We start from the raw sequence: 123,872 nt of genomic DNA on the forward strand, positions 1-123,872 counted from the left end.
TATGAAACCTGGGCACCCTGATAAACTTATTCAAAGACTTGGGGCCAAATGTAATAGGCTGAGAGTTTAGAAAATGTGATAGTTTAGCAGCAAAACTCTTACAGTAATACAGTGATCGAGTTGTATTTTTAATACAGGAAAGACCTGGATGAGAGTTTAAATCTTGAGAGTTTTTTGAGTCTGAAAAACATGCAAGTTTGAATGTTCTGTGACTTTATTACATTGGCTGAGTTTAAAAATGTGAGTTTTCTCTCACATTTTCTAAACTCTCACCCTATTACATTTGGCTTCTGAACCAAGAAAAGGGTAGAATAATAGCCCTTCCCTTGCTGTGATGAGGGGACTGGAATTGTTACCCCTGAGAGCAGTGACTGAATGGCCTTCTGGAGGAGCAGGGCTTTGCCTGGGTCCGAAGGATGTCCTGTTCAAAAGAACTGCTGGGGGGGCCGCCTCAGGAATGAGAGGGCATATCTGTGGGAGACCACATCTTTTACCCAGGCATATGAGGTCGTCTGATGCCAATCTGGGAGCACCCAGGGAGAGGCCCACCCCATTAGGTTGAAGGCTTGTCCTCAGATTTGGTAGGTGGACATCTTGTAGTCCAGGTCTGTTTGGTTCCTGGGCTTGGAGGCTGTAGTGGATACCGACTGTCATGGAAAGGACTGACCTTTAGCATTTCCTTGGGTACGAAAGGATGACATCTGAGGCTTCGTAGCAGATGCAGAGGGTAAGAATGCTGTCTTGGAAGCTGCCAAGGTAGTCACAATCTTGTCCAATTCTGGGCCAAATAGGATCTCCCCAGAATAAGACAGAGACTCCAAAGCCTTTTTAGAGTCTGAATCTGCTTTCCATGAGCGAAGCCTAACAATATGGCGAGCTACCACGGAAGTAGCAGATGCCTTGGAAGCTAGGAGACAAGTATCCAAAGCCAAGTCTCCTAAATCCTGTAGGAGGCTGCATCTCTAATGTGAGATATGTATGACAGCTGTTCCCTGGAAGCATCAGAGGGATATATATCTTCTAGGGCCTCTGCTCAACTCTCAATGGCTTTTGCCACCCAGGCCATAGCCGTGGCAGGACGAGTAATAGCTCCTGTAAGAGAGTATATAGACTTCAGGCAAGCTTGCATCCTTCTATCCGTAGTCTCCTTTAAGGAGGTTGCAGTGTGGATAGGTAAGGTAGCATTCTTAACTTGGTGTGTCACGTGGGAATCCACTGCAGGGGGACCTTAAAATTGAATGCAATCAGTAGCTGGAAGAGAGTAAAAGGAAATCAAGCGTTTAGACAGCTGAAACTTTTTACTTGGCATATTCCATGCTTCACACATATGATCAGATATGATCAAGTGATCATATGATCAAGTGAGTAAACTCTGGCAAAACTACCTTCTATCACTTAAATAGTGTATCTTTTGCCCTAGGAGTGGATTCTACCTGTGGGGTAGCTCCTCCTTTCCCGAGAGGGAGTTAGAGTCAGAGAGGTCTGTGTCTTCCTCCTCCCCAGATGATAAATCAGAATATAATAGCTTGGTGGACTGGGAAGATAACACAGCACGCTTAAGAGGTTTACTAGGTAAGGGTTTCTCAGTTTGCAGCATTGTTGAAAAGCTGTAGAGGTAGCCGCCAGACTCTGCACCATACTTGCCTGGAGCCTCCCCGGAAATCTCCCGGTCGGTGCCACATCCCGCCAATGATGCAATTCGCGCTGAATCACGTCACCGTGGCCCCAGCCGCACAATGCCGGTAAGCTCGGCATTGTGTGGCGGGGGCATGGCCGCGATCGCAAAGTCATGCCCCCAATCCGCTCCTAATTTAGCTCCACGCCCCCATGTTGTACAGTTATGGCTGACTCCTTCCGGAAGAGGCAGCCACAATGTCGGCATTTATGCTCTGCCGCACTGATGTAGAAAGTACGTCTACCCATGGGGGAGGCAAAGGATTCGCAGGGAGTACCTGCTATGGCCATCCCATAGGGGGAGCTACCACATGGACTGCTAGGTGGTCCACAATTTTTGCCAATACCTGTGAAAAAGGAAGCCCAGTAGGTCCTGAGGAGAGGATGCAGGGTCTGAGGGGTCAGGTGCCGTATAACAAGATGCACATACACCATCTTGAATGAGATCCTCTGACGCTAAGCCTGCTAAACAGGACTTGCAAGACACCAGAGTGGGAGCAGCAGGCTGTTTGTTATTCTTGCCTTTGCTAGACATAGCTGCAAGGATAATTGTAGCACAATCTGGCACAGTGCAGTGAGCAACTCAGATATATGTACAATATGGCATAGTGTAGTGCGCAATACAGATATACAGTATGTGACAGTCCTCACAAATATAGGTAGATGTGAGGTACAATTAACCCCCTATACTTCAGTATTCCATGGTTATAATGAAAGAAAGGGAAAGGTATAAGCTGACAGTTGAGAAAACATACACAGACATCAGCGCTAGCACAAGTCACATACAATAAAGAGCATACAATATAACTGCAGTGGGCACTAAATTCAACTACATAGACCGCAGTAGCTGGTAGAAAATAGCACTGTATAACCTGGCTCCTGGGAGAGGTATACAGGGAGACCATTCCCGGAGACCTGATACTAATGCAGAAAATGGTGGCTGTGAGTCTCTGAGGGGGCAGAGGAGCAGCTCAGGGGTGGCAAGACCGCAGTGGAATGGCGCCCTGAGCTGAGGGAGGGGCCGCAGGAAGAGGGCCTTCTCCCTTATGCTGACATCAACCACCGGGTCCCTGCCTTAGCTATACCTGCACCAATATAGGTTATACCCTGGTGGTCTAGTGGAGTCACGGACAAACCGATGTCCACATCAGCGCCTCCAGTCTATCTCCTGAGACCGGAGGTAAGACTTTGCATAGACACGAGTTTCCACAAGCGGGGACCAGCCTTTCCTGTTCCTTGAGTCCCAGGTGCAGTCTGGGGTCCGAGGAGCCCTGCTAGCTAGGTCCCCCGGAGCCCCGCCGACAGTACCTAGTCGAGTTGCTGCGCCGCAGAGGGGTGAAGGAGAACAGTGCAGATGTCCAGAGCACTGTCTAGCGCTACTTGCTCTATTATGAAAATAAATCATAAAAATAAAGCTTGGGCTGCTTAAAGCATCCGCACTGTTCTAGCGGTGACCCAGCTCCTGCCGGACACCAATGAAACTGAGTTGCCTTCAGGCTGTGGGTGGGGTATAGGGAGAAGGACCAGGGCATCCTGGGATTAAAAAAGGCTTTGCTGTAGGCAAAGCGATTCACCGTACTGAGTTGAGCCACATGGCTCAACTCAGTGGAGTGTCTCATGGCTCTTTAGAGCTGTAGCAAACAGCGGAGCTGGTGACTCTGAGTGAGTCGCTGACAGCTCCACCCCCGGCAGCCCAGCACTGCAGATCATGCTTCTGCACTGCCTCTCCTGAGTCAGTGCACACCCCCCGAGCCCTGGTGAGTCGCTGACAGCTCCGCCCCCTACACTGCTGATCCGACCTGATCATACTTCTGCACTGTCTCTCCTGAGTCAGTGCACACCCCCCGAGCCCTGGCAGGAGCAGCGCGACTCCGAGTGAGTCACTGACAGCTCCGCCCCCTACACTGCTGATCCGACATGATCATACTTCTACACTGACCCGGTGGTAGCGGCTCCCACTGACAGAGAGGCTAGAGAGGTGGGTGTCTCGACACAACAAACACTGAGTGACTCGAATCATTCGAACATCTGAATTATTCCAGTCATTGTGTTGAGACACTCACTCAGTAGCCATCTCTACTTTGCTGTTTGTGTCCGTTCCTCCAAGTACCACCTACACCTTATTGTCTCCCTGTGGAGCCCTATGGACGCTGAAGAAGAAAGTAGATTCCAAAAGTCTGGCCACCCCTGGTCTAGTGTGTACCCAGCTTAACCCAGCACTGTAACTGATGACATGTCTAAAGTATCACATACACTGCACTTTGTATGAGGCAGGCTACAGCTCGTTAGGTGCAAATTATGCCCCCTTAATGGCCACACTCATTCTAAAATCAAGCGTTTGGAAACCCCCTAGAAATCCTGTGTTTGCGGCATATGTGTGTGCTGCCATATATATATCAGTTAATAAATAAAAACATACATTTTAGCCAGAACACTTAACAAAAGGTTGTCTGCCACCAGTGGCGGCTCCAGAGATGGGGCTGCATCACAGTTCAAAATTCAAATAGGGCAGCTACACCAACTGCCAGTGAGTCCCAGCCATCTATGTATGGCAGCATTTGAAATGACAGTTGGTGTGGTTTCCCTATTGAATGGAGCTGCCACTGTCTGCCACTAATTTACACCTTCCTACGATACACACATACTAACTTATACACCTTTTACACCAGAGCTAAAACTCGGGTTATTGCAGTGTTAACCCGGGTAGCTCCTTGGTGTAAAAGAGGACAGGGTTGGATTGCCGGGTCGAGTGACCCGGCAATCCAACCCAGGTAACTTGCAGGGTTTAACACTGGAATAACCCGTGAAACCCTGCAGCGCGATCCGGGTCACGATGACCTAGAGCGCACCGCATCCCAGACCTTGGAGATGACGTCATCTCCAAGCGTCCACTTCCACACCGGAAGAACGGCACCGACTCGGGAATTTCCTGGGTCAGCGACGGCTAAATACCGGGTCTGATCCGGTTTGGAACCCTGGACCCGATTCAGACCCGCTCTCTAGGCTGCATTAGCACACAGCCTGACGATGTTTGTAATCTGCGCATGCATCGCAGTGCGCGAACTAGTCTATGCAATTGGATAGCGTTTGCCTGCTGCGCATAGACAGCTCGCTAGAATGAGTGACAGCACAAGCCGTTTATAGGAGTTGACGAGATGGTCGTTGAAAATGGAGGTGCGGTTGTGCGAACGCGGGCGTGCCTGAGTGTCTTAATGCCGTTTCAGAGGCGTGCATAATTAAGACGCAGCATCATAGTACACATTGTTTTACACACTGAAGCGCTCACAGTGCTTGCGGTAGGGTATGGTCAACAACAAGTGCTGCGTTCGCTTCCGACTCGATGTTACTGATTGTTGCATACACTTCCTGGAGATGACGTGGGACAGTGGTGTCTTATGACAGGCTGGTTAGCGGCTAAATACACACCGCGATCGCACGCTGACGTAGTAGGCGTGCTAATGCCTTCCGTGCGATCACGGGATTTGCTTACTTTGGCTGTGTGCGAACGCATCTAGCGAGCAGGTCTGCATCGAGCCCCCTGTTCCAACCTCCGGGTCAGACCCGGAATTTAACATTGATACAGGTGCCCTTTGCAAAAGTGACCAAGTAAAAAGGTGCTTCCAGATCCTCCCCTTCTGCTCTCTGCACTGTGCAGTCCTCACTCTCCCCTCCCTTTCTCCACACCTCTCCAGTTGCTACAACTGTGTTTCTTTCACTTTCATTTCTCATTCTCATCTTCTCAATCATGGAAGAGAAGCAGTTGCTACTGAGACTCCAGCCCCTAGACCTATGCTGCACCATTTGTTGTAATCGTTATAACTACCCCACCACTCTGTCCTGCGGACACACTTTCTGTAAATCGTGCATAGAGAAGTACTGGGAAACGAGAGCAAACTACAACTGCCTCTTGTGCCAGAAAGTCTTCCAGAGCAAGCCTGAGCTTAATAAGAACACAGATATCTCGCAACTGCTGGACACCCTGCAGGAACTGGACAGCAAAGCACACGAAGAATGTAATTCCTGCATTGGAGCTGGGGCCTTTAAACTCTGCTTATCCTGCATGGCCCCTCTGTGCAAAGACCACCTAGTGCTGCACAACGGGCAGAGACATCTGCTAGTCAATCTCATCACAACACCCTGGCCCTGCCAGCATGAAAAAGGGTTGGAGTATTTCTGTATGTCGCACAGCTCCCCCGTGTGTTCAACTTGTGTGCTGCAGCACAAAGAATGTCAGACTTCCCAGCTGCTAGAGCTATACAAAAGGAAGAAGGTATGTCACATGATTTATACTCTGTAAATGTACATGTGTAAGTGCCATACAGAAGCTCTGTGTGTGTGTGTGTGTGTGTGTGTGTGTATATATATATATATACACACACAGACATAGACACAAACAGAGACTTAAGCTGGCCACACACTAGACCAACTTACATCCAACCAGCCAACTAGTTGATTGGTTGGAATAAAAATCTGGTAAGGTATGAAAGCAAATGACAATCAGCAATTTGCTCCCAAATGCCAGAAAATGGACAAAAACTGTTGTGTGAACAAATTGTTTAGATCAAACATTTAACAAACTTGTCTGACGACCATTGTCATCTGTTTTCTGGCATTTAGGAGCAAATTGCTGATCATCATTTACTCCCATTCCTTACCAGATTTTCATTCAAACCAATCAACTAGTTGGATGGTTGGATGAAAGTTGGTCTAGTGTGTGGCCAGCTTTAGGGCGGGATGTAATAGAGAACGAGTCTGCCGGAGGTACGGGATGCAGGCTGATCTCGATCATTTTTTTAAAGTTGCAGTCATTTACAAGGCAAAGCAGAACTGGTGGTAGTTAAATGATATGGGCAGGTTGAGTGTGCCAGTAGTAGAGTGATCAGAGTAGGTAGAGGGTGCAATATGTATTGTGATAAGGGCAGATTGGGGGTACTAGTAGTAGAGTGATAAGAGCAGGCAGAGCGGTTTTAGTAGTAGAATTAAAAAAATGGATTGAAGGGTGCTAGTGGTAGAAATAAAAGGGCAGGATTAGGGTTGGTAATAAGGGCAGATTTATGGGGCATCATAGTAAAGTGATAAATAGTTGATTATTGTGGGGCAATGGAAAGTAATGGATGTTTTTGTAGGAGGGCTGGTATGAATACAGGATTATCGGGCTGTTGGAAAGAGACAATGGAAGGTGGAGACTGCAAGATGAAATGGTTATTTTAGGAAGCTTAAGATACTCAGATTCTGGCGAATGTGACACCATTGATTTGGCTCACCTGAACTGCCTTCCTTTTTTGGTTTTGGAGACCGCATTAGCCAAGATGGTATTCAGGTAGACCTTCAAAAAAAAAGCCCATCCTTGGTGGAATAATGGTTGGATAGGGATATGATGTATAGTAATAATGTAAGGCTGATTGACAGATGTTGGGTGAGGTAGAAGAAAGATCAGTGAAATAAAATAATATGGTTAAAAATGGCTGATTAATTGATGCTGGCTGATTTCGGATGGGCAGAGTGATTTTGTTTTTGTGCTTTATTAAGGAGGAAATTCAGAAGAGGATCATTGACCTGGAGCAAAATATATTAAGTAAAGAAAAGACCATAGCCAGTCAAAAGGAAATTTACTGTGAAGCCCAGGTAAGTGGCATATATTCTTTTATGACGAATAAATAAAGGACAAATAAAATAAATATAATTTTTTGTGTGTGAGTTAACATTCTGTGAAAACCCTTTGTACCTGGGAAGTAATACCTTTGTGCAATAGATGTTGCAGTTATAAATTATAAGATAAAGATAAAGCAAAACCTTAATTTCCGAGAATTTTTCGCTCGCTTTGGGTGTTGGTGCAATTTTTTGTGACTTTTGTGCGCACTCTCATTTTTCGCACTATCCTATTACAAAAGATGCAAAAACGCATTAGAACGAAAACTGTTCGTGGAGTAATCAGCGAAAAGTACAACACATTCTGGAGAAATCTATCTGTACCCCATAAATAGGTAACTGACATAGGAAATCAATCAACCTAAAAAAAGTATTTTGAGTTCTTGAATCGTGTTAAATGGCTGTTATATGCATATTTGGGAAAAATTATATAAAGCAATTTTTTTGGACAAAATAAATGCTGCAGTTAAATTTCGGGTACATCAAAATGGGTGCAAGTATATTTTGAGTCACAAAAATGCACTTTAAATTTTTTAAAAAAATACACCAGGTACAGCCACTTGCAATGTGTAAAACACCTGTACCATCCATACAGTCCCCCAAATACGAGACCCACTACTTTAATCCCATTTTCCAACACTTCATTTTTTGTCCCCAAAAATGACGTAATTATTGGCCAAATTTAAAAAAAATCTTTTTGCCTAATTTGTCATTAGGGGGGTGTCCAAAGGGTTTTGAACCAAGGGCCTGATTCAGTATGGATCGCAATAGATTATGCACGCAGGCTCACTGCGAAGATATGGTAATGATTGCAATTGCAATGCTTGCAGCAGTTTTGAGCTTGTTAAATTGTCGGGATGTAAAAACACCTTCAGAATTTCAAGCCTGCTGCTTAATAAATTTCCACTTATGTCTCTCTCCCCCACTAACTCTGTATCTTCTCCTGTAGCCCCTCCCTACTACGCTTAAAGCCCACCCTTACTCCTCATCTGCTCACCCATCTGCTAGTCCAGCCCTCTCCTCATGTGGCCTGCTCCCGCTCCTCATGTGGCCTGCTCCCGCTCCTCATCTGGCCGGCCCCCTCTCCTCGTCCAGCTCGCCCTCTCTCCTTGTGCTCTGCTGTGTATAGCAAGCAAATGCGCGCTTGAGGGGGCCCCCTGAGAGAGGGGAGCCTGGGATACGTGCCCCAGCGTCACCCCTTAATACGACTCTGCTGCTGTACTGCCTGCCCTGCTGGGAAGTCAACGCCTTCTCCCACGGAAGTCCCAGCAGGGCAGGCAGCACAGCATCAGCTAGTTTTGTTTGCAGTGCACCATCACTGGATGCAGGGAAGAGGCGTAACTAGAATTGATGGTGCCCAGGGCAAATAAACAAAAATGGCGCCCCTTGAAATCTGTTTTTTTAAATTTTGCCTTAATTCTTATGTTACTTAGATAAATACACACAGGAAACGCAAATTAGGGAATGCGAAAGCAAGGCAATCATCATTACAACAGTGATGAATACCACATGCATATTCCTCCTGTTGTGGAAAGGAAACTTAAGCTGGGTACACACTACGTACACACGTCATATGATATATCATTCCGTTGCAAATCGGAACGATATATCGTACAAATCCAGCAGTGTTCGTCGTTCGCAATGGTCGTACTTTGCATCGTCCCATCTTGTTTTACACAGCAGATGGAACAATGCAATGAACAATACCAAGCTGCTACATGCATAATGATATATTGCGCCATCGTCCACCAGATCGTGTACGGCGCGTGCAATGTATCGTTACATTGTGTCATTCCATCACTAGGTACACACATTGTATAGGGTGTACCCAGCTTTAAAATGAGTGGCTTAGTATAAGAAATAAGCACAGGCTTTGGGTAAAGGCTCAACGTACAATATCACCAGCAAAATGGCCCAAATTGTACATGACCCCAACAAGGACACTAATGTAATATTATGGGTTGTTACTGGTCATGTCCACTATATGGTACACAAATGATTTAGTCAGCCTGTATGTGCCACTATCTGTTGACTACAATTACAGTCCCCACTGTGTTCCCAGAAGGAATATATCCATTCAGCCCAAGTTCTGACCAACCAGATCTCCATCCAGTTTGGTTACACATGTAAATGGCCAAACTGAACATCAATGATGTCCTCGGGCGCTTCAGTTGAGCAGCAGGATTGCAGAGAGTATGACTATTATAATAACACTCCAGTGTAAAGAGGCCCAGAGCTGGCACAACAGAATTGGTGCATGAGGCAAGAGGAACAAGCGGGTTCCCTCCTTATACCATTACTCTCTCAGCTACTACTCTGCTTTCAAGGAGGAGAAAATGTTTACAGTGGTCTAATCCTAAATGCTAGACCTTCGATTTTGTGAGCAGTAAGAGCAATTATATCAGGAATATAGGTAAAACACACCAAATGATGTCATGGACATTTAGGACAGACATTTCTTGCTATTGCATGGGCAGAAACACGATGTGAAATAAATCACATAGGACATGCTGATATCCTAATTTTGTCTTTACAACCCAGGGTCCTGGGTTTTAGCAAGTAAAGGTGCGTATCCACTTGCAGATCTTGGAACGACAGTACGATTACAACATTGTAATCGTACAGTTGTTCCTCTTCCCCTGTAGTGCCTACACTGAACAATGGGTCTCATTCAGACCCGCTCGCGAGCGCAGGACGCGCGCAAGTGGGTCGATGGTACCCAAATGCGCATGCGCACGACGGAGGGAGCTCCGTCATGCGCATGCGCGAGACCCGGCGAGCGACGGGATAGCCGTCGCTCGGGGTCTCGCACCAAAGGGGGCATGCTGTCGATGGTGAGTGACAGCACGCCCACCAAAGGGGGTGTGGCTGCCAGACGGAGGCGTTCCCATGGGAACGCCTACCGTCTGGGTCCGGCCCCACTGACATCACTCGTGATGTCAGTGGGAGTGATTTTGGCTCTGATAGAGCCAAAATCACTCCAGGGCTTGCGGCAGCGAGACCCTACCGCAGGGTCTCGTCGCAAGCCCAATGGTCGCGATGGTCTTGACCATCGCGACCATCATCATGGACGCTCGCTATAGCTGTGGGTGGTAACCCACAGCTATGCGAGCGTCCAAGAGGCCGCTCCAAGTTGGAGTAGGAGGGCCCTGATTCAGAGCGAGCGCTCTGGTCAGAGCGTCCGGCTCTGAATCAGGCCCAATATGTCGTTCAGTGCAGGTACCCTCCATCATCCCCGAAACATGCCCAATCTGTCGTTATCGGTTGATTGACCAGCATTTTCAGGCAATGATTGATGTGGAAAATGACCAGCGGGAGCACGCATCCCTGGTCGTCTTCGCTCTTTTCATGCCCGATTTGTGCACGATTAATGAGCGATTGAATGATAACTGTTATCGTTCAATCGCTCTGTTTAATCGGCAAGTATATACGCGGCTTAACAGCATCAACACAAGATGCTCAGCTGTCCTATCAACGTATCCTCAGTCTCCTTGGCTAAATATAATATTCATATGGCTCCTATTATGTTACTGAAAGTCATTCATTTACCATGTTTATTTTATCAGACCTAATCTCCCAGTGCACCGTAGCTAAAATAATTAATGTTAACAATTTACTTTTTAATTTTTTCCCCTGTATACGGCATCCAAACAGGTGACTTTGCGACATTGGTAATAATATTTAAAATCCCTATACATCTCAGCAGTGTCACTGAGCCTCCATCTCTCCATATATCTGTCTCCCCCTCATCCAGCTCTTACCTTTTATTCTGTGTTCCATGCTCCTGTCTGTGGCTGGGGCAGGGTCCTGCTGTAACTCTACACACTCTAGCTCAGGGGTAGACAACCTGGTCCTTGACAGCTACTAACAGTTCACGTTTTTCAGACCACCTAGCTGGTGCACAGGTGTAGTCATTACTAACTATCACATTTTCAAACATGTGGTGCATTCATTCCTAACTGACATATTCTACAGATCCACAGGTATACATGAACTGTTGGTACTGTAGCTCTCGAGTAGGGAGGCCAGTCCTGGCTCATTTTTTCAATCCTGGTATTTAGGATTAAAAAAAATTTAATCCTGGGATTCCTGGGATTGAGTTGAGCAATGAAAATATTATTCTATACTTTTTCTAAGATAAACAAAATAGAATGTTATTTTATTCCTGTGGTGTGTGGGGGATGAAAGTTTTTTCCTGTGGGCCTATGCTTCTGGCCCTAAAGCCCGGCCCCATCCCCCCACAGAAATAAAAATAACTTTCATGGCCCCCCCAGCCAGCCCAGCAGCACTACAGTAAAGCTGGGTACACACGTAAAGATTTTCTGTCCAACCATCCAACTAGTTGATTGGTTGGAATGAAAATCTGGTAACATATGGGAGTAGCTGATGATCAGCAATTTGCTCCTAAATGTGCAGAAAACAGATGATAAATGATCGGTCAGACAAGTTTGTTAAATGTTTGATCTAAACAATTTGTTCAAACAACAGTTTTTGTCCATTTTCCGGCCTTTGGGAGCAAATTTCTGATTGTCATTTGCTTTCATACATTACCAGGTTTTCATTCCAACCAATCAACTAGTTGGATGGTTGGACAGAAAATCTTTACATGTGTATGCAGCTTAAGAAAAAAAACATTCATGGACACCCTCCATACAGAGTCCACTCTACTGTCCAGTCCAGAAGGCAGCACTAGTAGTCAGCACAGGCACAGCAGCACTAGACAGCAGCACACTCCAAGTCCAGGCAGCAGAACAGCCTCCGTCCTCACTCAGCCTTGCAGCCAGGGAAGGGCACTCACACCAAACTGCAGACAGGGCAGTCTGGTACCCGGCGGCGGCGCCACCCATGCCAGTTCACCGAGTTCTCCAGTCCAGACTGTGGCCCGGCACTCTCTCCTCAGGCCAGTGAGTCAGTGCTCACTGGCACTGCTCAGTTGCAGCTCACCTCACCTCCTCGGGCGGGCTGGCGTGGGGCTGAGCAGCGTGACCTCTGACGTCATGCCCACTCACCCTTACAACCTGCCCTCCGTACTGCTGCCCGCTGGCCCAGGGCAGCGCACGCTGACTCAACACTGCCTGGCTAAATTCATCATGCGGCGCAATTCAGTCCCGCAATTCAAAACCGTATATCTCAGGATTGAAAGTGCCAATCTCGGGATTCATATTTGGCCTCAAATCCCGGAAATGGCTTCCCTACTCTCGAGGACCAGGGTTGGCTACCGCCGCCTAGCTGGCTTCCTCTGCAGCTGCTCAGCCTCAGGGTGGGACAAGTGCCCTTTTTTGTCCACCCTTGTTATGCCACTAGTGCAGATGGAGTTATGGGCCCTGGAGGCAGCCCGGGCCCCTTAGAAGCTGCACCCCCTGCACCAATGGTAGTTACATGTATGTCTCCACCATGAATCTTTAAATATCTTCTTTCTTTAGGCAAGTGGCCATAAAATGAGGCACGTGAGTGCACCTAGCCCACAACTAAATTATGAACATCCCTGACTGCACAGATCCTACTTTTAAAACATTCTAAACTTTGCCTTGCAGATGTTATGATTTTGATGTGCTAGTTCCATGATCTTTACATAAAATCAGGGTTTTGTGTTTAAAAACATATTTTCTTGCTGCAGGTTGTGCTCTCCTAAATGAGCCTTCCAGTATTGTCACACAGGGACATGTATATGCTGCGTGGCTTCCTAATCTTGTTTCACTACATTTGCTTTTCACTTTCAGATATTTATTAGTGATATTAAAGATAAACTCACCAATTACTTCAGAGAGATGAGGGACTATATAGAGAAGCAGGAAAGGGCATCCTTCTGGCGAATGAAACTGGAGCAGGACACTGCGCAAAAGCAGACATCTGAAAAGATTCAGCACCTGACAGCTGACATAGATGTTATGAAGAAGAGGAGAGTACAGCTGGAAGATCAATTAGAAAATGACTGGATAGCAGTGCTGAAGGTTCGTTGGACAATATAATATTTAGAAAACCGTACGGTATTTGTTTCCGATTACTGCATTAGAACAGACATCAGATAGAGAATATAAATATTAGAGCCGTAACTAGACATTTTGGTGCCCTGTGCCAGAAAGAGATTTGGTTCCACCCCCCACCCCCCCAAAGTAGACAGGGGAAGGGAGTGGCCACACTATAGTACCCCCAATTCACATTACGCCACAAGGTAGTGCCGCTTATTTACATTGCACTAGATACCTGTAGTAGTGTCCCTGTATATATTACACTAAATCGTAGTAGTTCCCCTTATACATTACGCCACACAGTAGTAATGCCCTTTACACATTATGCCCACAGTACAAATTTCCCCCTCCCCAATTACACATTATGTCACATAGTACAACTTCCCTCCTCCCCCTTACACATTATGCCACACAGTACAACTCCACCCCCTTACACATTATGCCACACAGTACAACCCCCCTCTCCCCATTACACATTATGCCACACAGTACAACCCTCCTCCCCCATTACACATTATGCCACACAGTACAACCCCCCTCTCCCCCATTACACATTATGCCACACAGTACAACCCCCCTCTCCCCCATTACACATTATTACACATTATGCCACATAGTACAACTTCCCCCCTTATACATTATGCCACACAGTACGACCCACCCTCTCCCCATTGCACATTATGCCACACAGTTCAACTCCCCCTCCCCCATTACATATTATGCCACACAGTACAACCCCTCTCTCACAGTTCCAATTGTACATTGCAGCGGGCGGCCGGTTCCGCCTACAGGGCATGTGCGCTCTGTGCGGGTACATAGGCCGCCCCACCCTAGTTACGGCCCTGATAAATATGATGTGACTGATTAGTGTATAGGGAAGAAGTATCAGATAGAGGACGGGATGTACTAAGCATTGCATCCGCGATGCAGTACATTCTGCCAATTATCGGGTACATATCGGCGATTACATTGGGTAACTATCTAAAGATCTAAAGATGGAGTTACCCACCGGGTCCAAGCTCCCGAATGTATAGCATTCCAGAGCTTGGTACATATGGAAATGCGGCCAAAGCTCCGTAAACAGGGGTTTTCAGAGTTTTGACTGCATTTTAAGCTTTAGTACATCCCACCTAGAGAATATAAATATGACGTGACTGATTAGTAGATAGAGAAGAGAATATAAATATGATGTGACTGATTAGTACATAGGGTAGAGGTATCAGATAGAGAAGATTTTGTGATTGATTAGTATATAGGAAAGATGTGTCAGACAGAATATAAATATGATGTGACTGATTGGTCAGTGCAACCCAACAAAATGAGATTCTCACAATGATGTTAAGCTTTATTTCTGCTGATTGTTGATCATTGTAATAAGCAGTATTTTATTTCAGAGAGACAACATTTTGATATTCAAGTATTTGGGTCTTGTTAACATAAATGCAACTTTCGTCTGCTTTTTATGATTGGTTTTCATTGTAATCTTTACACTGACATTGTGTCAGAAATTTCAGCATGCTGAGCTTGAAAAATCTATCTATTAAAAAAAACATTTCCATAAATGATATGAACTAGGTGCTGTTCTACACATGAATACTCACTCATGTGTCAAAGGGCTGTTCATTGAAAACCATTGATCGGAACAAGCCTTGTGCGAAACAGCAGAAATCAGTAATTGTCGGTTGCTGGCCCTTAATTCATCGCTTTCTCTTAACATGAATCATGTGCATTTGACATCTATAGGACACTGGATCAGAAAGTAACTACAGACTGACGTCTTCACCAGAGAGACAAAACATCATTGATGAAAACAGGCTTGCAGACACAAGTAATGATATATACCGAATGAAAAAGAATCTCCTCTCTCACCCACTGCTTGAACAACTCCACTGTCCACCAAAACAAGGTGAGAATATTCCACAGTCCAGTACACTCTGAGCTGGAGAGTAGATTTGCAAACCTCCCTGATATTTCTGACTTTTTCGCTTTCAATTCCTTTGAATGATAAAAATACATTTGCATTGCCAATCCTCATTAGTTATGGATCAGAATGCAGCATTTTTTTTAAATTTGTATAAATATAGTTTATTGAAAGGTTTCAACAGATTAATAGTATCACAATCGAAACAGATATATCGAAGAAATATAAATGGATAAAGACAATAATATATCAGCAGCCATATGGTGCATACACACGGTCAGATTTTTCCTTCAGATATGAACGATAACGATTTAAAAATCGTTCAGTCGTTCATATCTGAAGGAAAATCTGACATGCCTGAACGATGGACGATTTACAATGCGCGTTCCCGTTTGTCAGATAACGATATCTGACATCTGATGTGTTTGCAGTCAGACTTGGACGATTCCATTCATTTTAATGCAGTCAAAAATCGTTCAATCGTTCAAATCGTTCAAAACTTTGGTAAAATCGTTCAAATCGTTCAATCGTTCATCTGACAAATCTGACAAGTCTGACAAATCTGACCGTGTGTATGCTCCAATAGAATAATTGGTGTGATGCTCAGAGCCTGGAATAAGAATCAGTTTTACCCAATAATAACAATATTAAGTATGCTACATATAAAACCATCAGGAAACGCCAAAATATGGGATATAAAACAATGTAGCATTCTTGTCACTAACCTTAGAGGTTGTATATTCAAAGAGATTCTGCTTGTTTAGATGTCCTGGCCTCACTATAGCACACACTTAACTTACTTGGGGCCTGATTCAGAGATGTACGCAAACCCAATGGTTTGTGTACAACAGGTTCTGCAATCTCACTCGCAGATCCCCCAAGCCACAGCATAATTAACACACTGCAGCGTTTGGTCGGCATAGCAGGGGCATCTGGCCATCGTTCCTGGAAACGGGGTCGAGTCGCCTCCATTTTCCGGGAGCAACCAGGCCAGGGTCTGCTTTGGTGTACACAGATTTCCTGGCCTCGCAGGCTGCCAGGAACCGGCAAGGTTGAGTAAAGGCTGGTACACACTGACCTCGTTAGCGACAGGACCCGGCAGGGTGTGCATACACACTTGCCATGGCGGCAGAGACGGAACGATTGTGGGGGCCATGCTGCATTCGGCAGCATGGACCCCGCTGAATAAAAATAGACACAATTCAAAAAAAGAGACAAAATATTCCTGTTATGGGGCACTCATGGATTAATGATATAAAGTGACCCATGAAAAATTGTTAAAACATAACTTTTAATAAATCCTTAAAAAAAGGTCAGCAAAATATTTAAATTCATCAAATAATTTGTTTAATCGTATTCATTGTTTATTATATTGTAAATATTTGTTTATTTTGGTTATTTTAATAAAATAGTGTATTCGTGAATTAAAAATTCATGTTCCCACAACCACTGACGTAACTACCGTAGGTGCAGGGGGTGTGGCTGCTATGGGGCCCGGACAACCTCATCCGTAGCCATGGCCACGTCTTTCTGCGTGTGCTGCGCCTCCATCTCTCCTCATTGACTGATACTGGGAGGAGGCATAGCCGCCTCCTCCCAGCATCAGTCAGTGAGGCGAGATGGAGCCGACCGGGAGAGAAGGTGTTCCCTGCCCTGCGCAACACACGCTGAAGGAGGACGCGACCACCAGAGGTAAGTCGAACAAATCAATAATAGTTGTGGGCAGGGGAGTAACTAGACCTGGGGGGCCCCATAGCAAAATTTTCACTGACCCCCCCCTAGGTTTTCCCCTACCCTCAGTCCCCGGACTTCCTCCTCACTACCCATCCCTTCGACTTACCTTTGATGATCACATCCTCCTTCAGGGCAGGAACACCTTCTCTCCCGGTCGGCTTTATGATTATTTCAGGCACTTCCTACACTTTCAGTAGACTAATAAGGTGAAACATTACTGTTGTGGACTAGTACAAGTACTTTCGGGCTCTCTACTTCTACTGTTCTATTCTTCCTCATCTTATTACCTTTTCTATACAGATCCTGCAAGAGTCTCTTCTCCCTCAGATTATTACTCTGCCTATACAGGCAGGTACTCTGCTAGACTCTTTGTTCCCTCAGTTTATTACTCTGCCTATACAGCCAGGTATCCTGCTACACTCCTCTCCCTCAGATTATTACTCTGCCTATACAGCCAGGTATCCAGCTACTCTCTTCTCCCTCAGATTATTACTCTGCCTATACAGCCAGGTATCCTGCTACTCTCTTCTCCCTCAGATTATTACTCTGCCTATACAGCCAGGAATCCTGCTACTCTCTTCTTCCTCAGTTTATTACTCTGCCTGTACTGCCAGGTATCCTGCTACTCTCTTCTCCCTCAGATTATTACTCTGCCTATACAGCCAGGTATCCTGCTAATCTCTTCTCCCTCAGATGATTACTCTGCCTATACAGCCAGGTATCCTGCTACTCTCTTCTTCCTCAGATTATTACTCTGCCTATACAGCCAGGTATCCTGCTACTCTCTTCTTCCTCAGATTATTACTCTGCCTATACAGCCAGGTATCTTGCTACTCTCTTCTTCCTCAGATTATTACTCTGCCTTTACAGCCAGGTATCCTGCTACTCTCTTCTTCCTCAGATTATTACTCTGCCTATACAGCCAGGTATCCTGCTACTCTCTTCTTCCTCAGATTATTACTCTGCCTATACAGCCAGGTATCCTGCTACTCTCTTCTTCCTCAGATTATTACTCTGCCTATACAGCCAGGTATCCTGCTACTCTCTTCTTCCTCAGATTATTACTCTGCCTATACAGCCAGGTATCCTGCTACTCTCTTCTTCCTCAGATTATTACTCTGCCTATACAGCCAGGTATCCTGCTACTCTCTTCTTCCTCAGATTATTACTCTGCCTATACTGCCAGGTATCCGGCTACTCTCTTCTTCCTCAGATCATTACTCTGCCTATACATCCAGGTACCCTGCTACTCTCTTCTTCCTCAGATGATTACTCTGCCTATACAGCCAGGTATCCTGCTACTCTCTTCTTCCTCAGATTATTACTCTGCCTATACAGCCAGGTATCCTGCTACTCTCTTCTTCCTCAGCTTATTACTCTGTCTATACAGCCAGGTATCCTGCTACTCTCTTCTTCCTCAGCTTATTACTCTGCCTGTACTGCCAGGTATCCTGCTACTCTCTTCTCCCTCAGATTATTACTCTGCCTATACAGCCAGGTATCCTGCTAATCTCTTCTCCCTCAGATTATTACTCTGCCTATACAGCCAGGTATCCTGCTACTCTCTTCTTCCTCAGATTATTACTCTGCCTATACAGCCAGGTATCCTGCTACTCTCTTCTTCCTCAGATTATTACTCTGCCTATACAGCCAGGTACCCTGCTACTCTCTTCTCCCTCAGATGATTACTCTGCCTATACAGCCAGGTATCCTGCTACTCTCTTCTTCCTCAGTTTATTACTCTGCCTGTACTGCCAGGTATCCTGCTACTCTCTTCTTCCTCAGATTATTACTCTGCCTATACAGCCAGGTATCCTGCTACTCTCTTCTTCCTCAGATTATTACTCTGCCTATACTGCCAGGTATCCTGCTACTCTCTTCTTCCTCAGATGATTAGGTATCTCTGATTGTTTTTGTCATTTATTCATTTATTGTTATTGATTCAGTGCTTGAAGACACGTTGGTGCTGCCTACTGAGCCTCCAGCATCCTGTACACAGGAAATGCATGTAAGAGTTGCAGAGACTGGTCCAAGGAAACTTCTGCAGTGTAAGTGTAACATCTCTCTGTTTGGGTGTATATGACTACGTGGATATCTTTAATTATCTTCTAATGTGCACCATATCAGATTTTATAACTTTACTCTGCTTGCTTATGGCTATAAGACTGTTATACAGTAGGTAGGTGTATCTTGATTTCATCACACCACGTAACTGACAGGCTTATCACTAAGAGCTATTTCATGTAGAACAGGGAAAGCACAGACTACTTCATTCCTATATACATTCTGACCATAGTGATCCTTCTATCTAGGCCTTAGTTATTACACGTAGGCCTAAGTCCCAGCTCCGCTGGAATTCTTATGTTTCCATGTATCATGCATAGACCCACCAGCCATAACATTAACCCACCTGCCTAATATTGTGTAGGTCTCCCTTGAACCGCCAACACAGCACTGATCCATCGAGGCATGAACTCCACAAGACCTCTGAAGGTGTCCTGTGTTATATGGCAGCAAGACATTAGCAGTAGATCCTTTAAGTCCTGAAAACTGCAGGGGCCACCATGACTCGCACTTGTATTTCCAGCACATACCACAGATGCTCGATCAGATTGATATCTGGGAAATTTGGAGGACACCTTGAACTCTTTGTCATATTCCTCAAACCATTCTTGAACAACTTTTGCAGTGCAGCAGGGCGTATTATTCTGCATCAGGGAATACCGTTGCCACCAGGGGGTATACTTGGTCTACAACAAAGTTTAGGTAGGTGGTAAGTGTCCAAGTAACATCCACATGAATGCCAGGACCCAATGTTTCTCAGCAGAATATTACTCAGAGGATCACACTGCTTATGCCGGCTTGCTGTCTTCCCATAGTGCATCCTAGTGCCCTCTCACACGGCCGTCCAGATTATGTAAAAAAAAAACGGGATTCATCAGACCAGGTCAACTTCTTCCATTGCTCCATGGTCTACTTCTGACACTCACGTGTCCATTGCAGGCACTTTCGGCGGTGGACAGGGGTCACAATGGGCACTCTGACTGGTCTGCGGCTACGCAGCAGGCTGCGAGGCACTTTCTATCATAGCCAGCATTAACTGTTTCAATAATTTGTGCTACAGTAGCTCTTCTGTGGGGTCAAACCAAACGGCCTAGCCTTCGCTCCCCATGAGCATCAATGAGCCTTGGGCACCCATGACCCTATCGCTAGTTCATTGGTTGTCCTTCCCAGACCACTTTTGGTACTATAGGTACTAACCACTGCATACAGAGAATACACCAGAAAACCTGCTGTTTTGGAGATGCTCTGTCCCAGTCACCAAGCCATCACAATTTGGCCCTTGTCAAAGTCGCTCAGATCCTTACGCTTGCCCATATTTCCTGCTTCCAACACATCAACTTCAAGAATTGAGTGTTCACTTGCTGCCTAATATATTCCACCCCTTGACAGGTGCCATGGAAAGATAATAAATGTTATTCTCTTCACCTGTCAGTGGTTGTAATTTTATGGGTGTATATCCAGTGAGTCAAAAGTATAGGATAGAACGCATTCCCAGCCAGCTCCAAACTGGTGCAGAGCTCAAATAGTCGGAAAGTGGCTGGGGACCAGTAGTAATGCATCCTCTCTATACAAAATTAAATTGAATGTCTCCACTGCTTCTCATAATGATGTGCAATGCTGGGCTTACTCTGTAGCTTAGTGGCATCGACTTCGCCTAACTCCTGCCCAGTCTAATCAAGCTGCTTCTCCTCCACAAATGTGACCATATTGCTCCGCAAACCTCTGTACAAATTGATAAAAAGATGGTCAGAAGCTGAGCAGCAGGGCTGCAGTTTTTCTTTTTGTGAATGACCACTGTCTAGATATGACATACACAAAGAGTGCTTGCTACTTTTCCTTGTTTCCAGAGACAGAAATTAAAAATAAACAAAATATAAAAAATGGACAGTATTTTGAATAACATATTTACTAATTCCAGGGGCCACCAGTGTGTCTTTTGATGAAGATACAGTCAACAGTCGCCTGTCTCTTTCTCCAGACTTTAAGATGGTGACAGTGACGGGTAAGAATCATACCTACCGAAAACATGCGCGGAGATTTAAAAACTGTCAGGTCCTTTGCTCTGAAGGATTCTCCACACAATGCAGCTACTGGGAGATCAGCACAAATAACAGTGGTGAATGGAGCATTGGGGCTGCAGCATTAGAGATAGAGAATCATGGATTACTTGGCCGAGACCACTTATCCTGGTGTGTAGAATGGAGCAAGGAACAATTATCTGCGTGGAATAACAATGAAAACATCAGGATAAATGTACTCAAACCTTCTGTGGTGGGTGTGCTTCTTGATTGTGGAGAAAAGGTCATCTCGTTTCATTCTATTACAGCTGAAAGTGAGATACTACTTCACTCCTATAAACTGAATTTCCAGACACGGGTATACCCTGCAGTTTGGTTATATGGTCTAAAGAAAGGGAATTCATTGACCATATGTGATATTAATAGGGCAACTGAATGAGCCCTAAGTCAGTGTGTCTCCACATCATTATACAATATATTATAGGTAATGTGTGTGCAATCCTTCACAAGCCAGGTTGGCCTAGAGATTCTCCCAAAATATCAGGCCACTTATTTAATGTCTGTGGCATATCCATTTTGATTTCTCTGTCACCTCATTCATGTGTTGTCAGTATAAAAAAATGCAAATAGTAAAGATATAGCATTAGAATTCAAGCTACAGACTGACCAGGACCACTCATAGAGTGCTGAGAGTACCTTTGTGGGGAGAAAATCAGGGAGCAATAATGTGCCCTCTCCATGCCTTTATCTAATTTAAATAGTCTCGCAACATGAAATTGTGTATTTTGGTTTAGTACAAAAATGGACGCTGAAAAATGGATGATCCACACTAGTTAAGTAACACCCTCAGACCGGTGTGCTAGGGGATTCCTTCTATCAGGTGCATGGTGCACTTGCAGGCAAAGTCGCTGAGGCAGAGTTGAACGTGTGCCTGTTGGCAGAGATAATCCTGCGTGTTTTTGCACTGTGCATGTCCTGGAACGGAGCACACGAAAGTATGGGCACCTCAGAAGTGCGGGCTATGCAGAGTTGGACATAAGTGTAACTGTTTACATTTGTATCTTTTGCACCTAGTAACGGGTAAGTGCATGTGTGCATTGATAGAGAGTAGTACCAAACCAAGCATACAGGTAGGGGGCGGGCACTCCACAAGATGCGCATAACTCTGTTAAATGTAAATATGTGACATTATTTCTGTGCAGTACTTTGTGATAGGTATGACCGATTTCCATTGAACTCTGGCCCTGATTCAGAGCCGGTCGCTCTGACAGAGCGCTCGCTCTGAATCAGGGCCGGTCTTTTTTTTTTTTTTTAGAACTGCCTCCTGGCCGCTTGCATAGCTGTGGGTGACCACCCACAGCTATAGCGAGCGGCCAGGAAGATGGTCGCGATGGTCAAGACCATCGCGACCATCGGGCTTGCGACGAGACCCTTGTGGTAGGGTCTCGTTGCCGCAAGCCCCAGAGAGATTTCGGCTCTAACAGAGCCGAAATCTCTCCCACTGACATCACTCGTGATGTCAGCGGGGCCGGCTCCAAATGGAGGCGTTCACATGGGAATGCCTCCGTTTGGGCAGCCACTCCCCCGGCCCGCCCACCAAAGGGGGCGTGCTGTCACTCAACATCGACAGCACGCTCCCTTTGGTACGAGACCCGGAGCGACGGATTGCCCGTTGCTATCCGGGTCTTGCGCATGCGCTCTGGGCCACCATCGACCCGGCTTGCGACCAGGTCTGGATCAGGCCCTCTGTCTCAGGCCCAAAATAGTTGCGTGACTTCAGAAAAGACCATTTGCTGTTGTAATTAATATTTACTGTTTAATGCAATATCTTATTGTTTCCAATTGAATATAAAATGTAATGCTAATAATAAGTGTTTCATGAAGTTGTTGGTATTCTAATAATAAACAATAAAGTTTTCTCAATTGTTCAATCCATTAGTAAAGTGTTTAATTTAGAATGATTGTTGCATGTATGACGTTGTAGTTGTTATGATTGAAAGAGTCTAAAAAAGTCTGAGGAGATGGCTATTTATAGCCGAATGAATATTGGACAAATGTTCTGTGAATAATGCATTTAGAGAAGAGTTGTTACCTCCAACTAAAGGCCCCCATACATCAGCAATTGATTGCAGCAATCGTGCAATTTGCAATCAATTGTGTATAATAATCTTTCCCTTTTTCAGTTGATTGCAGAATTGCCACAATCAATTGAAAAAGGGAAAGATTTTTATACACAATCGATTGCAAATTGCCTTTACTTAGTTCTCCCCTCATTGGTGACACATCATGCAAAACAGTAGTGACTTAAGGCCCCCATACATCAGCAATTGATTGCAGCAATTCAGCAATTGATTGAAAAAGGGAAAGATTTTTATACACAATAGATTGCAAATTGCAGAATTACTGCAATCAATTGCTGATGTATTCAACATTATTGGCACCCTTGAATTTTAAGTACGACCTGTAGACAGTGTATCATAAAAAAATAAATGTAGTGCAGCAGCTTTGGTCCATAAACACTCATGTTTGGCACAGAACAGCTAAGGATTAAACAAAAACCATTTAAAAAAGCAATAGGAGGAAATATTCTAAAATATTATTGGCACTCTTTTTTTTAACCATTTTTTGATAAAAAAAAAAGGAAAATACAAATAACATCGACATCAAATTGTTAGAGATATAGAGATCATCAATAAAATTGAAGTCATATCCACAGAATATTATACAAAATAAGTATTCACCTTAAATTTTCATATCAGTATTGAATGAATAAAAAGAAAAAGAGAGAAAGAAAAAGAAAACAAAAACAGAAGGAAGGAGGGGGGGACCAACCTGAATACCTATATGTACAATAGCTTCTTCATAAGTATAATCCTCTTAATGTCTTGGTATATACAGTAGGAGACCGGGGGGTCTTAGAGACAAGGCATCAGATCCTAGGGATAATAGTAGTTGAATAATTAAACCATGGGTCCCAAATCTTATTAAATTTATCTGATTGGTCCCTAAGAGCAAAGGTGATTTTTTTCTATACTAGCAATAAACCAAATCTTGGAATGCACTAGATGTAATGCGGGCGCGGAAGGTTGTTTCCAAGACTTGGCCAGAGTACACCTTGCAGCATGTAATATTTGAAGAACAAGTTTATTTGAGGGGGAATTCAGCCCAGATACAGGAAGCCCCAAAAGGGCAGTCCATAGAATTAGAGGAACCGAGATATGAAGTACACTATTTAATAAGGATTTTATCTCATTCCAGTAATAAATAATTTTGGGACAAGACCACCAAATATATTGGCACTCTTTTGAACATTTCAACTCAATTTGAAAACGAAGAGAGCTAGATTAGCGTGATAAATTGTCAATGCTCACATGACTTGAATTAACCAATGAATGATTTAACCACTTAACTGACTATTTTTCCAGCAAAACCGGTCAGAAATTGCCGGGTCCGCAGGCAGTCAGAAGAGATCTGTTCTGCACGTGTAGAACAAATTTCCTCTTCAAAAACACAGCGGGACGGTGCGGTCGCAAATTGTCAGCTGAAGTAGAGCTGGCTGTGTTCGCGTCCCATCTGACCACGTCAGTTAAGTGGTAAAAGGCCACTTTTTACTTTGTCACTATGGTGAAGACAAGAGAGCTGTCTGAGAGCATCAGAAATGCTATTATCACCAAACACAAGAACTCTAAAGGGTACAAGGCCATCCATCTCCTGCCACCTTGGCATCTCTGTTTCAACAGTGTGCAATGATATTAAGAAGTTTTCTACTCATGGAACTGTGAAGAACCTCCCCGGATGCGGTGGGAACAGGAAAATTGATGAGAAAATATTTCAAAGGTCGGTATGAACTGTGGGGAGAAAGCACCAGGTAAATATCCAAAGAGCTGAATGCGGACCTGGAGCAATCTGGAGTGATGCTTTCAATCATACCGTATGCAGCACACTAAACCAAGAAGGGTTTTATTGACGAAGGCCAAGTTGGGCCCCACTGCTGAAAAAAAAGACATAACAAGGAACAACTGATCTGTGCCAAAACTTACCCAGACAAACCACAATCTTTCTGGGCAAATGTTCTGTGGTCAGACAAAACCAAAATAGAATTCTTTGACAATGAAGATCAGCGATTAAAATTAAGCTTTTAAGAAGAACGCCTTACCTATGGTTAAACATGGGGAAGGATCCATAATGTTGTGGGGCTGCTTCTGGTACTGAGTACTTCACAGTATTGAAGGAGTCATTAAATCAGAGGATTACCGAGGCATTTCAGAGAAAAGGCTTGGGTCAAAGATCATGGGCCCTCCAGCATGATATAGACTCAAAACACACATCCAAAAACACAAAAAGAGAGGCTGAATAGGAAAAAATTAAAGCGCTTCAATAAATTGCAACTAAAGAATGGGAGAAACTACCAGCAAACAGGTGGAATAAGCTTATAGACACATTTGGAGGCAGTCACTGTTGCTATCAAGAGTGCAACCAAATAGTATTGATTTTTTTAACGATTTAACTATAACAACATCGTTATCGTTCAAAAAATCGTTCAGTTCCTGAGTTATAACAATGAACGAAAATCGTTCAAGCGCGCTCCCATTTGTAGTTCATTTCAGACTGACCAACATAACGATTTTCATTAAGGGAACATTTTTTGTTCATCGTTGTAAAAATTGTTCATTACACTTCAAAAAATCGTTCACTTTTCAAGGGAAAATCTGACAGATAATCGTTGGTTACAAAATCGTTACGTGTGTACGCACCTTTATAGTGCAAATATGCTAATTTATACACATCCTGTATACATAGTAACTGCCCCTGAAAAATCAGTCTATGGTGGGTACACCTAAAAACACCAAAACCTTAGGAACACACCCTGTATTAGTTTTAATTAAGTTTTCTTCCAAAAATACATACTGTGTTATTCATCATTTATGGCTAAGTATTTCCTAAGAGGGAAGAGCCATAGGGCAGGGCGAGCCAAGCTCCTTTTTTAAGCTTTGTACGTTGGTGCTATTACATTATAAGATAATGCTGCTATAACCCGGAGAACTGTACATTGGTGATAGCCGCCCTGGCCCTGGTCCTACAGCCGCACGCACAGCAGCAGCACTGTGTGTGTGTATATGGGCTGCTCTCTCGCACATGCGCAGTGTTACACTCCAGTCATCACGCCCCCCGAAAACGTCAGGAAGATTCGCTCTCTAGCCTTGCTTGTCCCCGCCGGGCTCCCGTTATCGGTCTCCTCAGTGCGGGTCGCGCTGTGAGGTAACTCCGGGGTCCCGGCGGGAGGAATAGGCCGCGGGGCCTCCCACACTGCGGACACCATGAAGAAAGACGTCAGGATACTACTGGTGGGAGAGCGTGAGTCCGATTCTTATATATACACTATATTATCATATGTACTGTATCTGACCTCTCGCCCAACTGACTGTATAACATGTATATTATTATCACGTGGGGGATGTGCCGTATTATCCTGTATATCATTCTTATCACACGTGTGACCTGTCAATATACTCTACTGTGTATTATTAGCCTCACGTGCGTGGGATCTCCTATTCTAAGGTATGTTGTTACTTACACATTCACATTCTTAGATATGTAATTTCCTTAGCAATAGCCCATTATTAGAACATTGTTGTGTGTTCTCTCGTGTTGTGCTATATAATTAGAAAACTATATATTGTATATTATCACATGTATATGACCTGTTCTGTTTTCATTTCCCGTTCTGACAGTCCAGTGCTGCAGAATTTTGTGGCTCCTTTATAAATGATGAGACCGTCTCACACTGTACTGTATCATTATTGTTCTATACCCGTGACCTGGCATATTTTCTACTGTATATTATAATTACATTGACCTGTCATATTCTAATGTATAATTATCGTGTGTATACACTACTGTATATTACATATGTGTGTGACATAACATACTCTTGTAGTTCATGTCTATTACATATGAATGATTATTCTTCTGTATATCATTATAACATGTCTATGTGATCAGTCTTATACTCTCTTGGATATCATGTAATTTATGATACGTGTGTGAATGAACATGTCGTGTTATATATTGCATTGATGTGTCTTACCTATCATACTCTATTGTATATTTTATGGAGCCCTTATATGTTTACATATGTGTGAGTATGTAATTTTCAACATGTCTGTGTGACTTATCATGTACTCAACTGTATGTTATGGCCACTAAGGGATAGATTTACTAAGTCAGTTTATCAAATCATTGGCGGCTTTGAATGAAGGATTTAAAACAGCAACAGAAATAAATGCTATACCAGATTCCTTTAAAATTTATTTCTGCTGCTGTATTAAATCCTCCTTTCAAAGCCACAGATGATCAGCGGGTGTGACAAACTGCGGCTTAGAAAATCTAAATCTTAATGACCACTTTAGTAGGGGCACAATTGCCTCCTGACTAGCCTGAATTCTTTGCGGCATTGACTAAAATTTGGTGCTGAAAACTTTCCGTATGCTGGGCATACATTGACAGATAAAATGTGTGTCAGACGGACAGACATTTTATCTGACAGTCTGACCCCCATCATAATTTACAGTGTATGGCCCACAATATCTGCCTGTGAAGGAACAGAGGAAATGTCGGCCATGGCAGTGTATGCACTGCCAGATGTGGTCAACTAATTATAATATCCATCAGACATCCTGGATGATTTGCATTGTCCAAACAATATTTTAAGATCGGTCGCTCGAATACACAAACGATTATCTGGCCGATCCTCTATCAGGCAGATCGCCCAGATAACTGTATAATGTATGCCTAGCATTAGAGAGTCTGGTCCTTGGTGACATGATAGCATCTTGCTATTTCTGCAGATTTGTTGGCAGCAAATTAATGCTGCACATCTCCTATTCTACCACAGGCCAAAGGTGTACTATTAGATTGAGATCTGGTGATTGTGTGAGCCATTGGAGTACACTGAACTAATTGTCAAGTTCATGGAACCAGCTTGAGACTATGTATGCTTTGTGCTGGAAGTAACCATTAGATGATGGGTAGACTGACCATAAAGGATGCACATGGTCAGCAACAATATTCAGGCTGTAGCATTTAAACTATGCTATGAGCCGTATTCAATTTGAGTCGAGCCGCGATACTTTTTCGCTGCCCGGACTTTTCGCCTGTTTTGTAGGCGGAAAAGTATCGCACGCATGCCCGCTTTACCCCGTATTCAATTTGAAAGTACGTGAAAACTGGACCCGGCGAAACTTGAACAGGCGCAAAGTACTGTCAGAATTGGGGAAATCAGCCTGACACCCCCCAAAGGATTCTCTGACATGGGGGTTCACTATGGTACTATGGTATGATTTGGCTTGCTAAAGGTATTTGGTGTTTTTAAACGGGCTCAATAGCTGCTAAATAGCATTTTTCAATACGTGATGCAGAATAGTATTCAGGGGTATTTTTTCCAGAAAATAAGTTATCCCAGAAAATTTGGGGTACTTGAAAATGGGGGTCAGCATATTTAAAAGTTGCTAAAGTGAAGTAAATCTTGAAAAATCCACCTGCCGCAAGCACCTGCAAAAAAAAAACCCTTGGGGCATACTTGGGGACCCCCCAGAGTCAAGTTCGCTAGTTTTTAACTTTGTACCCCAATTGTTTTTTTTGCCCCCTTTTTCAAAGTCATTTTTTGGGGTGTTAAGTGTTTTTTAAAACATTTTTGACACAGATTACCTTTGGGGGACTGTCTGAAGGCTGCACGGGGGTTCCCGCAACGTTGCACCCCAAAACTCCAATTCTGCACTTTTTTCCGCCTGCTATTCATAGGCGAAACTCTTTCGCCTAGTACATTGCATTGACTTTCCGCCTAGGTGAAAAGTCTTTCAAATCGAATACGGGGTTAAAGCAAAACAGGCGAAAATGATGTCATCGGCGAAAAAGTATCGCGGATCTGGACTTTTTGCCTCAAATTGAATACGGGCCTTAACTGGTATTAGGGGCCTAATGTGCCAAGAATACATTCCCTACACCAGGGATGAGGGCCATATAAGGTTTGCGGAATCATTTGGTCTGGCCCGCAGAGCTTTTTTCTGCTCGCCTCATCTTGATAGCACGGTGCCTAGTATGGCACCCTGCAGCCAGAATCTATGCAGCAGTGCCGCCTGAAGCGTCCTTAGGATGCTTCAGACAGTCACACTGCTGCATTTATAACTCTCCGGAGTATGCTCCGGGCATTACTGTAATCACCGGCGATTGTGGCCCCTGCCCCATGTGACGTCACATTGGGGCGTGGCCTGCATCGGGCCTGCGAATAATGTTATATATATCAAAATGTCCCTCGGCAGAAAAAAGGTTCCCCACCCCTGCCCTACACCATTAAATTAGCATCATCCTGAGTTGTTGACACAAGGCAGGATGGGTCTATGGATTCATATTGTTTATGCCAAATTATCCACCTACCACCTACCACCTGCATGTCAAGGCAGGAAGACCATTCATCAGACCAGGTAACGTTTTCCAAATTATGAAATGTCCAGTTTTGGTGAGCTTGTACCCATTGCAGTTTCGGTTTCCTCTTCTTCGCTCACAGGCGTGGAACCTGGTGTATGGGTTTAATACTATTATACTTTGAGTTGCTTCAATGTGGCTGGTGATATATTTGCATTAATGAGCAGGTGCACCTACTAAAGTGGCCACTGAATGTATATTATAAAATCTGTTGTGGACCTGCCATGTACTTAACTGCAGTGATAAACAGGTGACCCACTGATCCTTAATCTGTGATCCCCGAAGTCCTCCTTGCTTTATGGCTCAACTGTGTTTTTCTATGCTTTAAGCACCATCAAGCCTTTCCTCTTCCTAACTCTTACTAAATAAATAGGGGGCTAGGGTTATTTTAAGGAAACATGGAGGTCTGAGAGACTAATTGGGGTAAATGTGGTTCTGTTTGTGAGGCATCTATCCTAAAGAAGTGTTATCTCTTTCTCTGATCACACTTCTTTTAACTTATTGCAGAGATGAATGGTTTTATGCAGCTCTTTTGAAAGTAAATGGGATGTGCAGTCCTTGAAGTTTCAGGCAGGCCCGGCCAAAAGGTCGATCGCGATCTGCTGGTGGCTCGCGGAGCTCCCGCCGGTAGATCACGACCATCTTGATCACAGTAACTGGTAACTCTGGCCTCTGAAGCGATCAGAGGCTAAAGAAGCCTCTGATCGCTTCAGAGGCCAGCGTTCCCAGTGATGCAGTGTGCGGCTGATATCACCTGTGTTGTGAGGAGCATGCTTGCCTCCTGGATCCAGCAGGCAGCGGAAGCGAAAGCAGGAGCTTTGACAGCATGGAGTGGTGCCTGCGTGAAGACAGGTAAGTACTGCACATGGGTGTGGGCGGGCTGTTCTGCACTAGGAGGGGGAGATAGTACTGGGGAACTACTATTGGGGGCATTGCATAAGGGGCACTACTGTGGGAATTGTGTATAAGGGGCACTACTGTGTGTCATAACGTAAATAAGGGACACTACTATGTGGTGTAATATGAATAAGATTGATGTTTTGTGTCTTGATTTGAATTGGGAATACTCTCCACCCCTGCTCTACTATGTACTCTGTATATTATTTTCATCATATTATGATTTTTGTGACTACCCATACCAATGTTGTATATTATAATTGTATAATAATAGGATTCATGTGCAATAGAGGACAATCTACTCTACATGGATGATATGTGTATATTATCCATTATACAGGTAAGGTGTGATAGGAAGTAATGCAGGCTAAATGTATCCCAGTGGATATTGAAGCTGTGGGTAATTTTGTGTGTGGACGGCCACATGTGAAAAATAGTCAGCAACCTTTTTTTTTTTCTTTCTGGATTTCTGATATATGTACTGTATAATCCATCCCATACAGGACCAGAGCTTACATAGTCAGTGTGCTGGCTTAGTGAATGAGTATTGGACTGATTATCATATTCTGATGTGGAGGGCCTTCAGGAAGGGCACATTATCAGTTTAGTACTGTGTGTAGAGTGTTAACATTGAATTGCTGTTAACACTTAAGTTAAAATGTGTTACATGTTAATAAATGTGTATGCATAATACATTTTTGGGGGACAGATTAAATGTCCATGAGGTTCTGTCTGCACTTTCTTCCATTTATTTGTGGTAGATAAATCCAGACTTATTTATGCCCGCTTCTCTGTTGGACGCAATAAAAAGTTAAGGTTTTTCTACTCTAGTATTCCATGGTGTGACCTCACGCAGAACCTTGCCGCTAATAGGGTCTGCCCCATGTCGTCTGTATTGGTTGACCATTCTTTTCTTGGCACAAAGCATTAAATGATATCAGAGTCATTCCATGAAGTTTGAAACCAGTGTGCACATTTTTTTTTTTTTTTATTGTGGTGGAAAATATAATAGTCTGTGAGATGCAGGCATTGGCCCAGTATTTTAAAGCGGCAATAATTTAAAAGGCAAAACCAATCTGAGTTTGATTTTTTAAATTATTGCTGCTTTAAAACATTGGGCACACTCGCCAAAATTGCGCTGTTGCCTGCATCCCACAGGCTATAACATTTCCGCCATGGTGTTTAAAGGAAGGAAGTGGGAGTCTGTCCCTATGCTTTATTTATTGTCATGCCAAATCAGACTCTTGCCGGGAATGGGACTCATTTAAAATTAGAATGGTTTTTCACATAAATGAATTAGGAATGGTAAACAAAAGAAAAACTGAAATTTTGTATCAGTATGCAGGGATTGTATACATTTTTTTCCGAAGAAACCGAATAATACGTATCAATCTGTACATGGCATAAAATTAAGTCCATCGTTTTGAAGTGTCTTTAACTGTTTTAGGCAGCATAAGCCAAAAAAGTGCTCGGAAGTCCGTATTTTTCCTGGACTTGCTTCACTTGTTTCATACACCTAAACCTTCTCTCAACAAATGTTCTTCAGATTTGTGAAAACTGCATGAAAAACCATTCAGTGGTTCTCGGGATGCGCCCTAACAAAAAGACAGATCCCTACCAGGGACTTTATTTATTACTATGTATAGATGACCATAGTCGTGCAGAAAGCTGACTTTGCGAATAAGTCATGGTATGAAATCCTTATAAATTCAGTCTACAAATGTGCCTGCCTCTTCTGCAGCTCTGTGTATAACTCCCTCTCGTAACAAGGTGGAAGCCTTCCAATGCCCCTGATGTTTTCTCAGATGCAACTGAAAGTCATACAGATTACAAAGCTAAATTTGCACTTGCAAAGCTTTTGTTTTACGCATCATAAATGACCCACTGAATAATGTACTGTATACTTAAGTGAAATGTATTATCAACAAACTGAAAACACAGATATACACCCACGCACATGATATACTACTGTATCTTGCAGTTTGACTTTTTTTTTCATGATATTCCTCACCTCTGTCTGTGTGTCTCTCATTGGGGGTAATTCAGTTACTGGTGATGTGCCAGGCATCGCTGCAATGACTGCTTAAACGCATGTCAGACAGTTATGGTGCCTTCTACATCGCAAGTTTTCCCTGAGCACCTCTATGGGATGCAAAGCAAAACGTATAATGTAGATGGATGCAATATGCCTTTCCCGAATGTCAAATTGTGTCCATTGGGCTCAATTGAATACTCCCCACCTTGGAAGAAGAACTGTTGTTTGAGAACCTCCTGGGAAAATGGCTAGATTTGGTTGATATTTTTGGGAGGAAGAGGCTTTGTTCATAGAGCTTTTTAACTATACTACTAGTTGTACATCATGTGTGGGCTTACTCACGATAGATTTTGATACTTTTAACCTTAAACCATTGTTTCTTATTTGGTAAACTTGATTTCTTTTCAGCTCGGGTTGGGAAGACGTCGCTGATTATGTCACTGGTCAGTGAGGAGTTTCCAGAAGAGGTAAGATACTATGGGGTGGAGAGAGATAAAGTGGACGGAGATAAATGACCAGCCAATCAGCTCCTAGCTGTCACTTTTGAAACACCTGTAACATGGCAGTTAGGAGCTGATTGGTTGTTACTTTATCTCTCTCCAAAGCTTAGTACACAGAGCCCTATGCGCTTTACATGACCTGACTATATAGATTATGGCACAGGCACCACGTCAGGGTACCATAGTTGCAAAGGAGCAGAAGAACAAAAGTCTTTCTAGTGCACTCTTGAATATGTGTAGGAAGAGAAAGTATAGTAATGGAAACATAATATTTAACTTTTATTAATTATCCTTTATTTAAAAAAGGGTGCATTAGAGATACACTCCTTGTTTTAGGGTCAAAAAAACGACAGTAATAATTTTAATATATATATATATATATATATATATATATATATATATATATATATATATATAGGATATTGACTTTGAACCTCTAAATACCTCTGCCTATACCTTCTGATATCCTGCCTATAAACCTCTAAGGATGACGCTATTTTGTGTACGCAGTCATATAGTAAATAAAGACTCCAGACCTAGAACCTGTGGTTCCAAAGCACAAAGTATTATTCAAGTAAAAGTACAGTCAGTTACACGATGTGATCCTCATATAATCTTAGCGCAAAGAAATTATACAGACCCAAGTACAGTTATACATACGCAGCGCTCTGGACCAGATGTAGGCATCAGCAAGAAACCCCCGTCTATCAGCATTCAGCAAGAAGACTCAGAATGGGGTCACAACACACACGTTTATACTCTCACAGAAACAGACAACACAATAGAGAGGCTTGTCGCTGATGCCATTGGTTCCCAGGGAGGATGCATCTGTTGCAGAGCATTTAACAAGTTGATTCAAATAGACACAGTCCAGCCTCTAACAACTGGTTGTCTCTAGTTTCCTGCCTCATGCACATCCTAACAGTTTGTCATATTATGTACATTTCGGTGCTTTAAGTCTCTGCGGTCCATAAGTTGAGAATGCATGTTGCGATCTTCACACTGACGATATCAAAATGTTGTTGAAAGAGTGCAGATCAGTAAAATATCAAACATGACTTACTTATCATGTATTAAACCTTAGCTACTAAATAACCTTTATTTCACAGCAATTATAATAAATGAACAAACTTGAATCTTATACTTTAAAGCTTATGAGACCTTTTATGTGAATATGTACTGTATAAGTATGTGGGGTTTGATAGAAAAACGCTAGTTAACTTGGGGCAGATGCGTGCGCATGAAGCTAATAAACAGCGTTTTCATACAGGATCTTATGCATTCGCTAATATGCGACTAGTTAACAGCGCAATTGTGCGTATTAATGTGTGTATGAGAAATGGTGAAAGATGCAATCGCATGATGCTAATAGTAATGTCGCCATATGTACTTTAGTGTGAGTTTACCTAAAATGGCGCTTGGGCGGCCATTCGCAAAATGGTGTCTTGCGATCTCATTTTCTAAAATGGCGTCTTGCGGGCAGTCTCAAGATGGCGTCTTTACGATCTAATTTTAAGCTGATCTTGTCTCAGCCCATTATCCAGCTTCGACAATATATAATATACCTCACTATAATTAGTATACTTATTGTATTTATGGATGTAATCGTATAAAGATGACTCTAGAATAGTTTTTGCGGGGAAAATCTATCACTGTCTAACAGATTCCCTATTATTCTCATGCATTACCATTGCGTTGGTTATTAGTAGGGAAGTGGAGTAGATATCCACCTTATTTTGATGTGTAATATGTAAATTGCTGCGATTTAATTCTTTAAAATAGTATTAATTCAAACACATCAATGTCAAAGCAGTCCAAATGATACTTAATCATTTAGGCACATCACTGATAACGATAGAACTCAAAAAATGGAATAAACCAAAAGCATAAAGATCATCATACCCTAATTTATCCAATCGGCATCAGATCTGAAATTTCGCTCTTTAAGAAGTTGCTTCTCAATAACATTTTGCACATAATTTGTAACAGGTAATATAATAGGTAAATGAATAAGTGAATGTACTGGTCATATCAAACAAAGGGTATACCAGTTTGAATACACATCAGGCTAATAGCACATCATAAATATACATAAGATAACCTGAATGATTAGTGCATACTTTAGTATGAATGAAAATGACCCATATGAGCTTTATACAGAATGCTCAAGTACATACAAATATCTAGATTACTGTTACTGAGAGAAAACATATATTGTCCTGTATGTTTCTACAGGGCTATCCATATGTCCTGAGACCAATAAGTAATGTGTGATTGATTGGTAATTGTATCCACGTGATATGCAGGTCATGACTATCAAACTTAATCAATGGGTCAAAGAATTAAGGAAAGCCCAGGGAAAAAGATATATTACACAACTTCTGCTTTCCCTTGTCTAAATATATCGAACAAGGCATATGAGAGAGAGAGAGGTGAACATAATCCCCAGGGACCAAAGAAAATATCCTAGCGCTTGGATACCACACTGAAAACTATATCTGAAAATGGACCTGCAGCGGTGTGATAGAGGGGAACAATTGCAACCCCACAAGCACTGAAACAAATGTATGGAAACACACACCGCGCTGGTGTACAGATAAATATAAATAAAATTTTATAAATTAGCAAAAAATATTGCAAATGAAATAGTACATAGAATAAATCAACATGACAATGTCTAAAAAACAAACACGAATATTGGCAGGAAATAAAAACCATGAATGAATAAAGAATAGTAAAAATTAGGTCATAACTAGCTGTTGTGCAAAATGAGGATACTGATTTGTGCTGGGTTGGAATCGGAAGTGACAATTCCTGCATGGAAGAGTTCAAAATAAAAATATGAAAGACGTTTTGACACACTTTGCTAGTTAATTCATAGTCTTGAAATTATGTAACCATTTATCTGCAAACAATGTATCAGTTTTAAATATCCACGATGATAGAAAATCTGGAGCTTGTATAGCACAACAGTTAATGGCTTTTTGGATATTTGAAGTGTTAACCCCGTTGGGCACACAATGCTGACATTTTTTTTTAAAAGTCTTGAACAATTGCACGGTAGAGATGGTGAAATGTCTCACCGGCTATGCAGTATATCACTGACCAGGTCAGAATGCACTCAGGGACACACTGTCTCAAAGATCAGGTGCAGTGGCTCTCCGTCCGGCTACATAGTATGATTACCTGCCGGATACCGGGGCCAAGAGAACGCTGAGAGGAGATCCGGGTAGATGATTAGGCGCGGCCACGACTTGTAGATTCTCCTCGCACCAGGATCAGACACTGCGGGCACTGGCAGCACTTTGCAGGTTACAGGACAAGACATTATGAGCAGGTAAGGGCAGCAACGCGTTTCGTCCCGTTCCTGGGACTTTTTCAAGCTAAATGCCCTTGTCCATATACTCCATCTTAAATAGGAGCCATAATGAGTCCAATCACTCTCAAGTTGGTAGCCATAGATAGCCAATCAAAGTGTCCTTTGCCGATTATCCATTTAACGGCACATAATAGCTAGCATAAATTAGTATATATAAAAAAGACATTATCACTTAATATTATATTGATATATAGTAGAATGCTAGTAATCTATACATAGAAATAGAACATATGTTAGGCAAATATTATGTACTAGATAATGAACGCAATAGCCTTCATATTAACATGGCATATAAAGTCTAATAATACATTAATTGGAAAATGACAATAAATGTGTGTACGCATAAATGTGCATAAACATACCTACATAAACATCCATACTCATACATATATATAAATACATTCTAGTACAAACATACAAGGGTACTAGGATAATACCCACAAATAACTCCTGAACACACATATTCACATACCTACACGCATATCCATGCACATGTATTATGTATAAATGCGCAGAAAAAAAAAAAAATTAGAATTATGTCTATATGTAATAAAAAGACCTATAGCCTAAACACCAAGGTAAGGGTAGAGATAGACAAACAAACATTTTCCAAGTATTGATAGAAGTAAATTATTGGAAAGCAGACATTGATAAATATATACACATGTATATTTAATATTAAATAATCATTGTGCTACTAAAGCATAGTAGCACAAAAATAGATTGAATTGAAAACGCTACTAACACAGAGATCCAGAGGAACTACAAGACTGAGGCAACAATATAAAAAATGGATTACGTATTAATGTAAGTTAAATTGTCTTATGCCATATATATCTCAGCTTCTAATAATATATTAGCGAGAGAGTAGGACAATAAAAGCAACCAGGAGAGAAAGAACAAATACCAATTCAATATTGGTTAAATAATTAATTTATTTATTTATTTACACGATATGTAGTCCAGATTAATTATAGATGTACCCATATTAGATTCCTATGATTGATGATCCAAATTGAATAAAAACCCTAAATAGGTTGGTTAGAAGTAGTAACTGGGAACCAACTCAGGTACCTATAAATCGAAAGATAATACCAGAGTTGGATGGCAAACACTAAGTGCCACTCACTAGCCGCGCAGCAAATATACATGGCACAAGGCAACCACCCACCAGTTCAAAGGTTCACTCATTATGTTTGAAAACTTAATTTATCCTATGTTGCCGACTAGCTCCAAACATATATGAGTTGTGGGTGTTCGAATAAAGAAACAAGGTAGGACAACTACCGATCAAGAAATGGGGGGGGGGGGGGGATGGAGAAAAAGAAAAGGTATAGATGGTATTAGTGGTGACTGATAGACAGGGGTGGCAGGCGTCGTGTACCATCCACCAGCCGGACAGCATGTGTGGATGGCAGCCGCCAGCCCAGCCAGAGTATCAGTCTATGAATTTGAGGGCTTCATTAAGTCCGTCCGGGGACAATGTCTGTAATCTAAAAATCCATTTGGATTCTGCTTTGCAAAGTTTCCTATAGCGGTCTCCCCCCCCCCCCCCCCCCCCCCCCCCCCTTAAGTAATAATGTCTTTTTTATATATATACTAATTTATGCTAGCTATTATGTGCCGTTAAATGGATAATCGGCAAAGGACACTTTGATTGGCTATCTATGGCTACCAACTTGAGAGTGATTGGACTCATGGCTCCTATTTAAGATGGAGGATATGGACAAGGGCATTTAGCTTGAAAAAGTCCCAGGAATGGGACGAAACGCGTTGCTGCCCTTACCTGCTCATAGTGTCTTGTCCTGTAACCTGCTCCTGCAAAGTGCTGCCAGTGCCCGCAGTGTCTGATCATGGTGCGAGGACAATCTACAAGACAGAGTCTATTTAAACTATCTAAGATCTAAATAAGAACACAATTAGATATAGAATTACCCAAGAACGCACCATAAATACTTTTTGTTTATATCTTCTTATGTCTGTACAACATATAACTTTTCATGATTAAGTGAGTTTCAGTAGAGTGTGAGAGCCAGTTGATTTAATATACATGTCTATGTAATATAGGTGGAAGTGAGCAGTGCTAGATCTCATCTGTTGTTGAATTGAATATTCTCTTTGTAAGCAGTGGGGAATAGCTCAGTCCTTACAATTGATAAATCTGTAGACAAGCAGGGATCTTTGCACATCGCTGTGTGTGGAATAATTCTGCAAGTCCTCTGATACCCCCTCTGTTTCAGGTTCCTGCTCGTGCTGAGGAGATTACAATCCCTGGAGATGTTACACCAGAACGAGTGCCCACGCACATTGTTGATTATTCTGGTAATACCTAATTAAATCACCTAAGCTAAAACTGCTTATATGTTCTTTAACTTCTTGCTGTCATATAATTAGAGCAAATCAAGTATGCATAATCTGTTGAATAGATGTATTTGCTAAATCTACATACTAAACGTGGTATGCAGTCCACATATATTGCGTGCCCTGATGACCACATGACCATGTGATTTGCTTTAAGTCATCGAACGATGTCAGGATATCCAGTAGGGAATTCAATCTATGTAACGTGTTTGTTTTTTTAACTTTTTGTTTTGTGTGCAGAGTCTGAGCAGACAGATGAGCAGCTGTATCAGGAGATCTCCCGGGTAAGAGACCTGTCCGTATTTAGGGCCTGATTCAGACCCACTCGCGAGCGGCTGTCCTCTCGCAAGTGGGTCGATGATGTGCACTGCGCATGCGCACAACGGAGGGAGCTCCGTCGTGCGCATGCGCGAGACGCGACGAGCGAAGGACTTTCCTTCGCTCGTTATGTCTGATCAAAGGGGGCGTGCTGTCGATGTTGATTGACAGCACGCCCCCTTTGGTGGGCGTGCCGGGGGCGTGCCTGCCAGACGGAGGCGTTCCCAAGGGAACGCCTACCGTCAGAAGCTGGCCCCACTGACATCACTAGTGATGTCAGTGGGAGTGATTTTGGCTCTGATAGAGCCAAAATCACTCCTGGCCTTGCGATTGAGAAACTCAACCGCAGGCTTCTGCTCGCACCATCATCCTGCTCGCGACCATCATCCTGCACGCTCGTATAGGCTGTAGGTGGTGACCCACAGCTATACGAGCGTCCAGGAGGACGCTCCATATTTATGGAGGTGGGCCCTGATTCAGAGCGTGCGCTCTGGTCAGAGCGTCCGGCTCTGAATCAGGGCCTTAATCAGTACCTTTGGGTATGTGCGTATTGACATCGCAGCCAAATTGTGTTAGTCCTAACCTTGTGGCTCTCCAGAAGGCAACATACAGGTTATCACATGTAACTGACCCATCATCTCTGTATGACCAGCAAAGGAGGGTTGATGCTAAGATTTCTCCAGATAATGTATTTTATTTTTCAGTGTGCACTGAATCCTATCTGATGGTGCTTAATGCACATTAGTCATGTATGTACCTGTCATGAAACAAATAAAAATGTTTTATGTATATACAATAACTGATTATTGCATCAATTAGTTTAAATGACCCATATATTCACAACATTTTGTTTTTCTTTACTGTAGGCAAATGTTATATGTATTGTGTATGCTGTAAACAACAAGAGTTCAATAGACAAGGTATGGAATACTGACTGGCTCTTATGTTACTTCTCTCTGTACCCATGCTCTGTTCACACACCATTCTGGGATGCTGCTCATATTTTCTTGTATGTAGGATCACATTCCAGTTTTATTTGCTTTGGAAGTTTAATTTTAGATACTGGAAAGCGAAATTCTCAAGCCAAGGCTATTTTGGTGTTTTTCACATATAAAGCTCTTTTCAAATAATTGTACTCTTATTAAATTGCTCACAGGTCACCAACCACTGGATTCCTCTGATCAGTGAGCGAATGGACAAAGATAGCAGGTAGCTATAAAGTTTTATCATCTTCACATGACGTGAATCACCTCTTTTATAACACACTTTCTATTTTTAGGGTCCCTCTGATTCTAGTGGGGAATAAATCGGATCTATTGGAATACAGCAGTATGGAAACCATCCTCCCTATAATGAACCAATATTCTGAGATAGAAACCTGTGTGGAGGTGAGTTCGGAGATGTAACAGATATCATATTATCCAGGATCCCTTCATATATTTAAACATGCGTATCCACAATTCTACAACTGTGCACAATGCATTAAATTTGGCATGGTGCATAGCAGCGATACTTAATATGAAAATGGCACTGCAGCACGAACAATTACCCCCCTCAGTGCCGTGGCTGCCTTCTTGTCCATATGGGCCACACGTGTTTGACAAATCTCCGTACAGCACTGCGTACAATGGTGGATCTGTATAATTAAATGGTGGTACTAATATTCAAAACCTTTTCCAGGGTCCATAGGGATCCACAGGGATACCATGGGGTAATGTGGTTGGAGAGATCCAGGCACCAAACAGTTAAAGCTTTCAGCTCCCAGGATGCCCTCGGTTCTCCTCCATATATATACCCCATCCCTAGCCACAGGCCTTCAGTTATTTGTATTGTAACGGGACTGCTCAGGCAGTCCTAAGCTTTTATTTTATGTTTCATTTTATTTCTTATGTTTTGAGTTAGCAGTACTCAGCATCTGTTTTAAGATGCAAATAATGTGACTCCATCTACCTCCGCCGGGCCAAAACCCCAGTAACTGGGCTGGTGATTTCAGTGGGTCTCTGCTTAAGCTTGCTAGCAGCAACGCTGGGACCTCGACTGCAACCGGACGCACGGAGATGTCAGGTAAAGCGGTTCCTCGCTTACAGGGAATCGCGTATGGCAAACAGAGACGCACCAGAAGCCGCTGCAGTCAGGGCCCGGGTTTGTCCGCGTCCTAATTAGACCGCCGGGGCCTTATCATCTGACGCCAGGGATCAGCAGCAGACTCATATCTGCTGGCATGGGGCCAGTATACCCGGCTCGTTGATGCAGCTTAGGGGAGGTAGGTGCTCCCCCGGCAGCTCCTCCCCAGACCCAGAGGCAGTCCTTCCGTAAGATTTTCAGGCGTCTGGGTCTTTCCGCCTACTCTCTGTGTATATGAGACACAGCCCACTATCGGTGCGCTACTGTTTGTCTCGAGAGAATTTGGGTCAGTCTCCATGTATCTCCCTTGGTTAAGGTATACAGTGCTCTATATCCTACCATTCCTCGCTTCTGAGTAGTTGATTCAGAGTATATTGCGATTATATTGTGATGATATTACATTTGCATTGTATGTGACTGTTTGCTAGCTGCTGTATTGATACTGTCATTTATTTCTGACTATCAATTATAACTATCACTGTGTCTCCATCGCTCTAGGGTGGGGGGTTTCCTTTTGGGTACTTCACATTTAATTGTATTTGTGAAGGCTGTCACATTGCATTTTTATTGTTTTCTCTACTTTGAATATGTCAAGAGATAAAGGTAAATAGGAGGCAGAGAGGCTCATGTGTGAATTTCATGTAAATCCTGTATGACAAGTTTGTCTTCTCAGGACGTTGTTAAGGATGGTTTGTGTATTGCCTGTTATAAAGAGCCACCGCATCAGCCCCATTTACCTATACAAGAGCCATCTTGGGTATCCTCTTTGTCTCAGGTAATGAAGCAGGTTGTTGATCGCATTGCTGCTCCCACACTGCCTTCTTGTATGGGTTGTTCACAGCATGCTATGTTTGTACCTCCTATGCATCCTTCCTGGGGGAATATTTACGGCCACTCTAGTCAGAGTATGGGACCGTCAAATATTGAGAAAAAGAAGGTAATTACTAAGGCGCCTAAACGCAAATGATCTGCTCAGTTTATGGATTCAGACGCATCATCAGAGGAATCAGATGATGTGCAGGGTTCTTCTCCAGAGTCCAGCTCAGGAGAGGAGGACCTTCCATCCACAGTGGATGTTCCTCCTTTGGTGAAGGCGGTTAAATCAATCCTAGATATTCAGGATGATGAATCAGCTCCTAATAAGAAGGCTCCATTGTTTAATCACCACTGAAAAGGGGTCAAAACGGAGTTTCCTATATCTGAGCAGCTCACTGAGGAGTCATGGGTTAATCTGTATAAACGGTTTTATGTAAATAAAAGATTAAAATCGTTGTATCCTTTCCCAGCTTCTGAATGTACTAAGGGGAGGTACCTCCTACTGTGGATGCTCATGTGTCGCACTAAAGGTGCCCCCACACATTGCGATTTTTATTTTATTTTTTTCCCGATCTGGCCGATTCCGACACATTGGAACGACAGATTGGGTAAAAAATGCACAAATCATGAGTCCCCACTCACGATGCGATGCGCGCCCCCGCACGTCGCACATCGCATCTTCAGATCTGCCGTGCAGTACGGCAGATCTGACAATCTAGGACACAATGCATTATAAAAAAGTCTGGCTGCAGGAGATCGATTGTGAGATTGGACAGCATATTGTGTGCTGAGCTGCCGGAGAGAATTTCAAGGGAAATCGGACACATCGTCGGATCGTAAGTATATCGGTATGTGTGTGGGCACCCTTAGTTAAAAATGCTACATTGCCTCTTCCATTGGCATCCTCTCTGAAGGATGCTACAGGCAGAATGATTGAAGCGTGTCTTAAGACAATTTTTACAGCTTCTGGAGTGGTTAACCGTCCAGCTATGGCTGGAACGTGGGTAGCCAGAGTTGTTGTTGAATGGACAAGAGCATTGGAAGATTCTCTACCAGAGAACAGATGATGTTTATCTCCCATATAAGGGAAGCAGCTTCCTATTTGGGAAGGGCTGCAGTGGGTGATGGTATTTTAGCTTCCAAAGCTTCAGTAGCAGCACGCAGGGCCATTTGGTTAAGATCCTGGAAGGCTGATACAGGATCAAAGAAGGCTCTGGAAACCTTACCCTTTCAGGGAAGGATACTTTTTGGAGCAAAGTTAAACAAAATAATATCTACTCTTGCGGCTTCAAAATCAGCAGGGCCGCCATCTACAGCTGCAGTAAAATCAAAGCAGTTTTTCTTTTGGCCCTTTTGCCCCCAGGGAAGTACAAAGGAATACTCTTTCTCCAAATCAGCTAGTTTTTGCAAGACAACAAGGTGACAAACTAGGAGGTCTGGGCAGACAAAACATCCAGCGTCTAAGCAGGGCGACAAACCCTCGGCCTACGGGGTGGGCCTCCTCCTGGGGGAACCCAGGGTGGGAGGCCAACTTCTTCAATTTGCGGATTACTGGTGTCAGAAAACAACAAATGCCTGGGTCCGAGAAGTGGTCTCTCAGGGGTATGCCCTTACTTTCAGGAGGCGTCCTCCCCAGAAGTTTTTTTTGCACAGATCCTCCATCAGATGCGGTCAAAGCCTTAGCCCTTCAGGAGGCCATTCACTCTCTGCTGCAGGCAGGGGTGATAATCCCAGTTCCTGTGTTACAACAAGGAAGGTGTTATTATTCCAATCTGTTTTTGGTTCAGAAACCGAATGGGGCTTATCGTCCTATTCTAAACCTAAAAACCCTCAACAGGTTTATCCATGTTCCCAAGTTTCGTATGGAAACTCTCCAGTCAATTATTTTGGCAATGGAGCCTGGGTATTTTATGGTTTCTCTGGATATTCGGGATGCGTATCTACATGTCCCTATTACATCATCCCACCAAAGATTTCTACAGTTTGCTGTCCTTCAGCATCATTACCAATTTTAGGCACTGCCTTTTGGTCTGTCGACGGCCCCTCGGATCTTTACCCAAATTATGGCGGTCTTGACGGCTTATCAGGGTATCAGAATACTACCATATCTGAACGACCTTCTGATATTGGCACAGATTCCAGTTGTATTACAACACCATCTTCAATTGACAATAGCCTGCCTACAAAGGCACGGCTGGATCATCAAGTGGAAGAAATCATCTCTTTCTCCAACACAGCAGATGGTACATCTGGAAGCATTGCTGGATTCTCAGGCATAAAGGGTGTTTCTGCCAGAGGGCAAGATTGCAGCCCTATTATAGCGGATACGCAAGCGAAAGGTATCCGTTCTATCAGCAATGTAAGTCCTGGGATCAATGGTATCTACCTTTGACATGATGGGGTATGCTAATTTAAATTCCAGCGTCTGCAAAGATTGATTCTCTCCCGGTGGAACGGACAGTATCATCTAATAAGGTCTCAGAGGCTCCTTCTCACTCCACTGGTTCGTCTCTCCCTCCTGTGGTGGCTGAAAAAGGACCATCTAAAAAAGGGCGCCCATTCTGGATTTCAAATTGGATGCTTCTCACCACAGACGCCAGTCTTCGCAGATGGGGGGGCAGTGACATGTAATCGCACCTTTCAGGGAAGATGGACAATCAGCAAGGTCATCTGCCAATAAACATTCTGGAACTGCGAGCAATATACAGAGCACCGATCATGGCACAGAACCTGATCCAGGGCAGGCCGGTCCAGATCCAGTCCGAAAACGCAACTACAGTAGCCTATCTCAATCATCAGGGAGGCACGCAAAGTCTTGCAGCGATGAAGAAGTGACAAAGATTCTGATTTGGGCAGAACGTCCTCTTCCGACCATCTCGCAATATTCATACCGGGAGTTCTCAATTGGGAAGCAGACTTCCTAAGTCGTCAGGACATACATGCTGGAGAGTGGTCTCTTCATTCAGGAGTGTTTCAGCTCTTGGTAAACAAGTGGGGTCTACCAGAAATAGATCTCATGGTGTCACGTCACAACCGCAAGGTCCCCAGGTACGGGTCCAGGTCCAGAGATCCATCAGCAACCTTCATGGATGCACTGGCAGTGAGATGGGACTTCAAGCTGGCATATATCTTTCCTCCAATTTCCTCCCTCCCAAGAGTTCTCAGGAAATTCAAGCAGGAAGGTGGAACAGTAATAGTGGTGGCTCCAAGTAAGAGAGTTATCAAGGTAAGTCTACCATAACGAATTATTGTCAAAATTTAACTTTTGCATTGAGGTTAATGAGTCACAATATATTACGGTCATAGGAGTTTTGTCCTACAAATGTTTAGTTCAACCTGTTATAATCCTACAATAAGTAAAAAAACAATGCTGTTCTGTCCCATCAGATGCCGTAAGCTGGGTACGCACTGACAGATATATTGGCCGATCAATTGATCGGCCAATATATCTGCTGCCTGTCTGCCATTGTGTACCTGCGATATGTCCGTGAACGTTGCCGTCTGCAGACCTATCTGTCCATCGGCGAGAGAGTACAGACCGCCTGCGCGCACACAGCGGCAGCCGCGTGACCCGGGGCGGGACACGCCCCTGACCCGCCGGCGGGACCCGGGGCCAGACACAGATGATGGCCATTCAGAGTGCATGAACGACCATCATCTGCAGATATATCTTTAGATCACTTAATCTCTAGATATATCTGTACAGTGTGTACCAACCATTACACAATTGTTTTAGCATTCTGAGAATTTAGTTTGCAACTGCAAAGCCTTTGATTATTTACTTTTATCAAATGTACTTCTGTACTGTATATTAGATAAATTGTTGTTTAAGGCAAATTAAGTTGCCAATTTTCAGAATAATAAGTTAACTACCATTTGGTTATATAATACAAAACTACACCTGAATAAATGTACCTAGAAAATAATGTAGAACAGTGTTTCCCAACTCCAGCCCTCAGGGAACCCTAAAGATGGCCACACATCTACAGATTATCTGTCCAACCAGCCAACTAGTTGATTGGTTGGAATGAAAATCTGGTAAGGTATGGGAGTAAATGGCAATCAGCAATTTGCTCCCAAACGTCGAAAAAAGGACAAAAACTGTTGTTTGAACAAATTGTTTGGATCAAACATTTAACAAACGACCATTTTCATCTGTTTTCTGGCATTTAGGAGCAAATTGCTGATCATCATTTAATCCCATACATTACCAGATTTTCATTCCAACCAACCAACTAGTTGGCTGGTTGGACAGATAATCTTTAGATGTGTGGCCATTTTAACAGGGCATGTTTTACAGACCACATCAATTTAGCAATTGAAATAATTAGCTCCACCTGTGAATCTTTTAAATGTTTCAGCCAGTAATGACTACACCTGTGCAGCAACTAGGACAGTGGTCTCCAAACCGCAGCTCACGGTCTTAATTTTGGTAGCTCACCTAGCTGCAGTACTGCCAAGTAAACTAGGAGGAAGTGACCTTTGATGCATGGGTGGAGCCACAGGGAAGCACGTCAGGTGATTGCCGCAGCTTCTACAGCAACCACCTGACGTGCGTCCCCGTGGTTCCACCCAATGCGGAGCGAGTGACTCCCGCCCAGCCATGCCGGAAAAACACACAGCAGCCCTGCCTATACAGTATATTTTGCTCCTCTACTGCACGTACCTCCTTGGAGCCGGTAATTAACAGTGAAATGTGCCTGTGCTTACATTTTATTTACAAACTACAACAATATCATTGTATTAATTAAATGCATTGTTATTTTCTATTAAACATTTTTGTTAATTTTCATTAAATGACCTTCAATTGTTCGGTTATTAGGCAGATTTTTATTCTACAATTTTAGTAGTTCTTCAGGAGGTTTCATTTTACTTAAGTAGCTCATACCCCAATTAAGGTTGGCGACCACTGAACTAGGAGATATGGAAGACATGTATTGTTATGCTGGGTAGACACCTGAGCGATATAATGTTTGTTAGAGTGACCAACGAAATATTGACAGTTCATCGGCAAGTGTGTACACCAGAATGGGATTGAAATACCGGCAGCTGCTTAGCCGCCGGTTCAAATCCCGACAGCAGGTGCCCGACAGGTGGAGATCCCGACTAGGGCGAATAAGTACTCTAGCCCTCCCCTGTCCACCCCCCTCCCTCCCTTAGTGGTGCCTAACCCTAACCTTCCCCCCTAGTGCCTAATCTTAAACAAACCCCCCCCTCCACCAAAACTTAACCCTAACCCAACTAGACTCCCTAATCCTAGACCTAACAGAACCCAACCCCCCCCCCCCCCTTTCCCAAGGTTAACGATAAGGGCAGCCCGGATTTTCGATCAGGCTGGCATCCTCTGCATTCCGGCGTCAGGAGTAACCTAGGCGTCGACTATGTTAAATCCCTTGCTGGGATTCTGCTGTTGGGATTGAGACCGACGACCATGCGGCTGCTGGTCTCATAACTACATCCTGTGTACACCTGATATGTCTGCGGAAGACATCCTTTGCAGGCATATCTAATCATCCCTGCAGTACAGCCGATTACGATATATCTAGCAGATATGTCTTTCATCTAGTTGCCTGTACATCCGATCCGCTAACCGCCCCATATGTCGCCCGCAGAATCCATTGAATATGACGTCACAAGTGGGCGGACATATTCAAATCAGTCTGCTGGCCACACATATCTGCCGGATGATTGGTAAGCATGTATGTATTTACCAAGCGTTCGATCAATCGGCAACTTGGCCAAACTGCCGACCCGTCAGCCAAGTGTATACACAGCTTAAGGGGATCCCTGAGGGCTGGAGTTGGGAAACGATGGTGTAGATGTTGGAAACTGGCTTGTGTCCCTTCATTGAAGGTATTATAAATTCTTTCTTGCAGTGTTCAGCTAAAAACCTGAAGAACATTTCAGAGATGTTTTATTATGCCCAGAAGGCAGTGTTACACCCAACGGGCCCCCTGTACTGCCCTGAAGAGAAGGAGGTAAATAAATAAAAAAATAGCATGTTGGAGAATATCAAGGTTATGTTTCTCATTTATCCTATGAGGGGAGGAACTTGAGCCTTTGCATGTAAATGTTAAGTGTCTTCTGTTATTACAACTTCTACTCCATTGTGTTCAGTGTTCCCTATTGTCTTCATAGGAAAGGATTTAATATAGGAACAAAAATCCAGTTTTAGCTGATACAATCAGTTGTACAGTGTGTAATCACTGGCACTGTACGTTATAGTTTACAAGCATACATTGCCTTCATTCTCTTACATGTTCTAGGAAACGTGATATCTGAAAATTCTTACCAATAGCAGTAATGGCAAAAGTGATTAACAGTACTTTGTACTGTACTGTTTTATTTATTATTTTGCTTATTTTCTATATTTGTTTTTGTAAATAAGAAAGACATGACAATGAAGAAATCCGCATGATGGCCTTACTGACAACAGCCTATGCAAGCTGTTGTCCACATAGTTCACTGAGCTCACATAGGCCCTCATTCAGAGCCGTACGCTCTGAGCAGAGCGCACGCTCTGAATGAGGGCCGTCCTCCATAACTATGGAGCGTCCTCCTGGACGCTCGTATAGCTGTGGGTCACCACCCACAGCCTATACGAGTGTGCAGTTTGATGGCCGCGATGGTCTTGACCATCGCGACCATCGAAACTGCGAGCCGGAGCCTGCGGTTGAGGTTTTCAACCGCAAGGCCCGGAGTGATTTTGGCTCTATCAGAGCCAAAATCACTCCCACTGACATCACTAGTGATGTCAGTGGGCCGGCTTCTGACGGTAGGCGTTCCCTTAGGAACGCCCCCGTCAGGGAGGCACGCCCCTGGCATGCCCACCAATGGGGGCGTGCTGTCAATCAACATCGACAGCACGCCCCCTTTGATCAGACACAACGAGCGAAGGAAAGTCCTTCGCTCGTCGCGTCTGGCGCATGCTCAGTGCAGAACATCGACCCACTTGCGAGCGGACAGCCGCTCGCGAGTGGGTCTGAATCAGGCCCATAGATAGCTGCCAGAACAGGGCTCCTGATTGATTCGCCAGCTTAAACTGGACCTTGGTGCAGATGGCTTGTGATCATTGATGTACAATATTTGGTTATTATTAGTCATATCTGGTTCTACGTAGGATAGTATTTGTGTGAATAGTAATATTAAGTATTTCTGAAGCTGCACAGTCAAATCTCTTATTGTTGCATATTTTAATCCAATACATTGTAACTTGTTCAACAAAGAAGTCTGCCAATGCTGGTATAAGTATGGTCTTTGACAAGACCATAATAATTAGCACCATGGGTCTCCAGTTCTATGGTTTTTTTAATTACAGTGAAAATAAATCAGCCTCTGCCTGTGCAGGAAATCTATTCCCAGTCCCTTGTGAGAAATCGGCTATGGCCATGGGAATTGGCTGCAGGAAATCACATCCTTTTTTATTTATTCTTCCTCGCTCAGCTGAAGCCTGCCTGTGTGAAAGCCCTGACTCGCATCTTCAAAATTTCTGACCTGGACAATGATGGGATATTAAATGATGCAGAACTCAACTTCTTCCAGGTAAAAGCACTCTGAAAGGAAGTTAATACCCTGGCGTTGTTTTACTGGGCACGGCAGCAGTGTGAGGTTTGTCTAGTGAGTAGAGAACCACACATTCCTTCCTCCTCTAGTCAGCTCATCCATACCTTCTCTGCTTATTTGTTAGGGCTGGGTATCTGCTCCCTTGTAAGAGGCCTGATGTCACTCATAATCTGATATTAATCTGTTTTTCAGAGGACCTGTTTTCACATCCCGCTGGCCCCGCAAGCGCTTGAGGACGTTAAGAATGTGGTGCGCAAGAATATCCATGATGGTGTGTCTGGAAATGGGCTGACTCTGAGAGGTGAGAATATCTGAACTCATCCTGGTAAATATCCTGCAATGACTATAACCTACAGTATATACTTGTATAGTAGTCTCCAACACTGAATCTGGTCACCTATTTATTAAGGACTTATTTGTTTTTACATTTTTAAATAAGTAAAATTAAGGGATGATTGGTTTAATAAGTACATAAAATTTAATGACTGTACTCTGAAAATAAGAATATATAGCGCACACAGTCTAGACGGAAAATGATTTGTAGTCCAGTAATAAACCACATGACTGATAAATAAGCAGTTTTTATGTTTGTTTTTAAAATCACAGGGTTCCTTTTTCTGCACACACTCTTCATCCAGAGGGGGAGACATGAGACTACGTGGACTGTACTGCGGAGATTTGGATATGATGATGACCTAGAGCTGACACCAGAATATCTTTTTCCACAGTAATTTTGCTTTCCTGTTTAATTATACTTTCCTCAGATACTTAAATCCTCTACTGAGCATGTGGGTGATCTCTGTTTCTGATGTTATGGGGGGTGGCTTGCAGCTTCCTAGGTAACAGAAGGCTTTTTGCACATTAATTCGCTCATAGTGATGTCACATTACTATAGTCTTAATTGGCATGCCATGCATTGCCATTTTAGCTCTTTCCCAGGGGGCTATTCAGTTGGTGTGTGTGGCGATAATTAATGGGCACCCAGTGTTGCAATTCAATTGTTCTGAGCGCCCATTAATTATCGCGGTCTTCACGCCCTGTTAGACCGGGTTTAGCTGCGTAAAATAGCTAAACCCATCTAAAGTCCTGGGCCCTCATTCAGAGCCGTACGCTCTGAGCAGAGCGCACGCTCTGAATGAGGGCCGTCCTCCATAACTATGGAGCGTCCCCCTGGACGCTCGTATAGCTGTGGGTCACCACCCACAGCCTATACGAGCGTGCAGTTTGATGGCCGTGATGTTCTTGACCATCGCGACCATCGAAACTGCGTGCCGGAGCCTGTGGTTGAGGTTTTCAACTGCAAGGCCCGGAGTGATTTTGGCTCTATCAGAGCCAAAATCACTCCCACTGACATCACTAGTGATGTCAGTGGGCCGGCTTCTGACGGGAGGCGTTCCCTTGGGAACGCCCCCGTCAGGGAGGCACGCCCCCGGCACGCCCACCAAAGGGGGCGTGCTGTCAATCAACATCGACAGCACGCCCCCTTTGATCAGACACAACGAGCGAAGGACTTTCCTTCGCTCGTCGCGTCTGGCGCATGCGCACGACGGAGCTCCCGCCGTCGTGCGCATGCGCAGTGCACAACATCGACCCACTTGCGAGCGGACAGCCGCTTGCGAGTGGGTCTGAATCAGGGCCCTGGTTAGGACGCCCTAACCACGGGTTTATCGCACATTCTCAGGAGGGTGCGAGCAGAAATGCAGGCATCGGCAGCTATCCCGGTCAAACGGAGCAACAATAGAATTGATCCGTCGGACACCCTAATAAAAATAGCCGCCTTGTAAACAATTGAATCGCCCCGTCAGAATCACTATAGTCGGGATGCAGTTTGGATACCAACGGGTGCTATCATGCCCGCCGATATCCCGACACTGCAGGCCCGACATGGGACTAAAGATAGGCGTCATATTCCCGACACCTATCATTAGCCCCACTACAAAATCCCGAACGAAGGTAAGCCGGGTTTCTTGGCTTCTAGCCCCCGGGGGTGTTAGGTTTAGGGACCCCCGGGGGGACTTAGGGTTAGGCACCCCCTCGGGAGGGTTAGGGAAGGGAAAGGGGGAGTTAGGGTTAGGCACCACTAGAGGGGTTAGGGTTAGGCACCCCCAGGTAGGGTTAGATTTAGAGTGCGGGGAGAGGGGGTTAGGCACTAATGGGAGGAGGTTATCGTTGGGCACTAGGGGGGAGGGTAGGGTTAGGCACCACTAAGGGAGGGGTAGGGTAGGGGGAAGGTACTCACCACCTCCCGTCGGGATTCCCCTCCTTCAGTCTTCTGGTTTCAGTATATATGATTCGGTGGCTTGTAAAAGTGTCCTGCAGTATATTTTTTTTCTTTCTTTCCTTTCTTTTTAAAATAGATAGTGATTGAACAACACATAGGTAGCCAGTTCTTCCTGTTTGGTGTGATACACCACATAGACAGTGGGACTGCAGGAGCAGTCCCGCAGACGAGTAAAAAAAAAAAGTTTTGCTCTTCACCTGGGCGGACGGCCCGGTCGCCTCCTACATCTACCCCCTCCTGCGCCGCAACACTGGTAACGAGCCAGTGATTTTGGTAGGGGCACAGGGCCCTGAACTGCAACCGAGACAAGGGGATGCAGGTAAGAGGTGTGATCGGCGGCCGCTGACGCGGGGACCACGTGGCGGTCCAGCCTCCGGCGGTGGAGACTGGCCGGGAGCACGCTGTAGTGAGGAGCCAGAACAGGCTGTCTCCCGCACTAAGACCTCCGGGACGTGACAGATGTCCTGACAGCCGGGGGTTAGTTGGCAGCAGCCATGTCAGTTTGCCGGGTGGGTCCAGGCAGCATAGGGGAGGTTTGCTTTCCCCGGCGGCCCCTCCCCCGATCCACACGCTGGCCCAGCTAGATGTTCACAGCATTCTGGATTGCTATTCCCAGCTTCCCCATAAAAGTCAGCCCCAGAACACTTTCAGTTGCTCTCAGTTGCTGCACACTCAGAAGGTTGGATCAGTCTCCCTGTATACCTCTCCTACGGTGACAGGTTTTACAGAGCTCTCTATCCTACTAAGCCAAGGGCTGTTCGTAGTGACAAGAGCTAAAGATTGCATATGCCCACAAGGGTGTTTATGCATTGCATGTGATTTGAATTGCTGTGTGTGGTGCTACCTTTTATGTCTGTATAACTGTCAGTTTATAACCTATCACTGCTGTTTTCTCCCTATAACCCTCTAATACAGGTGTGTGGGTAGTTAGGGTGAAACAAAATCACATGTGTACTCAGAACTTGGTATGCCTTGTTACTGGGAAAGCGTATAACACTGGAATCCTACCAACTTTGTTGCTTGTGATTCAGTACCTATTTCACTTTTTTATTCCTAAACCCCTAAGCTGCGGTTTAGGGCTTCACATGTATGTTTTTTGTGATAGTGGTCACTTTGTATTTTTTTTTTAACCCTACACTTGTGGGTTACTTGCAAATATTCTCAGGAGGCTTGGTTCATCTCCCTGCATACCTCTCCTTGGATGGCCAGGTATATAGAGATTGATGCCCTACTTAGCCTTGTGGGCTGTTCGTAGCTGCCTAAGAACTTATTGCATATATATGTATATATATATAAATATATATATATATATATATAATTATAATATGGGAAGGGAAGAGAACCTCCCTCTATTTGAGTCAGCCAGGGAACACTCCCGCGGGCTTTAGGTGGCTGTGTGATCAGGAGGTTGGGGCAGTCCCTGTATGCCTCCCCTGCAGTGATCAGGTCATACAGAGCTCTAGCTCCTACCTGGTGTTTGGTAGTTGACTAGTGAGCTTAGTGTGTATGTACATGTGGATATGTGTATATATCTAATTATATATCCGTGTGCATTGCATGTGACTCATGAAATCTGACGTGCTATGCTGCCTTGCAGCATAACCCATCACTGCTGTTTCTCCTCATTTAACCCTCTACAAAGATATGTGAGGATATATTGGGTATGAAACGATGGTCACATTGATACTCAGACGTTGGATAACTTTGTATGTGCAATGAAACAGAAAGACAGGTGGCTGGAACCCCTGGGCTGGTGTCATGTATGACCTGTAGCAGCAGCCCTCTATGTTTCCATCATGGATGGACATGGCGTCGGCCCCTCACGCAGGCCTGGCCACAGAGAGGGGCGATGGGGATGTCCTAACAGGATTTAATACAAGTGGGATGTTGAGGTCACTGTTTTAGTCACCACAGTAGTCAAATCTACCAGATCATGGCGCAGGTTGCGGACAGGTTGGCGGCTCCTACGCCGGCCCTGATAATGGGGTACCTTCAGCAGCTGCAACCTACCATGTTTAGCCCCCCTATGCATCCGTCCTGGAGGGACATGTTTGCTCACTCGGGTCAGAGTGTGGCTTCGTCATCAGCAGCTTTCCAGCAACTACGGCAAGCAGCTAGGCCAGTACAGCCAAAAACCAGAAGGCGGTCGATCTCACTCGCTGTCCAGCCCTCAGATTCTGGTACATCTTCTGGTGTTTAGGGGGATACACGGGTCTCCCCCCAAGAGTCACTCTCAGGAGAGGAAGACCGTCTTCCAACAGTACATCTCCTCCTCTGATCCCTGATCAGAGGGGTCAAAGCTGTGCTAAACATAAAATTATGTGGAGCCGGTACAAGGAAAGGCTCCAGTATTCAAACACTAGAAAGTTGTGAAAGCTCAATTTCACAAATCTGAGCACCTAATCGGAACTTGGGGAGGAAGTATGGAGTTCCCCAGGCAGGAAAATCCATTTTACCAGAAAGGTTGAGGCCTTATATCCCTTTCCAGTACCATCGGCATTCTCCTTTAAATGTTCTGCTGATAAGAGACGTGAAGCCGGTCTCAAGGCAGTCTTTCTCTGTCAGGAGCTGTTATTTGCCCGGCCATGGCCGGGATTTCCAAATAAAAGCACAGACAATCTGTCTCTCGCCAGAAGAGCAACTATCCCTGTCATGGTGGTTGCAGTCGTACTGTCGCAACAAGGGTCGCCCGTTCTGCATCCGCATTGGGTACTCCTCACTAATGATACCAGCCTCCGCGGATGGGGAGCAGTGACAGGTCGACACACGTTTCAAGGAAAATGGACGACAACAGAAAGCAGTCTCTCCATAAACGTCCTGGAACTCAGGGCAGTATTCAGGAGCGCTTGTTCAAGCTCAGGAAATACTAAAGGGGCAGGCCGGTCTAGGTACAATCTAACAACGCCACCGCAGTAGACTACCTTATCCATCAGGGAGTCACGTAGAGCCTGGCTGCCATGGCGAAAGTGGCAAACAGTCTGTTTGGGCAGAATGTCATTTTCCAGCGAGATCGTCTCTGTTCATACCAGGAGTCCTCAATTCGGAAGTGGACTTCCTAAGCCGGCAGGATATACGCGCCAGAGAGTGTGGGCTCGTTATCCACAAGTATCTCAGAGCCTTGTGGACGGATGGGGTCTTCCAGAAGTAGACCTCATGACCTTGAGTCACAACCACAGAGTCCCCACGTACGGGTAGAACCAGGGATCCTGCAACAGAGTTTGTGGACGCTCTGGCAGTAGAGTGGAACTTCAGACTGGCGTATTTGCTTCTTCCACTGTCCTTTCTTCTAAGGGTTAACAGGAGAGTGCAACAGTAATACTGTTAGCCCCTGCTTGGCCCGGACGCCGTTGGTTCACTAACCTACAGAGTTTCTCTATAGACACTCTGCGGCCTCTTCTGCCTGGGTCGGACCTGTCAATACAGGGTCCCTTCCTGTATCCCGACCTTCCTCATCTGTCTTAGACGGCATGGCTCTTCAGACCTCCGTTTTAAAGGGAAAGGATTTTCCAATTCTGTAATTCATAGGACACAGAAACCTATCTCTGGATGCATTTATTACAAAACTTGGCACTCGTAGGTTCAGCGGTGTGAATTGGAAAAAATATGACCCTAAGGTGTTATGGTTTCTCGAGTGTGTTCTTTCGCCAGGCTGGTTTAGACCGGGGTCTCCATCTGGCCACCCTGAGAGTTCAGGCTCCTGCACGTTCAGTTGGTTTGGCAAAGGATCACCCCAAGGTCTGGCGTTAGAACATTTTATTTCAGGGTGTTCCGAGGGTTCAGCCTTCCTTTGACCCCTCGATAGCCCGTGGGGTCTGACATTGGTTCTCAGAACTTTGCAGGCTCCTTTATTCGAACCCCTGAAATCAGTAGACCTAACGTGATTGACAGCGAAGACAGTTTCTCCTGGCTATCGCTTCTGCCTGTAGGGTCTCTGAGTTGGCAGCGTTTTCCTTCTGCTCCCCCGTCTTAATAATTCATCAGGATAGAGCGGTACTTCGTACTAGGGCGGGATACCTTCCAAAAGTGGTATCTCTGTTCCATATGAATGAAGTAATTGTGGTCCCAGCTTTTCGAATACAAGCCTCTCGGTAGGTGAGGCTTCCTTGGATGTTGTCCGTGCGCTGCGTATTTATGGTGGATCGCACCAACAGTATGAGGAAGTCTGATTTTTTTTCTTTTTTTTTTCTGTACTGTATGGCTGTCATAAGCGTGGCAGGCCAGCCGATAAGCAGTCGCTGGCCAGATGGATTCGTATAACAATTTCTCAGGCCTACACACAGGCTAGTCTGGTGGTGCCGGACTCTGTAAAGGCACATTCCACACTGTCAGTGGGACCTTCGTGGGCGGCTCGCTGGGGTGCCTCTGCTGAATAGTTGTGCGAGGCAGCTACATGGTCTTCCGTCCATAATTTTGTCAAGTTTGACACTTTTTTTGCCCCTCAGGATGCCTCCTTCGGGCGCAGGATTCTCCATTCTTCCGAGACACAGGAGCGTCCCCGACCTTAGAGGTTATTGCTTTGGGATATCCCCAACGTATTGGCTGTGGACCCCATGGACCCCGAAGAAGAAAATAAGAGTTATGGTATAACATACCTTCGTTAACTCTTTTTCTTCGAGGTCCATGGGGTCCAGAGGACACCCACCCTAACGCACCTGTGGTTTTGGGTATCACTGTAATTTCCCTCCTCTGTGAAAGAGTGGTCTAGAGAACATGGCTTCTTCCTTATCTTTTTTCTTCGCCTGCTTGGGCTTGGTAACGAACTGGCTACCTATGGCCGGGGCGGGGTATATGTGGGGAGGACCCAGTGCATCCTGGGAGCTAAGAGCTCGTTTAACTGTTTGGTGTCTGGATCATATACCCCAACGTATTGGCTGTGAACCCCATGGACCTCCAAAGAAAAAGAGTTAACGAAGGTACGTTATTCCGCCCTTGCTGTCCCAGTTTTGTAACCTAAACCCTTGTGTTATGTCCTTACTTTATAAAGTGTTATGAAGAAAGACGGAGCATTTACCGTTTGTTTCATTTTTTTTTTAGTTGTTTAATCATTTCATATATGAGCTTGGTCAAAACTGCTGTACTTGTTTTCAAAACTTTTTTTTTTTACATTACAGCTGTTTCCAACAATATACAGTAATGAACATTGACAATCCGTTAGATCTAGGTTTGATAAGGCAATATTGTAGGAGTATTTTTTTCTACTAAAAGCAGTTTTTAAGAATAATGATTAAAAAAGAGAATTATTGTGGCTGCTCACCCAAGGTTATAAGATCAGCGATCCATCCATGGAAGCAACTGATCGTATGGCATCATCTTGAACTTTTAGTCGTGCTAGTGGGAGGCAAGTTAGATCTTGTCTATGTGTTTACATGGTAATAGGAGGCCAATTTGAATACTGAGGAATAATACCAAGGGCTCAGTTCTGTTCTGCCCGAAGTGAATAGCGCCTGGAATCAGCTATTCAATACACCGCGCTGCTAAGCCCGACTAAGGATTTCTTCTCGCACCCCTTCGGGGATGCGAGCAGAAATCCGACAAAAGTCCATGCGCGAGGCTGTTTTCTGCCCTTCGTGCCTGGGGAAACAGCATCGCACCGGGAAGTTAGGTCGGGGAATGGCCCTTCTCACGCCTTAAACAGGGTGTTTAGTCGTGAGAACGGGCATTCTCCGACTAAGCACCGCGCAGTATTGAATAGCTCCAGGAGCTATCGCCCGGCGCTATCTACATCATGGGCAATTGAATCGAGGCCCTTGATGTACTTTTGAACTGCTAGTTTTGTGTCTTATGGAACATGGTGTTTATATAAAAACCCTACGGCATTGGAGTAAGGCTGGTATTAAAATAAACTCATTAAGTTTTTTTTCTATATGTGGAATTTCTCTGTGAAGCAGCCATATTGTGGGTTCAGTTAAAGGAATATGTCCAAAGTTGTATTACTTCATTGTTAACACCTTTACTAAATTAGGCTTGGACAGATAAACATTTCCATAGACAGTGGAAGAGGCCTGTATTATCTGTTATGCATTTCAGGCAGGTACTGTCTAAGTCAGTGGTTCCCAAACTTTTTTTTTGAACCACGGCACACTAGAGTATCAGCATTGTTTTCATGGCACCCCTAAGCCAAAAGTTTGTTATTGGGAAATGTAAAATGAACTAAATTGTGTTTACCTGTAATCCTTAAATTCAGTTATGTGGTGGTGGACAGGTTTTACGCTTCTGTTTGTGCACATATTTACATGACATTGACCATAAATAATTTGATTTGGTGCTGGACCACCAACTTGAGGCACCCCTGCAAGTGTCCCGAGGCACCCCAGGGTGCCACGGTGCACAGTTTGGGAACCACTGGGCTAAGTAGTGGCAACTCGGATGTCTGGTTTGATTTTTGCATAAAACTGCTGAAACAGATAGTGATTATCTTTGTATAACTAAATGAAGGCGGCAAACTATGTAATTTTGTTTCACAATTCGGAGAACAATCTGCAGAGAACATATTCCTCATATAAATGATGATCTGTGTCAAAGTACAGGGTTGTACTTCTCCAAAGCGTTGTTATATGAAAGGGGCTTGTGAGAGCAATCTAGCAGGTCATTTAATTTGGTGAATCCAAGATAACATAGAAAAAGAGTGAATTATTTTTTACCGTGATGCGTTCCATGGGATTTCAGTTTTTTGTACATATTACATTTCAAAACATCAGGCCGAAGTGCTTAAACTTCATGAGATAAATGCAATATGACCTTGCAATTTAATCAAAAGATTATCTGATTGAATATGTTCTCTATAGTTTTGGTTGAGTATTTGGCAGGGATAGCAGCTTTTGATGCCCTGGTTCCTATTTTTTTTTAGTATCAATATGATAAAACCTTATTGTGCGTTTGAGATCAGACACAGTAGAAGACATTGAAGCCTAATGGTCATAATATTCATAGGAGTTTTGAACTTTTAGTTGAGAAGCAATATTGCCTACTAAGATCTTGTGAGGGTGGGCCCATACAACAGACTTTGGAATGCCTGTGGTTCAGAGTCTGACCTGCAATTTGACCCATAATGATATGTTTGAAGAGTTGTCTAAATGTTCAGGTTGTTCTTTCAGTAATTGGATTTTCTAGTATTCTGCAGTGAAACAGTCTTGTTCTGAGGATTTACACTTAGGAGCATATTCAGTTTGACGTGAGGTAAAAAAACCTTGTGCCCAATTTTGGATACCATGGGTATGCACGCTCCCGATACCCATGGTATCCAATAAAAGTGGTCGTGGGGTTTTCAGGTCTGAAAGTCCTGTGTCGCGTGAAAAACATAAAAATAAAAAAAAAATTACACTTACCTTACGTGTCTCCGGTGGTCTCTGCGGCTCCCGGTGGCCTCCCCTCCAACTTGTCACTGGGGAGAGGGCTGGTGGGAGGAGCAAGGCCTGCTGCGAGATGTAGTTCTCCCAGTGCCCGTTACAGGGAGCCTGGTGGACACACACACACACACACACACCACACACCACACACACCACACACACACTCTCTCTCTTACAAACACTCTCACATACTCACCGCTGCTGGAGGAAGAAGACACAGATGCGGAGTAATTAAGGACCAATTAATCTAATCGGAAACTTCCAATTGCTTAATTAGTCCTTGTGCCGACGGGGGTCCCAGAGCAAGTCTCGCTGATTTTTGCTAAAATTAACGATTTTAGGTAAAATTAGACTTGCTCTGGAGGAGTGAGGGAAAAAACTTCCCGTCGCCCGAAATCTAAAAAACCCTGCACCTAATTGAATAGCAAAAATCCTGCACATGCAGGAAAATCCTCGCAGCTGCGGGATTTTTGCTATTCTCGTCCCCAATTGAATATGCCCCTAGTGTGATAATATAACTTATCTATATTGGCCTCATCTAGGACTCATCTCTCCTCTACTGAGAGCTAAGGTAGATTAGCCTTCTGCATGAAGTTTTACGCCTTCTGTCTTATTATCCTGTCAAATAATATTTTGCTTTTTAGTGTATTGCATAAATGTGTTGCAAATTATAGTAGGATCTGTGCTGTTGGTGTTCAGTTTAGCAGATGACCCAGGTTTTTTACTTTGCTTTATTTGCTGCATCATCTGTGAAATGTACTTCTTACAAATGTGTATTGTCTCTGAGCTCTATAGATGAGCAAAGTGTTTAGCTTATATGTCATTGTCCTTTCTAGAGGTGATATTTGCCTTTAATGTTGCGAGCATGCTGCTGTGATCTGATCTGAATTTTAATATGTTTTTCTTTTTGCATGTGTGAAATCTTTGTTGCTATGTATACAATCTGAGGGCTAAATGTAATAGCCTGCGAGCCGGCGCCACTGCGGGAATGCATGCGAGTATGCCCGTATTATTAAAGCTGCAAGCATGTTAAAGGATAAACCGACCTGGCTTATCCTTTAACCTGCTTTAATAATACAAGCATATTTGCATGTATTCTTTTAGCATCGGCGGCTTGCAGGCTATTACATTTAGCCCTTAGTGTTTTATCAATCTAGCTGTGGAGGAACTCCAGAATAAAGCAGTATTGTCTGAGTGATCACTACCAACAGAGTTATGCCACATGGATTGAAGATATTAACACAATTTCTCTTTTTAAATTGCCTAATCAAATCTGAATGTAAAGACATAGATATAGGGACATGGTCATGAACAATTACATAATTCATGCAAGCCTTTGCAAATTTAGAAAACATTTTTGGGACATAAGCATATGACCATATGCGCAAGTGTGTCCTATCAGGATGTAAATAAAAGGAGTAGTCTCATTGTAAAGAACAGGATACCCTCTAATGGGCAATCAGTTCTAATTGTGTGCTGGTAAATTAAATGTTATTAGTAAATTGTGTTTGGTAACACTCCTCTCTTTCCAGCCCATATCACTGCAGGGGTTGAATTGGCACCTCCACCCTTTCCTTGAATTAACTGGATGACTACTACAGTATAGTGAAGTTCCATTCCGTCCCAGTGACTTGAGCAAAGTTCTCCTTTAGTAGACTTTGGCTGTGATGTTGAGTTAGCTAATCAAAAATAAACAGAACCATTAACAAATAGGAAATTCTTAAGCATCTTTGCTGGTACACAATTCTTGCCTGTCATATAAGAATGGGAGATAAATTGGTGCACAGGAAACATATGCTGTAACCCATATAGTAAATAGGCAGTGGACAGGGACAATATAGCTGTTTATACAGTTACGTTTATTGAAAGCCATAGGATATAGGAAGACTGAAAACAGGAGTTGGGTCTGCATCACCCTTTTCATTATCAATAGAATTCACATTATTTCTTATGTTTCAGGCTTAAAGTCCCTGTGGATTGTACGACGGAGCTGAATCATCATGCTTACTTGTTCTTGCAAAGTATCTTTGACAAGCATGATCAGGTAAATTTAATTTGTCTCCATGCCATATCTGCCTAGCAGAGACCATTATCCACCAATGTAATGTAGTCTGTGACAATTAATTGCATGCACTGTATGAAGGCCAAGCTCCAATTCCTCCTGTATCGTGACTTAAACCAACATGGAATCTTATTGGATTCTTCTTGTGATGAGACATTCAAGTGAGGATTGAATTTGTCTTGTCTTATCCATGACAGGACAGAGACTGTGCCCTATCTCCAGAAGAGCTGAAAGATTTATTTAAAGTTTTCCCTTATATGCCCTGGGGTCCTGATGTCAATAACACTGTCTGTACCAATGAGAAGGGATGGATCACATACCAAGGTTTCCTGTCTCAGTGGACGTGAGTATATCTGTGCTGTTTTCTGATATATGGTACATAGAGGATACCCCTCTAATGCACGGCCTGCCATTGCTATGTATGCAGTTTGTTTTAGGTGCTTTCTGCATAGGTAGGGCATAAAAAGTCCTCTGATACAGATAGAGTAGTCATCCAAACCGTTCAAAGTCTTGTTCTGAAGGTGGTCCTTGACTCAGGTCCTCTAGATGTATGTGTTGATGATGTCCTCTTCAATACACTTTTAGACCTGTATAATGCTTAAACCCCACCATTCTAGAAGTCCTGCAACAGAACTAAAAAACTTTCAGATGGAGAAGGCAGGTTATGACATTACCATTAACACTCGCATCCCATATGTGGCACTCATGGGCAATACAGAGGCATTTTAGCTGTAACATCTACTTAGTCATGATGTTTCTGCTGTGACTTCACCTTCCACACTGTAGAGATGAACATTGTATATTCCTCTTTCTTCTGCTCTTACTTTAGGTTGACGACATACTTAGATGTTCAGCGGTGTCTGGAATATCTGGGTTATTTGGGTTATTCCATAGTAACAGAACAAGAGTCTCAGGCCACTGCAGTCACAGGTAGTTTGGATATCATCTTGCATGCATATGATTAATTAGAATGGATTGATGTATGATATATACAGTGGTAATCCAGGACCCAAATACTACATTTTGTAACTGTCAGATGAGTGGTTGTGGTTTCCTGTTCCCAAGAAAAAAATGTTGGTAGTTACTAGATATGAGCGGTTTGGATTCTGTGGAATCCGAACCGCTCCGAACACCGGGGATCCGAGTCCGTTCCTGCCTAACTCAGATCCCAATACGAGGCCGAACGTCATCCTCCCGATGTCTGATTCTCGTGAGAGTTCGTCTCTATATAAGGTGCAGCAACTGGGACTCCGCCCCATTCGCTGTTCACTCGCACGCTGCGCACTGCTCTGCAATGTGTCTCTGCATATGTTAAAGTGGCTGTGCTGGTAAAGTGACTGTAGGGGGCACACTGCACACTGATGTATGCTGCTCTGCTCTGCTGATTAACGTAGCTGTAGTAGCCTGTGTCCACTCCAGACTCACAAGTGGCTGTGCTGTTAAGTGACTGTGTATAGGGGGGGCACACTGTACGCTGAAGTATGCTGCGCTATATTCTGCTGATTAAAGTGGCTGTGTCCAGACTCAAGTTGCTGTATGTACAAGGCATGCTGATGTATGCTGCGCTGTACTCATGCCCATCTGCTCCAGTGTAAAAAAAAAAAAAAAGTCAAATAATATTTCTTCTTCAGGGTCCATAGGCCCCACAGGGAGACCTTGGGGGCGTAGGTGATGGATCTGGAATCCGGGCACCACGCAGTTAAAAGCTTTCGGCTCCCAGGATGCACTTGGTCCACTCTCCCTATACCCCGCCCATGAGCCAGAGGCACCTCAGTTTCATTGGTGCCCAGCAGGAGTCGGTCACCATTACGCGGGGGGCCTCCTAGGCAACCCTTAAGCTTTTTTTTTTTTTTTGTATGACAAGTTACTACTAGAGTGTGCACACCAGTACAGAACTGGGGATCTCGGCGGGCATCCCGGGGTCAGTGCTAGCCTTGGCCCCGGAGGAAGACCCAGACTGCAGCCGTACGCTAAGGGGACAGGTAAGGCAGGTCATCGTTCGCGGTGACCTGCTTGATATCAGCAGTCATACCTCCGGTCTCTGGGGACAGACTGGAGGTGCTGAGGGTGGATACAGGCTCTAGCCACCGCGCTCCACTGGACCACCAGGGACAATTGGTGCTGGAACCAGCTCCCAGGGGGGTTAAAGATCAGCAAGGGGAGACAGCTTCCCCATTAAAACGGCTCCTCCCCTCAGCTCGGGGCGTCTTTCCTCTGATGTCTGGCTTCTCTGAGCTGTTCTCCTCCTCTGACCACGCCCCTTCTGAGGTCTCCGGCGGCCATTTTCTTCATGGTGCAGTCGCAGCTCTCAGCGTAGGGTCTGGTCCTCCTACATACCTCAACCTGGGGTCAGCATATGTAGCACTATAGCCTACCAGACACTGAGTCTGTGTAGTTGAGTGTAGTGTCAGACTAAAGATTTGGGACTCATAAGACAGGCGCTTTAAACATAATACTTAAAAATTGATACATATTTATACATCCCTTCTGTTGGAACGTGGAGATGGCACATGTATTGAAAATGATCTATTCCTTTCAGTCTTCTCAACTCAGATGTGGGGAGATCATGAAAAAGAAACAAATCTATACATGTGTAGACCAATTTCTCTTCTATAGAAAGATAGTTCAAAGAAATCCTCTTTATCCACCCTGTATATCTGTGAATGATAATCAGCGTACCCTGACTCTCACACTCAATAATATGGTGCGCCGCGTGTCAAGGTATCTTTGCCACCCAGGAACATGCCCACCACAAGTGATCCGTGTACCAAGTATCCCAGAAATAGATGTAACGTACCGCACTCACAATCAGTGCAGTGGTTTTTCAACGCATACGTTTCTTTTAACCTGCTAATGAATTTTTCAAAAGTTGGAGGGCGTACCCTACTCATATATATTTTATTTATTTTCATTGTTTGAAATCTTCTGGACAATGTAAATTTCCATTGGATCACTAGTGATCCTTTTTTGTATGGAAATTCCGCGTTGTTTGGTATTTTTCTAATAATAAAATAATTTTCTGCTTGGTCTGGATTATCCACTTGGATTTATTTTTTTTACACCTGAAGAAAAGAAGCGGGTATAGGAAACAGAAAAATACCACACAAAGATACCTTGATATGCCTTCAAAGAGCTACATTTGATCGTGAGTAGAGTACGTCCTCCATCTTTTGAAAAATTCATTAGCAGGTTTAAAGAAACTTGATATATAGAAGTAGTGGTTAAATTTGTTTTTATTTTGTACAGTGCATTTGAGTCCAAAGTGGTAAATTTTGTACTGTTTTTATTGAGACAATATGTGGTATGAATAAATATAACCGATTGAACTTGCACTTCAGCGCAGAATTTCTTTCTTCTTTTTTAGCTAAAGCTATAGATAGCTGGGCCGATGCACTTGAGGACTCCTTTCCCCTCTGAACCTCCTGAGAATCAGGTGTCATTGGTTGGCCACATTAGGCATTGGGCTGCATATATTTGTTGAGGCTGCTCTGGATGCCAGTCTACTGACCTCCAGAGTCTCGGCCGTGTCTGCTCACCATTCCCTGTTGCTGTGCTCTTGGAGGGCGGGTGCTGATTCTAAGAAAGGCCTGGAAGCCTTACCATACAATAGGGAGATCTTGTTTGGTCCAGATCTGGACAAGATTGTTGACACATTGGCAGCATCGAAATCTGCATTTCTGCTTTCAGCATCTGCCCCTTCAAAGTCTCGAGCCTCTTCCTTTCGGTACTTTCCTCCGAAAGGACAGTCCTTTCCTAGATAGTCAGCTGCCAAGAAGGCTGCCAAGCCTAAGAAACACGCCTGGAGCACTAGACGCCCTGCTTCCAGACCAGAGGATAAACCCTCAGCCTGACGGGGCGGGCCTCCCTCTGGGGGATCCCAGAGTGGGAGGCCGACGACTTCAGTTCGCCCAGTGCTGGTGTCAAACCACCAAGGACGCTTAGGTAAGAGAAGTGGTCTCTCGCGGGTACGCCCTCTCATTCCTTCGAAGACCTCCTCAACAGTTTTTCTGTACAGGCCCTTCTTCAGACAAGAACAAGGCCTTACAGATCCAGAAAGCTATACAGTACTTGCTGCAGGCAGGGGTAATTGTGCCAGTCCCACTATCCCAGCGAGGGACTGGTTATTATTCTACTCTTTCTGGTGCAGAAGCCGAATGGATCTCATCGGCCTATCTTCAACATCAAATCCCTGAATAAATTCCTCAGGGTGCCCAGGTTCAGGATGAAAACCCTATGCTCCATCATACTGGCTATGGAACCTCGGGATTGTATGGTATCACTGGATATTCAGGAGGCATACCTACATGTCCCTATAACACCCTCTCACCAGCTTTATCTCCGGTTTCCTATACTACAGCAACACTTCCAGTTCCGGGCCGCCAACCTTTGTCCTGTCCACAGCTCCAAAGGTGTTTACCAGAGTTATGGCTCACATGGCGGCCCATCTGCGGAATCGGGGTATCCGACTACTACCATACCTGGACGACCTCCTCCTGTTGGCAGGTTCTCCAGAAGTGCTTCGCCACCACCTGCAACTGACAATTGCCTTTCTACAGGCGCACGGTTGGTTAATCAATTGGAAAAAGTCCTCCCTGAATCCCTCGCAGAGGATGATTCATCTGGGGGCCCTACTGGATTCTCAACAGCAGAGAATCTTTCTGACTTCAGACAAGATCTCCACATTACAACTACGAATACACAGATGTCTCCACAGCCTCCGGGTGTCAATTCACTCGGCGATGCATGTTCTGGGATCCATGGTGTCCACCTTTGACAAGGTGGAATATGCTCAATTTCATTCCAGGCCTCCTGCAGGGGCTGATCCTCTCCAGATGGAACGGATTGCCCCATCGGATCAAAGCTCAGACAATAGTGCTCTCTCCGGAGGTGCGTCTGTCTTGGTGGCTGTTGACGTCTCATCTAACCAAGGGTCGCTCCTTTTGGATCTCAGACTGAGTACTCCTAACAACGGACGCCAGTCTCCAGGGCTGGGGTGCAGTGACCGGTCCGCACTCTTTTCAGGGTCGTTGCACAGCAGTCGAAGCAACACTCCCAATCAACATATTGGAACTTCAGGAAAACCCGTGCAGGTTCAGTCCGGCCACGGTAGCTTACATCAACCACTAAGGAGGCACTCTAAGTCGGGCAGCAATGACAGAAGTGTCACGCATTCTGACATGGGCACAGTGTCATCTCCCGACCATTTCAGCAGTGTTCATCCCGGGAGTTCTCAATTGGGAAGCGGACTTCCTCAGCCATCACAACGTGCATCCAGGGGAATGGTCTCTTCACCAAGAGGTGTTTCAACTCCTAGTGGCCTCCCTGGAGGTGGACCTCATGGCCTCCCGACACAATCACAAATTACCAGTGTACGGGTCCAGAACAGGAGATACCGAGGCAACCTTGGTGGATGCTCTGTCAGTGAAGTGGACCTTCCAGTTTGTGTACCTGTTTCCCCCTGTCTCCCTTTGTCCTCAAGTTCTTGGTCAAAGGTCAAACAAGACAGAGGCACTGTCCTGCTGGTGGCACCAGCTTGGCCCAGGCGTCATTGGTACTCCCGGTTTTCTGAGTCTCTCCATCGACACTCCGTTCCTATTGCCTCAATGTCCGGACCTGTTGTCTCAGGGTCCTTGCCTTTACCAGGACCTGGATTGTCTGTCTTTGATGGTGTGGCTCTTGAGACATCCCTCCTAAGGTCCAAAGGATTCTCTTGCTCTGATGCTTAGAGCGCGTAAGCCAGCTTCTGCTAGGATCTACCACAGAGTGTGGCATACATATTTCCCAAGGTGTCCTCAGGTATTTTGGATTTCAAGTGTCCTGGCTTTTCTTCAAGCTGGATTGACCTCTGCCTCCACCTGGCCTCGTTGAAAGTGCATGTCTCGTTGAAAGTGCATGTTTCTGCTCTGTCAGTATGGTTTCAACTTGCTCCGCTTCCAGATATCCACACTTTCCTCCAGGGTGTCCTCTGGATTCAACCTCCCTTTGTCCCCCCCAGTGGCTCCTTGGGATTTGCCCGTAGTTCTTCGGGCCCTCCAGGGTCCTCCATTTGAACCACTAGATTCGGTGGAACTCAAGTGGTTAACATCTAAGACTCTTTTTCTTCTGGCAATTGCATCCGCCAGGAGGGTGTCGGATTTGGGAGCACTCTCCTGTCGCTCTCCTTTTCTGATATTTCACCAGGACAGGGCTGTGCTTCGCACTCGCCCTGGATTCCTTATTTCTAGTTTCCACATTAATGAGGAGATTTATAGTCCCGGCCTTTCAATCACCGGACCTCTCGGCAGATGAAGCCTCTTGGATTTGGTCCACGCCGTCAGGATTTACGTGGACCGTACCACTTCCCTCCGAAAATTGGACTCCTTAATTGTGCTCCTATGGATTTCACAAGAAAGGATGGCCAGCCAATAAACAAACATTGGCTAGACGGCTTCGTATGACTATCTCAGAGGCCTACACGCAGGCAGGCCTTCCTGTTCCGGCTTCTGTTAATACTCTGATCTGTGGGTCCCTCATGGGCAGCTCGCCGTGGTGCCTCAGCTGTATAAGGCGGCCCCGTGGTCATCTGTCCAGACATTTCTAAGGTTCTATGCCTTTTGATACCTTCACCTCTCAGGAAGCTTCCTTTGGGCGCTGGATTCTCCTATCAGCGCAGGAGCGTCCCCACTCTTAAAAAGACTGCTTTGGGACATCCCCAAGGTCTCCCTGTGGAGGCTATGGACTCTGAAGAAGAAAATGAGTTATGGTAAGAACTTACCTTTGTTAACACTCTTTCTTCGAAGTCCATAGGGTCCACAGGGCACCCGCCCCGACGCACCTGGCTTCTTATGGGCTATGTTGCAGGTCGCTGGTTTTCCTTCTTCTTTTTTGTGAGAATGTGATTCTTGAGTGTACCAGTCTTCCTTCTCTCTTATCCTCCTTCGGCCTTTGGCTTGTTACGAACTGAGGTGGCTCGGGGGCGGGGTGTAGGGAGAGTGGACCAAGTGCATCCTGGGAGCAGAAAGCTTTTAACTGCCTGGTGCCCGGATTCCAGATCCATCACCTACACCCCCAAGGTCTCCCTGTGGATCCTATGGACTTCAAAGAAAGAGAGTTAACAAAGGTAAGTTCTTACCATAACTCTCATTTTTTATTTTTTAAAGTAAAAAAAAATAAAAAAAAATTAATAAAATGTAAAAAAAACTTTTTGTGCTGTATCCCACTGTATACTGTATACAAGCACTGTGACTCCTTGGGCCATAGCCCTCTGTATATATAAGCACCGTGACTCCTTGGGCCATAGCCCTCTGTATATATAAGCACCGTGACTCCTTGGGCCATAGCCCCTCTGTGTTTACAAGCACCGTGACTCCTTGGGCTGTAGCACTCTGTGTATACAAGCACTGTGACTCCTTGGACCGTAGCCCTCTGTGTATACAAGCACCGTGACTCCTTGGGCCATATCCCTCTGTGTATACAAGCACCGTGACTCCTTGGGCTGTAGCCCTCTGTGTATACAAGCACCGTGACTCCTTGGGCTGTAGCCCTCTGTGTATACAAGCACCGTGACTCCTTTGGACGTAGCTTTCTGTGTATGCAAGCACTGTGACTCCTTTGGACGTAGCTCTCTGTGTATACAAGCACCGTGACTCCTTGGGCCGTAGCCCACTGTGTATATAATTACTGTGACTCTGCTGGCCATACCCCACTGGGTGGGTAGGAGAACCCAAGGACAATTCCATCTTGCGCTACATTTCATTTCTGCCACTGTTGTGTGGCAATGTTTCATAGATGTGCTTTGAACTGATGCGCCTGTGCCACTGCTCTGTTGTTTGGTAACCAGTCAGCCCACTGCAGCCTTGGGCCAACAATGGTGAAAACAATATTGTGAGATTGTCTAAATTGACTGTAAATGACTAGAAATTAATGTTATTTAGGTTAATAATATTCTAGGAACAAAAAAATGGGGGGGGGGGAATTGGCACTTTAAAAACACAAACTGTTTTGAACTTTGCTCCTCCCCCTCTATACAATAGCTGCCAGGAATTGTCAGGTTTTTTTTCTTAGTGCCCATGGGAGCCTGGTATGGTTTGTCTTACTGCTAGTCAGCCTGGTGTTTTTTTTTCGTTTACCTTCTTTATTTTTATGCTCTTGGTCTGCCCTTACCATGGTATGGTCTCTGGGAGGATCCACAATCACAGGCGTGTATTTGGAATCTCCAGCTTTGCCTACCTTCAGGCAGGGGAGCCACAAGAGTGCACCAAGTACAGACAAAGCCGGTAAGCAGGGTGCCGGTCTTCTACCGTATTCAATTTAAAATACTTACACTCACACATAAAGCTATTAACCAAACCACACCAACATACATCTCTTCATTTATCTCAAAATATCTTCCAACCCAACATCTCCGCTCTGCACAAGATCTGCGTCTCTCATCCCTGCGCATTACTTGTTCCCATGCACGGTTACAGGACTTTTTTCGGGCTGCACCCACCCTGTGGAATTCCCTCCCACGCACAATATGACTTTCCACTAGTTTCCAAACATTCAAGCGTTCTCTGAAAACTCACCTCTTCAGACAAGCTTATCAGATTCCAGGACCGCCCACCTAACCTTTTATAGCTCCCTATCTAACTCTCTTCTTATAGTAAACACCTATCATATCTTCTCTTTCTTCAATTTAACATCCTCCTAACCCTAGGCCAACTTTCCAGTGTGATTGATTATACAGCCCACCAAGAACATCTGCAATCGGGCTGGACCAATTTGCAATATGTAGCACCTATCCTTGTGTATCAACATCTATTTCCCTATAGATTGTAAGCTTGCGAGCAGGGCCCTCTTACCCTTATGTATGTCTTTTATGTATGTATGTATGTATGTATGTATGTCTTTTACAACCCAGTATAATGTTAATTCAAATTGTAAAGCGCAATAAATAATAGTACAAGCTGCTGTCTCCTCCCTTCAGGTTGTGAAGTGTTAGAGACAGGGAGGGGGCTGGGCATACAATGGTGGCTGCATGGCCAGGCAAAGGGGGAAGACAGATTACAGCCCCTCTATTCCATTAAAGTGGTAGGTTTGCTGCCTATTCTCCCTTTCTTTATTTCTAATGTCTGGTAATTTATCCAGGAGCCTCCCCAACAATGGAGATAATGTAGTGAAAACATTTCTCTGTTAAAAATATCAGGCTAATGGGACTCATATCTCTGAGAGGGATAGCCCCAATTCCCTGTTCTGCCAAGGAATTGAGGAAATTAAACATGTTTAACAATCTTAATGCCATGATCCCGACCCGAAATGCTCCTAAAGCTGGTTACTAGTCTACCACATCCGAGAGTATACATCCCATCTTGGGGAAGTATTAATGCGAGTTTAGTAAAAACACTCGTATTTCTGCTTTAGTAGTGGCTACTAGACATGCCCTCTGGCTGAAATCCTGGCGAGCAGATTCTGAATCCAAGTGGGCTTTGGAGTCTCTGCCTTTTGGGGGGTGGGTTTCTTTTAGGCCAGAATTGGATAAGATCATTCCCCTGGCTACGGGAGATAAGAGTTTACTTGTTCGGTCTTCCTCTCCTTTCGCTAGAGCCTACAGTTTCATCCACATTGCATGGTAAAGCAGCTCCTTCCTGAGGAGGTCATTCCAGAAGTACGTAGGCTTGGACGGGACGTTATCCAGTCTCCAGGCTTTTAAACAAACCTACAGCATGACTGGTTCAGGTATAGGTGGTTGGAGATCACTATCGATGCCTGGGCGAAGGCTACTGTCTCAAGAGGATACAAGATAGACCTCTTGAGTCCTCCTACTCAGTATTTCATCACCGCAGGTTGTTGAGGATAGCGATGTGCACAAGAGTCCTCAAGAATCTATTAGCCTCAGATGTGATCATTCCTTTTCCTCTAGAACAGAGAGGGTTAGCTTTACTCCAACCTGTCCCTTGTGCAGACGGGTCCTTTCGACCCATTCTAAATTTAAATCCTTTAATGTTTATCTACATGTCGAGTACTTCAGCTTGGAGTTGTGAGGTGTGGTAGCATGGAATTAGGGGACTTTATGGTGTCTAGACATCATAGATGCCTATCTACATGTTTCCATTTGGAAGGGACACCATCACCTCCTTCATTTTGCTATACAGGCCCATTATCGGGTTCCTGCTTTTCCCTTTGGACTTACTACTGCACCCTGTGTTTTCACCAAGATCATGGTGGTCATGACCATCTACCTGAGGATCTTGGGAATGATTGTTGTTCCATACTTGGATGACGACCTGTTCAAGGCTCCCACCCTCTCCAGAGACTCTGCACACAGGTGCGCTTGTCAGAGGAGGATATCACATTGATATATTTTCAATTATGCAAAGTCAATTATGCAAAGTTCAACTTGTTTCTGACTCAAAGGATGATGTTTTTGGGAATTCACTCTGACACACCATCAATGGGTGTTCCTCAACTTGTGAATGGAAGTAGGCAAACTGTACCACCTCTACAGAGACAGAATCCCACCAACTGAACAAGTAGGCAAACTGTACCACCTCTACAGGGACAAAATCCCAACAACTGGACAACTTTGGACCGATGACACGGTGCATTATCCTGCTGCAATATTCCATCGTTGTGGGGGTTCATGAAGCCAACGAAGAGCTGCAAAAGGTCATCAAGCAATGCAACATAGCAGTTACAGGTCAATGACGTGTTCAGGTGGACTAGTGGATCCAACCCATGCCACGTAGAGGGGGGGTTAGGCACTTAGAGGGGGGATTAGGGTTAGGCACTTAGAGGGGAGGTTAGGCACCCCTAAGGGAGGGTTAGGGTTAAGAGAGGGAATTAGGTTAGCGATACTTACCTTAGGGACGATCGGGATTTTCACCCTTGCTGGGCTGCCGCTGTCGAGATATTTTCACTGAGTAAGCAGCAGCCACTCATTTATTATATGAGGAGTGTCAAACTAATAGCACTATTTCTGTTTGAATAAACTTTGCCACTATTGGTAGTTATAACTTTACCTGTGCGCCCCCGCATATACTACACCCCCTCCACCCCTCCCCCCCCTCCTCTTAAGGTATGAAGGCCTTGGGTAAACTAACACTGCTACTCAACGGTGGGTGTGAAAAGTCCTCGTATTAGATGAGTTTCAACATAGTGTAATTACATGCAAAAATGGAATTCCAGTACTAATCCATTATCCAACACCTTGGACAGTGCCATTAACCCGGGAAACCATAAGTTTTGAAGGACTCAACAACAACAACTACATTTCAGAAAATAGGGGCATTTGCACCCACCGTTGAGTAACAATGTGAGTTTACCAAAGGAGTTTAGTGAGTGCAGTATATATTTTATTTCAACCTTGTCCCATTATCCACAGTGTACACTATTGCTATCTTTCCTCTCTTTCTGTACACATTAAACACACCCACTTTTGAGAAATCACTCTATATCAGTAGGATTGGAGAAACGCCAGGACCACTCCTTTCCATAATACTTCAGTTTTAGGCATTAAATTGAATAATCCCAGGTTCTGGGCTGCACACTCTACCTAGCAGCAAACTTAACATCTGTGGCGCAGGTCAAACTCTGACCTCATGCATTTTCAAAATGCCAGGTTCCAAACATCACTACCTATAGCTCACTGTTCAAGTGTCCCCAATGGAATAGGAATAAAGGATTTTAAGTACAAAAGCCTTCTCTCAACATAGAGAACACCAGTATTTATTCCATCTGGGAGGTTGAGGGCAGAGACTGTAGGTCTAGGAATACAACGTCAGTCTGCATGTCCCTCACAAACTGAGTGACAACCCGAAGAAGATTATCTGGAGGCCAATGTGTAGTTAGATGGATATCATTCTGCCGACCATGGTTGCTAGAGCATTAGAAGAAAAGTATTATAGGGACCATAGTTGATTATTCACCTTAAGGACATAATTAAGATAGAGATTTGGTGTTGGAGAAATACACAAATGTGCCAGAAAAACTGAGACACCTGTCTAGTAACATGTAGGTCCGCCTTTCGATTGGATTACAGCAGCAACACAATGGGGGCATGCATCCATGAGCTCTCTGAAGTACTGTGTAGATAGTGTATACCATGCCGCCTGTATAATGGTCCACCATTCCCTAATATTTGCCAGTGGTGTAACCCTGCCATTGATGGCACATGAACTGCATCCCACATGAGTTTTATTGGGTTCAAAACCAGCAAACAAGGGGGCCAACTCATGATGCTAAACTCAAAGGAATGCTCCTCCAGCCATAATCTGGTGGTTATGGACCTGTGCGGTGATGCTTTGCCATGCTGAAAGAGCCCACTCCATTTGAGTGAATGCATGACATGAATGGGTGCAAATGATTTGCAATGTAGCGCCCGCCGGTCATTGATGCCTGCAGCTGTATCAGAGGTCCTAATACGTGCCAGCTGAAAACACCCCACACCACAGCAGAGCTACCACACCTAGGGACTTTCCCTTGTTGGCATGTAGTCCATTGCCTTGTGGGGTTTTCTCTACATATGTAATCGTCCATCTATCCGAAACAATTCGAACCTCAACTCGTCGGAATAGGCTACATGTTTCCAGTTATATTGCATCCTGTGGCGATGTTCATGAGCCCAGGAGATGCACAGAAGCCTTTTGCCGTGGTGTCAGTAATGGGACCCGAGAGGTCTGTTGGCTCTAGTACCCCATAGTAGAAAGGAAACGTTGTTATCTTTTGGCAATGTCATGCACAGTCGGATGTTACAATGTGTGCCAAACACCACTGTTCTCACAATCATCTGGAGTTTTTCGCCGGTGTCACACGCTGGATGTTTTCCTCTTCCGGAGATGGAGTGACCCATCTCTTGCAGACCTATCATCAAGTCTCAGTCATAGTGTATATGTGTGTGTATATATATATATATATATATCAGGTCCATAAATATTGGGACATTGACAGAATTTTCAGATTTTGGCCTCTATTCACCACCACAATGGTTTTGAAATGAAACAAACAAGATGTGCTTTAACTGCAGACTTTCAGATTTAATTTGAGGGTAATTACATCCAAATCGGGTGAACGGTGTAGGAATTACAACAGTTTCAATATGTGCCTCCCACTTTTTAAGGGGCCAAAAGTAATGGGACTATCAACTCAAAAGCTATTTCATGGACAGGTGTGGGCTATTCCCTCGTTATTTCATTATCAATTAAGCAGGTAAAAGGTCTGGAGTTGATTCTAGGTGTGACATTTGCATTTGGAATCAGTTGCTGTCAACTCTCAATATGAGATCCAAAGAGCTGTCACTATCAGTGAAGCAAGCCATCATTAGGCTGAAAAATCAAAACAAACCCATCAGAGAGATAGCAAAAACATTAGGTGTGGCCAAATCAACTGTTTGGAACATTCTTAAAAAGAAAGAACGCACCGGAGAGCTCAGCAACACCAAAAGACCTGGGAAGACCACAGAAAACAACTGTGGTGGATGACAGAAGAATTATTTCCCTGGTGAAGAAAAACCCCTTCACAACAGTTGGCCAAATCAAGAACACTCTCCAGGAGGTAGGTGTATATGTGTCAAAGTCAACAATCAAGAGAAGACTTCACAAGAGTGAATATAGAGGGTTCACCACAAGATGCAAACCATTGGTGAGCCACAAAAACAGGAAGACCAGATTAGAGTTTGCCAAACAACATCTAAAAAAGCCATTACAGTTCTGGAACAACATCCTATGGACAGATGAGACAAAGATCAACTTGTACCAGAGTGATGAGAAGAGAAGGAAAGGAACTGCTCATAATCCAAAACATACCACCTCATCAGTGAAGCATGTTGGTGGTAGTGTCATGGCGTGGGCATGTATGGCTGCCAATGGAACTGGTTCCCTTGTATTTATTGATGATGTGACTGCTGACAAAAGCAGCAGAATGAATTCTGAAGTGTTTCGGGCAATATTATATGCTCATATTCAGTCAAATGCTTCAGAACTCATTGGACAGCGCTTCACAGTGCAGATGGAAAATGACCCGAAGCATACTGCAAAAGCAACCAAAGAGTTTTTTAAGGCTAAAAAGTGGAATGTTATGCAATGGCCAAGTCAATCTCCTGACCTGAATCCGATTGAGCATGCATTTCACTTGATGAAGACAAAACTGAAGGGAAAATGCCCCAAGAACAAGCAGGAACTGAAGACATTTGCAGTAGAGGCCTGGCAGAGCATCACCAGGGATGAAACCCAGCATCTGGTGATGTCTATGCGTTCCAGACTTCAGGCTGTAATTGCCTGCAAAGGATTTGCAACAAAGTATTAAAAAGTGAAAGTTAGATTTAGGATTGTTTAGTTTGTCCCATTACTTTTGGCCCCTTAAAAAGTGGGAGGCAAATATAGAAACCGTTGTAATTCCTACACCGTTCAACTGATTTGGATGTAATTACCCTCAAATTAAATCTGAAAGTCTGCAGTTAAATCACATCTTGTATGTTTCATTTCAAAGCCATTGTGGTGGTGAATAGAGGACAAAATATGAAAATTCTGTCAATGTCCCAATATTTATGGACTCGACTGTATATAATATATATATATATATACACACACACAGTGGTGGTCGAAGTGGGAATTTTGAAGTGGGGGTATGGAAAATTTAAGGTTGTAGGGGGTGTGACCACTCAGAGGGGCGTCAATTTTATTCAATATAGTGCACCACACTCTAGTATCCCTTAAACACATTATACCATTCAGTACTCCTTATACATTATGCACATTGAATTCCCCTCATAGGATTCACATAAAAAAACACACACATTAAATGAAACAAACACATAGAACATAAAAAAATAAAACACATAGGCTTCACATAAAAAAAAACACACACGCACATACACATTGTCATCAACATAGGCCCCCACTGAAATAAACACACACAGGCCCCCACTGGAATAAACACACACAGGCCCCCACTGGAATAAACACACACAGGCCCCCACTGGAATAAACACACACAGGCCCCCACAGAAAAAACACACTCACAAATAGGCCCCCACAGGAAAAACACACACACATATAGGTCCCCCACAGGAAAAACACACACACATATAGGTCCCCCACAGGAAAACACACACACACACCCCCCACACACACACACACACAGGCCCCCAACAGGAAAAACACTCACACATATAGGCCACCCACAGGAAAAACACACATAAGCACCCTGGTTGGTATTACTCACCAGGTGGTTCCAGGGTTAGATTGGGAACTAAAGGTGGCCCTGGAAAAAATTCTAGAAGTGGCCTCACATGGGCGGCACCAAATCAACTTTACGTGGAACCAACACCAAAGTTGGCAGGTTTAGTACAACACTACACCTGTGTGAAAGCTGTTGGTATCAATATGCTTGGTGGCCAAGTGGCCCCAACACTCACAGACCTGTAAGCTGGTGTGACCAGTGGCGTAACTAGGGGGGGTTGGGCCGGGTGCGTGCGCTGGGCGCCGTGGGACCGGCGGCGCGGGGGGGCGCAGCCGGCCATGGTCCGGCCCGCCCTAGTTAGCCACAAGTGTAGCGCCGACTGCAGTGATTGCGGTTGGCGCTACACATTTACACAGGACCAGCGCTAGGCTTCCCTGCGCCGGTCCTGTGCTGCACACCTGAGCCCGTTCCCTCCCCCTGAGCGCTTGCCCAATAGCGTCAGAAGGCGGGCTCAGGCTGTGCATAACACACGCATCGCCGCCAGTGCTGGCGGCGATGTATGTGTTAAACAGCAGCCAATGAGAGTCAGACTCTCATTGACTGCAGCAGCACCCACTGCAAGAGCCGGACTTCCGTCTGGCTCCTGCAGTGGGTAATGGGACTGACGTCATGACGTCTGTCCCATAATGCTGAGCGCGCCAGCCCGGGAGGACTGGCGGGCGTCGGCGGGGGCGGCGCGGCGGACTGGAGCAGCAGTAGCGTGGATTCAGGTAAGTATGTTTTTATAATATATATATATATATATATATATATATATATATTATTTTTTTTTAACCTATCTGCAGAACGGGGGAGGGGGGTGGCTACTACTGGGAGGACCTCTACTGGGGGTGGGGGCACCATTATTGGGAGGACCTCTACTGGGGGCACTTAATCGGGAGGGGGAACCTTTGCTGGGGACTACTACTTGGGGCGGAACTACCACTGGGGGCATTATAAAAGGGGCCTACTAGTAGAGGCACTGCACTCGGGGGACCACTACTGGGGGCAATAATAGGAAGGGCCACTACAGGGGGCACTGGATAGGGGGGATCACTACTGGGTGCCTGCATAAGGGGACCACTACTGGGAAAACTGCATGGGGGGGGGGGGGACTACTGCTGGGGGCACTATATAAAGGGCACTGCATAGGGGGGGGACTACTGGGGGCACCATATAAAGGGCACTGCATAAGGGGATACCGCTACTGGGCACACTGCATTGTGGGGACTGCTACTGGGGCACTGCATTTGGGGGGACCACTACTGGGGATACTGTATAAGGGGCACTACTATGGGCCTGCATAAGAGGGACCACAGCTCCATACTGGGGGTACAAGTGGATGTCTGAAAGACAGGGATATACATTATATTCTTCAGACTTCTTTCCCTACCTTCATTTTCCTCCTGTTTATTCTTACCCTCCTATTTACCCATTCCTATATCTCCTGTTCCCAATTACCCTCCAATCTACCCATTCCTCTCTCCTATTCACCATTACCCTCCAATCCACCCATTCCTCTCTCTCCTATTCACCATTATCCTCCAATCTACCCATTCACCATTACCCTCCAATCCACCAATTCCTCTCTCCTATTCACCATTACCCTCCAATCTACCCATTTCTATCTCTCCTATTCACCATTACCCTCCAATCTACCCATTCCCCTCTCTCCTATTCACCATTACCCTCCAATCTACCCATTCCTCTCACTCCTATTCATCATTACCCTCCAATCTACCCATTCCTCTCTCTCCTATTCACCATTACCCTCCAATCTACCCATTCCTATCTCTCCTATTCACCATTACCCTCCAATTTACCCATTCCTATCTCTCCTATTCACCATTACCCTCCAAATTACCCATTTCTACCTCTCCTATTCACCATTACCCTCCAATCTACCCATTCCTATCCTATTCACCATTACCCTCCAATCTACCCATTCCTCTCTCTCCTATTCACCATTACCCTCCAATCTACCCATTCCTCTCTCTCCTATTCACCATTACCCTCCAATCTACCCATTCCTATCTCTCCTATTCACCATTACCCTCCAATTTACCCATTCCTCTCTCTGCTATTCACCATTACCCTCCAATCTACCCATTCCTATCTCTCCTGCTCACGATTATCCCCCTTCTCTCTTTCCATTTCCCTTTTTCTTTTTTCATCTTTTTTCCTGCTCCTCGTCCTGATCCTTCCATCTCTCTGACATGTGAATTACTCTCCTCTTTAGCTATCCTCCTTTCGCTCACACTCCCATCCTTATCACTCATTTTACCCTCTCGCCCTATTCTAATTGCTCTCTACATTTCCCTGGCCAGCCCCATGCTTACCCGCATTTCTGCTCAGTACTATAGACACACATGTTCTTATTTACACTATTATGTTGTTCATATCTTGACATTTTTCCACTTTTGTAACTTTCTAAACCTGTTCTTTCTCATCATTTCAGCTCACCAACTGTACATTTCTGACATCAGTCATCCCATTAATTTCTTATTTTCTGCTTGCACCAATACACTTCTACTGCCATGTAAATAAATGTTCATGCCCCCATTTCCCCCACTCAGACTCCCTTCTGCACAATAGCCCCAGTGCCCTCTTTCCCCAAACAGTTGCCATCTGTCCTACTCCCACTGTATGACCCCTTGTACCACCCCCCTTTCCCAAATATCGACCCCTTCATGGTGTCCCATGCAGACTTCTTTCTACCCCACTTCTCAGCCCACCTCCCCCCAAACTCCCCTCCACTGTCCCAATCCCTGGGCTGTACCTGGCTGCATTGATCCAGCTTGGAGCCCACTGACCAGGAGGAGGAGAGCACCATGGGGCTGATTCTCTTTAATATATAATAGGCAACCTGTTGCAGCCTCAAGTGGACAGAACAGCACCTAGGGATATCTATCCTGCAGCAGGACTGCAACAGCAAGAGGTCCAGGCATAGCTCTGACTACAACTCACCCCAGGGACTGATGCATGTAGCAGCAGGAGGACACATGTCAGCCCTCTTACTGTTGCTATAGCTATATGGGCATGCTGCAACTTGTAGCCCCACTGCAGCTTGCTGATCCCTGCTAGGACAGGGGGGAAGGTGGGGGGGAGTGCACAGACACAGGCCTCACCTCAACCGGTGCTCAGACTCCGGGTTAACTCCTCAGCCTGATGCTCGCACTGCTAGGGCTCCGGGCTGTCCGCATCTTCCGCCGCCATATTCAGATCTGGACTCTGCGCAGCTGCTTGCCTCTCGAGTCCGCCCAGGATTCTCCAGCTTCCTCGGCAGCATTACTGTGGCTGCCGCATTTCCGACTGCCATGTACTGCTTCTGCAGCAGTGCCCTCGCACAGAGGGAGTGGAGATGTAGTCGGGAGCAGGGGGAGAGGAGCGGGGGGAGGCATAGGGGAGATGAGAAGGGAAGCGGGAGCAGTGTGCGCAATCTACAATTCAGCGGGAGTCGAGGAGCAGGAGCAGCAGCAGCCAATTGATGAGGAGGGGAGGGGACACACAGAGGGAGTGCTGATGACGAGGCTATCCAGCCGTAGCGGCAACCCAGGAGTATCAGTACAGTAGCGGTAATCAAGGGCAATCCAGCCAGCAGCCAGCAGAACTTCCGGTGGGACATGGCATTATAGGATTGCGGCACTGCAAGGGCTCCCGGAGTCAGCATGTGGCTGTGTGAATCACACATGCAGCGTTAAAGCCTCTCACCCACTGTATACAGGCGCCCGCTCACTGTACAGACACTTCTGGGTCAGTGCAAATCGAAGTGCCGGTATATCATACCGCCGCATACCGGCACACTTCGACCACTGTGTATATATATATATATATATATATATATATATATATATATATATATATCTAGGAATAGTATTCTAGTGCATGTATCTGCTTCAAGCGCATCAGAGAATATCCGCCGCAAATACACAAGTGAAGAGCCCAGGTTTTCTCTTGTGCTTTGTTTTCTGTTATAAAGTTTTTCTTCTTCTATGATGTTTCAGTGACAAGGGATAAGAAAATAGACCTACACAAGAGACAGACACAGAGGAGTGTGTTCAGGTGTAACGTCATTGGTTCAAAGGGATGCGGGAAAATTGGAATTCTTCAGGCTCATTTAGGGAGAAACTTGGTGGTAAGTTCACACAACCTTATGTATACCCCAGCCTTATACTAAGCTCAACCTACCCCATTATTATACTGATCCCTATACAATTCGCTTTTATTATTGAGTATATGGGTGTGCTTGACTGGGTGTCCTATGTTGGCTTGATTTGAGGGAGAGGAGAAAGAGAAAATGATCTAGAACCGATTCATGTGAAAGTAAATATTTAAAGACATTATTGTGAAATTGTGACTTTACTCTTTTCGAGCAGAGACAAAAGAGGATACGGGAGGAGCACAAGTCTTTCTATGCAATAAACACTGTGTATGTCTATGGACAGGAGAAGTATTTGCTGGTATGTTACTTAGGACTTTACTCCACGTTTCCCCCCTCTCTAAATCTGTAAATCAATGTAATTTACACAGGTAACAAAATATCTGTATGCTTCGTCTAATTCAGGGGTCCGAGCTGGTCAGAAATGTATTTTAATATTTCTTGTTGGAAAATGTCTTTGAATACAAACATATTAAATATTATCGTTCTGGGTTGTGTAATTGCTGTACTATGGGTAGTGTCAGTGGCGTAACTATGGTATTTGGAGGCCAAGGCAAATTTAAAAATGGAGCGCCCCCTCTATGTGCGCGCACGGCAAAAAAAAAATGGGCGTGGTCACTTGAAAATGGGGCGTGTCAACATGACACACACCCCTTTATCGTTACTCTGAACATTCCTTTCCATATGCACCTTAACCCCAGTAGTGCTCCTTATACAGTACCCCCAGTAGTGGTCCACCTTATGCAGGCCCATAGTAGTGCCCCCTTATACAGTACCCCCAGTAGTGGTCACCCTTATGCAGGCCCATAGTAGTGCCCCCTTATACAGTACCCCCAGTAGTGGTCCCCCTTATGCAGCCCCCCATTAGTTCCCCTTATTCAGTCCCCCCAGTAGTGGTCCCCCTTATGCAGCCCCTCATTAGTTCCCCTTATTCAGTGCCCCCAGTAGTGGTCCCCCCTATGACATGCCCTCAGTAGTGGTACCCCTTTATATAGTGCCCCCAGTAGTAGTCCTCCCTGTGCTGTGCCCCCAGTAGTGGTACCCCCTATGCAGTGCCCTTTATATAGTGCTCTCAGCAGTAGTGTCTCCCCCCCCTCCCTCCCATGCAGTGACCCCAGTAGTGCTCCCCCCTTATGCAGGCCTCCAGCAGTGATCCCCCCTATCCGGTGCCCCTTATACAGGGCCCCCTGTAGTGGTCCTCCCTATTTAGTGCCCTCAGTATTGGTCCCCCCAGTACAGTGCCCCTAGTCCCTTATATAGTGCCCCCAGCATTAGTCCCCGCCCCATGCAGTGCCCCCAGTAGTTGTCCCCCTTATGCAGGCCCACAGTAGTGATCCCCCTATCCGGTACCCTTATGCAGGCCCCAAGTAGTGATCCCCTCTATCCGGTGCCTTTAAGCAGGCCCCCAGTAGTGATCCCCCCTATCCAGTGCCCTTATACAGTGCTCCCAGTAGTGGGTTCGCTAGAAGAAAGCCCCTTATATAGTGCCCCCAGTACTAGTCCACCACCCCCCCCCCCCCCCCCCCAGTAGTAGTCCCCAGTAGAGGTTCCCCCTCCCGATACAGTGCCCCCAGTTGTAGTCCCTAGTAGTGCCCCACCGCCAGTAGAGGTCTCCCCCGGTAATGGTGCCCCCAGTAGTAGTAGTAGCTCCCCCCCACACAATAATGGTGCCCCCAGTAGTAGTAGTATCTTTCCCCCTCCCCCCCCAGTAGTAGAAGTAGCTCCCCCCCCCCCCCCAATAGTGGTGCTCCCAGTAGTAATATCTCCCCCCGCCCCCTAATAATGGTGCCCCCAGTAGTAGTAGTAGTATAAAAAATAAATAAAAACACTTACCTGAATCCATGCTCCAGCTCCGGCCACTGCTCCCGCCACACGTCAGTCCTCCAGGGCTGGCGCGCTTTGCATTATGGGAGAGACATCATGACGTCAAGACGTCTCTCCAATTACCCACTGCAGGATCCAGAAGGGAGACGACTCTTTCAGTGGGCCTGCAGCAGTCAATGAGCGTCTATCTGACTCTTATTGGCTGCTGTTTAACACACACATCTCCGCCAGCGCTGGTGGAGATGAGTGTGAAGCAGCAGTCAATGACAGTCTGTCTGACCTCATTGGCTGCTGATTCACACACACATCGCTGCCGCTCGGCGGTGATGTGTGTGCAGTAGCAGCAGCAGCCAATGAGAGTCATCTGACTCTCATTGGCTGCTGGTTAACACACACATCGCCGCCAGCGCTGGCAGAGATGTGTGTGTTGGCACAGCCTGAGCCCGCCTGCCACCCTCCTCCTGGCGCTATTGGGCAAGCGCTCAGGGGGAGAGAAGGGGCTCGGCTGTGCAGCACAGGACCGGCGCTGGAAGCCTAGCGCCGGTCCCGTGTAAATGTGTAGCACTGACTGCACTCACTGCGGTCGGCGCTACACTGGCTAACTAGGGCGGCCCGATACCGTGGCCGGTGGCGGTCCCAGGGCATGTGCCCCACTCGCCCTGCCCTGGTTACGCCACTGGGTAGTGTATGATATATTTTTATTGTCTGATTCTCCCCTTCTTCTCCTCACTGAGAATAATGGACTTGTCTTTCAGCTGCATCATGTCACAGAGTGTGAGGCCTTGTCTCCTGCTGATACCACTTGTGATGTTGTTTGCCTGGTCTATGATATTACTAACCCCAAGTCCTTTGAATATTGCGCCAGAATATTTAAGGTTTGTAAAGTGCTATAACAAGCTCCCTTTTCTATCCTAACTGTAAATGATTGCTATATGTGCTCTTGTAGAGTGAATATCGCATTAACCTGTCCTGCATCTCCTATCATCTACACTGCTCTGGCCACTAGTTCTCTGTCTACAGCTAAGGCCCTGATGTGATCAGGTCTGAATTAAGTAGTGGGAAACGCTTTGTTCTACTCCATTCAAAGCCTATTTTGTATCAGAGCATATAAAGCTAGACATAGAGGACAGGTGTGATATGATTGGTCGACAGTCATCATGTTGACATTCATCAGGTTGACATGCGAGTGTCGACATGGTCAAACTGTCAACATGTGGAAAGTGACCATGTCGATATTTACCATATCTACATGGATGATATGTCCACAATGCTGAACTGTAGACAAACTTTCCCTGGTGGTCTAGTGGCTTTTTATTTTCTCCCATCGGCAGCAGCTCCAGCGTTTTCTTCCGGGTTGCGGCGGTCATGTAAGAAGCAGTTCCAGCGGCGATGATGATGTTCCAGGGATTGTTGTAATCCCTAACCCTCCATCTAGTGCCTAACCCTAAATCCCCAACCTCTCCCCACAGCATAACCCTCCCGGTGATGCCTAACTCTAACCGTGGGCATCCTAAGAATGTCGAGATATCATATGGCGACATTTCAGATGTGGACATTGTGAGCCTGTCAACATTCTAATTATGTCGATATGGTGCCTGTTGACATGTTGAAATATGTCGACATTTTGAATGTCGACAAAATTACTGTCAACTATTTGACCAGATACCCTAGAGGACACTCTTCTGCTGCACTACTGAAGATGAGGAAAGTACTATTTACCCTCGTCTTATAGTCATGTCCTTCTTTAGCTCCCCATATATTGGACTTGGATTCTCTCCGATCATAACTCTCCTCCTTCCCCGCACAGCAACACTTCATGGACAGCCGGACTCCCTGCCTCATAGTCGCAGCCAAATCCGACCTCGGGGAAGTGAAGCAGGAGAGCTGTATCTCTCCTGCTGACTTCTGTAAAAAGCACAAGATGCCTCCACCCCAAGCCTTCACGTGTAACACTGCTGACAACCCTAGCAGAGAGATCTTCATCAAGATGACCACGATGTCCATGTATCCGTGAGTAATGTGTATCTACTCATCACCCTTTTATAACTAATGCATGCCCCTTTACCTGGCTGTTTTGTCACCGCAGCATGTGCCGCCGACCTCTTGCTCTGTTTTTCCCATCTATGCCCCTTTTCACACACTTTTGTTTGGGAGACAGTCGTTCTACAACCATCTTGGACATGAAGAACCTTATGGTCTCCAATAACTCAGCAACTAGAATTACCATAACAGGGATCATCCCTCACCGGAGTGTGTTTGCTCCATGTTGAGGGTGAGTTGTAAAAACACGTAGCTCAGAGCGGTGCTCCTTTGTATTTATGTAAAAGAAGTAGAAAGTTCATACATCTTCCTCATTACACATTTAATTAGGTGGGGAGAAAATAGCTTGGTCAAGATTTTAGCCATATATTTTATACATAAGTTTTCCATATTTCTGATAAAGAAGATTAACTTGTGCTTACCCAAACTTGGCAGCATTTATTATTTAGCTTTATTCAAAAACATGAGGAGTTTGGGGTTTACCTGCCACTTCCTGGTCAGGCATGTTACTGTCTCAGTTTCCTGTGTAACTGATGTGTGAACCCTTTTTTCCTCTATCATCCGTGGTGGACAATTGCAACCGTGGGTATAAAGAGGAAGCCTAGGCACCAGCTAGTTAATTTTTTTTTTGCCCACCAACACAGGCTCACACTCTCCTATACCAGAGTCAGAGAGCCAGTTTTGGTGCCTGAGGAGTGGGGGCACACTTTTATTGGCTGCTACTGCAGGCCTCTGCTTAGTTAGTTAAATTTTTCTTCTGCGCGGGCAGTGGGGCAGTGTCAATGAACACCCCCGCCACCGCTTCCCCTGTTGGGTTTTGATTGTTGACCACTCCTTGCCAATTATTTGCATTATCCTTCATTGAATGTTTTTTTTTTTTCTGTGTGCCTACATCTAGATACCTGTGACTATTCTTTACACTTTTTAACATTGCTTATTCTTCTTTCATAATTCTGCAATAACCTCTGTTAGTGGGTAGTTAAGATGGTGAACACACTTATATGTTTATAAGGTGCCCATTAGTTCAGTGTTTTACTACGCTTACAGGTTATATGCTGCAAGATACCACTTATTCTTCTAGATGGTCCTTTAAACATTCAGTGTATTTTCGCCAATACGCCCACACTTGTTATTATACCTAAGTGTGTACATAGATGTATTCCAGGAACACATACCTATGTCTCCAGAGGTCAAGCAGCGAAAGTCCCCAGGGAGGGGCGCTGCAGTGTTGCGCACAATGTCTTGTCAGAACTATGCTGTGTCTATTGCAGTTCCAAACTAAGTTCACTCATTCTTTTCCTACAACAGCCTTACCCGAATGGGCATGGGTACAGGGTTTGTTTCAGTAGATCCAGGGTCTAGTAGTGCAGGTATCAACCTCATTACAACAAAGGCTTGATCAACTGTCTACGCGAAAATTGTCTAGACAGGACCCCTCTGTTCCTCTTTTTTCTACTTCAGGGTCCATAGGGGGTCCACAGGGTTGACCTTGGGGTATAGCTGGATCTGGATCCACGGGCACCACGCAGTTAAAGCTTTGCTGCTCCCAGGATGCACTTGGGTCCGTCCTCCTCTATACCCCGCCCCGGCCACAGGCACCTCAGTTTTAGTTGGTGCCCGGCCGGAGTCGGGTCACCCTGTCGCAGTGGGGCTGCAGGAGCAGCCCCATAGCTTTATTTTAAAAGAGAAATTTTTTATTTTTTTCTTCTTTTTTTACACTGTTAGAGCGGCAGCATCAGACTGTCCTTTAGGACGTCCACGCTGCCGCTCCTTCTCCCCGCTGGCGCCGCGACGCCAGTACAGCTCTGGGGATCGCGGCGGGACCCCAGAGCCTGTACTAGCCGGGCTCTGGGGACTCCCTTGACTGCTGCCGGACGCGACGGGGATCAGGTAAGCCGCGGGTCGCCGCGTGCGGCGGCCCGCGGATACTTCAATGCAGTCAGGAGCCTCCGGTCTCTGGGGACAGACCGGAGGCGCTAGCGGCGACGGCGGGCTCCCCCTCAATTGAGGAATACCCCGCGTGTCCGCTAGACCACCAGGGTATCAGGCTGGTAGCGGGACCGGCAACCCGGGGGTTAATTGCTAGCCAGGGGAGGCAGCCTTCCCTGTCTAGCGGCTCCTCCCCTCAGCTCAGCGCGCCTTTCAACTAGGAGTCTGGCGTCGCTGAGCTGCTCTTATCTCTCGGCCACTCCTCCTCTGAGGTCTCCGGCAGCCATCTTTACTGGCACATCGCAGACTCCCAGGCGGTATCAAGTGGACCGGTCCCCCTGTGTACCTCTCCCCTGCTAAAGGACAGTGTACACAGCGCTATAGCCCTCCCAGACACTGAATCTGGGCGGTTGATTGTAGCGGAAGGTGCAGTGAGTATAACTTTTCTGCATTGTATGTGACTATTGCTAGTGCTGCCTGTCTGTGACTTATTCTCCTTACTGTCAGCTTATAACTATCCCTTTCCTTCTCCTACGGCCCGGCAGGTGTGTGGGGGAAGGGCGTTTTTCTGAGACCCTCACTTATATAAAACACGTATTTGTGGGGTCAGTCACATACTGTTGTGTGCTACACAGTACCATATCTGGGCTGTTGTGTCGCATACTGGTGAGTGCGCGGGTGTTAAAACCGTAATTCCTCTGGTGATACCTATTTCTTGTGTATTTACGGTATCATGTCGGATGAGGAGACTGAGCGCTCTGTGGCTCCTGTGCTATTTTCCTGCAGACGCTGTGCTGCTGGAGTTGATGGGGAGGACTTATCTCAGGATGGTCTGTGCGGGCGGTGCCAGCTGGTACCGGGCCCCTCCAACCCCCCTGTATCACAGGACCCTCCTTGGGCGATGTTTTCACAGGTGCTGGCGTCTATTGCGGACCGGTTATCGGTCCCATCAGCGGTCCCTTCTAGGGCGTTACCGCAGCCCACCATCCCCCATTCCCCGAGGGTTCCACAAATGTTGCGGTCTTCCCCCGGGGCCCAGACTGTGGGTCCTTACTCGGGACAGCCTGTGTATGTGCAGTCTTCCCCAGGGACGTGTCAGTCTGTAGTGCCTTTGCAGAGTGTTGCTCCGACGGCTCCTCCGCCTTGGGTGGATGTTCTATCCAGCTCCGTACAGAGTCTGGCGGCTTCATCCTCGGCGTTTCAGTCCATGTTGCAAGGTGATGTGCCTCCAAGGGTGTCTAAACGTCCGGTTGTGAGTTCACTAGCTGCGCAGTTGTCGGACTCGGAAGTGTCCTCAGATGATGGAGAAATCCATGAGGACTCTGACTCTGATGTCATGGGGCAGGAGGTGGAAGCTAAGTCCTCCATTAATGTTCCAGCCTTAGTTAGGGCGGTGCGGGCTATCCTACATGTTGAGGATGATGCGCCGGCTCCTAGGTCGAAGTTTCCTAATTTTAAAAAGGCCAAGGTGACCTCAACTGTGTTCCCCCTGTCTGATCAATTATCGGATCATATGGCGGCGGCCTGGCAATTACCTAGTAAGAGGTTCCATCCACAGAAGAGGTTGGCGGCGAACTATCCTTTTCCTGAAGCTCATTGCAGGAAATGGGAAACTCCGCCGGCGGTGGATTCCCACGTTACCCGCTTGATCAAAAGCGCGACGTTGCCATTGCCGTCTATCTCCTCTTTGAAGGATCCCACGGACAGGAAGGTGGAGACTTGTTTAAAGTCCATTTATTCTCTTTCCGGGGCGGTGGCTCGCCCGTCCATGGCTATCTCCTGGGTGGCTAAAGCCATTGAGGCATGGGCCAATGCCTTGGAGGATACCTTTCCTGATGAGGCTCCGGATATCCAGAGAGCGTTAGTGGGACAGATGCGGGATGCAGCTTCCTATATTGGGGAAGCGTCTTTGGATGCCAGCCTGCTCACTTCTAGGGTGTCGGCTGCAGCGGTATCTGCTCGGCGCTCCCTGTGGCTGAGGTCCTGGAGGGCTGATGCAGATTCAAAAAAGGGTCTGGAGGCCTTGCCTTTTAATGGTGATTTACTATTTGGTCCGGATTTGGACAGAATAGTGGATACTTTGGCTAAGTCCAAGTCGGCTTTTCTCCCTTCGGCCTCTGCGCCGGCTAAAGTGAGGAGCTCTGCCTTTCGGTCCTTTCGGGTTCAGGGTAAGGCCAAGGGCCAGTCCTTCCCGAGACATTCGGCGACCAAGGCCGCACCCAAGCCCAAGAAGCAGGCATGGAGTGCTCGGCGCCCTTCTTCCAAGCAGGAGGATAAGCCTGCTGCCTGATGGGACGGGCCTCTCTCTGGGGGACCCCAGAGTGGGAGGCCGACTTCTCCAATTCGCCCAGTGTTGGCACAATACCACCACGGATGCCTGGGTTCGAGAAGTAGTCTCTCAGGGGTACGCCCTGTCTTTTCGGTTCAGGCCGCCCCACCAGTTTTTCTGTACGAGTCCTTCTCTGGACAAGACCAAAGCTGGTCAGATTCAGGTAGCTATAGAATCCTTGCTACAAGCAGGGGTCATTGTTCCCGTTCCGCAGTCTCAGCGCGGGACGGGGTACTATTCTACTCTGTTTCTGGTACAGAAACCCAATGGTTCTCATCGCCCTATCCTGAATTTGAAGTCTCTGAACAGATACCTCAAAGTTCCCAGGTTCAGGGTGGAAACGTTACGTTCCATCATTCTGGCGATGGAACCCGGGGATTATATGGTCTCCCTCGATATCCAGGACGCCTATCTCCATGTGCCCATAGCACCGGCACATCAGCGGTATCTGAGGTTTGCTATCCTGAACCATCACTACCAATTTCGGGCGTTGCCTTTTGGCCTTTCCACGGCTCCGAGGGTGTTCACCAAGGTGATGGCGGTTATGGCTGCCCACCTTCGGGGTCAGGGTCTACGTCTGTTGCCGTACCTGGACGATCTTCTGCTGCTGGCGAGCTCCCCGGAGGTGCTTCTTCGACATCTCCACCTGACCATTGCTTGTCTTCAAGCACACGGGTGGTTGATAAACTGGAAGAAGTCCTCCCTGATTCCATCACAGCGGATGGTTCATTTGGGAGCCCTGCTGGATTCTCGTCAGCAGCGGATTTTCCTGACTCCAGAGAAGGTCTCCTCCCTGCAGCTGCGGATACACAGTTGCCTGAGCAGTTGCCGCCTGTCGGTCCATTCAGCTATGAGAGTTCTGGGGTCCATGGTGTCGACATTCGACATGGTGGAATTTGCCCAGTTCCATTCCCGGCCCCTGCAGGGGCTGATTCTATCGGAATGGAACGGGTTACCTCACCGGATCCGCTCTCAGATGCTGGTGTTGTCCGCGGAGGTTCGGCAGTCTTTGGCTTGGTGGCTTCAGACGGTGCATCTGGTCAAGGGGCGCCCCTTTTGGATCCCGGACTGGGTCCTGCTCACGACGGATGCCAGTCTTCGGGGTTGGGGGGCAGTGACCGGCTCATTATCGCTTCAGGGTCGTTGGTCCGCGGAAGAAGCACTTCTCCCCATCAACATCCTGGAACTGCGGGCTGTGTACAGGGCCCTGCAGTCGTCCGGCCCCGCTCTTCACGGAAGGGCGGTTCAGGTGCAGTCCGACAACGCCACCACGGTGGCGTACATCAACCACCAAGGGGGAACTCGCAGTCGGGCAGCAATGTCGGAGGTGTCTCGCATTCTTGCTTGGGTGGAGTGTCACGTTCCAGCGATCTCGGCAGTCTTCATTCCCGGAGTCCTCAATTGGGAGGCGGACTTCCTCAGCCGTCACGATGTGCATCCCGGGGAATGGTCGCTTCACCCAGAGGTGTTTCAGCTACTCGTGGACAGGTGGGGGCTGCCGGAGCTGGACTTGATGGCCTCCCGTCACAATCACAAGTTGCCCGTTTACGGGTCAAGGACAAGAGACGCAGGCGCCTGTCTGGTAGACGCTCTGTCGGTGAAATGGACGTTTCACCTGGCGTATCTGTTTCCTCCGATATCCTTACTTCCTCGGGTTCTGCGGAAATTCAAGCAGGAAGGCGGCACGCTCGTGCTGGTGGCTCCGGCGTGGCCCAGACGTCCTTGGTACTCCGATCTGAGGTGCCTCTCCATCGACGCTCCGTACCTTCTTCCTCAGCGTCGGGACCTGTTGTCTCAGGGGCCCTGCCTTTACCCGGATCTGGGTCGGCTGTCTTTGACGGCGTGGCTCTTGAGACAGCCGTCTTGAGGTCTAGGGGTTTCTCCAGTTCAGTGATTGGTACCATGCTTAGGGCACGCAAGCCTGCCTCCGCGCGGATTTACCACAGGGTGTGGCGCACTTATTTTCAATGGTGTGAATCCAGAAACTATGATCCGCAGGTGTTCCGGGTTTCCAGAATCTTGGAATTTCTTCAATCGGGTTTGGACCTCGGCTTACGCCTGGCCTCTCTGAAGGTTCATGTGTCTGCTTTGTCCGTGTGGTTTCAGCGACGGATTGCTACACTGCCAGATGTTTACACCTTTTTCCAAGGTGTTCTCAGGATCCAGCCTCCCTTCGTGCCTCCGGTGGCTCCGTGGGACTTGACGGTGGTACTGAGGGTCTTGCAGGGTCCTCCTTTTGAGCCGCTTGAGTCGGTGGAGCTCAAGTGGCTGACGTTTAAGACCATTTTTCTCCTGGCAATTGCTTCGGCCAGGAGGGTTTCAGAATTGGGGGCGCTTTCCTGTCGCCCTCCTTTTCTGATTTTTCACCAGGACAGGGCAGTGCTCCGCACGCGTCCTGAGTTTTTGCCCAAAGTGGTTTCAAAGTTCCACATTAATCAGGAACTTGTTGTGCCAGCTTTTCAGTCACCTGATCTTTCGGCTGGTGAGGCTTCCTTGGATGTGGTCCGGGCACTTCGAATTTATGTGGACCGGACTGCTTCGGTTAGGAAGTCGGATTCTTTGTTTGTCCTCTTCGGTTTTCACAAGAGGGGTTGGCCTGCCAACAAGCAAACGTTAGCCCGTTGGCTTCGTTCAGTTATTTGTGAGGCTTATGCGCAGGAGGGTTTACCTGTGCCAGCCTCTGTTAAGGCTCATTCCACTCGTTCTGTGGGTCCCTCTTGGGCTGCTAGACGTGGCGCCTCCGCTGTTCAGCTGTGTAAGGCGGCTACTTGGTCTTCAATTCAGACGTTTTTGAGGTTTTATGCGTTTGACACCTTCGCCTCTCAGGATGCATCCTTTGGGCGCCGGGTACTCCTTTCAGCACAGGAGCATCCCCGCCCTTAGTTGAACTGCTTTGGGACATCCCCAAGGTCAACCCTGTGGACCCCCTATGGACCCTGAATATGGTAAGAACTTACCTTTGTTATCTCTGTTTCTACGAAGTCCATAGGGTCCACAGGGCGCCCGCCCTGACGCACCTGGCTTCAAATGGGCTGTGTGGCTGGTCACCGGTTTTCCGTCTCCCATTTCTGTGAGTATGGTTTCTTGTGTGTTCCAGTCTTCCTTCTCTCTGTTTAGTCTCCTCCTCCGGCCTTAGCTGCTTACCAACTGAGGTGCCTGTGGCCGGGGCGGGGTATAGAGGAGGACGGACCCAAGTGCATCCTGGGAGCAGCAAAGCTTTAACTGCGTGGTGCCCGTGGATCCAGATCCAGCTATACCCCAAGGTCAACCCTGTGGACCCTATGGACTTCGTAGAAACAGAGATAACAAAGGTAAGTTCTTACCATATCTCTTGTTTTTTCAGGCAACGTCTCCGAGTCAGGGAACTCCTCGTGTCCCGAGGATGAGCTGTCTGAAGTCGGATGTGGAAACATAGGGTCTGGTTCATTACAGATCGCAACTGGGTGACCCTCCTTCAGTCTCAGACACACAGTCTCGCTAATCCACTACAATCACTATGCCGTCGCAGCACAACATAAAGATGTCCACCTTACCTTAGACACATCCGTAATACTTAGCAAGACTGCAAAACCATTGGTAACATCGAGTTCCATTGTAGCCTCACGTGCACAAGGTCAGACCTTATTCAGAAATTGCTGACCTTCCAGTACACAGTGAGATCTCATGCTGCATATGACATCGCAGTGGATAATTTATGCACGCCCCACACTGGTATGCCTGCATTTCGCCGACACCCCCCCCTTGTCACCTCCCCCAAACAGTACCTCCTGTCAATCACTCTGCGATGGGTTTGCGTAGTCTCTGCGATCGCAGTCTCGATCGCAATGGCTGGTTCAAACACTGTGATGCATGCGCTTATTAGCATTGTGAACCTTGCTGAATCAGGCCCATTGTCTGTTCCAGAGGACTCGCATTGCCAGGTGGATGTGAATGCTTTGGTCACGTCAAGTCTGCTCACTTACTTAAGGATTCTGACACCAGGACCTCCTTTGTAAAAACAAAAAAAAAAAGGAGGTGGCAGTATTTCTTCCCTCTCCTCAATTGGAGTATCTCCTGGCAGGGGCTTGGACACACCCTAATATGCTTTTCCAATAATCCAAATGCATTTTGAACTTGGATGGCCAAAGCTCTAGCTCTTTGGGCGGACTCTCTTTGGGAAGGCCTTCACAATGGTACCCACCGATCTGAATTACTATCCAGGGTGGACATGATTTGCGAGGACAGTATTTATATGGGGAAAGCGGCCATTGACTCTAGCCTCCTTTCCTCCAAGGTTCCGACTTTGCAGTAGCTGCCAGACGAGTGCTCTGGCTGCATACTTGGAGGACGAACAGCTTTCTATAGAAACCTGTTTCTTGTACAGAAGCCGGATGGTTCCTTCCGCCCGATCCTCAACCTGAAATTGCTCATCATGTACCTACGAGTTCCACAATTCTGGATGGAATCTCTTCGCTCTATCATTCTGTCAATGAAACTGGGGGACTACATGGCTTCCTTGGATATCCAGGATGCCTATTTGCACATTCCCATACGTCTGGGTCACCAGCATTTCCTCAGGTTTGCGGTGCGGGAGGACCACCACCAATTCTAAGCATTGCCGTTTGGACTTTCTACAGCTCCTCGCGTGTTTACAAAAGTCATAGCAATAATAGCAGCGCATCTCAGGCACAAGGGGGGGCCGTATCCTTCTTTTCTTGGACGATTTCCTTCTCCTAGCACAGTCCCCGTATGTCCTTCAGTACCATCTCACCTAACTGTGACAGTGGATTTTGAAAGGGGGTTTTCCATATAATCTGATGCCGTCAGAAAGGGGGTGTGGTCTCACAATAAGGGGCGTGGCCTAAAACGAAGAGTCTACCTTTATGACTAAATTACATTAACATTACGGACATCAAAACCAACTGCTGTTTTCCCAATTCCTGTTCTAAGGCACACCATCAGTCCCATCGGAATCTGTATGAAATACCGGCTGACGCATGGCCGGCAGTTCGATTCCCGGCAGCTCAGTCCGACAGATGCAGAGATCCCGGCAGCGTCAGCCCGACAGCGCTGGAAATCCTGATCGTCCCTAGGTAAGTACAAACTAACCTAACCCTAACCCTCCTTAGGGGTGCCTAACCCTAACCTCCCCCCCGTGCCTAACCCTAATCCACCCTCTAAGTGCCTAAACCTAACCCCCCCTTCCCCGCTGTCTAAACCTAAGTCCCCTGGAGGGGTGCCTAACCCTAACCTCCCCCCGGGGGTGCCTAACCCTAACCCCCCCTTCCCCTAACCCTCCCAGGAAGGTGCCTAACCCTAAGTCCCCCCCGGGTGCCTTAAACCTAACCATCTCCCCCCCGCAGCTGTCAGCTCGCGGCACCCGGCGTCGGAAAAATGACAGGCGTCTAGATTTAGACGCCTGTCATTTGACCCTCCCCAGGATAAAGCAAGCGGGAAGCCAGCTGTTGGGCTTACGTCAGCCGGTTTCCCGATTGAATACCAGTACCATCCCCCCCGAAAACAGGAGAAAAAAAAAAAAAAAAAACATATTACTCACCCGAATAATATACCACACGGACTATACCAGATTGCTCTCCCACAGAACATACCACATTGCTCTCCCACAGAACATACCACATTGCTCTCCCACAGAACATACCACATTGCTCTCCCACAGAACATACCACATTGCTCTCCCACAGAACATACCACACACTGTTTTCAGATGTTTATGTTGCTGCAGAGTGTCAGGCCCCTTGGCTTTCTCTCTCGCTCTCACTGTGAGAGAGACTGGTTGAGTGCTGCTGCTGCCGCCTGCCAGGATTCCCCTGTGCCTGGCCGGCGGTGGCCTGGCGTCTCTCCCTCCCAGTCCTTCTTAGAAATGGCACCCACTGTGCCCGGGCTCCTTGGCGTCCGAGCATGGCTTAAAGAAGTTGCTCCTCAGCGTGCCAAGCGGCTGGTCAGCTGCGTCATCAATGGCCGGGGACGGGCTGGGACAGTCAGCAATAGGAGAGACGAGCCGCGCAGCGCTGTGACCACTACACCAGCCTGCTGTAAGTGACAGACTGACAGCTAGGGGCAGGGCGGAGCGCCCTGAGCGATTGCACGGCTAGTCCGCCCCTAGAAACGGCCCTGGCTGCGATAAATCGGTGGCCAGGGGGGTTTCTAGGTACTCGGAAACCCCCTCTGCATGCGCGCCTGGGTGACCCTCCTTCAGTCTCACGGATGGCTGATCAACTGGAAGAAATCAATAATCTATAAATCTCAGGAAATGCTTCACTTGGGAGCCGTGCTGGACTCGAAAGTCAAAGAGTTCTCCCCCTAGAGATGGCATTGCAAGACAAGCTTCCGATCTTCCTTCGTCATCGCTGGGTGTCCATCTACGTATGCAAGTCCTGCGCACATTAGTATCCACCTTCGACATGGTGGAATACGCCCAATTTCACTTCCTCTCGTCACAACAACAAGCTTCCTCTATACTGCTCCTGCACCAGGGATCCGTGAGCTTTTCTGGTGAACGCCCTAGTAGTGGAGTGGACCCTGCCTTTCCTCTACATCTTTCCTGTGATCTCTCTGATCCCGTGGGTCCTCCACAAACTGAAGTTGGAGGCTGGCTTAACAATTCTTGTTGCTCCCGATTGGCCACATTGAGCTTGGTATGCCAACCTTCTCTAGCTGTCCATAGACTCCCGTGGCATCTCCCTCTCCGGCCGGACCTTCTGTCTCAGGGTTGGGCGTCTGCACTCAGACCTCAGATGCTTTGACATGGTGGCTCTTAAGAAATCTATCCAAAGGGAAAAAGGTTTCTACGCATCGGTCATTAAAAAGTCTGTGCGTAATGCTCGGAAACCAACCTTTGCTAGGATCTATCGCTGAGTCTGGCAGACCTACTATGATTGGTGTGTGGTCCGCTGTGTCAATCCTCAGGTTGATCGTTTGTCTCGGGTCCTGGGATTGGATTTGGGTATTCGACTTTCCTCCCTTAAGGTTCAGATCTCCATGTTCTCTGTTCTCTTTCAAAAAAGATTGCCACTTTGTCGTATGCCCAAACATTTCTACAAGATGTGGTTAACCTTCAACCACCGTCTGTTTCTTCGGTGGCCCCGTGAGTTTTGTCTTTTGTGTTGATGGCCCGCAAGGCTTCCTCCCACGAGCCTTTGAAAATGGTGGACTTTTGTTAGCTTACTTTCAAAATAGTCCTCTTACTCGACATTGCCTCAGCCCAACAACTATCAATTTTGAGTGCCTTGTCCCATTGCTCTCTCTTCCTTATCTTCCACCCGGATTAAGCAGTTCTCAGGACGTTCCCTGGCTGCCTTCTGAAGGTCATGTCCTGTTTCCGCATTAATCAGGAAATTGTGATACCCTTCTTTTCTGTTCTTGACTTTTCTCCGGATTTAGCCTTCATAAATGTGTTTCGGGCCCTCGTGTTTATGTGTATAGGATGCAGGATATCCGGAAATTTGATCCCCATCGGTGTCCTTTACCACTTCAACAAATGTGGCTTGCCAGCCGCCAAACCGACCTTGACTCGCTGGCTTCGCTTTACTATCCACCATGGCTACCTTTTGGCGGACCAACTGGCCTCGATGTGTGCTCATTCCGCCAGATCAGAGGGTGGATAGGCGTGTGGCACCTCTGCTGAGCAGCTTTACAGGGCCTCGGATGCTGGGTTTGGGCATAGGGTATTGAGCTTTGGGACGTCCCATGGTTCCCACTGTTTTCCATTGATGATGGAGAAAAGGGGATTATTGTCCTTATCTGTTAAATGCTTTTCTCTGCGTCCATGGGGGGACCCTAGGAACCCACCCATATGCCCCTGGCTGGAGTTTTTTTTTTATGTGTGCATCTTTTCTGGCTCTCTTCTCAATGGCTGACAGTGTGCTTGAGGTATGCGTGCCGGTCTTACTTCACCTATTTTCCTTCTCCCTCTCCTTGTGCTTGTTAACTAAACTGGCTCTCTGGCTGAGGGGGCAGGCTATAGGGAAGAGGGAGTTTGTGCTGCTGGGTAAAAAAGATTAACCAATTGGTGCCCAGGCTCCCCTGCTCCACTCTATACCCATGTTTCCCAGTGGCCCCCATGGACTCGGAGGAAAGGATTTAACGGGTAAGGACAAAAAACACCACCTTTTTTTTTTTTTTTTTCTCCAACGATAAACTATTTTATCCAAATTCTCCCTCCTCCGTCATAGAATAGTATTGCTCTCAGACAAGAGCAGGTACAATGCAGGTAAGGAAAGAACCTCCCATTTACCCTGGCCTTACATCTCTCATATTCTACTACCTCTAGTTGGAAAAGGTCCAGTATGAGGGTAAATTCCCTCACCTCATGTACAACTGCCCAAGGATTCCGTCCTGTTGGAGATTGATAATTAAGTGTTTTCTACATATTCAATAGCATACGCTGCAATAAGTAATACGGAATTTAGTTCCAATTAGTGTATTCAAGTAAATAATTAAGGGCACAGTACCTACAATATCAGAAATTTAACCTTGCTTTCTAAAAGTGGCTTGTAGCTATTTAATGGCCGCTTTCCCAGTGCGCGGAATCCCTCGCCATACAGATTTCATTCTGTGTATTCCTTTTGTCTGTTCTCTGACTGTGTACTGTAAATAGGTCACTTCATAGTATATGTAATCTGCAGTTTGTTTCATAGTTAATATCTGTTATTGTCTCTGCTTTGTAAAGGAGGCTTTAAAATTTGTCATGTAATTATTGTCTGCATGGTCTAGAAAAGCAGGAATTAATGGAAAGCTGTAAATAAAGAATCGGTATAAAAGGATAATTTAGCTTCGTACCTTCTGATGGCTCAGTCGGGTACTCTATGTAATACAGTGTAGACTGTAGAAGAATAGAAGTGATAACGTTTTAAAATCTTAAAATTGGGGAATGGTGGAAAACGTTGGAATGCAATCTTCGTAGTCTTGAGAGGATGACTGCAAGGATAGTAAAACCTCTCCCACATTCTGGTTGAGCTTTTTCATACAAGCCACAAAGAGCTCCAGATAAAGGGGGTACGTTCTCCAGTGTAATCTAGGGGCTGGGGCAGATGGGGCTTACTACAGACCTCAAAGGCCCCAATAGAAACTGAAATGGAAGAAGGACCATCCTTATTGCCATCTGGAGACTGGGTCCTTTGGGGGAGGGGAGTTCTCTCTTGCGTCTCCTTTTTTGCCTGGCTCTCCTACTGTGTACCAAAACCTGCTAGAAACAGAAGTCATTTTAGCAGTTACAGCGAACTCTCTTTCTGTACCCTGTCTACTGTAAGATACCAGGTTTAGCAGTGATTAGTTCCCTAAGATTTACTGGGTTTTGTGGACTGTCTTGCAGGGTCACTTTTATTTTTCCGATTGTGTTCTACTATTGTCCTTTGGCTGACTGATTCTCTGTCATGCCATATCAAATCAAAGGCTAGGGAGTTACTCCTCTTGAAAGAGTTACTTGCCCCAACTACTACGCTAAATTACTAGCAAACAATCAGGTGCTGCTGTCATTTACGCAGCCTGGGGATCAGGCGTCTCCCTTGCTAGGGTAGTACTGCATTCAGTTTGGTGGGATCATCCAGGTCCAAGGGTGATTCCCTTGATTGGCTTGTTCAGCGGGTGTCTAGTACCCTTCCCCCAACTGTTTCAGGAGTGCATCCGAGTCGCCAGAAGTCCTTATTTTGTTTTGCAGCTGTTCAGGAGGAGTCTTGGGTCAGAATTGTTGCCTCATCTGTGCAGGTTTTGATTGATCTCTTTTTGTGCAATTATCTTTAAATGTCTTGGCTATTTTCCACACATGTAAATGTCAAGCTTGTGATGAGTCAGATTCTGATTCTTCATCTCATCAGGCGGATAAAGTGGCACCCGATTGAAATTCTGAAGTTTCCTGTCAGTTTGAGGATGAAACTTTGGGGCGACATACTTCTCAATTTGGACAGTGTTCCAGGCACTGTACATCCTGTAAAGTTTGCAATACTTCTCTATTTAAGTGTCCGGTGAAGCACAGCTTTATTTCCTCCTTTCCAGATCTGGTCACCCAAGTGTTGGCGCAGCAGAACTGTTCTAGGTCCCACGCACAAGGCTTGGACAAATGGATGGATCGCTTGGAGGACTTATAGACCAATAGAACAGTGCTTACCTTGGTGGAGCATTCTAAGGATGCCTTACAGTTCTTGGGTGATGTGGCCTTGGTGATTTCAAACTATTTACTTGTTCCCACCAGTGGCGATGCTTCCCAAGATTGCTAAAGAAGGAAAATTCGGAGTTTACAGCAGCTGGCATTACCAGCATAACTGTTGAAACAATGATTCTAAAGCTGGGTACACACTGATAGATATATCAAAAAACAAAGTGAGTGCTGGTTGTGCCAATAAACCAACGGGATGCTGCTCAAATCCTAATGGTGAAGGCCACAAAGACACCAGATTAGTCTGAATACAAATGAAAGTTCAGGATGAGCACGCCCCTTGTCAGGAAATAATGTGGTATCACTTTTAAAACAAAGTACTTGTTATCACAGTCTCGAGTTCTTAGTTGTGAGATCTTTCTGGTTCCAATACTTGATGTAGAATGTGAGAGCACACTGTGATCACTTCTTAGATAAGGAGTATACCGGCAGTTGGAGAGGGTAGATGGAGGCTTCAGCGCATCGCGGCGGACAGCAGGGACTGTAGACCTTTCGGCAGCCAACTACGGAGTGTTAGGAAGAGGCAGAGGCGGAGATCGGGACGGAGGTTGTTTAGCCAGCCTGGCTGTTGAGAGGCGGTTCCTGGTGATGCAGTCTAATACCACCAAGTTCCAGTAATGCCCGCTGAAGTCCACAGGCCTTGCATCTAATTCTGTTTGCAAATAATCAGGATGCATGCCATGTGCGAATTGCATGCGCAGCTTAAAACATAAGGCAACTGCTTGCGTTATCACAGTGTGCAACTCCGAATTAGACCTTCCTGTGCAACATGCCAAACTCGACACTTCAGAATTCGCACATCGCATGCATCCTGATTATTAGCACTCAGAGAGGCAGAACAGAATTAGATGCAAGGCCTGTGGACTTCAGCAGGCATTACTGGAACTTTGTGGTATCCAACTGCACCTCACTCTAAGGGGTTCCTGCGGACTTCTAAAGCCCCAGATGCTTCCTCCTAACTCCGACTGACTTGGGCCCCTGCATAACCAAGAACCGCCTCAACAGCCAGGCTAACTTGACAACCTCCGTCCCGATCTCCGCCTCTGCCGTGCCTCCCAGGACTCCTGAAGCCTCTGTCTGCCCTCTCCAACTGCCGGTATACTCCTTATCTAAGAAGTAGTCACAATGTGCTCTCACATTCTACATCAAGTATTGGAACCAGAAAGACCTCACAACTATGAACTCGAGACTGTGATAACAAGTACTTTGTTTTAAAAGTGATACCACATTATTTCCTGATAAGGGGCGCGCTCTTCCTGAACTTTCACTGATAGATATCTCGCCCGCTCGTTTGAACGGGCGATATATCTATAGTATATCGCCGGGTGTGTACAGCAGATATGTCTGTGAACGACGTCGCTCACAGACATATCTGATCTGCTGTGAAGGCACAGCAGATGGCCGACATATCTGAATGATATATCGGCCATCTGCTAGTGTGTACAGGCGACCTGCGATCACACGTACACATGCTGCGGCACCCGGCAGTGATTGACAGCTCAATTGGGCAGCAGATTTAAATGCCTGCCCATTTGAGCTGTGGACCTAATTTGTACCCAGCTTTAGAGCCGCTGTGTGAAATGCTGATGCCGGAAGCCCGAAACAGCAGAATCCCGACAGGGCAGGCAAGTATGCTAACCCTACCCTTCTCCCCCCTCCCTTAGGGGTATCTAACCCAAAAACTCCCGTGGTGGTGCATAACCACCCCATCCCACCTGCGGCTAACAGCTAACACTTCCCACTTACCTTTGTTCGGGAAGCCGTCTGTCAGGATTCAGTGGTCGGGCTAAAGATAGGTGTCTGTACTAAAGATAGGCGTCTAAATACAAAGTCGGGATTTCGACGCCCAGATTCCGTCAGACAGCTTCTCGTGCGTCAGGATTCTAACTACATCCCCTTTAGAGTGAAGGGGTTGTTTGAGGAGGTGATTCAGGCTAGGCTCTTAAATTGGTGGTTGTTTGTTTCATGAGTACATTCTTTTCTTCCTCCCTGTTCCTTCTGCACTATCCTATTCTGTGGGGCTTGTTTAAACATAAATGATTAGCTCCTGGCAGCCATGGGGCACAGACAAGTTTTATTGCCCAGTACTCCTACATCCACTATAACCCAGCATTCCCCAGTGTTCCCCAATGGGCTGAAAGAAAAGGAAGTAAGAAATCCAATTTTTTTGGAGTGAATGTCTTTCTGGCTTGAGTCAATAATTTGCCCTTTTAGCAGTAATATATGACACAGTCGGCAGTTTAGTAATTGGCAGTCAGAGCAGAGGATTTCAATCATCATAGTATTTTTTACACACCATACGCACAGCATTGTGAGGAAAAAAACTGTATGGCCACAACAGCCAGTATAAATGGGGACTGCACAACTTATGTTATATAATTTACCCTTTTATCCCAATTCCTGCTTTTGTCTTTTGCAGTATTGTAACCTGATGTTCTGTCTGTTGGATTTATTGTGTGTTGTTCACAGATCTAACCCTTTCTCTGACACAGGGGCTGATGCTATTGCCCTAATAGACAGCTAAGGGTTATTAGACAGTCACAGATATCTGTGGTTTGTTGCATGGCCCTTTATATTGGCTTGTGGCCTGTCCTGAGCATGCCATTCTCTATTGTCTGATCCTCCCACTCAATCGTATAGTGGACTTGACATTATTGCATGTATTATGTTTTCTAATGCAGGAAGCATCACCATCCCATTTACAGTATGTCTCACACACAGCCGCTACATCCATGCACAATTCTGATTAAAGGACGACTAAACCTGTAATACAATTTATGTAATATGTATGTAACAGTTTAGGGTTAGAATTGTGTTCCTTGTTATAATCTCTTTATATAGCACATTTGTCACAGAAGAAACTTTCGTTTTTTTTTAAATTTAGCCTAATGAAACAAATTGCTTGGACCTTTTTTATTACCTTATGGCAAATCTCTATTAATAGTGAACTAACCACTACCATCACCCATATTTGTGTGTTACACAAAAATATCATCTGATTTATATATTATTATAGGGTCAAAAATGCCAAGCAAGATTTATCCTGGAATCAGTTACACACTGTAACAAAGTGTTTCCAAACTCCAGTCCTCAGTGACTCCTAACAGTACTGTACATGAGTTACAGATATTCTCAGTGAAATAATTAGCCCCACCTGTAGGGTCATCCATAGTAACTCATGTTACAAAGTGGCATAGCAAGTATATATCCATGGCTATCAACAGCAAAAGGAATTTATGTGAAATTAATTTTATTTATTGAGAAAATAATAAGACAGGTCATGCTTTAAAAAAACTGTATACAGAAATTGCTAATTGTTTGCTATGTCACTTTGTAATGTGAGTTTCCATGGAATGACCCTGTTTATCTTTTGGAGTTTGGTACTGTACATAGGGCTGAGATTGCAGTCACCATTGATAATAATGGGGGCTGCAATCCGCAGTGCTAATTAGCACTTTCTCTGACACATCCTGCATTGTGCTATTAGTACATAGCTACAATTCATAAGATTATGCAGAAACTACAGTTTTTACACAATTTTATGGAAAACAAAAGCTTGATACATATTAATCACAAATCATTTTGTGTAATCTTTGTAGGTTGCATGTCTTCTCACTGTTTTACTAGATGAGATATAGAAAAGCAATTGCAATCATCTGTTCTCAAAATGGTTGAAGTTTTTTCCCCCCATTCTGGAAAGGGAATAACAGCAGTGCACAGCTGAATGCACTGAAATTCTGGAACAGGGATAAGTGCACTTCAGTCAAAATCGGAATGATGCTGGCAGTAAAGGCCCCCATACATCAGCAATCTGAAAACCGCAATTGAACAATTTGAAGATTATTTGCCCGATTTTAGGATTTCCCAATCTAGCAATCTGCGCCTATACATTGCAGATCTTTTTCAGTGATTTGCAGATCGATTACAGCAAACACAGATCTGCCAGTCTTGAAAGGCCCATCATTTTACTGGTAACGGTCTGCAAATCTGCTGATCATGTCCATACACTAGCAATTTATAGCCGCAATCCATCTGTGAAATCCAACATGTTGGACAATCTGATTTAACAATTCCATCACTTTTTGGTTGTAATCTGTGAAGCCCATTCGTTGCAGATTTTTATAGACAATCGATTGCAGAATTGCCACAATCGATTGCTGATGTATGGGGGCCTTAACTGTAGCTGTTGTTTATGTTTAAACTCCTGCACATTGCAATTATACCTCCAGATATTCTGTAGGTTAGGAGAGCACATTTAATTATTTTTCTTTTCTTTTTTTTGTTCAATGCTCACAAGCTATTTATACAAAAGAAAATTGGGAATCTGGGTAGTGTTAGCGAAGTGATTTTGAAAGGATTTACGAGACATGGTCATGATTTTTGATATTTGGATAATAGTGATATTTCCGGTTTTTTTTTTTTAAAGCGTATGTAAATAGAGTAGTGTACAATTTATAACATACCTTAAATAACTTACGATAAATCTGTATTTTGCTCCCCATTCTTTTGGCTTTAGAAAATTGGACATTTTTTTTTTTTTAAAGAAATTGCTTTTTCTGAGCTAGTTCAGAAGCTGGAGATTGCATTATGGGCAGTCTCATAAATAACGGGTTTAATACAGACGTACAGTGGTTTGAAGTTCTTGCCCTGCACCACCACCCTATGTTCAGAGCTGTAGTTTCACCTGCTTATGGTGAAAGTATAAGCAAATACTCCATTACACTTTTTTATAGTTAGAGTAAGAAAAACTAGTGTACATTTTAGTCCCGTGCTACATTTATAAACATTTGTGTCTGGGTTTAGTTGTCCTTTAAATACTTTTATTTTAAAGTGTCGGGTATTCATTATTCTAAAAGTGACATTAACTGCCTGTAATGTACATACATCTCCATGGTAATGAAAGTGTATGAGTCGGCCTTGGATATGTGGCATTACAATATTGGAACACTCAGTGCTCATTGGATGTAGCCGGGACACATTTGCCCTATTCTGTACATGTAGAAAGCAGTGGCACATTCTGAACATGTATCTTCTGTGTGTCTCCGCAGTCACGCCCGACTACGCTGCCTCTGCACCTGCAATAGGTGTACATTCTGCCTGTGTCAAAACCTCCTGCACTCTGACCTCCTCCAGGCTGTAAAGAACAAACTCTTCACGTCCGTTGTCAACAGGTCTTTGATTTTATTATCCACCAGGCCAGAGTGCAATAACCTACTAATATATTGTATGCAAACATTTGGTCACTCCTGGTAAACTTGCATATTTCACTTAATCTCATAAACATGCTTCTGAATATTCAATAGATTAAAATAAAATTAAAAGGATGCATTTGGTTTTTGGCACCCTGTTAGGCCAGTAGTACTTGGTAACACCTCCTTTGGCATTAACCGATGCTTGCAAATGTTTTGCAGCCAACTAGATGTCTTTCAAACAGATAAAATTAGGGGCCCATTCAATTAGAGACAGGGTGCCGTAGAACATCCCTTATGTTCAGCTGCGCACATATTTGCCCATTACTGTAGGCTGGCATCGCTAGTTGTTCTGTGCACCTCTATGTGGTCCGAGGAAAAACTAGCAATGTGCATTCCAGATCAGCACATCAAGGCCAAGACATTAATTGGATTTCCCCTATAAAGTCTTCAGACTGTATAGGCCATTCCAAAATCGTTTAATATTTTTCAAAACTTACCTGAAAATTAGAGACAAGCAGATTTTTTTTTTTTAGGTCTTCCCACCAAATTCAGATCCAAAAACATGGACACGCATCATCTTTCAGAGCCCACATGCCAACTTTACGGAAATCCCAGATCTCACATGTTATGGATCCCAGCCATGTGAGAATCAGGATTATCATAAAGATGACGTGTGGGCTCTGAAAGATGTGTTCTCTTGTTCTCTGGGCCTGATTCAGAGCCGGACGCTATTTGCGCTCGCTCGGTCAGAAAAAGGGGCCGGCTATTTAAATTGAGCACTCGCTCTTTGCGTTCTGTTGACGCCTCTATGTCTGAGCGAGCGAACGAAACATGCGCTCGCTACTTTGTAAAGACGCCCCCTGGCCGCTCGCATCATACGTCATCTCCGCTATTTATTTGATTAATCGAGTACATCGAAAGGCATCTGAACTGCTCGCAGTGCTTGGGGTAGGTTTATCCTACCGCAATCATGCGAACAGTTCAGGCTAAGAGACAACCAAGTGACGTGGTCGATGACGCTGCTTTGTTAATTATGCACACCCTTAAAATGCCCGTTTTGACCGTTTGGCACGACTGCGTTCGGATCTCCACTCCCCGTTTTCAAGCACCTTCCCCTGTTACCACCCACAAACTCCTCATTCTGTCACTCAAATTAGCAGGCACTCGCTATTTTGCGACCGCTCGATTTCCGACCGCAATGACTGGTTGGCGCATGCGCATTACAACCCATACGCGTGCGCAGTTGTGCGAACATCGCTCGGAGCGAACGAGCGGCCGCTTACGAGCAGCTCTGAATCAGGCCCTCTGATCCAAACTTGGCGTAAATATCCCAGCACATACCAAGTCGCTCCTCTCTAATTTTCAGGTATGTTTAGCATCATTGTCTTGCTGAGATCCCCAACCTCATTTCCACGCTGGCTCGGGGACATTATCTGCTAGGATTTGTTGATAGGTAGTTGAATCTGTTTTTGGCTACACATTCGTAAGCATATTGGATCCAGCCACATGCTTAATGGCTGGCAAGTTGTTATTTTATTCACATGCTTCACCTGTTCTCTGATTTATTTATTGTGGCTGTGAACAAAAATGTATTCATTTTTTGTTTGATCAGTCAGTAGCACTGTGTTTCAAATATTTGACACATTAAATGACTGCTTTCATACTACAGACCTTGGCTTTTGCATTGATGTTGTTGAATAACTCTTCATGCAGATCATTTTTGTGTTATCAGTGCCTTAATGTGGATCATAAATCAAGTGTGGCTAATGCTTGCTGCAGGCCCTCTGCAGTCATATGCAAATTCTGGTTAACATGTCTGACCAGTTTTTTTGGGGGATTATCTTGATCTTTTGCCTGGTCCTCAACCATTTGCCCTCAGCTTCTATGTCTAATCATTGGTAATACACGCAGCCTAAATTATCCCACAGCTGCAGAGTAGAGACCCCTCAGTAGCGGCTAGACTGACATAGTGTTACCCCCCAACCACACACACACACAGAGTCAGCACTGCCTGCACCAGGGTTCTGTCAGCACCAAGAGTTGGTGGGCCCCCCCACACCGCCATTATTTGCTGACCCAGCAGGAACCCCCCCCCCCCAAACACATTAGCAGAACAGGACCGGAAAAGGGGGACAGAAATTAGGTTTTGCTGGATAGGGATGGAAAAGAAGGGGTGAGAGGGACAGAGATGAAAGATGGGGAAGGGAGAGAGCCAAGAGGCAGACAGGTGTGTGTTTCGGGGTGGGGGGATAGAGATGGGAGAAAACAAAAACATGGGTCAGAAGGCTGGGAGTGAGCATGATGCTGGGTAGACATAGGGGTGGGGGGGGATATGAGGCTTTGGAGAGACAGGGTGGCATGAGGTTTTGTAGAGAAACCAGGGGAAGAGACACTGGGGCGTTGGGCGCTAGGCTGGAAAGGGGAAGCTAACATTAAGAGAGAGAGATACAACAGAGGGGCTCCATGGAGGCAACAATAGCTAGCGAATGATGCGTCAAGCATACTAGTGTTTTCATGCTATGTAACGATCAATAATATATAATACTTTATTTTCAAGTTCTCACTTATTTCCTTAGCGGACCCCATGGTTGGTGAGAGGAGATCCTGAAAGTGTGACATTTTCAGAGTATTTATTTAAGTGTGGAACAGTTTTCATTGGGCTTTATTTATGGCCTAGTGAGTGAGTACAGTCATGAAGCTTTATAAAAATAAATCACTGTAAGGGCGCTGACCTTGAACATAAGTTAATCAAATGAACAGTAGTTGTGCAGAAACATGTCATACTTAAGTTTACCTTGTAATTTGTGCCCTGCAGAGGTTGTTAACTTCATTTAACTTAGAGATTCAGTGATATGTACACTTAGACCAGGGGTGTCCAAATGTTTACATGCAATTGTATGCGCTATTTGTGTAGTTAAGCATCATCAGCCAACCCAGAGTGCCTTAATGTACTAATATATTATATATACACTGCCTGTGTATTTGGATGTTACCTACCATTCCAGAGTGCATTAACATATTAATAGATTGTATAGGTATATTTTATTTATCATGCTCCACGGTGTATATTAACATTACTGCCATTGTTTGCAGATTGTATGATTCACTGGCATTATGTGCTTTAATGTACTGAAAGTATGCATTGGCTCTGCGTAAGTTCTGTGTGTATTCCACCGCCTGTACGTTAATAGTGATTTTCCACAATACTAAAACGAGGAATGGTATTGTCATGCCGGCGAATGTTTAGCCGCCGGTTCAAATCCTGACAACGTGAGCCCGAATGGATGAAATGCTGGCAGGTAAGTAAAGTTAACCCTCCCTTAGGGGTGCCTAACCCTGACCTCTCCCCCTAGTGCCTAAACCTAACCCCCCCCACTCCCTAAACCTAACCCTCCCGGGGGGTGCCAAACCTTAAGTTCCCCCGGGAGCCTCCTAAGCTAACTCTCCCCCCCGCGGCAAAGAAGACATGCGCCCCGGACTTACCTCGTTCTGGCCCGCGTCGTTCTGTATTCCGGCATCGGGATTAGATAGGCGTCGGTATCTCGATGCCTATCATACATCCCTAGCCGCCATTCTGGCGTCGGGATTGTGACCAGCTACCTTGCTTCCGCCGGTCACTTAACTACATCCCCTAATACGATATTCAAGAAAATTATAATTTTAGGTTTAGCTGAAGTTGCTATTCAATGTAAAGCCCATTCTCCCCCATTTCGCAGACTAGCAGCTGTTTGGAATACAGAACACCCTGCTGTTTCTAACACACACACATTGATGCCTCCAGACGTCAGTTTTTCTTCCAGAGGTGGCAGGAGAATTTAGGGCCTGATTCAGAGCTGGACGCTCTGACCAGAGCGCTCGCTCTGAATCAGGGCCCTCCTACATGAAAATGGAGCGTCCTCCTGGACGCTCGCATAGCTGTGGGTGACCACCCACAGCTTATGCGAGCGTCCATGATGATGGTCGCGATGGTCAAGACTAGGGATGTGCAGGCTCGGTTCCGTTCGGGTTTTTTTACCGAATCTTATTGGCTATCCAAAACTCGTGACAGCTGAAACCCAATAAGATTCGGGAAAAAAAACCGAACGGAACCGAGTAGAACCGAGCCTGCACATCCCTAGTCAAGACCATCGCGACCATCGGGCTTGCGACGGAGACCCTGCGGTAGGGTCTCGCTGCCGCAAGCCCTGGAGTGATTTTGGCTCTATCAGAGCCAAAATCACTCCCACTGACATCACTAGTGATGTCAGTGGGGCCGGCTTCAGACGGTAGACGTTCCCATGGGAGCACCTCCGTCTGGCAGCCACGCCCCCGGCACGCCCACCAAAGGGGGCGTGCTGTCAATCAACATCGACAGCACGCCCCCTTTGGTGCGAGACCCGGAGCGACGGCTACCCCATCGCTAGCCGGGTCTCGCGCATGCGGACGACGGAGCTCCCTCCATCGTGCGCATGTGCAGTGGGGTAACTTCGACCCGCTTGCGAGCGGGTCTGAATGACCCCCTTAGTTCCTATATTCTTTGTTATCTTGAGTTAAGAGCACACGGTAGAAGCTGTGGTGAATTTCCAATTGCAGCTTCTATTGGAGCACTTTGAAAGATAATCCTTGTTTCTGTCCTTGTTAGGGAGAGGAGAGTTCTGTGCATATGTTGTGTTTATGGTGGAATTTACCTGTCCTAATTTCACCACGCAGTTTTGCAAACACTCATACCAGAATACCAAAAGTACAATAAACTGTACAAAAAACTGACCACCTAGACCACAAGACAAATAAATGTAAAGTGTCTATCCTAAATCTGGAAGAGCTTGCTTACATGTCCAGCTATTCCTACATTGGTGTAATACAAACCCTCCAGAAACTGTAATGGATCATATCTTTTCTTGACTTGCCAAATAAAACCTGGCTGCCCCACCTTACCTGTAGCCGTATGACTGTATTAAAATGGAAAGAATAAAGTACAGATGTGTAGACATACTGTACATCTAGCCTCCTTGCACGTTAAACACCCCTTTTAGTCGTGCTATGCCGTGGCGTGACTCTGTACCACTGAGCGACTTTTCACCTTCAAATGCATCTTATTTGCACAGCCATGCAAATTGATATACGGCATGCCTATATTCTGTGTGCGAATGCATGCGAAACACTATGTTGGTGTCACAGCTGCTGACACTGTAACGTAGCATGTCGCATGCAGATACACCCACAGTCGCACACAGAATATAGACATGCTACATATCATTTTAAGCAGCAGAAGCTGCTTGTGCATCCTATTCACATCGTTTTGCAAATAAGACACACTGGAAGTTAAAACGTTGCACGAAAAGACGCTCTGTGCTACTGTGTAACGCACGAAGGATAGATGTATGTGGACACATCTGTATTTGTGGGTAAAACTGAGGTCTTTTGTTACTAAACAAAATAACATGCATGCTTATTAGATTAGTAATTCTGTGTGGAAATACGTGAAGATCCTCCAGGTAGTCGTGTGGACAGTGCTACCTGTAGTCTTTGCTCTGGCAGGGGGTATAACCTTATTAACCGGGACAAAAAAGGGGTAACTTAGGACAATGCTGTGTTCAGCATCCGATTCAAATTCCCCACTAATATATTAGTCTGTTACTCTTCTCATACCCAGAATCCTGTGTAGTGTGTTTAGCACTCTTTCTTTTCTCTTTCCACCAGGTGTTCATTTCAGTGTCTCTGGACAGCCGTTACACTCGTATTGTTGCACCACGTCTCCCCATTAACAGTTAACTAGCCTTTCCCCCTCTTTAGTCTGCTGTCAGTATAGTGAGTGGTGATAACACTGGCATCTAATGGAGCTGTAATAAAGATGCCGCTAAGGAATACCTAAAAGGACTCGCTGCTCCTTTTCACGGCCAATTGCTTTCAGTTGTTTGGCATCACAAATACATGGTGCTACCCATCATGATACAAATGGGCTTGCATGAGTCCAATTGGTCTTACACATGTAGTATTTTAACCCCTTCAATAATTGTGACACGAACGATGTACGACGTACCAGAAACTTTAACACTAAAGATGTATTGATGATGAATTCACTGCTCAGTATACTGACCAGATAATGTATTTAACACTCAGTACTAATCCCCATAACTATGTGAGTACAACCAGCCATTCTGGGAGACTTCATATCTAGTACTTCCCCGGTATGTTATATGGTCTCTAGAGCTGATCCAGGTCAGCTATGTTTGATCAGGGCATCATAGGAGTGATGATTGGTTGGATAGTTATTGTTTTCAGAATTTTTTTTATATATAGTTTTGTTAGTCATCAATTTGTTACCGTATTATAGTACTGTGATCACAAGCAAACTCTCATAATGCGGGGTTACCCTTTTGTCCAGACTTCCAGTTTATTTGAATTCCCATTTACAGCTGCATAATACGTATAAAGCCCCCTTTGTACTTGGTAGACACTAGCTTGCTAATGCTGTCAGAAATGTTACCCCTTTGCTTGATGACCACACACTTTCTGATGAAAGTTATACCAAAAATGTTAAATATTTTATACCAGTGAAATGGAAGCACACCTTTTTAAATGTCTGTCTTTGTATATGACCCAATAATTGTGTGGTTTTTGGTGCATTGTATAATGTGCTTGCACTCCACACATGCCGCTGAGGTAGAGGGGCAATCATAACCCCTCCAGGAGGGGGCATCTCTGTTCATTATCTGTCCTGGCAGAACTTGGTCCACTTAGAAATCTGGGATTTGGACTTGGCCTGATAGCTTTTCAGAACCCGTATCCCGGCGACTGACCCTTAATAAATACCCCTGAAATAATATTCCAAATACAGTTATAAGGTATTTTATTTTTCAGGGGTACACCGCAATATTTCATCTGTAGACCCCAAGACTTTGTCATATCACAGTTTATTTTCTGGCCTTGAGAGAATTAACAAGCAACACTAGTAGTCCTCGTTCTATGGGCCTGAGTCAGAGTTGTATAGTATTGCACAGTCGCAGAGAAGCAGCTATACAATACCGTACTTCTAATATGCTAATGCAGCAGAAGGCGTCTAGTGTAAATAGATGCCTCCTGACAGCAACGCAGATCCGAGTGCTACGTCCTAAGACATGCGCAGTACAGATCCTGTGCATGCGCCTATCTTCTAACATCTGAGTAGTACGCAAACCACCTGATTTGTGTACTGTACTACTCTGAATCAGGCCCTATGTGCGTAGTTTGCATTTTCATTCCCCAGGCAATGGCTGAATGGATGACTTGCTGATCAGCAGGTAATCTTCTCTGTCATTGGCTGGGCAAGCTGCTGTGGAAGTTTCATTGTACAATGGATATGAGCTGTTTACAAGACCCCTTAGCTTTGTGTATTACTTCTAAAAATGCCAGTGGCCTGTGAAAATAGTGATTGAAGTGCAATTTTGATGATCTGATATAATAGAAAGTTAATCATATGTATATGCCCAGTAAAAAAGGCTTCATATGAATATATGTCTATGTTGCCACATTGCATTTGAAAAGTGACTAGAGAGGTTGTACAAGGCTGGTCAGCTATGCCCCTTAAGATGAGCAATGTATGCCGGAAGCACATTATACCCTAATGACCTAACATGCACCCCAGTGATCTATATAAAGGAGAAGTATGTTCTTTATGCAGACTACATTATACAGATCACATGGAAATCTTTATATAGCAGTCTTTTGCTACAAAATCTCTCAATATCTAGAGCTGTACATGCTGATATATGTGGCTGTAACAAGTACAGCAGACTAGAATGTGCAGTCCATCCTGTCAGAGAAACTGATACATCCCTGTCACAATTCTATAGCATGTTCTGGCTGTCTTGTGCCGGTATTTTGCTTGACTTGGATCACAGGTGTGATGTTACACTCTGTATGGAGACTGTAACATTTTTGTGTGTGATACACAAGGTTTGGGGCTTCTAGTGCAGGATTCGAGGACTCCGAGTAACTGGCATCAGCTGAGATCTGTACGCAGTAAATCAGCCTGCTCTGGGAATGTCTGGTCACACTATATAAGATGACAAATAATATGTATTTACGAATTAAGATATAAATGTTTTAAATGAGACCGAGGCGGTAATGGCTTAATTTGAGGAACATTGCGGGCAAGAATGTCCCCAAGATAGCAGTTATGGCTTTGTTCAGCCCATATTCTCCCTAATGTCTGTCTATAAAACAGGACTTGTGCTGCCTTCAACATATTCTGTTCCATGCAAATGGCAAGTATACTGTATCCTAGAAACGGTACACAATGCACTGACTGCTGAATTGTTTTAAGACTCAGTTGTGTTGATAAATTGAAATCTGAAAATCTGCTCCAGAATCTCCAAGCCTTCCAAAAATGGGGATGTAAATACTTTTATTTATTGAAAGTTTTTATTCATTATGCTGGAAAGGTCAGCTAGCAGTTTCTTAACTAATGGGGTTAATGTGCGTATCCACTAGACGAGAGTGGAACGACTGTATGATGACAACATTGTAATCGTGCAATCGTTGTCCATCCTGCGCAATGGATAATGTGCCCACACTGAACGATATGTCATTCAGTGCAGGCACCCTCAGTCATCCCCGAGCATACACAATCTGTCGTTATCGGCAGGTTGGCCTACATGTTCAGGCGATGATTGATATCGAAAACGACCAGCTGGAGCGTGCATTGCTGTTCGTTTTTGACATTTTAATTCACGATTTATGAACGATAAATGAGCGATTAAACGATAACTATGTCGTTCAATCACTCATTTTAATCGTCTAGTGTATACGCACCTTAAGACTTCATTTTATGCACTGTGGCGTTCGAATGGGCCTCTTTCCAGCATGTTGAGTATAGGATTCATTATCGGTGGTGTTGCTGTGTCATTCCATGAACTGTGTGCATGTGTGTGTATAAGGTTGATAGCCTGGATAGATGTATTGGGGGAGTTGCTGATTACAGACGCAGAGAGCAGCCTGGGACACCAAGTGCATCCCGTCTCCCACGTGGAATATTCCATCTTTATGGAAGCATCTGCTGAACCAGCTCTAGACACTGCCAGGTATCTCAGATGTGTGCCCTTTAAGGGATTTTAATGGTGTATTAACCCTGCTGTAGTCTGGTTTATTTTATGCACTAAACAACATATTTAACTGTTCAATTCTATGCTATGTATTAAATGGGATGATTACCAGGGTTAACATGGATGGATGGATAATATAGATTGATATACATATATAATTTAATTTTAACATCATTAGTATTTGAATATGTTTTATGGGCATGCTATGTCTTTCTCTGGATTTACTTGTGCAGGATTTTCCTATGTGTGGTTCTGAGTAGCTCAGTAGCCATGTTCTACTCTGGCAAATTTGCAAACATGGGAAGAACTTGTAATCTCTAGATAGCAGAGTAGTGCTGGACCATTCCTCTGGAAAATTAATCTGCTGTACTATTTTATCTGGAAAATTGGTATTTGTCCGTTGTTTTATTCTGCAATTATTGTGTGAAGCACAGTCAATGGATACTTATATCAGGTTGACATAAACTGTCCACTTAATTATATAGCCACATAAATGTTGTCTGGTTTACACTTCCATGCTATAAACCCTGGTTATATCTGCACATAATCAGGAAGATATTTGTGAATGTTGTAATGCCATTTACTTTGGCGGCTGTCAGTTATAATTAGGTTGTTGTGTGTGGACTGATAATCTAGTGATAAGTGAAAGTTCTTCACTGTATAGAAGCATGTGTTCATGATTTATTTACTTAAACAAAATGTGCCATAAAATCACAGATTGTAATTCCTGTATCATTTTTGTACCATTTTATCTTTGTTTGTGTCCTAATTATGTGTGTATCTCATTAGTATCTTGCTTTGTAGATCCTATATATTGTTGGAGAGTTTTAAGCTCTTAGATGATATAGTTTTACAATTTAAATTGAGATTGATAAAATAAAGTGTGTATATGTTGCAGTTTTACAGATTAATGGTGGAGATCTGTTGCTGCACAGAGGAAAGTCCATTCTTAAGTTGACGCGGAAGAAGTCCTTTTTGAAAAGCTTATTGCCGTTGTGTTGTTAATGTAATACAGGAAATTAAACTTTATCTAATAACATTAGTTCCACATTGATCTTATTGGCTGCTGTCCAGGAAATTATGAATATAGAGTCATCTTACAATTCCTCAGTTCTTATGTACAAAATAACCAAATATGTATATATTTATTTATTTTTTTCTCCATGTTCCCAGGCACATGTCACAGGCGGAGCTTAAAGGTTCCACGTTCTGGCTGCGGGCAAGTTTTGGTGCAACAGTCTTCGCCGTCCTGGGATTTGCCATGTACAAAGCTTTGTTGAAACAGCGATGATCCAAAATTAATTGCCAACTTTGTCGGCCCTTTTCTCCCTTTCCCCACAGCCAAAAGGAATTGCCAAGCTTGTCGATCCGTCTTTCCTTGCAGCCAAAAACGATTCCCAAATTCAGTCTCAGTACATTATAACCTCTATAAACCCAGCTTGCTTACAATTACATTTTTTCATTGTAATGATCGCTACATCATGGAGACTTTCAACTAAAACCTGACAACAGTATTCAGTACAAATACAACAGTGAAACAGATAAAAAAATGACTTTTATTGAAGCCTTACATATTGACAGCTGTGTACAAACGTAGTTCTAGTAGTATGCAACTATGCAGCTTAAGAAAAGATGGCAGTTTATAGCACAGCAAGGTTGAGAGATGCCTAATTCTACAGTTAGGTGTTTTAAAGATGGGTGGTTCATCATCTGATGTTGGACAGGCTTGCAGTTGCTATGTTCTGCCTTCCATCGATTTTTTTGCTGAATTTTCATGACCGACATTAAGTGCCAAAAGGCAGTCAACAAAGTGAAAGGAGGTTGGATCGTGACACAGAAATTCATGTTTGAGAATGAATGTCTCAGTCGTATAGTAAGGTACTATTCAGTGTCCAGTCCATTCACAATCTGTCCAATCATGCTACAAAATGTTTCTGCTCTAAATTTCCTGTAAATAAATGTATATAGCTTAGCATTCCAACTGCCTTCCTAAACCATCAGACCACTTCTAAGCCCCTGTATGTTCTGCTGTACACCATAAAACTACCACATATTATCCAATTCGGACCTGGAAGTTTGTCCTGCATAATATTTCTCAAGTGACCACATTTCCCTCGATGAGAAAAGTGATGATTACCTGACAGACAGGGGGAAATCATTGCTGTTTTAAGGCTGTATGTAATACAAGAAAACTTCATTCTTACATGTTAAATTGTTTTGTGTATGTTTGAAAGAACAAACTGATACTACCACATAATTGTCTGATTTGAAAAAAATGTCTAACATTGTTTCTATTTATTTACATTTTTTTCCTCAAAAAATGATTTTATAAAACACAACTAGCTTTGATTTATTAAACGTGAGATGTTTTTAGATCATAATAAAATTCTTCATGTTAATTTCTCACTATATCCAGCACTGTAAGGTTTGGGGTTGTACACCGATTTTATTTGTCACAGAGATTCTCTAGTCTGAGAGAGAAGATTCCCAAGGGCAGCAACATTTTGTAACCACAATGAATATTTAAAGGGTATGAACACATGGAATCTATATTTATTTTTCATCACTGACCTTTTTGTGGATTTCATTAAAAAGACATAAAGAAAAAGACCCTGTGTATTGTGATCCTGCTTTGTATTTTATGTGTGCTGTACAGATATTAAGTGGCCTAATCTGTAGCGCAGGATACTGAATAGTTACTGGAATGTATGTTTCTGGTTTAGTCACAGAATTAGGGGCACGTTCTCTTTTTAAGATGGAAAAAAACAGTTTGTAGGGAATGGAATGGGTTTAACAATCAGATCTGTGGCACAGCTTTTATTTAGATCAGTGATTTTCAACTCCAATCCTCAAGTCTCCCCAGCATGTCATGTTTTCAGGATTTCAGTCTGTTAACAGGTGAGATAATTACTGACCCATCAAAATAGATTAACGCACCTGTATATGATTAAAGAATCCAGAAAGCATGTCCTGTTGGGGACTACTTAAGTATTAGTTATAAACCCCTGATTTAGAGTAATGTTTGCTATATTTAGGTATATACAGTGCCTTGCAAACGTATTCACATCCCTTGCATTTTTCATGTTTTGTTGCCTCACAACCTGGAATTAAAATGGATTGTTTGAAGGTGTGCATCATTTCATTCACAGAACATGCCTACAGCTGTGAAGTTGTGTTTTTTTAATTTTAATATTGTGAATCAAACAACATTTAGGACAACATAACAGAAAACTTCAGCATGCATAACTATTCACCCCCCTAAAGTCAGTACTTTGACAAGCCACCTTTTGTGGCAATTACAACTGCAAGTCGCTTTGGATAAGTCTCTGAGCTTGCCACATCTTGCCCCTGGGATTTTTGGCCATTCCTCAAGGCAAAACTGCTCCAGCTCCTTCATGTTGGATGGTTTACGCTTGTGAACAGCAATCTTCAAGTCTGACCACAGATTCTCAATTGGATTGAGATCTGGGCTTTGACTAGGCCATTCCAACATATTTAAATGTTTCCCCTTAAACCACTTGTGTTGCTTTAGCAGTATGCTTCAGGTCATTGTCCTCCTGGAAGGTGAACCTCCGTCCCAGTCTCAAATCACAGGCAGACTGAAACAGGTTTTGCTCAAGAATATACCTGTATTTAGCACCATGCATCTTTCCCTCGACTCAAATCAGTTTCCCAGTCCCTGCTGCTGAAAAACATCCCCACAGCATGATGCTGCTACCCCCATGTTTCACTGTGGGGATGGTGTTCTTGGGGCGATGGGATGTGTTGGGTTTGCGCCAGACATAGCGTTTTCCTTAAATTTTAGTCTCATCTGACCAGAGCACCTTTTGGCAAACTCAAATCGTGTCGTCTTATCTTTATCACTAAGTAATGGCTTTTTTCAGGTCACTCTTCCATAAAGCCCAGCTCTATGGAGTGTACGGTTTATTGTGGTCACATGCACCGATACACCAGTCTCTGCTGTGGAACTCTGCAGCTCCTTCAGGGTTACCTTTGGTCTCTGTGCTGCCTCTGATTAATGCCCTCCTTGCCCTGTCTGTGAGTTTTGGTGGGCGACCCTCTCTTGGCAGGTTTGTTGTGGTACCATGTTCTTTCCATTTGATGATGATGATGGATTTGATGGTGCTCCGGGGGATCATAGCAAAGGGGGTGATTACATATGCACATGCCAATATTCAGAATTTTATAAAGATTCTTTTTTTTATATATTTTTCTCATTTAACTTCACCAAATTAGACTATTTTGTGCATATCCATCACATAAAATACAGATTAAAAAAAAAAAAAGAATTACAGGTTGTAATCTAACAAAAAAAGGTAAAAATCCAAGGGGTGATTACTTTTGCAAGCCACTGTAGGTCAATTCGATTAGGTTGCAGGTTTGCTTCATGAAACTCGCATACATCACAATGTGCACACCCGAGAAATGTGAGATCCAATTAGAAATGCCATTAATTGACAGCCGCTGCAAGGTTGTGTGGCTTTCTTACAAAAAAATTACCTGGAAAAAGTGGGGAAATCATCCTGGCAACTGAGATAACAGAACCATGTAGAAGGCTGTTGGTGGCCAAAAGGAAAGTTCTTAAACTGTGTCAAATGGATGATTTGTGCATGTTTTATTAATGGTTGAAAAATGATAGCAAGCATTTGTTTCAGCAAATTATACTTTCTGGCATTTTGGGGTACAGAAAAAATCTGTATAGTAATTTTTTTTAGTGTTTATATATATATATACAAGTTTGTAAAAAGTTGAAATAAAATTTTTTACTTCTCATCTGCAAATTCCAAAACCCCTCTTCCATCAATACAACACCCCCCCCACATACCTGTCTCACATTCATTACGCCTCCACATTCCTGTCCCACATCAATTACGCCTCCACATTCCTGTCCCACATCAATTACGCCTCCATATTCCTGTCCTACATCATTTACACCTCCATATACCTGTCCCACATCATTTATGCCTCCACATAGCTGTCCCACATCATTAGCATGGGTGTTCCAGAGGTTCTACACTGTGTCCTGATATTTTTACCTTATAATAAAGATTTTCCCTACCTTTTTACCTGCTCAGGGGCGTGTGCACAAAAACACAAATTTCCTTTGAAAAGTGAGTGTGAGTTTGGCATTGGAGATCTGAGTCCTTCGAGTATGGTGGACTGAAGGAGCTGGGAGAAAGTTGCTACTCTACATAAAGCAGCATTTTTCAGCCACTGTGCCGTGGCATACTAGTGTGCTGGCCTGGGCAGTGTTGGGCTCTTCTTTGAGGTTCAGGCACATCCGGGCCATGACCTATGGAGATGCGGCGTCATAACATAGGTCACGCATGCCGTGTCGCACACTCACCTGTACAATGCTCCCTGCTTTGCACTGTGTGCTAAGTCACTGAGTGTGACTGAGCAACCCCAGCCGATGAGGGACAGGACAGGAATGACAGTGAGCCTTCTCAGCTGATTATTTAATTTTTTTTCTGTGGGGGCCAGTGTGTGTTTGTTTTCTGTGGGGATCATCTTATTTTATTTTTTTTTGTCTATGGGGTCCAATATGTATGTTTTTGTTCTGTGTTTTATTTTTTTCTGTGCGGGACAAATTTGTGAGTGTTTTTTCCCATGGGTTCCAATGTGTGTGTTTTTTTTTCTTGTGGGGGACTGATGGTGTGCCTTAGCTATTTTAAAATCTTGTTCGGTGTGCTGCGAGTTGAAAAATGTTGAAAAATTACTGATGTGAAGACCATTGGTGGATGCTGGATGGAGACGGAAAGAGTTATATCCAGAGAGAGGGCTGTGAGCGATCCACCAGGGCCAGTGAAGGGTTTGGAGGATGATCAGTGGGTCTGGTGACTTTCAACAGGCTTGAATTGAGATATGTACGGACCAAAAGAGCAGCATGAGCATAGGTGATAGTTGGGAGTGTGTCATAGAAGGAGAGCCTGAGGGAGGGGGTTAGAGGGTCAGCCGGTATTGGATTAGTGCCCAAGACTGGGGTACACTGCTACTGAAATCGCAACTGTCTAGCTGTTTGAGGAGATCATCAGAGAGAAAGGTGCTTTCCACAAAATACAGAGGCTGATCAGACTTGCATTGTCAATTGTCAGTATGCTTATCCTATATACCTCATCGGAGTGAAATAGCCAAGGGCACCAACAAAGAAATAAAACAAGCAACATGTCCTCCCTCCCTCAGGACTAATCTTGCTAATGATATTCTCAATCATTAATGGCAGTATTACACTCATGGACAGCTACCACTGGGCCCACTACTAAACATATAACACCATAAATACTTATCAATTTATAAAAAGCAATAAAAGTATGTGCCTGCGATTAGATGTGTGGTTGTTTGTGCATTATCTCTCTGTAATACGAACAAACAACCACACCACTAAGTGCAGGCACAAACTTTGTGCTATTCACAAAAGGAGACTAATTATCTCCTAGTGCCCGCAGCTAGCCCTGCCCAATTACAGGAGTGAGCGCAGGTTCATTGCCAGCCATACTTCTCAAATTTTATGACTACAAACATAAATTGCTAAGTTTCTCCATTCAGCACCTTTTACCTCACAAAATCTGAACTACAATACAGGCAAATGGTCTCCCATAAATACCATAAAGCAGGGATGGGGAACCTGGGGCCATATAAGGCCTGGGGAATCATTTGGTCTGGCCCTCAGAGCTTTTTTTTGCTAGCCTCATCTGGCTAGCAGGGTGCCCAGAATTCTGGGCACCATGCAGCCAGAATCATCCTTGGCATCCTGCCACCAGGAGCATCCTTGGGACCCTTTTGACGGTACACCGCTGCCCTTACACCTCCCAGGAGCATCCTCAGGATGCTCTGGGTATTGCTGTAATCAACGGCGATTGTGGCCCTGCCGTGTGTGACGTCACATTGAGGGACCGCGGCCTGCATCGCACCCTTGAATGATGTTATTTATATCAAAATGGCCCTCGACAGAAAAAAGCTTCCCCACCCCTGCCATAAAGGGATATTCATACTACTAGCCATTACCAGGAGTTATAGGAGAGGAAGTTATAGCTAATATACTGAGGGGGAACCCCATTTATTTTTGAGGCGCTTACTTTGAGGATTGACAGCCCTGGGCTGACCAGTTTGGGATTGGTTTACTGCTGCGTGTTTTCCTGCTGTAGTGTAAGACCCACCCCACCCCGACACACACATGCACACTGATCTGTGCATTGTTTTTTTTTTTTATTAAGTTTTTATTGAAAAATGTAAACGAAATAATCAAAATAAATTACGTAATGCAGGAGAGCATATGTTAATCATAAATAAAGCACTTATTAAATATATACTGTAAATTGTAAAAAAAAACTAAGAAAAAGGAATATTGATACCAGTGCTAGCATCATGTACAGAATATACAATATAACCAACAATTACCATATACAATGGACACAGGACTAAGCATCAACACAAGAATGACAATATGTTCAAACTTCCAGACCAGAAAGCAAATATGACATTTAAAGTCTAGGCAGCTCATTCTGATCCAACAGTAACTCAACATATTCAGACTGTAACCTTCTCATATTTTGTCGAACTTGGATTCAGCCTTACGAGTAATATACAAATATTTCTCATGAGGTATTGAAGTATTAACTAAGGCTATCCACATTCAAAACTAGGGACCTGTATTTGCCATCCAGGAACTTGCTAGACCCTGGCTAAAGTGTATAGATTAAGAATACAGTATATTGTCTAGTATACTTAACGGAAACATCTTCGGCCAAGGGTACAAACTACCGGAGTAAGAACAGATCGGGGTATGTTAGATGAAGCAATCGCTCCAATCACCTCTTCTCAAAATGTACTCTGGGGCAAGACCAAAGAAGATGGCTAAAATCAGCTTGGGAGCTTCCGCATTTGGGGCAAGTATCATCAGTACAATCCCCAATTTCGGGGTAAGATAAATTCTATGTCATATGACAACTGAATTTGCTGATACCTAACAGCTGCAGTAGACTCCCTTGGACCACCTAGGGCCATAGACCAGTATTCCTCGCTCATAGGGTCAACCTCCATCTCCCACTTTTGTTTAAGACTCTGCAAATTAGAGGAATGATGTGTATTCATAATAAAGGTATATAGATTCAAGATAAATCTACGAACGACAGGGCCTGATTAAGGGGGGGGCGAAGGGTGGTCGTCCCTGGGCCCCCACACAGAGGGCCCCCACACTACTGCATGCAGCAGCACATTCAGTGCTTGCTACATCAGCTTCGGGCAGGGCGGTAGTACGCACTACCCAGCACAAACAGCCGCCGGCGCCGGCAGCTGTGTGTTTGTTTTAGCAGCCGATGATAGTCACACAGACTCTCATCGGCTGCTGCGCTGCGGCCCACTGCCGGGGCCTCCGTCTTCCGGCTCCCGCAGTGGCTGATGGGAGAGACGTTGACATCTCTCCCATCATGCAGAGCGGCCCGGGAGGACGCCGGACGGAGGAGCAGATGCCGGAGCGGGGATTAAGGTAAGTGGAGATTTATTTTTGCTCCTGGTTCTCCTGTGTGTGTATGTGTATGTCTGGCCAGTCGGGGAGGGGGGCGACTACTACTAAGGGCACTGCTGGGGGGGGGGAACGGACTACTCCTAAGGACACTGCTGGGGAGGGAACGGACTACTGCCAAGGGCACTGCCGGGGAGGGAACGGACTACTCCTAAGGGCACTGCAGGGGAGGGAATGGACTACTACTAGGGGCACTGCTGGGGAGGGAACGGACTAAGGGCACTGCTGGGGAGGGAATGGACTACTAAGGGCACTGCTGGGGAGGGAACGGACTACTCCTAAGGGCACTGCTGGGGAGGGAACGGACTACTCCTAAGGGCACTGCTGGGGGGAGGAACGGACTACTCCTAAGGGCACTGCTGGGAAGGGAACGGACTACTACTAGGGGCACTGCTGGGGAGGGAACTGACTACTCCTAAGGACACTGCTGGGGAGGGAACTGACTACTCCTAAGGGCACTGCTGGGGAGGGAACAGACTACTCCTAAGGGTACTGCTGGGGGGGAACGAACTACTCCTAAGGGTACTGCTGGGGAGGGAACGGACTACTCCTAAGGGTACTGCTGGGGAGGGAACGGACTACTCCTAAGGGCACTGCTGGGGAGTGAACCGACTACTCCTAAGGGCACTGCTGGGGAGGAATGGACTACTAAGGGCACTGCTGGGAAGGGAACGGACTACTTCTAAGGGCACTGCTGGGGGTACTACTGGGGGCACTGCACGCTGCTGGGACCACTACTGAGAGGCACAGCATAGAGGGGGGATCACTACTAAGGGGGCACGGCTGGGCTGGGCTCGGCTCTGTGTCTTGAAGGGGGCCCCCACGTGCCTTAATCCGGCCCTGAAGAACGATCTGTGCATTGCTAAGCGGAGTCTATTGAGAAGGGGCCAATATGACTGAACTTGCACACTATAAAACACAATCATTATCCTGATATAGCTATATATAATCAGGCGGCACTTTTGCGACATTTGCGTGATTGGCTGCTTCAGTCCTCCATATATACTAATGTTGCAGTGGAACAAAATTTTATAATAGAAAGTGATCTGATCAGCTTTCTTCATCAACATGATCAAGAGATATCTGAGATATATACGGTAAATCAAATCCGCTACTGTGGACAACTCGAAAGATATGGCATATCTTAAGACATAAGGCTGGATTAAACGCCTATCACACTCTTCATCTTCCATTGCTCCGTAATCCCAGTTTCCTTGATGGCATGGCTGCTCACCCTTTTACACTATGGCGTCTGGCAGGTATTACTAATATCAAATCCTTTGTTTCAACAGAGGAAAAACGTATGCTTACATATACGGAGATATCAAATAATTTCCCAATGATAGCCCCGTACCCATTGGCATTTCTGCAAATGCGCTCTTATCTTACACATGTTACAGCGTTTCTCTGATAAGGATTGGGATAACACGTTAGACTCCTTTCTGTCTCACCAGGTACAAAACCGTAGAGCTATCTCAGTTCATTATACTTTTTTGAGAGATATAATAGACCATAACACAATCTCTGGAGGTGTGGCTAAATGGTTAATTAATTTCCCAAATCTAACGATTCAGAGATTAGAAAAGGCATTGGAGTTCTCTAGAAGAACGTTGCCTGCCAGTATGTATACTGAATTATTCATAAATGTTTATCACAATGTATATTTATCCCCAATTAGGCGTTTTAAAATGGGATCATCTAATAATCATTTATGTCCACGTTGTCAACAAGAAGAAGCAGATAACTTTCATTGTCTCTGGGCATGCCCAATAGTTCAAAATTTTTGGCATCAGATTCGTAGATATGCAGAGACAAAATTTATAAATTATGTCCCTTTTACTCCTGAGTGGGCAATATTGGGGGTTTTTGACCCAGAACAGCGAATGACCTCAGAGAGTAAGAAATTATTGTTGATTATGAGTGCGGCAGGCAAGAAAACAATACTACAAGGATGGTTGGATAGCTCACCCCCCCCCCCAATGGTCTCTATTTATGACAAAATTATATTTTATTTTTAAAATGGACTGGATAGAGACTTTGATACAAAAAGAAAAAAAGGTGGAACGTTTCTTTTCATTATGGGAAACATATATAGACACACTTCCAATTACCACAAGAAAACAAATACACCATAGCTTGAAAAATACCACATGGTATCTCACAAGATTAGCGGTAGATGACCCTCCCATTAATATTAATACTATTTAGAAGGATGGTTTGGCTATTTCTCTCTACGGGTCAATAATTTTGTACTGGTTTATTATAGTAGATAAATGCAAAAGACGAAACTGAAGGTTTGT

General features: G+C 45.1%; 2 protein-coding genes across 5 annotated transcripts; both read left to right on the forward strand.

Annotated features, from left to right (window-relative positions):
• Positions 1-5,415: 5,415 nt before the first annotated feature.
• On the forward strand, positions 5,416-22,912 carry RNF135 (ring finger protein 135). Its single transcript, XM_088468152.1, has 6 exons — positions 5,416-5,944; positions 7,204-7,299; positions 13,044-13,274; positions 15,036-15,198; positions 18,894-18,995; positions 20,930-22,912. Exons 1-6 carry the CDS (start codon positions 5,420-5,422, stop codon positions 21,466-21,468), a joined length of 1,656 nt encoding a protein of 551 aa, XP_088324278.1. The 5' UTR covers positions 5,416-5,419; the 3' UTR covers positions 21,469-22,912.
• A 3,256-nt stretch (positions 22,913-26,168) lies between these two features.
• On the forward strand, positions 26,169-115,661 carry RHOT1 (ras homolog family member T1). 4 transcript variants are annotated; one of them, XM_088468566.1, is made up of 21 exons: positions 26,169-26,384; positions 32,851-32,909; positions 38,562-38,643; positions 38,923-38,966; positions 39,867-39,920; positions 40,157-40,209; positions 40,280-40,388; positions 47,817-47,918; positions 49,384-49,482; positions 49,696-49,804; positions 50,110-50,230; positions 61,090-61,174; positions 61,390-61,535; positions 62,022-62,122; positions 80,371-80,501; positions 80,743-80,826; positions 83,105-83,224; positions 84,157-84,359; positions 103,846-103,968; positions 112,887-113,030; positions 114,225-115,661. In XM_088468566.1, the coding sequence occupies exons 1-21, from the start codon at positions 26,348-26,350 to the stop codon at positions 114,340-114,342; spliced, it is 2,124 nt and encodes a 707-aa protein (XP_088324692.1). In that variant the 5' UTR covers positions 26,169-26,347; the 3' UTR covers positions 114,343-115,661. The 4 variants fall into 4 exon arrangements, with proteins under 4 accessions (XP_088324692.1, XP_088324694.1, XP_088324695.1 ...); XM_088468568.1 differs by lacking the exon at positions 112,887-113,030; XM_088468569.1 differs by lacking the exon at positions 114,225-115,661 and having other exon boundaries at positions 109,669-112,978.
• Positions 115,662-123,872: the final 8,211 nt, after the last annotated feature.

Source organism: Taudactylus pleione, unplaced genomic scaffold (assembly GCF_031769625.1).
Source record: "Taudactylus pleione unplaced genomic scaffold, aTauple2 ptg000012l, whole genome shotgun sequence".
NCBI classification, from domain to species: domain Eukaryota; kingdom Metazoa; phylum Chordata; class Amphibia; order Anura; family Myobatrachidae; genus Taudactylus; species Taudactylus pleione.

Excerpts from the sequence above, each read along its gene's own strand:
- RNF135 (XM_088468152.1), top strand. The coding sequence starts at position 5,420 with ATGGAAGAGAAGCAGTTGCTACTGAGACTCCAGCCCCTAGACCTATGC. Across the intron at positions 7,300-13,043 it reads AAATTTACTGTGAAGCCCAG|ATATTTATTAGTGATATTAA; the intron begins GTAAGTGGCATA and ends TTTCACTTTCAG. Across the intron at positions 18,996-20,929 it reads TCCAAGGAAACTTCTGCAGT|GGGCCACCAGTGTGTCTTTT; the intron begins GTAAGTGTAACA and ends TACTAATTCCAG.
- RHOT1 (XM_088468566.1), top strand. The coding sequence starts at position 26,348 with ATGAAGAAAGACGTCAGGATACTACTGGTGGGAGAGC. Across the intron at positions 50,231-61,089 it reads CCAGAATATCTTTTTCCACA|GCTTAAAGTCCCTGTGGATT; the intron begins GTAATTTTGCTT and ends CTTATGTTTCAG. Across the intron at positions 61,175-61,389 it reads TCTTTGACAAGCATGATCAG|GACAGAGACTGTGCCCTATC; the intron begins GTAAATTTAATT and ends TATCCATGACAG.